General features: G+C 41.1%; 1 protein-coding gene and 2 pseudogenes across 4 annotated transcripts; all 3 read left to right on the top strand.

Annotated features, from left to right (window-relative positions):
• The first annotated feature begins 48,277 nt into the window (after positions 1 to 48,277).
• On the top strand, positions 48,278 to 49,212 carry LOC123335171 (annotated as a pseudogene).
• A 1,201-nt stretch (positions 49,213 to 50,413) lies between these two features.
• ADGRE2 (adhesion G protein-coupled receptor E2) lies at positions 50,414 to 115,435 on the top strand. Of its 4 annotated transcripts, XM_044948235.2 has the most exons (20): positions 50,424 to 50,685; positions 62,465 to 62,518; positions 62,833 to 62,952; positions 63,492 to 63,647; positions 66,965 to 67,096; positions 67,997 to 68,143; positions 68,620 to 68,766; positions 68,853 to 68,899; positions 69,013 to 69,090; positions 69,489 to 69,666; positions 71,729 to 71,836; positions 72,019 to 72,239; positions 72,430 to 72,609; positions 74,222 to 74,419; positions 74,692 to 74,927; positions 98,413 to 98,479; positions 98,750 to 98,841; positions 99,729 to 99,897; positions 99,979 to 100,089; positions 113,400 to 115,435. In XM_044948235.2, the coding sequence occupies exons 1-20, from the start codon at positions 50,655 to 50,657 to the stop codon at positions 113,406 to 113,408; spliced, it is 2,481 nt and encodes an 826-aa protein (XP_044804170.1). In that variant the 5' UTR covers positions 50,424 to 50,654; the 3' UTR covers positions 113,409 to 115,435. The 4 variants fall into 4 exon arrangements, with proteins under 4 accessions (XP_045022672.1, XP_044804171.1, XP_044804170.1 ...); XM_044948236.2 differs by lacking the exon at positions 71,729 to 71,836 and having other exon boundaries at positions 50,423 to 50,685; XM_044948237.2 differs by lacking the exon at positions 67,997 to 68,143 and having other exon boundaries at positions 50,425 to 50,685.
• A 5,969-nt stretch (positions 115,436 to 121,404) lies between these two features.
• LOC102400255 lies at positions 121,405 to 124,983 on the top strand (annotated as a pseudogene).
• Positions 124,984 to 140,790: the final 15,807 nt, after the last annotated feature.

Raw genomic sequence — 140,790 nt, 5'->3', positions numbered from 1 at the left:
CTTCAATATTTGATGAAGATATATTAAAGAAAAAAGTGTTACAGTATGTTCACTGAAAATCATGTATTAGCAGGAAAATATATGTATGTGTAAATACATTGTGAAAGATTTTTAATATGGCATTATGTGAATAACTGTGGTCTCAAGGTAGAGTATATATAATTTTGTGTGTCATTACACAAAATTCTGTTTAAACTTATAAATAAAATCTATCATAAAAATAAATGCTTAATTATTAATTCCTAAAATGTATATACTAATGAATTTCTAGGTGTACAAAGCTAGCTTTGTAAATAGATATCTTATAAATATATGATTTTTATTGCTATATGGTGATGACACAAAATCTAAAAATTTAAAAAAAAATTATTATAATACAGAAGGAATAGAGGGTATTTCTACTTCTGCTTAGGAAATAGAAAATGGCAACCAGTAGCAGCAAACTCATAAGAACTATCCAGATAAACTACAAAGTCATTCATTTTCTTGGACTCAGAGAGAGCTGATATACAGCAAAGTAACCTAAACTCTAAGAAAAGACACTATCATCCACGGAGAGACCATCAGGATGGAACACTGATACACATATACAAAGCCCAAAAAACAATGATCTAGCTGTCACAGATGATTAGGAGGAATTCATTTCAATTTTTAATCAGAGAAAATGCTTTCAGCTTCTCACTGTTCAGTATGATGTTAATTGTGCATTTTTCTTATATGGCCTTTTCCACAAAACTAGAACAAAAAAATTTTAATGTGTATGGAATTGCAAAAGCAACCTTGAGAAAGAAAAACAGAACTAAAGGAATCAAGCTCTCTAATTTCAGACTACACTACAAACTATAATTATCAAAACTGCATGTTATTCACACACACACACACACACAACAGAAATACAGAACAATGGAATAGGATAGAAATTCCAGAGATAAATTCATGCACCTATGGTCACCTGGTCTATGACAAAAGAAGGAAAAATATACAATGGAGAAAAGACAGTGTCTTCAGTAAGTGGTGCTATGAGAACTGGACAGCTACATATAAAAGACTGACATTAGAACACTTTTAAACACCATACAAAAAAAAAAAAAAAGAAAATCAAAATGGATTAAAGACCTAAATGTAAGACTAAATACGGTAAAACTCTTGGAGGAAAACAAAGGCACAACACCCTTTGACAGAAATCACAGTGGTATCTTTTAGGGTTCATCTCCTAGAGTAATGGAAATAAAAATAAAACCAAACAAATGAGACCTAATTAAAATCAAAAGTTTTTGCACAGCAAAGGAAACTATAAATGAAATGAAAAGACAACATACAGAGTGGGAGAAGATATTTGCAAATGATGCAACAAACAAGGAGTTAATCTGCAAAATAACAAATAGCTCATAGAACTCCATATAAAAAAAGAAAAAAACCGAACTGTGTGGACACAGTTGGAGAAGGACAGGGTGGGACAAATTGGGAAGGTAGCATTGAAACATAAACTTTGCATGTGTGCATACTAAGTCGCTTCAGTTATGTTTGACTCTGTGTGACCGTATGGACTGTAGACACCCCACTTCCAGGCTCCTCTGTCCATGGGGATTCTCCAGGCAAGAATACTGGAGTGGGTTATGATGCCCTACTCCAGGGGACCTTCCCAGCCCAGGAATCGAAACCACATCACTTTTGTCTCCTGTGTTGGTGGGCAGGTTCTTTACCACTAGTGCCACCTGGGAAGCCCCAAAACATATACTTTACCATATGTAAAATGGAGAGCCAGTGGGAACTTACTGTATAATACAGGGAGCTCAAATCCAGTGCTCTGTGACAACCTAGAGATGTTGCATGGGGTGCGAGGTGGGAGAAAGGTTCAAGATGGAGGAGCTGTGTGTATACCTATGACTGATTCATGTTGATGTATGGCAGAAACTAACACAATATTGTAAAGCAATTATCTTCCAATTAAAAAATAAAATTAAAAAGAGACTAGTTGAAGGAACTAGACACCAATAAAATGGACTACCTAGAAGAAATTAACAAATTCTTAGAAAGGAATAACCTTCTAAGACTGAGCCAAGAAGAAATAGAAAACATGAATAGACTCATCACAAGTATTGAACTTTAAACTGTGATTAAAAATCTTCCAACAAACAAAAGTCCAGGACCAGATGGCTTCATAAGAAAATTCTATCAAGCGTTCGGAGAAGAGTTAAAACCTATCCTTCTCAAACTATTCCAAAATTTCAGAGGGAGGAACACTCATAACCTCATCCTATGAGGCCACCATTATCCTGATAACAAATCCAGACCAAGGTATCATCAGGCCAATATCCCTAAAGGTTCAAATATCCTCAACAAAATACTAGCAAACAAAAATCCAACAGCACATTTAAAGGATCATATACCATGATCAAGTGTGATCTATCCCAGGGATACAAGGATTCTTCAGGAAACACAAATCAATCAATGTGATACACCATATTAACAAATTGAAGAATAAAAACCATATGATCATCCTAATGGATGCAAAAAAAAAAAGCTTTTGACAAAATTCAACACCCGTTTATGATAAAAATTCTCCAGAAAGTGGGCACAGAAGGAATCTAACTCAATATGATAAAGGCCATATAGGACAAACCCACAGCAAATATTATTCTCAATGGTGAAAAACTGAAAGTATTTCCTCTGGGATCAGGAACAAGACAAGGATGTCCAATCTCACCACTATTATTCAACGTAGTTTTCAAAGTCCTAGACATGTCAATCAGAGAAGAAAAAGAAATAAAATGATTGAAATTGAAAAAGAAGCTAAACTGTCACTGATTACAGATGACATGATACTGTGTATAGAAAATCCTAAATATGCTATGAGAAAACTGTTAATACTAGATCTAAACAATGAATTTGGTAAAAGTGCAGGATATGAAATTAATAGGCAGAAATCTCTTGCTTTTCTATATACAAAAATCAAAATATTAGAAAGAGAAATTAAAGAAATAATTTCATGTTCCAACAACAACCCAATCAAAAAATGCATTGAAGATCTATATAGACATTACTCCAAAGAGGATATACAAATGGCCAAAAAGTACACAAAAAGATGTTCAGTATCACTAAATATTAGGGACATACAAATAAAAACTCTCATGAGGTATCACTGCACACTGGTCACAGTGGCCATGATCAAATAATCTACAAACAACAAATGCTGGAAAGGATGTGGAGAAAAGGGAACCTTTCTACACTGTTGATGGGAAAGTAAACTGGTACAGCCACTATGGAGAACAATATGCAAACTGTGGGGTGTCTGTAGGATCAGGGAGCAGAAGCACTTCCATAAGGGGCCAGAGGCCAAGGGAAGAGTGAAGGGAATAGGGCACTGGTGTTGTCATGTCCAAGAGATGGAAAATAAGAGCTCAACCTTTAGAACTAGAGGACGCCAGTGATCACTGTCTTTCCACATAGAGAAGAAAGCGTGCATTGAGATGAGGATGCAGTGAGATGAGGGCCAGGTACAAGTCGAGAGAGCACTTTCATCAGAAACCAACCCTGCCAACACTTGATCTTGGACATCCAGGCCCCAAAACTATGAGAAAATAACTTTCTGCTGTTTGAGACACTCAGTCTATATTCTGTTGTGGCAGCTCTAGCAGAACTGATGATCATGGCCACATAGAAAACAGTAAAGGTGAAAAATGCAAACAAGGAAAATTTTCATAATTCCATCACACAGATTACTAGAAAATTTGAGGGATATGTTTTTCTCATCTTTAAAAACATATCAGGAATATTTTCTTTTCTTATCAAATATGCATCTCACACAATGTTGAGCTTTGTTGAAGAAAAAAATCCTTAGTTTTAGACCTGCCAAGGTTTAGGGATGCTGGGGTGGCATGAGGGAAATCTTTGTGGTGATGGAATATTGATGGATCTTGATTGCAGTGGCAGTTGCAGGAATCTACATATGTGATAAAATGACATGGAATTGCACACATGCATCGTAGCAATGTCAGTTTCTTCATTTAAATATTGGACTATCATTATATAAAAATGTAGTCTTTGTGGGGAAATGACTGAAGATTACACAGGACCGCTTGGTTCTGTTTTGCAACTTCCTCTTAATTTATATTTCAAAATAAAACTAAATCTTTCAAAATAAAAATAAAAAAGTCTGAGTTCTCTGAGCTTCCAGTACCTCTCTCCTCCCCTGGGAGGATTCTTGGCTTTTTTTTTTTTTTTTCCCCAGCATGGCCCCCAAACACCAGTCTTCACTTCCATCCAAGGCGAAAAAAAAACAAGAAAGTGAGGCCGACTCCTGCCTCCAGACCAGATGAGGCATCTGCTTCTTCAAACTTGCTGAGGGAAGAAAAAGAACAGCAAGAAGCAATTGAACATATTGATGAAGTGCAAAATGAAAGAAAGAGATTTAAAGAACAAGCCAATGAGGAGATTTTGGAAAGTAGAAGAGAAATATAACAACTCCACCAACCACCATCCCCACGGAAAAGAAATGCAAAAAAGCAAAATGGCTGTCTGGGGAGGCCTTACAAATAGCTGTGAAAAGAAGAGAAGTGAAAACCAAAGGAGAGAAGGAAAGGTATACCCATTTGAATGTAGATTTCCAAAAATAGTAAGGAGAGATAAGAAAGCCTTCCTCGTCGATCAATGCAAAGAAATAGAGAACAACAGAATGGGAAAGACTAGAGGTCTCTTCAAGAAAATTAGAGATACCAAGGGAACATTTCATGCAAAGATGGGCTCAATAAAGGACAGAAATGGTATGGAACTAACACAAGCAGAAGATATTAAGAAGGGATGGCAAGATAAACAGAAGAACTGTACAAAAAAGATCTCTTCATGACCAAGATAATCACGATGGTATGATCACTCACCTAGAACCAGACATCCTGGAATGTGAAGTCAAGTGGGCCTTAGAAAGCATCACTACGAACAAAGCTAGTGGAGGTGATGGAATTCCAGTTCAGCTATTTCAAATCCTGAAAGATGATGCTGTGAAAGTGCTGCACTCAATATGCTAGCAAATTTGGAAAACTCAGCAGTGGCCACAGGACTGGAAAAGGTCAGTTTTCATTCCAATCCCAAAGAAAGGCAATGCCAAAGAATGCTCACACTACTGCACAATTGCACTCATCTCACACACTAGTAAAGTAATGCTTAAAATTCTCCAAGCCAGGCTCCAATTCAGCAGTACATGAACCGTGAACTTCAAGATGTTCAAGCTGGTTTTACAAAAAGCAGAGAAACCAGAGATCAAATTGCCAACATCCGCTGGATCATGGAAAAAGCAAGAGAGTTCCAGAAAAACATCTATTTCTGCTTTATTGATGATGCCAAAGCCTTTGACTGTGCAGATCACAATGAACTGTGGAAAATTCTGAAAGAGATGGGAATACCAGACCACCTGAGCTGCCTCTTGAGAGATCTGTATGCAGGTCAGGAAACAACAGTTAGAACTGGACATAGAACAACAGACTGGTTCCAAGTAAGAAAAGGAGTGCGTCAAGGCTGTATATTGTCACCCTGCTTATTTAACTTATATGCAGAGTACATCATGAGAAATGCTGGGCTGGATGAAGCACAAGCTGGAATCAAGATTGCTGGGAGAAATATCAATTACCTCAGATATGCAGATGACACCACCCTTATGGCAGAAAGTGAAGAGGAACTAAAAAGCCTCTTGATGAAAGTGAAAGAGGAGGGTGAACAAGTTGGCTTAAAGCTCAACATTCAGAAAATGAAGATCATGGCATCTGGTCCCATCACTTCATGGGACATAGATGGGGAAACAGTGGAAACAGTGTCAGACTCTATTTTGGGGGGCTCCAAAATCACTGCAGATGGTGACTGAAGCCATGAAATTAAAAGACGCTTACTCCTTGGAAGGAAAGTTATGACCAACCTAGATAGCATATTCAAAAGCAGAGACATTACTTTGCCAACAAAGGTCCGTCTAGTCAAAGCTATGGTTTTTCCAGTGGTCATGTGTGGATGTGAGAGTTGGACTGTGAAGAAAGCTGAGCACCGAAGAATTGATGCTTTTGAACTGTGGTGTTGGAGAAGACTCTCGAGAGTCCCTTGGACTGCAAGGAGATCCACCCAGGCCATTCTAAAGGAGATCAGTCCTGCGTGTTCATTGGAAGGACTGATGCTAAAGCTGAAACTCCAATACTTTGGCCACCTCATGTGAAGAGTTGACTCATTGGAAAAGACTCTGATGCTGGGAGGGATTGGGGCAGGAGGACAAGGGGACGACAGAGGATGAAATGGCTGGATGGCATCACAGACTTGATGGACATGAGTTTGAGTGAACACCTGGTGTTGGTGATGGACAGGGAGGCCTGGCGTGCTGCGATTCATGGGGTCTCGAAGAGTCGGACACTACTGAGCGACTGAACTGAACTGAACTCATTGTGTTATTATGAAGTGTAAATCATAAGTAACTTCATAAGTGAGAAAGAAAATGCAAGTCCATTTGTGACTGTGTTTTGGACAGATTAGCAGTGTAAGGGAATATTTTGTATCGTGCTGTCATCAGCTGTGTGTAAGATAGTTTTTTGTATTTTGCTGTATTGATACGTATTTAACTTCTTTGAAAGAGAATATCCATATTTGTGGTATGACAAATTTTTTTATTGCTATCAAAGAAAAGAAGCACATTTATCAATAACTTTGCACTTCTCGGTTTAATGTGTTCACATCTAAGAACATACGTATTTCATATTTACCAGGAGCAGAACTATTTCTTGGGTTCTCAGCATCCCCAAGGATCAAGCCTTAGATTCCTGAGACATGCTTCTGGATTCCTGGAGGCCCAAGGCTGCAATTTCAATTCCCCTTAGTCTCAGGTTTCCATTTACAGGAAGTTGCAGTATGTGGTTCCCAGTGTCCTCTACTCACAAACTTCTGGTTTCCAGATCCCTGAGAATACCAGCTTCTGGCAATCAGCAGAACAGATGTGAAATCTTAGCAAAGATCATTTTTATCTATCAGACAATAGGAAGTCTCTGCTCTCAACACTTCTAAACTAGGGAGCTCATGGAGAAGATTGGTTCATTGCAGCATTGTAAGAAGAAAACACAAACTACTCAAATGAACCATTAATAAACTATAGCAAAATGAAAAGTCATCTCAGTTTTAAGGAATACTGGCCCATGGACCCAAAGACTGAATTATTTCTACCTATGTTGACACAGAACAATTTTCACGTACACTATAAAGAGAGGTCAACTTGTTGGGTAATTTTTCAATAAAATACCTCATAATTCTAAAAGTATATATTATTAATACTTGAATATTTACAGGAAATGTTATATAACTTTCAAGATTAAAATATAGATTCTATGTTTACCAGAACAAATTATAATTTTGTGATAGTAGATGATAACTATTTAAGGAAGCCTAGATCAAGGTAGTAATCAACCATATGTCTTTTGTGTTTTGGGCATATTTTTTTCAACCAATATTTATTCATGTGGTCGGTATCAAGAATGAATTTTTCAATTTTGATAAGGCAAGAATATAATTGCTGAAAAGCACCATCTAAGGCATGACATAGTCTAAGGCACAAACATATTCTGTTTGTGCTCTACCAACAAAACTTGAAATTCCTTATGCATACAAAACATCTGATATATTTTCTTAAATTACAATTTCAAACTCAGTAGCAATTGAGCTTTCATCATTGTTAATAAGCAGGATTTATTGTGGTGAAACCTCATGACCATATGATAAATGTTCATCTCAAAATATTTTGAACACTGACAATTGAATTGTCTCACAAATCTTTATTCCACCACAAAATGCACACAAATGTGATGAAAAAAAAAGAGAAGTACAAGTGCTTGAAAGAAATACACAAAATAGACACTATTTGCAGAAGGCATAGCTGTCTACCAAAGAAACTTCAGAGTGTATACTGAAAAATATAGAGAGTTCTACGTCTATACCAGACTTCCCTGGTGCCTCAGATGGTAAAGCATCTGTCTACAATGCAGGAGACTTGGGTTTGATCCCTGGGTGGGGAAGAACCCGTGGAGAAGGAAATGGCAATCCACTCCAGTACTATTGCCTGGAAAATCGCATGGACAGAGGAGCCTGGTAGGCTACAGTCCTTGGGGTCGCAAAGAGTCCGACACGACTGAGCGACTTCACTTTCACTTTCACGTCTATACCAAGATAAACATGGAAAGTCCACTGGTTTTCCTATCAAAGGAAAATCCAATTTTAATATAGGAAAAATTGTTTGAAATTTAAGAATAAAACTAGGAAAAATTCTCCATTGTTGAAATGCTGTAATTTCTCAAGGAGAAAACTATAAAGTGTAATTGAAAGAAATCGTATGCTTACATAGACAGCTATACTGGTGGTGTTGGAAAATCTTAGTTTTATAAGCAACCAATTACCTTCAAGTTAATCTACACAACCAAGTCAATCAAAATCAAAGTCCAAAAGACATTTTGTGGAACTTATTAAACTTATTAAAGTTTATAGAAGAAAAATGTGAAAGGGGAAATAGCACAGTTGTAAAGAATGACATTGATTAATTGTTCATAACTGATATTTCTTACCCTCTGCTTTGCCAGTGATCAAACTTGAAACAGGTGTTTCTCTTTCCTACAGGTCCCTGAACTAAGTTTATCCACAAGCCTGTGTAAGCACCAAAATAAAGTAGAACATGCCTTCATTTATAACTTCCCCTGGAAAATGGCTGACCACAGTAAGATATATTTCCTGTCACAAACCAGGGATAATTTCCCCTTATTTGTCCACCAGCCCCCTAAAATTAAGTTTATCTTTGCCTACTTCCTTTACCCTATAAAAGAAAAACTTTTTTTTTCTGTATAATTTTGAGATGCTCACAGGTTTCTGAGATCAGAGCATTCTCCCTATTGCAATAGACTTATTGATGAAAGTCTCTTCTTATCCAACCAGATTTACAATAATTTAAAAGAAAATACACAAATTTGCTTCATAGCATCTATAAAAATGAAACTAAAGCATTTTAAGCATGATATTGGTCTGGAAATGGAAAAATGGATTCATGAAACAGAATCACAAATACATCATGTATAGAAATTTAATGTTTGACAGATATGGCATTTTAAATCTATGTTATCAAAGATTACATGTGAAGTCAGGAAAGTCACAATAATTTCTTTAATAAATCACATCAAGACAGCAGGTAATTTATTCAGGAAAAATTATTGATTGAACAAATTCCAGGGATAAAAACCTACCAAATAAACATTGGAAGATGAAGGACAATGTTCTAGGCAAGACTAAAGCGAAATCCGTATAGTAAATAATTGAAAAACTAGGCCAAAATAAAAGTTTGTAATGACATAACTGCCAATTTCATCTTATTACAATTGTAATGCGGATGATATTTACCCTGTTTGCTATCAACATGAGCATGGACATGCATCATCATCAAGTGAGCCTGGTGTTCCCAGATACTCCTGTGCATAGAGGTCAGAAAATGTGCAGTGAACAGAGTGTCAAAGTCATCTTGGACCCACTGCACAGCATTCAAGTTTTGACTGGTTCATCCTCAGTATCTGTCTTTCCTGACAACATACTTACTGATCCCCATCCCTGGAGGCAGCTGTGAGCTAGAAAGGCCATTGGTAGTCATATCCCAGTTTGGAAGGGTTGACTTGATTGTATCTGGTTAATAATGCCTTTGTTCGAAATTTTCACAATTCGTATGGAAACAGAAAAGACCCCAAATAGCCAAAGCAGTCTTGAGAAATAAGAATGAAGCTGGAGGAATCAACCCTCCTGATTTCAGACCATACTCCAAAGTTACAGTCATCAAGAATGTATGGTACTGGCACAAAAACAGAAATATAGACCAATGGAATAAGATGGAGAGCCAAGAGATAAACCCATGCACCTACGGGTACCTTATTTTTGACACAGGAGGCAAGAATAAACAATGGGGCAAAGAAAGCCTCTTCAATAAGTGGTGCTGGGAAAACTGGACAGCTGTGTGCAAAAGAATGAAATTAGAACACTTCTTAACACCAGACACAAAGATTAACTCAAAATGGATTAAACACCTAAATGTAAGACCAGAAACTATAAAACTCATATAGGAAAACATAGGCAGAACACTCAATGGCATAAATCAGAGCAAGATCTTCTATGCTGCTAAGTCACTTCAGTCGTGTCCGACTCTGTGCGACCCCATAGACGGCAGCCCACCAGGCTCCCCCGTCCCTGGGACTCTCCAGGCAAGAACACTGGAGTGGGTTGCCGTTTCCTTCTCCAATGCGTGAAAGTGAAAAGTGAAAGTGAAGTCGCTCAGTCATGTCCGACCCTCAGCAACCCCATGGACTGCAGCCTTCCAGGCTCCTCTGTCCATGGGATTTTCTAGGCAAGAGTACTGGAGTGGGGTGCCATTGCCTTCTCCGAGATCTTCTCTGACCCACCTCCTAATGTAATGGAAAAAAAATAACATAAAAAACTTGGAGCTAATTAAACGTAAAAGCTTTTGCACAGCAAAGGAAACTACAAACAAGGTGAAAAGACAACCCTCAGAATGGGAGAAAAATAATAGCAACTGAAACAACTGACAAAGAATTAATTTCCAAAATACACAAGCAGCTCATGCAACTTAATATCAGAAAAACAAACAACCCAATCAAAAGGTGGGGGAAAGACCTAAACATATATTTCTCCAAAGAAGACATACAGATGGTTAACAAACTCATGAAAAGATGCTCAGCATTGCTTATTATTAGAGAAGAGCAAATCAAAACTACAATGAGATACCACCTCACACCAGTCGGAATGGCCATATCAAAAAGTCTACAAACAATAAATGCTGGAAAAAGTGTGGAGAAAAGGAAACCCTCTTGCATTGCTGGTGGGGGTGTAAATTGATATAGCCATTATGGATGGTGGATGGTACAGAGATTCCTTTAAAAACTAGGAATAAAACTAGCATATGACTCAGCAATTTCACTACTAGGCATACATCCTGAGGAAACCAAAACTGAAAAAAGACACATGTACCCCAATGTTCATTGAAGAACTATTTACAATAGCCAGAACATGAAAGCAACCTAGATGTCCATAGACAGATGAATGGACAAAGAGGCTGTGGTATATATGTACAATGAACTACTACTCAACCATAAAAAAGAATGCATATGAGTCCATTCTAATGAGGTGGATGAACCTAGAGCCTATTATACAGAGTGAATTAAGTCAGAAAGAGAAATATAAATATCGTATACTGGTGCATATACATGGAATCTAGAAAGATAGTACTGATGAATTTATGAACAGGGGAGCAATGGAGAAACAGACATAGAAAACAGACGTAAGGACACAGAGGAGAAAGAGGTTGAGACCCATGGAGACAGTAACATGGAAATTTATAATACCATATGTAAAATAGGCAACCAATGGAAATTTGCTGTATGACTCAAGGAGCTCAAACAGGGGCTCTGTGACAATCTAGAAAGATGGGATGGGGAGGGAGATGGAAGGGAGGCTTCGGAGGGGGGGGACATGGGTGTACCTATGGCTAATTCTTGTTGATGTATGACCAAAAAAACACAAGATTCTGTAAAGCAAATATCTTTCAATTAAAAACTAAATTGGCAAAAAACAAAATTAAAATAAAACTAATACCTTTGTTCTTCAGGCTCCTACTATGGGTAGGAGACCAGCTGAATTCAGAGGAAATATAACTGTGACTTACACACATATTTTCATTAAAATAATCTGCATTTGAAAGAAGTAACCTGGTGCTAATTTCTGTGTTAAAACCCCATGTAGTCTTACTGAGCTTGCTTTTCTTTATTCTTTTATCCCAATGAAAATGGATCGTCTTACTCTTTGGCATAGTCAATAAAGCAGAAATAGATGTTTTTCTGGAACTCTCTTGCTTCTTCCATGATCCAGCGGATGTTGGCAATTTGGTCTCTGGTTCCTCTGCCTCTTCTAAAACCAGCTTGAACATCAGGAAGTTCACGGTTCACATATTGCTGAAGCCAGGCTTGGAGAATTTTGAGCATTACTTTACTAGTGTGTGAGATGAGTGCAATTGTGCGGTAGTGTGAGCATTCTTTGGCATTGCATTTCTTTGGGATTGGAATGAAAACTGACCTTTTCCAGTCCTGTGGCCACTGCTGAGTTTTCCAAATTTGCTGGCATATTGAGTGCAGCACTTTCACAACATCATCTGTCAGGATTTGGAGTAGCTCAATTGGAATTCTATCACCTCCACGAGCTTTGTTCATAGTGATGCTTTCTAAGGCCCACTTGACTTCACATTCCAGGATGTCTGACTCTAGGTCAGTGGTCACACCATCGTGATTATCTGGGTTGTGAAGATCTTTTTGTACAGTTCTTCTGTGTATTCTTGCCATCTCTTCTTAATATCTTCTGCTTCTGTTAGGTCCATACCATTTCTGTCCTTGATCGAGCCCATCTTTGCATGAAATGTTCCTTTGGTATCTCTGAATTTCTTGAAGAGATCTCTAGTGTTTCTCATTCTGTTGTTTTCCTTTATTTCTTTGCATTGATCGCTGAAGAAGGCTTTCTTATCTCTCTTGCTATTCTTTGAAACTCTGCATTCAGATGTTTTTATCTTTCCTTTTCTCCTTTGCTTTTCACTTCTCTTTTATTCAAAGCTATTTGTAAGGCCTCCCCAGACAGCCATTTTGGGTTTTTTTGCATTTCTTTTCCATGGGGATGGTCTTGATCCCTGTCTCCTGTACAATGTCATGAATCTCATTCCATACTTCATCAGGCACCCTATCTATCAGATCTAGGCCCTTAAATCTATTTCTCACTTCCACTGTATAATCATAAAGGATTTGATTTAGATCTAACCTGAATGGTGTAGTGGTTTTCCCTACTTTCTTCAATTTAAGTCTGAATTTGGCAAGAAGGAGTTCATGGTCTGAGCCACAGTCAGCTCCTGGTCTTCTTTTTGCTGACTGTATAGAGCTTCTCCATCTTTGGCTGCAAAGAATATAATCAATCTGATTTCGGTGTTGACCATCTGGTGATGTCCATGTATAGAGCCTTCTCTTGTGTTGTTGGAAGAGGGTGTTTGTTATGACCAGTGCATTTTCTTGGCAAAACTCTATTAGTCTTTGCCCTGCTTCATTGCTATTCCAAGGCCAAATTTGCCTGTTACTCCAGTGTTTCTTGACTTCCTACATTTGCATTCCAGTCCCCTATAATAAAAAGGACATCTTTTTTGGGTGTTAGTTCTAAAAGGTCTTGTAGGTCTTCATAGAACCGTTCAACTTCAGCTTCATCAGCATTACTGGTTGGGGCATAGACTTGGATTACTGTGATACTGAATGGTTTGCCTCGGAAACGAACAGAGATCATTCTGTCGTTTTTGAGATTGCATCCAAGTACTGCATTTCAGACTCTTTTGTTACCATGATGGCTTCTCCATTTCTTCTGAGGGATTCCTGCCCACAGTAGTAGATATAATGGTTATCTGAGTTAAATTCACCCATTCCAATCCATTTCAGTTCACTGATTCCTGGAATGTCAACATCCACTCTTGCCATCCCTTGTTTGACCACTTCCAGTTTGCCTTGATTCATTGATTAGCTCTAGTAATTTTCTGGTGGAGTCTTTAGGGTTTTCTATGTAGAGGATCATGTCATCTGCAAACAGTGAGAGTTTTACTTCTTGTTTTCCAATTTGGTTTCCTTTTATTTCTTTTTCTGCTCTGATTGCTGTGGCCAAAACTTCCAAAACTATGTTGAATAGTAGTTGTGAGAGTGGGCACCCTTGTCTTGTTCCTGACTTTAGAGGAAATGCTTTCAATTTTTCACCATTGAGGATAATGTTTGCTGTGGGTTTGTCATATATAGCTTTTATTATGTTGAGGTATGTTCCTTCTATTCCTGCTTTCTGGAGAGTTTTGATCATAAATGGATGTTGAATTTTGTCAAAGGCTTTCTCTGCATCTATTGAGATAATCATATGGCTTTTATTTTTCAATTTGTTAATGTGGTATATTACATTGGTTGATTTGCAGATATTGAAGAATCCTTGCATCCCTGGGATAAAGCCCACTTGGTCATGGTGTATGATCTTTTTAATGTGTTGTTGGATTCCGATTGCTAGAATTTTATTAAGGATTTTTGCATCTATGTTCATCAGTGATATTGGCCTGTAGGGTTTGGTTTTTTTTGGTTTTTGGTTTTTGGTTTTTTTTTTTTTGGTGTTTTGTTTTTTTGTTTTTCTGTTTTGTTTTGTTGTTTTTTTTTTTTTTTTTTTCTTTTGTGGCATCTTTGTCAGGTTTTGGTATTAGGGTGATGGTGGCCTCATAGAATGAGTTTTGAAGTTTACCTTCCTCTGCAATTTTCTGGAAGAGTTTGAGTAGGATAGGTGTCAGCTCTTCTCTACATTTTTGGTAGAGTTCAGCTGTGAAGCTGTCTGGACCTGGGCTTTTAGTTGCTGGAAGATTTCTGATTACAGTTTCAATTTCCATGCTTGTGATGGGTCTGTTAGTATTTTCTATTTCTTCCTGGTTCAGTTTTGGAAAGTTGTACTTTTCTAAAAATTTGTCATTTCTTCCACATTGTCCATTTTATTGGCATATAATTGCTGATAGTAGTCTCTTATGATCTTTTGTATTTCTGTGTTGTCTGTTGTGATCTCTCCATTTTCATTTCTGATGAGTCTGGCTAATGGTTTGTCAATTTTATTTGTCCTTTCAAAGAACCAGCTTTTGGCTTTGTTGATTTTTGCTATGGTCTCCTTTTTTTCTTTTGCATTTATTTCTGCCCTAATTTTTAAGATGTCTTTCCTTCTACTAACCCTGGGGTTCTTCATTTCTTCCTTTTCTACTTGCTTTAGCTGTAGAGTTATGTTATTTATTTGATTTTTTCTTGTTTCTTGAGGTATGCCTGTATTACTATGAACTTTCCCTTAGCACGCTTTTACAGTGTCCCATAGGTTTTGGGTTGTTGTGTTTTCATTTTCATTCGTTTGTATGCATATTTTGATTTCTTTTTTGATCTTTTCTGTGATTTGTTGGTTATTCAGCAACGTGTTTTTCAGCCTCCATATGTTGGAATTTTTAATAGTTTTTCTCCTGTAATTGAGATCTAATCTTACTGCATTGTGGTCAGAAAAGATGCTTGGAATGATTTCAATTGTTTTTTTAATTTACCAAGGCTAGATTTATGGCCCAGGACGTGATCTATCCCGGAGAAGGTTCCATGTGCGCTTGAGAAAAAGGTGAAATTCATTGGTTTTGGGTGAAATGTCCTATAGATATCAATTAGGTCTAACTGGTCTATTGTATCATTTAAAGTTTGTGTTTCCTTGTTAATTTTCTGTTTAGTTGATCTATGCATAGGTGTGAGTGGGGTATTAAAGTCTCCCACTATTATTGTGTTATTGTTAATTTACCCTTTCATACTTGTTAGCATTTGTCTTACATGTTGCGGTGCTCCTATGTTGGGTGCATATATATTTATAATTGTTATATATTCTTCTTGGACTGATCCTTTGATCATTATGTAGTGTCCTTCTTTGTCTCTTTTTACAGCCTTTGTTTTAAAGTCTATTTTATCCTGATATGAGTATTGCTACTCCTGCTTTCTTTTGATCTCTATTTGCATTGAATATCTTTTTCCAGCCCTTCACTTTCAGTCTGTATGTGTCCCCTGTTTTGAGGTGGGTCTCTTGTAGACAATATACATAGGGGTCTTGTTTTTGTATCCATTCAGCCAGTCTTTGTCTTTTGGTTGGGGCATTCAACCCATTTATGTTTAAGGTAATTATTGATAAGTATGATCCCGTTGCCATTTACTTTATTGTTTTGGGTTCGAGTTTATACACTGTTTTTGTGTCTCCTGTCTAGAGAATATCCTTTAGTATTTGTTGGAGAGCTGGTTTGGTGGTGCTGAATTCTCTCAGCTTCTGCTTGTCTGTAAAGCTTTTGATTTCTCCTTCATATTTGAATGAGATCCTTGCTGGGTACAGTAATCTGGGCTGTAGGTTATTCTCTTTCATCACTTTAAGTATGTCTTGCCATTCCCTCCTGGCCTGAAGAGTTTCTATTGAAAGATCAGCTGTTATCCTTATGGGAATCCCCTTGTGTGTTATTTGTTGTTTTTCCCTTGCTGCTTTTAATATTTGTTCTTTGTGTTTGATCTTTGTTAATTTGATAAATATGTGTCTTTGGGTGTTTCACCTTGGGTTTATCCTGATTGGGACTCTCTGGGTTTCTTGGACTTGGGTGATTATTTCCTTCCCCATTTTAGGAATGTTTTCAACTATTATCTCCTCAAGTATTTTCTCATGGTCTTTCTTTTTGTCTTCTTCTTCTGGGACCCCTATGATTCGAATGTTGGGGTGTTTAACATTGTCCTGGAGGTCTCTGAGATTGTCCTCATTTCTTTTAATTCGTTTTTCTTTTATCCTCTCTGATTCATTTATTTCTACCATTCTATCTTCTAATTCACTAATCCTATCTTCTGCCTCCATTATTCTACTATTTGTTGCCTCCAGAGTGTTTTTTATCTCATTTATTGCATTATTCATTATATATTGACTCTTTTTTTTATTTCTTCTAGGTCCTTGTTAAACCTTTCTTGCATTTTCTCAATCCTTGCCTCCAGGCTATTTATCTGTGATTCCATTTTTATTTCAGGATTTTGGATCATTTTCACTATCATTATTTGGAATTCTTTATCAGGTAGATTCCCTATCTCTTCCTCTTTTGTTTGGTTTGGTGGGCATTTAACCGGTTCCTTTACCTGCTAGGTATTCCTCTGTCTCTTCATCTTGTTTATATTGCTGAGTTTGGGGTGGCCTTTCTGTATTCTGGCGGTTTGTGGAGTTCTCTTTATTATGGAGCTTCCCCGCTGTGGGTGGGGTTGTATCGGTGGCTTGTCAAGGTTTCTTGGTTAGGGAAGCTTGTGTCGGTGTTCTGGTGAGTGGAGCTGGATTTCTTCTCTCTGGAGTGCAATGAAGTGTATAGTAATGAGTTATGAGATGTCAGTGGATTTGGAGTAACTTTGGGCAGCCTGTATATTGAAGCTCAGGGCTGTGTTCCTGTGTTGCTGGAGAATCTGTGTGGTATGTCTTCCTCTGAAACTTGTTGGCCCTTGTGTGGTGCTTGGTTTCACTGTAGGTATGGAGGCGTTTGATGAGCTCCTATCACTTAATGTTCCCTGGAGTCAGGTGTTCTATGATGTTCTCAGGATTTGGACATAAGCCTCCTGCTTCTGGTTTTCCGTCTTATTTTTACAGTAGTCTCAAGACTTCTCCTTCTATACAGCACAGTTGATAAAACATCTAGGTTAAAATGAAAAGTTTCTCCACAGTGAGGGACACCCAGAGAGGTTCACAGAGTTACATGGAGAAGAGAAGAGGGAGGAGGGAGTTAGAGGTGACCCAAATGAGATGAGGTGGAATCAAAAGAGGAGAGTGCAAGCTAGCCCGTAATCACTTCCTTATGTGTGCTCCATGGTCTGGACCGCTCAGAGATGTTCATGGAGTTACACAGAGAAGAGAAGAGGGAAGAAGGAGACGAGGTGACCAGGAGGATAAAAGGGGGTAATGAAAAGGAGAGACACAGATCCAGCCAGTAATCAGTTCCCTAAGTGTCCTCCACCATCCGGAATACACAGAGATTCAGAGAGCTGGGTAGAGAAGAGAAGGGGGAGGGAGGAGACAGAGGCAACCTAGTGGAGAGAAAGGAGAGTCCAAAGCGGGAGAGAGAAGTCAAGCCAGTAATCTCGCTCCCAAGTAAAAACAGGTACTGAAGATTGGGTTCTTAAAGGTACAAAATTGATAACAAATACAAAAAGCAAAGGTTAAAATTCTAGAGTAGAGGTTGGATTTTCAAAAATAAACTATTGAAGAAAACAAGAAGGAAAAAAAGTCACAAAAGTTATTATATATATATATTATATATATATATATATATATATATATATATATATAAAGTTTGCTTTACCAGTGCCAGATGCATGTTATGCATGTTGATGTATGGCAAAACCAATACAATATTGTAAAGTAAAAAATAATAATAATAAAATAAAAAAATAATAAAAAAATAAAAAATAGTATTTTTTTGAAAAGTAATAGTAGGTTATAAAAATGTAAATTAAAGGAGTAATAGAGGACTTAAAAAAAATTTTTTTAAGTTTAAAAAAAAGAAAAAAGAAAAGAAAAAGAAAAAAGAAGAAAAAAGGAAAAAGAAAAGAATGATCGTAAAAATATATCTAGGACTTTCTCTGGTGTTGTTGTGGGCAGTGTGGGGTCAGTTCATTTTCAGATAATTTCTTGGTCCTTCTTATATTTCTCAAGATCTATAGGCCCCTTCCTATGTAGTCGGTACTAACTACAGGGTTTTAATCTATTGCACCTGTCACTTCTAAGGCTGTTCCCTCGGTTTTAGCTTCTGTTTGCTGGTCTCTTCAGTGTCTGATTTCCGCCCTGACACAAGGGGGCGGTGGTGGACACTTTTTTAGGCTCACTTGTTCAGTCGTGCTGTGGGGAGGGAGGGACGCTGCAAACAAATAACACTGGCGTGTGCTCGTAGTGTCTCAGCCACACTGGGCCTGCCCCCCTCACGGCTCGTGTACCCTCCCTGCCCACAATGCTCAGGCTCTAGGTTGCTCTGCCGGGAGCCATCCAAGGCCAGCCCTGGGCTGCATGCACCTCCTAGGTCTAAGCCGCTCAGGTTCAGGCACTGGGGTAGTCCTCAGAGGCGCAGACTCTGCTGGGCCTGCGTTTTGTGCCCTTCCCAGCTCTGAGCAGCTCAGGTGATGAGGTGTTTGGCGAGCACGGTCACTGTGACTTATCACCTCTCCCATGCCTGCCACTCGGTTTTCTGGGTGTACAACCGGCGCACCTTCTCAGGTGGATGACTGTCCAGAACCCCAAGAAGTGTTAGTAAGCAAAGAAGCCTGCTTGCTGTTTGGCAGATAATGTCTCTCTGGGGCTGCAATTGCCCCCTTCTGGCTCTGGCTGCCTGTCAACAGAGGGGGATGGTCTGCAGCCGGCTAGTTCTGTTCTGCCCTTGGTTCTGTGCGCGGGCCTGGCGGTGTCTTAGGGCTTTTCGCGTGGTAGCTATCCCACAGTCTGGTTTGCTAGCCCAAATTAGTTCACTCTGATTACCCTTGGGCGCATTTGGGCCCAATCCTTACTCTAAGCAATGCAGCCCGTGCCTCCCTGCCCTACCCCGCGTTGCTAGTGGTGGGTGCAGGTGCTGTTTCTCCACTGGGGGAGTTACCATTGGGCTCATAATCTGTGGGGTTTAATTATTTACTTATTTTTCTCCCTATTATGTTGCCGTCTGTGCTTCCAAGGCTCGGCACAGACTCGGCAGCGAGAGTGTTTCCTGGTGTTTGGAAACTTCTCTCTTTTTAAGACTCCCTTCCTGGGACGGAGTTCCATCCCTACCTCTTTTGTCTCTTTTTTTGTCTTTTATATTTTTCCTACCTCCTTTCGAAGACAATGGGCTGCTTTTCTGGGTGCCTGATGTCCTCTGCCAGCATTCAAAAGTTGTTTTGTGGATTTTATTCAGCGTATAAATGTTCTTTTGATGAATTTGTCGGGGAGAAAGTGGTCTTCCCATCCTATTCCTCCGCCATCTTAGGACCTCCCAAATTTGTCTATTTTTATTGGAGGAATATCTCAGTTCAGTTCAGTCGCTCAGTCGTGTCCGACTCTTTGCGACCCCATGAATCGCAGCACGCCAGGCCTCCCTGTCCATCACCAACTTCCGAGCTCCCTGAGACTCACGTCCATCGAGTCAGTCATGTCATCCAGCCATCTCATCCTCTGTAGTCCCCTTCTCCTCCTGCCCTCAGTCCCTCCCATCATCAGAGTCATTTCCAATGAGTCACCTCTTCGCATGAGGTGGCCAAAGTACTGGAGTTTCAGCCTTAGCATCATTCCTTCCAAAGAAATCCCAGGGCTGATCTCCTTCAGAATGGCCTGGTGGGATATCCTTGCAGTCCAAAGGACTCTCAAGAGTCTTCTCCAACACCACCGTTCAAAAGCATCAATTCTTCAGCGCTCAGACTTCTTCACAGTCCAACTCTCACATCCATACGTGACCACAGGATAAACCATAGCCATGACTAGATGGACTTTTGTTGGCAAAGCAATGTCTCTACTTTTGAATATGCTATCTAGGTTGGTCATAACTTTCCTTCCAAGGAGTAAGCGTCTTTTAATTTCATGGCTGCAGTCACCATCTGTAGTGACTTTGGAGCCCCCAAAAGTAAAGTCTGGCACTGTTTCCACTGTTTCCTCATCTATTTCCCATGAAGTGATGGGACCAGATGCCATGGTCTTCGTTTTCTGAATGTTGAGCTTTAAGCCAACTTTTTCACTCTCTACTTTCACTTTCATCAAAAGGCTTTTTAGTTTCTCTTCACTTTCTGCCATAAGGGTGGTGTCATCTGCATACCTGAGGTTATGATATTTCTCCCAGCAATCTTGATTCCAGCTTGTGCTTCATCCAGCCCAGCATTTCTCATGATGTACTCTGCATAGAAGTTAAATAAGCATGGTGACAATATACTGCCTTGACGTACTCCTTTTCCTATTTGGAACCAGTCTGTTGTTCCATGTCCAGTTCTAACTGTTACTTCGTGACCTGCATATAAATTTCTCAAGAGGCAGATCAAGTGGTCTGGTATTCCCTTCTCTTTCAGAATTTTCCACAGTTTATTGTGATCCACACAGTCAAAGGCTTTGGCATATTCAATAAAGCAGAAATAGATGTTTTTCTGGAACTTCTTGCTTTTTCGATGATCCAGCGGATGTTGGCAATTTGATCTCTGGTTCCTCTGCCTTTTCTAAAACCAGCTTGAACATCAGAAAGCTCACGGTTCACATACTGCTGAAGCCTGGATTGTAGAATTTTGAGCATTCCTTTACTAGCATGTGACATGAGTGCAGTTATCTGGTAGTTTGAGCATTCTTTGGCATTGCCTTTCTTTGGGATTGGAATGAAAACTGACCTTTTCCAGTCCTGTGGCCACTGCTGAGTTTTCCAAATTTGCTGGCATATTGAGTGCAGCACTCTCACAGAATCATCTTTCAGGATTTGAAAGAGCTCCACTGGAATTCCATCACCTCCACTAGCTTTGTTCGTAGTGATGCTTTCTAAGGCCCACTTGACTTCACATTCCAGGATGTCTGGTTCTAGGTCAGTTATCACACCATCGTGATTATCTGGGTCATGAAGATCTTTTTTGTACAGTTCTTCTGTGTATTCTTGCCATCTCTTCTTAATATCTTCTGCTTCTGTTAGGTCCATACCATTTCTGTCCTTTATCGAGCCCATCATTGCATGAAATATTCCCTTGGTATCTCTAATTTTCTTGAAGAGATCTCTAGTCCTTCCCATTCTGTTGTTTTCCTCTATTTCTTTACATTGATAGCTGAAGAAGGCTTTCTTATCTCTTCTTGCTATTCTTTGGAACTCTGCATTCAGATGTTTATATCTTTCCTTTTCTCCTTTGCTTTTCACTTCTCTTCTTTTCACAGCTATTTGTAAGGCTTCTGCAGACAGCCATTTTGCTTTTTTGCATTTCTTTTCCATGAGGATGGTCTTGATCCCTGTCTCCTGTACAATGTCATGAACCTCATTCCATACTTCATCAGGCACCCTATCTATCAGATCTAGGCCCTTAAATCTATTTCTCACTTCCACTGTATAATCATAAGGGTTTTGACTTAGGTCATACCTGAATGATCTAGTGGTTTTCCCTACTTTCTTCAATTTTAAAGTCTGAATTTGGCAAGAAGGTGTTCATGGTCTGAGCCACAGTCAGCTCCTGGTCTTCTTTTTGCTGACTGTATAGAGCTTCTCCATCTTTGGCTGCAAAGAATATAATCAGTCTGATTTCGGTGTTGACCATCTGGTGATGTCCATGTATAGAGTCTTCTCTTGTGTTGCTGGAAGAGGGTGTTTGTTATGACCAGTGCATTTTCTTGGCAAAACTCTATTAGTCTTTGCCCTGCTTCATTGCGTATTCCAAGGCCAAATTTGCCTGTTACTCCAGATGTTTCTTGACTTCCTACTTTTGCATTCCAGCCCCCTATAATGAAAAGGACATCTTTTTGGGTGTTAGTTCTAAAAGGTCTTGTAGGTCTTCATAGAACCGTTCAACTTCTGCTCCTTCAGCATTGCTGGTTGGGGCATAGACTTGGTTTACTGTGATATTGAATGGTTTGCCTACAAAACGAACAAAGATCATTCTGTCGTTTTTGAGATTGCATCCAAGTACTGTTTTTCAGACTCTTTTGTTGACCATGATGGCTACTCCATTTCTTCTGAGGGATTCCAGCCTGCAGTAGTAGATATAATGGTCATCTGAGTTCAATTCACCCATTCCAGTCCATTTTATTTTGCTGATTCCTAGAATGTCGACATTCACTCTTGCCATCCCTTGTTTGACCACTTCCAGTTTGCCTTGATTCATGGACCTGACATTCCAGATTCCTATGCAATATTGCTCTTTACAGCATCGGACCTTGCTTCTATCACCAGTCACATCCACAGCTGGGTATTGTTTTTGCTTTGGCTCCATCCCTTCATTCTTTCTGGAGTTATTTCTCCACTGATCTCCAGTAGCATATTGGGCACCTACTGACCCAGGGAGTTCCTCTTTCAGTATCCTCTCATTTTGCCTTTTCATACTGTTCATGGGGTTCTCAAGGCAAGAATACTGAAGTGGTTTCCAGTAATTTTTCTTTAGGCAAAGGCCATTGTTCTACCCACACTGGGTCTTGAGATTTCCATGTAATGGGGTTGGCAGCAAAAACAATGGCCTCCATTATAAATTTGGATACCCCAATCCAGTATGTTGCTGTCTAGGAGTTGGGCAAATTGGCTCAATTATTCCTGTCTGTTGTTTACCTAATCCTTTTGATGGATCATAGGCCATATGGAGCATTTGGGAGGCCACTTTGTCATCAGGGCTAAAAAGCAGCACTCCCATTTGAGATAGAACGTCCCTCCCCCATAGGGTAAGGGGGAGTGAAGGAACTACATAGGGTTGGAAAGTTCCACAGGTATCCTCAAACCGCCAATCTAACACTTTTGCACTCTTAACTACGGCGGGGGCTCTCCCTATTCCCACCAACTCGTTTTCAGTAGTATGTGTTGGCCAGGAGCTGGGCCAGTCCTTCCCAGCAATACAGGAAACATCTGCTGCTGTATCTAATAGTCCCACAATAGACCTGCCACTAGCCAAAATAGTTTTCATAGGGCGTTTCTGAGTAATTTCTGTCACCCAAAAGACCATATCACTGGACCCAAATCCTTTCTCTTGCCTCTCACTGAGTAGCAGTGTGCCCTATGGCAGTTTGATAAGGCAAAAGTAAAAGTTGAGCTATTCTTTGTCCTTGATGAATTTGCATAGTTTTAATTTGGGGTGAAATCATTATCTGAATCTCTCCTGTATAATCTGAATCGATCACTCCAGGGATAACTGTAAGTCCTTGCATGGCTAAAGAGCTTCTGCCTAATGTAATTCCTACCAAACCTGTCGGTAATGGGCCTTTAACCCCTGTAGGGATTTTTACAGTAGGACTATCTGGTGTTAATATTGTTGAGGTGGTGGAACTGAGGTCCAGTCCTGCGCTGCCTGGTGTTGCTCTGATCAGTTCTGTGATGGGACGAAGGGTATGCATGGGTTCAATGTTGTTGCCCCAATCGTTGTCAGGGCCTGAGGCTGGCCCCTCAACCTGTTTCCCGACTGCTGGTCAGGAATTAGCAAGGTTCCATTTTTATGGAATTTTGATCTGCAGTCCCTTGCCCAGTGATACCCCCTTTGACAACGAGGGCAAGGAGCCTTAGGGAGATTAGGAGTCATAGCCATGGAGGCAGGGTTTGACAGAGAAGAACTAGCTGTTCTTTGGGGGCAGGCGCACATAAAGTGCCCCTCCCAGCCACAAGAAAAGCAGGCTTTGGACAAGCCAGCATTCCAACCTTGATTACTGGAATAATTCTTTGGGTTATTCTTGCCTGTAAGAAAGGATTGAACTGTCTGTTGATAAGAATCTCCTTTTATGGCTGCAGCTATGGCAATGCCCTGCATCATTGCTGGTCCTACATTTGCACATTGCCTGATGAAATCTCCTACTTCCCCAGATTTTTTTAGAGGATGTAGGATGGCCTGACAGGTAGAGTTAGCATTTTCAAACGCTAGTTGTTTTATCAATATATCAGCTGCCTCATCATTAGAAATTACTCTGCGAACTCCCTCCATAAACCGTGATATAAAGTCCTCATATGGCTCTTCTGGCTTTTGTTTAATGTTTGAAAAGGAAGAGGTTGATTCTTTTCCTTGAAGCAATGATCGCCAGGCCCCAAGGGCGCAGGCTGTTACCTGTTCTAGAGTCCTTTTGTCTAAACCCATCTTATCTCCAAGCGTTCCAAATTCACCAGTTCCTATTAACATTTCTTTTACAATATATCTCGGGCCATATTTGCGGTTAGCATCAGCCTGCTTTGGGCCAAGATCTTCATATTCAGTTCTCCAAAGCATATATTGCCCTCCAGATAGACAAGCCTTAGCAACTGTTTTCCGATCATGAGGTGTCATCCATCTGACCACCAAGGCCACTACCAGTGTTATAGTATATGGGGCTGTAGCCCTATATAAGGCACAAGCCTGTTTAAGTTCCTTAAGTAGTTTCATTGAAAGGGGTTCCCAGGAGGGAACCTCTCCCCTATCCGTTTCATCAAACATTACGGGAAAACAAGCCTCATGGTGGGGATCAAATTCATCCTCAGGGCCAGAGACAACCCTCCTGCGGGGGACTCCTAACGGAGGTCCCTTATCCCCACAAGGAAGGGAGGTATCAGGGTCGGGAGCATCCCACATTTCTCCTCTCCTGTTCTGGAGATCCTTAAACTGTCTGATGTTTAAACCTTACGGATGGCCTGATTGGGGATGTTTCTCTTAAGCTCTTAGGAGCATCCTCAGCTGAAACAGGCCAATCCTCATCAGAATGGTATCGAGCTGCTGTTTCCTCTAAATCTTCCTCATCTTGAGGAGAAAGCTGGTCTTTCTTTTCATCCCTATTTTCAGTATGACTATCGGTGTCCATGGCAGCTAACATGGTGTTTAATTGTTGATAGCTAAGTATAGCCTCTTCATCTTCACTTTTTTCTTTAACATGTACCTTTTCAGATTCATGAGCTGGATCTAAAGCATCTCTAATCATATTCCACAGAGAAAAGGTGTCAGTAGGGACTTTCTCTGGGCCATGCTGAGTGTAATAAGTTTTTAGCTGTTTCCCTATTTTTTTCCCAGGTATATAGTTTAACACTGCCCTCTTCTGGAAACCAAGGACATTGCTCTTGTACAAATGTAAAAAAAAGATTGAACATTAGCTTTCTTAACCTTTATTCCTCTTTTGTTTAACTGTTGCAAGATTACTCCTATAAAGAGTTGTCGTACTTTTGACTCATTGTTACCCATGTCAGAAAATTTCTATCTTTTCTACTTCTCCTTCAAAACGATTCCTACTTGCCACTCCTTCTTACCCAACCTATCTTATGCAGGGCGGTCCGCGGCACCCTGAGTGGGGTCCTAGCCATCCGAAAAATTGCACAGTGTGTGGAGGCTTACCTTTGGGAGCCTGGTTCGGGCGCCACTTACCAGGGTCCAGCCCCGGTAGGATCCAGGGATTCCCTCAAGAGGACGGTGTTGGCGATAAGGAAAGTAAAAGGGGAGAGAAAGAGGCTTGATCTTCCTTGGTTTACACAGAAAGGCAATAAAGCTCCTGATACGGAACTTGCTCTGTTCACGGAGGCCACAGGCGCCCTCTCAGTGGGGTGAGGATGCAGGACGCCCTCTCTCCGGTGAAGATGCAGGGTGCCTTCCCGATCGGGTCTTAGAAGCCCAGGCGAAAAAGTGAACTTAGAGAGCTCCTGTGTTCCAAGTAGTTATCCTGAAAGAAGAACAGAGAGAGAAAAAGAGAGAAAAGGAAAAAAGGAATGACACGGGGAGACCAAGCCTGATGAGCAAGGACCGTAACTTTATTTTTTAAAGGAGCTTTTATACCCTCAGTTGTACATAGAGGATAATAGGGGGGTGTGGAGTCATGCAAGGTCAGCAGTCCTTGACCCTTATCGAGACCAGGCTTTCTTTCTGCAGACTTATCATATACAAAGGCTTTAGGTGATTTACATCATCTTCTGACCAGGAAGCCTGTTAACATTTTTCTTCTGATAAAGTTTAGTTAACCAGAAAACTTATTTTCTCCAAAGGTGATCTTTCTAAAGTTTGGTGCCACTCCCCGAAAGCACTAGATAAAGTTGCACTTCTATAGGGCAAAGGTGTGGTGGGGTGTAACAAGGAAGGAATTTATTACCTCGAGGGTCTAAAGTTGTTAACATCAAGGCTACTACTTATTTTTCCTATATACCAACTATATTAATTAATATACTCACAAGGACACAATGGGTAAGGGATATGGAAACTTTACAGCAAGCATTAGCTCAACAATGAAATCCTCTACCAGTTCTATTCTAATAATTTTTAACTCCCCAAGAATCCCTGCATTGTTAGAATATCTTAAGCTTCTCGTGCCCCTCGTGTTTGGGAGGCTGTAAACAATCACATTCATAGCTGTAAGAGTCCAGATAAACCTGTCAGGCAAGTTAGAAAGCTATCTGAGGGCTTTGAATTGGAACTCACCTATTATGCCCAGGAGACTTATTAACTAGAACTTTAAGTTGATGTCCTTCAGAGAAAGGTGGTCGGGGATAGCCCCCAGTTAATGTCAGAGGAGTTGGTGAAAGTCATAAAATAGTAAGACAGACTCTGGTTTTGGGGTAGGTGCTTGAGCAGGTCCAGGGGGTCCCTCGAGTCCTGATTCGCCTTTGCCTTCAGGTCCTCTCCGCATGACCTTTGTCATGGGTGGGACTCCCGTACTGGCTCCCGGCACAGCAGAGACAACAGCACCACCTGCCAGTGCACCCAGTTCAGCAGCTTTGCTGTCCTCATGGCCTACTACCATGTGCAGGTGACACCCCTCAGAAGGGCTGCATTCAATATCTTGATGTGGAACAAATTCTCACACATGTAAAACCTGAAAAAAATACTGTCTCCCAGTTATGTCAGGCCAGTGATCTGGCATGGTATAGCAGGGATATCTGCTCAGGTTCTTCCAAGGCTGAAATCATTCTGTCAGCCTGGGCTGCATTCTGACCTGAGGTTTTGGGTCCTCCTCTCACCCTCTAATTTTTGGCACAATTCAGTTCCTTGTGGTGGTAGGACTGAGGTCTCCTTGACTTCCTATCTCTCAGCAGGTCTCCATGTTTAGCTCTTAGGGCTACCTGCATTTCTTCCCATGTGGACGTCTCTTGGGAACTTTAGTACAGTACAAAAATTAGTTTTATGCAATAAGCCAAGTATTCTCAAAAGTTAACGTGTGTCAGAATCATCTGGAGGGCTGGTTATTTATTTTTAAACATTTTATTCCTAAAAAAAATCAAACATAGAGACATGTTGCAAAAATAAATTTGGTGCTACCATACTCAATTGCTTTTTATCTAGAAGCACCTAATTTGCAGGTTTAAACATTCATTTTCTTCATCCTTTGTGCATCTACTTCTGCCTTTCTCTCTCTACCTACCCAGACTAGTAATAAAAAGCAATTGGCAGGTATTTTTTTCCTTGTCCTCAGGGACTTTGGATGATTTCCAAAAAGAGGGGAGCTTCCCAGGTGGCTCAGTAGTAAAGAATCCACCTACCAATGCAGAAGACACAGGAGACTCAGGTTCAAAAACCTGGGTTGGGAAGATCCCCCAGAGGAGGATATGGCAACCCACTTCAGTATTCGTGGCTGGAAAATTCCATGGACAGAGGAGCCTGGCAGCCTACAGTCCATGAGGTTCTAAAGAGTCAGACACAGTAGAAAGACTGAGCATACATCCAGGCCAAAAAGAGACAGACAATATGAATTTTAAGCTACTGCCATCATCTAAGTATAGTAGTTTTCCTCTTTTACCCAAGAATTTAGTTCTAAATCTGTAAGAATCAGTGGCCTCTTTTACCCAAGAATTTAGTTCCAAATCTGAAAGGATTAGCAGCCAGCCATGAAGAAGTATTACAGGGATAAATTGTGTTGAATTCAGAGTTAGGAGTTGATACTTGCACATCATGACTACAGGTGGTTCAGTGCAGTTCAGTCACTCAATCGTGTCCGACTCTGAGACCCCATGGACTGCAGCACGCCAGGCCTCCCTGTCCATCACTGACTCCCAGAGTTTACTCAAATTCATGTCCATTGATCACTAATGCCAACACTTTTTTTTAATGCCATCCAACCAACTCATCCTCTGCCATCCTCTTCTCCTACTGCCTTCAATCTTTCCCAACATCAGGGTCTTTTCAAATGAGTCAGCACTTCGCATCAAGTGGCCAAAGTACTACAGTTTCAGCTTCAGCATCAGTCCTTCCAATGAACATTCAGGATTGATTTCCTTTAGGATGGACTGGTTGGATCTCCTTGCAGTCCAAGGGACTCTCAAGAGTCTTCTCCAACACCACAGTTCAAAAACACCAATTCTTCAGTGATCAGCTCTCTTTATAGTCCAACTCTTACATATATACATGACTACTAGCCTTACTAGACGGACCTTTGTTGGCAAATTAATGTCTCCATTTTTAATATGCTATCTAGGTTGGTCATAACTTTCCTTCCAAGGAGTAAGCGTCTGTTAATTTCATGGCTGCAGTCACAATCTGCAGTGATTTTGGAGCCCCAAAAAATAAAGTATGACACTGTTTCCACTGCTTCCCCGTCTATTTCCCATGAAGTGATGGGACCGGATGCCATGATCTTAGTTTTCTGAATGTTGAGCTTTAAGCCAACTTTTTCACTCTCCACTTTCACTTTCATCAAGAGGTTCTTTAGTTCTTCTTCATGTTCTGCCATAAGAGTGGTGTCATCTGTGTAAATGAGGTAATTAATATTTCTCCCGGCAATCTTGATTCCAGCTTGTGCTTCTTCCAGCCCAGCACTTCACATGATGTACTCTGCATATAAGTTAAATAAGTAGGGTGACAATATACAGCCTTGACATACTCCTTTTCCTATTTGGAAGCAGTCTGTTGTTCCATGTCCAGTTCTAACTGTTGCTTCCTGACCTGCATACAGGTTTCTCAAGAGGCAGGTCAGGCAGTCTGGTATTCCCATCTCTTTCAGAATTTTCCAAAGTTTATTGTGATCCACAGTCAAAGGCTTTGGCATAGTCACTAAAGCAGAAATAAATGTTTTTCTGGAACTCTCTTGCTTTTCCAGTGATCTAGTGGATGTTGGTAATTTGATCTCTGGTTCCTCTGCCTTTTCTAAGACCAGCTTTAACATCTGGTAGTTCATGGTTCACGTATTGTTAAAGCCTGGCTTGGAGAATTTTGAGCATTACTTTGCTAGTGTGTGAGATGAGTGCAATTGTGTGGTAGTCTGAGCACTCTTGGGCATTGCCTTTCTTTGGGATTGGAATGAAAACGGACCTTTTCCAGTCCTGTGGCCACTGCTGAGTTTTCCAAATTTGCTGGCTTATTGAGTGCAGCACTTTCACAGCAACATCTGTCAGGATTTGAAATAGCTCAACTGGAATTCCATCACCCCCACTAGCTTTGTTGGTAGTGATGCTTGCTTTCTAAGCCCACTTGACTTCACATTCCAGGATATCTGCCTCTAGGTGAGTGATCACACCATTGTGATTATCTGGGTCACGAAGATCTTTTTTGTATAGTTCTTCTGTGTATTCTTGCCACTTCTTCTTAATATCTTCTGCTTGTGTTAGGTCCATACCATTTCTGTCCTTTATGGAGCCCATCTTTGCATGAAATGTTCCCTTGGTATCTCTAATATTCTTGAAGAGATCTCTAGTCTTTCCCATTGTGTTCTTTTCCTCTATTTCTTTTCATTGATCGCTGAGGAAGGCTTTCTTATCTCTCCCTGCTATTCTTTGGAATTCTGCATTCACAACCCTTACCATCTAGTGGGAAGACAAATACAATGGTATTTTATATTTGTTAATTATATTTGACAATAGTCAAATATATTCATTAAATCAGAGGTCCCTCTGCCCTTGTCCCTTCAATGATGTCCCTATCTTTTTCCTCTCCATGAATTGACCTAGAACATTCTTTGTTCAGATGATTCACTCTATGTAAATGAAAAGAAAGCAAAGGACATACCTAGCCTCTTAGAAGATGTGATATGTGGATAATCAGCCTGGTTTTACCAGGTGGTTTGTGAAATCAGAAATCTTTCCTTTGTTACTGTTAATGCACAGGGCCAGCACAAAACATCTATGGTAATATCAGTTGATTGAAACAGAATATTCATACAACATCATATTACTGAAACTCACATTATGAAGTGTCACTACCAAAACTTCAGTCCAAGATAAATGCCATTCTGAACCCAAAAAAACATTTAGAGAATCATTCACAGTAAAGTTCAGAGTGGCTATAACCAAGTCAGAGACATCCAGCAGTAGAGAAGAAAAGGCCTTGATTGTGTTGTTCAGGGTGCATTGTGAGCCTCTTTTCTCCTCCTACGGATGCTGACATTTAAAGCCACAGTTCTTCATCTTGGGATGCACATGGTGGCTGGAAATCCTGCATGTGGGACTGGTTGCCCACGTCATGGCCTACCTCTTCACCATCATCAACGGTCTGCAGGGTTTCTTCATCTTCCTGATGCACTGCCTCCTCAGCCAGCAGGTACCACTATCTAACTCCACCCCAGGACTCGCCCAATCCTCACTCCTCTCTGTGAGCTGATCCAGAGCATGATTTGCTGCTACAGGTGCAAAAGCAATACAAGATAAGGTTCAAAGGGATCAAGAAAACCAAAGCTGAATCTGAGGAGTACACACTCTCCAGCAGGGCTATCTCAGAACCCTCTAAACACAGTGAGGTAAGATCATGCACTGTCCCCCAGAGCACTTCACTCACTGATCAATTGAGCAGCACATGTCTATCACACTGGACAATTGGGTATAAAGTAGGTGATACCCTATTGTGACTCACAGTGGTTTATATCTAGGCTCACTCAGGACATTTCTCTGTCATGGAAAAATGTCTTCCTCTACTTCTGCTCATTGTGTTTCTATGCTCATCTTAACTCTTGTACATAACTATCTTCTTATTCTCCACCTGGGTTGAGCACCCTTTTCTGTAACATGCTGCATGGACTTTTTCATGCACAAAATATGTTAAAAAAAAAAAAAAAAAAGGTCCTATGTTAGGCTCAACTTAAACAGGAACTCTGGATCTGAAGCAGAGATGCACAAGCAATCCAGAGGCACTCATGTCAACCACGGTACCCCTCTATATGTCTATGTTTCTGCCAAATCCCTTCAGTTGTGTCTGACTCTTTGCAACCCTATGGACCATAGCCCATCAGGCTTCTCTTTCCATGGGATTCTCCAGTCATGTATACTGGAGTAGGTTGCCATGTCCTCCTCCAGGGAATCTTCCTGACCCAGATATCAAATGCTTGTCTCTGGCATCTGCCTGCATTGGTAGGTGAGTTCTTTACCACTAACACCACCTCTATACAGAAAACAGTAAATATGTGGTTTATATAGTCATAAAAGTAAGGTGACATAAGCATTACATTAGACTGGAGAATTTCCTTCAGATTATGTAGTCATTCCTGGGATTTGCAACACACACAAACAATGCAAAACAGGATGATAATCACAGGGTGCATGGGAGAGATCCTGGCAAGGTGAATCTTACCAAGCAATTTTATTTTTGTGTTTACACAAACAGTTGTCATATTTTTTGTTTATATATTCTTCATATCAACACTTGAAGGTAAGGTAAGTATTATTATGTTTCCCTTTGATAGGTGAAAAAACTGAGACCATGGGGTCTATATAAATTGTGCAAGGACTTTAGCCCATCCTTGCTCCCAATATTGTTACTCTCTTGATAGTGTTCATTGATGCACAGAAGTTTTAATTTTTAAGAAGTGAAGTTTCTCTACTTTTTGTTCACTTCTCCTTTGGCTGTTCTATCTTAAAAACAATGACCTACCACAAGACCACAAAAATTTACACTTACATTTCTTCCAAGACTGTAGTAGCTTTAGTAACTACATATAGGTATATCTATTTGGAATTAACTTTTTATTGGTATGAGTTTCATAAATTTTTGTGAGGTCCACCTTCAGCATATGGATATACAGTTGTCCCATCTTCACTTATTGAAAAGATTACTCTTTCCCCAGGGACTTGTACTGACATCCTTGTTAAAATAAGTTACCATCAATAAGTTTTTATGCCTGCATTCTTGGCTCTTCCACTCATCTATCTTGAGTCATGTTGTTTTGTAGTACATTTTACTTTGGAGAATTGACTCTACCAATTTGTTCTTGTCAAGATTTTTCAACTATTTTGGATCCCATGAAGTCCCATGTAAATTCAAAGATATGCCTGTCAATTTATGATAAAAAATAACTGAGATATTGATAAGGACTGTATTGAATCTACAGGTCAATTTGGTGGAATGCTGCCATATTAACTGCATTATCTTCTGATCCATGAACATGGGATGTTTATCTATTGCTTTGAGTCTTCCCTGGCTTCTTTTGATGATCTTTTATAATTTTTAGTATGAAAGTCTACTACTTTCTAACAAGGTATTATTTTTCACACATTCCTTCTCAGAATTGGATTAACCAGTAACCACAAATTTGCTGTCTTGGATGATGAGGAAAATTCTGAACTGTCATCTTTGAGGGGAAAAAAAAAGATACCTCTTCATGTTTTTTACAAGTAACTCTTCATGGAACCATTATGGAAGAAAGCATGAAGGGAATGTCTGATATTCAGATTGCTGGAGAATTTTAGTTTTCTGCTCCACATAGTATGCTCACTTCACTCCCAGCATAGTCAAGGAGTCACGACCCAATTCCCCAGTTTCCTTGGATTAAATCACCTGCTTCAATCTTTTTTCCTATAAAGTGCTTCTAATTGAAGATATATGACAAGGAAATTGAGCTTCAGAAGTCTATCTTAAAATGCAGGAAGAGAGGAAATAAGGTCAAACCCTACATGGAGGGTAAACAACTAATATGGTTCCCAAGATTTTTCTGGATTATGTCCTAAAAAAAACTTGAGTCACACGCAACCTAGGGCAGTTGGTCTCCATACATGCATGCTTCAACTTCACTCTCCATTTCTAAAGATTACTAACATTTTCATTAGAAAAATATATTTTACTACTCATCATGCACTGCACTAAATTAAGAGAGATTAGGATTCTAATTTCACAGAGCTTAAATGATAAATAAAATGCTTTATCAGAGTAAAATTGGAACCCTGTGATTCATACATCTTTAAGCTGAGCTGGATAAAAAATATATATTGTTACTGCACAGTTTTGTTTTATTTACTTATATAACATATTATTACATATATAACAAATTATTTCTTTCTCAGAATGTTACCTAAGCAAGATCTAAACCAAAAGATTTCACTTACAATAAATGCCCTACAAACAGCCCCTTTTGTATCTCTTTAAACCAAATGGAAAATGACTGGAAATGATCATAATATACTAAATTTAAAATGCCCTTCAGTTGCTGTTGTTTGTCACTAAGTCATGTTCAACTCTGTGGACTGCCCACCAGGTTCTTCTGTCCATGGGATTTCCCAGGCAAGAATACTGGAGGAGAGGAGCCAAGATGGCAGAGGAGTAGGATGGGGAGAACACTGTGCCTAGCTTTGGAAGCACAGAGGGCAACATAACAGGGAGAAAAAATAAATAAACAATTAAAACTCACAGATTGCGAGCCCTACAGTAACTCCCCCAGCAGAGAAGCAGCGCAGATGCCTGCACACGCCATTAGCAAGCAGGGGCTGGGCAGGGAGGCGCGGCGCGGGCTGCATTGCTTAGAGTAAGAACCTGGCCTGAATACCCTGAGTGCTATCTGAGCAAAATAATTTGGGCTAGCAAACCAGACTGTGGCATATCTACCACGCAAAAAGCCAGCCCTAACCTAAGACACCGCCAGGCCCGCGCACGGAACAAAGGACTGAACAGAGATAGCCGGCTGCAGACCTTCCCCCTCTGGTGACAGGCAGCCAGAGCCGGAAGGGGGCAATCGCAGCCCCAGAGAGACATTATCTATAAAACTGTAAGCAGGCTTCTTTGCTAACTAAAACTTATTGGGGGTCTGGACGGTCAACATCTGCCTGAGAAGGTGCGCCAGTTGTACACCCAGATAACCGAGTGGCAGGGAGGCAATAAGTCGCAGCAATGGCGCTCGCCAAACACCTCATCACCTGAGCTGCTCGGACCTGGGAAGAGCACAAAACGCAGGCCCAACTGAGTCTGAGCCTCTGAGGACTACCCGAGTGCCTGAACCTGAGTGGCTTGGACCTGGGAGGTGCATGCAGCCCAGGGCCAGCCTCGGATGGTTCCCTGCGGAACAACCTAGAGCCCGAGCAGTGTGGGCAGGGAGGCTACATGAGCCGTGAGCAGGGGCAGACCCAGTGTGGCTGAGGCACTGCGAACACATGCCAGTGTTATTTGTTTGCAGCATCCCTCCCTCCCTCCCCACAGCGCGACTGAACAAGTGAGCCTAAAAAAAAAAAAGTGTCCTCCACCGTCCCCTTTGTTTCAGGGCGGAAACCAGACACTAAGAGACCAGCAAACAGAAGAAGCTATAACAGAGGGAACCGCCTTGGAAGCTACAGGCAATAGATTAAAACCCTGTGGTTTCTACCAACTACATAGGAAGGGGCCTATAGACCTTGAGAAATATAAGTCAGACCAAGGAACTAGCCAAAAATGAACTGAACCCACAATACTCACAACAAAACCAGAGAAAGTCCTAGATATATTTTTACTATTTTTACGATCATTCTTTCTTTCTTTTTTTTTTAATTTTTTAAAAAAATTTTAAGTCCTCTATTGTTCCTTTAATTTTCACTTTTATAACCTATTACTTTGCAAAAAAAAAAAAAAAAAAGAAGACCCAATGTTTTTTCTTCAGCAAACTTCATATATATATTTTTTATAATTTTTTGACCTTGTTTTTTTCTTCTTCTTCTTTTCTTTAACATTGTATTTTTGAAATTCCAAACTCTACTCTAGATTTTTAATCTTAGCTTTTTGGTACATGTTATCAATTTTGTACCTATAGTTTTTTTTATAATTTCTGTGACTTTTTTTTTTCTCTGTTTCTTTCTCTTCTTCTTTTATATAACATTGTATATCTGAAATTCCAAACTCTACTCTAGATTTTTAATTTATGCTTTTTGGTATTTGATATCAATTTTGTACCTGTATTTTCTTTATAATTTTTGCAACATTGTTTGTTTTTGTTTGTTTGTTTATTTCTCTCTTTGTTTTTCTTCTTCTTTTTTTTAACATTGTATTTTTGAAATTCCAAACTATACTCTAGATTTTTAATTTTGCTTTTTGGTATTAGTTATCAATTTTGTACCTATATTTTCTTTATAATTTTTGTGACATTGTTTGCTTTTGTTTGTTCATTTTTTCTATCTTTCTTTCCTTCTTCTTTTCTTTAACATCGTATTTTTGAAATTCCAAACTCTACTCTAGATTTTTAATTTTTGCTTTTATGTATTTATTACCAATTTTGTACCTTTAAGAACCCTATCTTCAGTACCCATTTTTCACTAGGGAGCGAGATTACTGGCTTGACTGCTCTCTCTCCCTTTGGACTCTCCTTTTTCTCCACCAGGTCGCCTGTGTCTCCTCCCTAACCCCTCTCTACTCTACCCAACTCTGTGTATTTCTGTGTGCTCCAGACGGTGGAGAACACTTAGGGAACTGATTACTGGCTGGATCTGTCTCCCTCCTTTTCATTCCCCCCTTTTATCCTTCTGGCCACCTCTGTCTCCTTCCTCCTTCTTCTCTTCTCTGTATAACTCCGTGAACATCTCTGAGCAGTCCAGTTGTGGAGTGCACATAAGGAAGTGATTACTAGCTAGCCCACTCTCTCCACTATTGATTCCACCTCATCTCATTCGGGTCACGTCTAACTCCCTCCTCCCTCTTCTCTTCTCCATGTAACGCTGTGAACCTCTCTGGGTGACCCTCATGGTAGAGAAACTTTTCGTCTTTAACATAGATGTTTTATCAATGGTGCTGTATAGAAGGAGAAGTTTTGAAACCACTGTAAAAATAAGACCAATAACTGGAAGCAGGAGCCTTAAGTCCAAACCCTGACTCCAGGGAACTCCTGACTCCAAGGAACATTAATTGACAGGAGCTCATCAAACGCCTCCATACCGACACTGAAACCAAGCACCACACAAGGGCCAACAAGTTCCAGGGCAAGACATACCAAGCAAATTCTCCAGCAACAAAGGAACACAGCCCTGAGCTTCAAGATACAGGCTGCCCAAAGTCACCTCAAAACCATAGACATCTCATAGCTCATTACTATACACTTCATTGCACTCCAGAGAGAAGAAATCCAGCTCCACCCACCAGAACACCGACACAAGCTTCCCTAACCAAGAAACCTTGACAAGCCACATGTACAAACCAACACACAGTGAGGAAACGCCACAATAAAGAGAGCACCACAAACTGCCAGAATACAGAAAGGACACCCAAACTCAGCAATTTAAACAAGATGAAGAGACAGAGGAATACCCAGCAGATAAAGGAACAGGATAAATGCCCACCAAACCAAACCAAAGAGGAAGAGATAAGGAATCTACCTGATAAAGAATTCCGAATAATGATAGTGAAATTGATCCAAAATCTTGAAATCAAAATGGAATCAGAGATAAATAGCCTGGAGACAAGGATTGAGAAGATGCAAGAAAGGTTTAATAAGGACCTAGAAGAAATAAAAAAGAGTCAATATATAATGAATAATGCAATAAATGAAATAAAAACACTCTGGAGGCAACAAATGGTAGAATAACAGAGGCAGAAGATAGGATTAGTGAATTAGAAGATAGAACGGTAGAAATAAATGAATCAGAGAGGATAAAAGAAAAACAAATTAAAAGAAATGAGGACAATCTCAGAGACCTCCAGGACAATATTAAATGCTACAACATTCGAATCATAGGGGTCCCAGAAGAAGACAAAAAGAAAGACCATGAGAAAATACTTGAGGAGATAATAGTTGAAAACGTCCCTAAAATGGGGAAGGAAATAATCACCCAAGTCCAAGAAACCCAGAGAGTCCCAAACAGGATAAACCCAAGGCGAAACACCCCAAGACACATAGTAATCAAATTAACAAAGATCAAACACAAAGAACAAATATTAAAAGCAGCAAGGGAAAAACAACAAATAACACACAAGGGAATACCCATAATGATAACAGCTCATCTTTCAATAGAAACTCTTCAAGCCAGGAGGGAATGGCAAGACATACTTAAAATGATGAAAGAAAATAACCTACAACCCAGGTTATTGTACCCAGCAAGGATCTCATTCAAATATGAAGGAGAAATCAAAAGCTTTTCAGATAAGCAAAAGCTGAGAGAATTCAGCACCACCAAACCAGCTCTCCAACAAATACTAAAGGATATTCTCTAGACAGGAGACACAAAAACGGTGTATAAATTTGAACCCAAAACAATAAAGTAAATGGCAATGGGATCATACTTATCAATAATTACCTTAAACATAAATGGGTTGAATGCCCCAACCAAAAGACAAAGACTGGCTGAATGGATACAAAAACAAGACCCCTACATATGTTGTCTACAAGAGACCCACCTCAAAACAGGGGACACATACAGACTGAAAGTGAAGGGCTGGAAAAAGATTTTCCATGCAAATAGGGACCAAAAGAAAGCAGGAGTAGCAATACTCATATCAGATAAAATAGACTTTAAAACAAAGGCTGTGAAAAGAGACAAAGAAGGTCACTACATAATGATCAAAGGATCAATCCAAGAAGAAGATATAACAATTATAAATATATATGCACCCAACACAGGAGCGCCGCAGTATGTAAGACAAATGCTAACAAGTATGAAAGGAGAAATTAACAATAACACAATAAAGGTGGGAGACTTTAATACCCACCCACACCTATGGATAGATCAACTAAACAGAAAATTAACAAGGAAACACAAACTTTAAACGATACAATAGACCAGTTAGACCTAACTGATATCTATAGGACATTTCATCCCAAAACAATGAATTTCACCTTTTTCTCAACTGCACATGGACCCTTCTCCAGGATAGATCACATCCTGGGCCATAAATCTAGCCTTGGTAAATTCAAAAAATTAGAAATCATTCCAAACATCTTTTCTGACCACAATGCAGTAAGATTAGATCTCAATTACAGGAGAAAAACTATTAAAAATTCCAACATATGGAGGCTGAACAACACGCTGCTGAATAACCAATAAATCACAGAAGACATCAAAAAAGAAATCAAAATATGCATAGAAACGAATGAAAAGAAAAACACAACAAGCCAAAACCTGTGGGACACTGTAACAGCAGTCCTAAGGGGGAAGTTCATAGCAATACAGGCACACCTCAAGAAACAAGAAAAAAATCAAATAAATAACCTAACCCTACACCTAAAGCAACTAGAAAAGGAAGAAATGAAGAACCCCAGGGTTAGTAGAAGGAAAGAAATCTTAAAATTAGAGCAGAAATAAATGCAAAAGAAACAAAAGAGACCATAGCAAAAATCAACAGAGCCAAAAGCTGGTTCTTTGAAAGGATAAATAAAATTGACAAACCATTAGCCAGACTCATCAAGAAACAAAGGGAGAAAAATCAAATCAATAAAATTAGATGTGAAAATGGAGAGATCACAACAGACAACACAGAAATACAAAGGATCATAAGAGACTACTATCAACAAGTATATGCCAATAAAATGGACAACGTGGAAGAAATGGACAAATTCTTAGAAAAGTACAACTTTCCAAAACTGAACCAGGAAGAAATAGAAAATCTTAACAGACCCATCACAAGCACGGAAATTGAAACTGTAATCAGAAATATTCCAGCAAACAAAAGCCTAGGTCCAGACGGCTTCACAGCTGAATTCTACCAAAAATTTAGAGAAGAGCTAACACCTATCCTGCTCAAACTCTTCCAGAAAATTGCAGAGGAAGGTAAACTTCAAAACTCATTGTATGAGGCCACCATCACCCTAATACCAAAACCTAACAAAGATCCCACAAAAAAAGAAAACTACAGGCCAATATCACTGATGAACATAGATGCAAAAATCCTTAACAAAATTCTAGCAATCAGAATCCAACAACACATTAAAAAGATCATACACCATGACCAAGTGGGCTTTATCCCAGGGATGCAAGGATTCTTCAATATCCGCAAATCAATCAATGTAATACACCACATTAACAAGTTGAAAAATAAAAACCATATGATTATCTCAATAGATGCAGAGAAACCCTTTGACAAAATTCAACATCCATTTATGATCAAAACTCTCCAGAAAGCAGGAATAGAAGGAACATACCTCAACATAATAAAAGCTATACATGGCAAACCCACAGCAAACATTATCCTCAATGGTGAAAAATTGAAAGCATTTCCCTTAAAGTCAGGAACAAGACAAGGGTGCCCACTTTCACCATTACTATTCAACATAGTTTTGGAAGTTTTGGCCACAGCAATCAGAGCAGAAAAAGAAATAGAAGGAATCCAAATTGGAAAAGAAGAAGTAAAACTCTCACTATTTGCAGATGACATGATCCTCTACACAGAAAACCCTAAAGACTCCACCAGAAAATTACTAGAACTAATCAATGACTATAGTAAAGTTGCAGGATATAAAATCAACACACAGAAATCCCTTGCATTCCTATACACTAATAATGAGAAAATAGAAAGAGAAATTAAGGAAACAATTCCATTCGCCATTGCAACGAAAAGAATAAAATACTTAGGAATATATCTACCTAAAGAAACTAAAGACCTATATAGAAAACTATAAAACACTGGTGAAAGAAATCAAAGAGGACACTAATAGATGGAGAAATATACCATGTTGATGGATTGGAAGAATCAATATTGTGAAAATGAGTATACTACCCAAAGCAATCTATAGATTCAATGCAATCCCTATCAAGCTACCAACAGTATTCTTCACAGAGCTAGAACAAATAATTTCACAATTTGTATGGAAATACAAAAAACCTCTAATAGCCAAAGCGATCTTGAGAAAGAAGAATGGAACTGGAGGAATCAACCTACCTGACTTCAGGCTGTACTACAAAGCCACAGTTATCAAGACAGTATGGTACTGGCACAAAGACAGAAATATAGATCAATGGAACAAAATAGAAAGCCCAGAGATAAATCCACACACATATGGACACCTTATCTTTGACAAAGGAGGCAAGAATATACAATGGATTAAAGACAATCTCTTTAACAAGTGGTGCTGGGAAATCTGGTCAACCACTTGTAAAAGAATGAAACTAGAGCACTTTCTAACACCATACACAAAAACAAACTCAAAATGGATTAAAGATCTAAACGTAAGACCAGAAACTATACAACTCCTAGAGGAGAACATAGGCAAAACACTCTCTGACATACATCACAGCAGGATCCTCTATGACCCACTGCCAGAATATTGGAAATGAAAGCAAAAATAAACAAATGGGACATAATTAAACTTAAAAGCTTCTGCACATCAAAGGAAACTCTTAGCAAGGTGAAAAGACAGCCTTCAGAATGGGAGAAAATAATAGCAAATGAAGCAACTGACAAACAACTAATCTCAAAAATATACAAGCAACTCCTACAGCTCAACTCCAGAAAAATAAATGACCCAATCAAACAATGGGCCAAAGAACTAAATAGACATGTCTCCAAAGAAGACATACAGATGGCTAACAAACACATGAAAAGATGCTCAACATCACTCATTACCAGAGAAATGCAAATCAAAACCACTATGAGGTACCATTTCACACCAGTCAGAATGCCTGCGATCCAAAAGTCTACAAGTAATAAACGCTGGAAGGGTGTGGAGAAAAGGGAACCCTCTAACACTGTTGGTGGGAATGCAAACTAGTACAGCCACTATGGAGAACAGTGTGGAGATTCCTTAAAAACTGGAAATAGAACTGCCTTATGATCCAGCAATCCCACTGCTGGGCATACACACAGAGGAAACCAGAAGGGAAAGAGACACGTGTACCCCAATGTTCATCGCAGCACTGTTTATAATAGCCAGGACATGGAAACAACCTAGATGTCCATCAGCAGATGAATGGATAAGAAAGCTGTGGTACATATACACAATGAAGTATTACTCAGCCATTAAAAAGAATACATTTGAACCAGTTCTAATGAGGTGGATGAAACTGGAGCCTATTATACAGAGTGAAGTAAGCCAGAAAGAAAAACACCAATACAGTATACTAACTCATATATATGGAATTTAGAAAGATGGTAACAATAACCCTGTGTACGAGACAGCAAAAGAGACACTGATGTATAGAACAGTCTTATGGACTCTGTGGGAGAGGGAGAGGGTGGGATGATTTGGGAGAATGGCATTGAAACATGTATAATATCATGTATGAAAAGAGTTGCCAGTCCAGGTTCGATGCACGATACTGGATGCTTGGGGCTAGTGCACTGGGACGACCCAGAGGGATGGTATGGGGAAGGAGGAGGGAGGAGGGTTCAGGATGGGGAACACATGTATACCTGTGGCGGATTCATTTTTATATTTGGCAAAACTAATACAATTTTGTAAAGTTTAAAAATAAAATAAAATTTAAAAAAAAAAAAAAAAAGAATACTGGAGTGGGTTGCCATTTTCTTTTCTTGGGGATCTTCTCATCCCAGGGATCAAACCCATATCTCCTGCACTGGTAGGCAGATTCTTTATCACTGAGTTATCTGGGAAGCCTCATCAATGGGTATATGTTGTTCAGTTGATATGTCATGTCTGACTATTTGCGACGCCATTGACTGCAGCACACCTCACCATCTTCTGGAGTCAGAAGATGTCCCTCACCATCCTGTCCTTCACCATCTCCTGGAGTTTGCCCAAGTTCATATCCATTGAATCGGTGATGCCATCCAACTGTCTCATCCTCTGTTTTCCTCTGCTCCATCTGCCGTCAATCTTTCCCAGCATCAGGGTCTCTTCCAATGAGTCAGCTCTTCACATCAGGTGACTAAAGTGTTGGAGCTTCACCTTCAGCATCAGTCCCTTCACCATCAGCATTCAGGGTTGATTTCCTTTAGGACTGACTGGTTTGATCTCCTTGCTTTCCAAGGGACTCTCAAGAATCTTCTCCAGCACTATGGTTTGAAAGCATTAATTCTTTGGCACTCTGCCTTCTTTGTTGTCCAGTTCTCACATTGGTACATTACTACTGGAAAGACCATAGCCTTGACTATACACGCCTTTGATGGCAGAGTGATGTCTTTGTTTTCAACACACTGTCTAGGTTTGTCATAGCTTTCCTGCCAAGTAGCAGTCATCTTCTAATTTTATGGCTGCAGTCACTATCCACAGTGATTTTAGAGCCTATAAGGAGGAAATATGTCACTGCTTCCACCTTTTCCCCTTATATTTTCCATGAAGGGATAGGACCATATGCCGTGATCTTAGTTTTTTAATATTAAATTTTAAGCCAGCTTTTTCACTCTCCTCCTTCACCCTCATCAAGAGACTCTTTAGTTCCTCTTTGCTTTCTGTCATTAGAGTGGGTATTATCCACATATCTGAGGTTGTTGCTATTGAGAGAGTCATTTCCTAGGCAGGTTGATAAGAAGCCTAGGGGTCCCCAAGAAAAGAGGGGTCTGGAATTCTCAAGGAGGAAGAAAGAACAAACTTTTTTTTTCCTTCTCTACATTCCTTAGGATTATGTAACAATAATGTATCCTGACTGAGGACAGTCTCTAGATTAAACCTTCTGGCTAATTCTGTTATCTTAGAATGTAAATTATGGGAGTAGGTCTGGTGAGGTCTTTACAACCTCCAGACATTCTTTGGATTCATTGGAGAGTATATAACTTCATTGCTAACACTAGCAAGGGTGTACTTTTTCTGCCCCCTTCTGATGCCTATGTCAGAAGCTTTCTCTATCTCCTTTATACTTTAATAAAACTTTATTACACAAAAGCTCTGAGTGATCAAACCTCGTCTCTGGCCCCAGGTTGAATTCTTCTCCTCCGGGGGCCAAGAATCCCGGTGTCTTCGCATGATTCAACAACACCCTTTCACTATTTCTCCCCGAGAACTTAATTCCAGCTTGTAACTCATCCAGCCTGGCATATAGCATGATGTGCTCTGTGTATAAGTGAAGTAAACAGAGTGACCATAAACAGCCTTATAAAGTGTCACAATCCTTTCTCAATCCTGAACCAGTCAATTGTTCCATACAGGGTTCTAACAGTTGCTTCTGGACCCATATTCAGGTTTCTCCAGAAACAGTAAGATGGTCCAGTATTCCCATCTCTTGAAGAGTTTTCCAGTTTGTTACAATCCACACAGTCAGAGGCATAGTCCATGAAATAGAGGTAGATGTTTTTTAGGAATTTCCTTGCTTTCTCTATGATCCAGCAAATGTTGGTAATTTGATCTCTGGTCACTCTGCCTTTTCTAAACCCAACTCAAACATATGGAAATTCTCAGTTCATGTCATGCTGAAGCCTAGCTTGGAGGATAGATATTAGTAAAATACCAGCCAATAAATATAGAAGATATGACAGAACTAGATCATGATAACTTTTCAGTAGTAAATGCCCACTAAATGCACTGGGGGGAATTTTGTTGAAAGACAGGTCAATCACACAAAATTTCCCAAGAGATTACTGATTAATTAGGAGGAACAAAGTGTTTTTTTTTTTAATAATGTTAGATCAGACAGCCACCAAATGAACTAATGATCAATCTCAACATTAAAAGTATCAGTGTGACATTGAATATTTCCAGATAAGACATGAATTTAAAGCATCTCATTTGTGATAAATAAAGGATTGTGACAAATACATCTGTCCTAAAGCTAATCCAGCCTTTAACCCCAAGGTTTGGCAAACTACAATTTTCAGGAAAAATCTGGAAATAAACTGCCTGCTTTTGTAAATAAACTCTTATTGGGTCCTAATCACACCATTCACTGGTTCACTGCCCATAGCTGCTTTCAGGTTACAATATCAAGTTGAGTGCTTGTGAAAGAGAATGCAAGACCACAAAGCCAAAAATATTTATCTTCTGGCTCATTCTAGAAAAAGCTTACAGGAACCTATTCTTTGAGACCGAGTTTTCAGTACACTTGAAATACAGGGGTAAAGCACACAAATTAAATGACATCATGAGGAAACAATCAGACAATTACAGAACATAGGAAACTCTTCTAATGTCAGTATCCTTGCAAAAAGTTCATAAGGTTATTCTAGATCAAAGTGAGAAAAGTGATATGACAATCAAATTCAATGTCAATTTTAGTAGGATTCTGGTTTGGATATATGCTATAAAAATATTTTGGAGACAGTTGGGATAATTTGAGTATGCATCAGATATTTAAAGTTACTTATGAAACTATTGATTTTCTTGGGTGAAATAATAGTATTATAATTATGTAGAGCATATTCTATAAATTCTTCAATGTTTGATGAAGATGTATTAAAGAATAAAGTGTTGCAATGTCTCCACTGAAAATCAAGTATCAGCAGGAAAATATACATATGTGTATATGTATTGTGAAATATTTTATAATGTGGCACTATGTTAAAAACTGTGGTTTCAAGGTATAGCCTATACAAGATTTTAGTGTGTCATTGTACCAAATTTTCTCTGTTTAAAATTATAAATAAGATCCATCATAAAAATAAACAAATTTATAATCAGTTATTAATTCCTTAAAAACATGCATACTCATGAATTTTTAGGTAGACAAAAAATGTCTTTTTTAATAGAAAACTAACTTAGTAAATAGATACCTTATAAATATAGGAATTGGTATGGCTATGTGGTGATGATTTAAAGTTTAAAACCTAGAAATAAAATAAAATTATTAAAATATAGAAGAAAATAGAGAATACTTAGATTTCTGGCTAGAAAATAGAAAATGGAAACAGGTAACACCAAACTAGTAATGAGAAATATTCATAGAAACTACAAAGTCATGCCTTTCCTTGAACCCAGAGAGAGCTGATATACAACAAAGAAGCCTAAACTCTAAGAAAAGATTATCCACAAATATACCATCAGGAACACTGGCTCACACATGCAGTGCACACACACACAAATGATATGACTGTTACAGAAATGATTGAGAGGATTCATCAAAATTTTCTCTTTTTTTAATTTTATTTTTTAACTTTACAATATTGTATTGGTTTTGCCATATATCAACATGCATCTGCCACAGGTATACACGTGTTCCCCATCCTGAATCCTCCAAAATTTTCTTAATTAAAGAAAGTGCTCTCAGCTTTTCACTGTTGAGTATGATGCTAACTGTGGGTTTGTCTTATATGGCCTTTTTCACAAAACTAAAACAGAAAAAATTTAATTTGTATGAAATAGCAAAAGCAATCTTGAGAAAGAAAACAGAACTAGAGGGATGAGGGTCCCTAAAATCAGATTATACTAAAAATCTACAGTTATTCAAAGCAGTATGCTACTAGCACAAAAACAGAAATATACACCAATGGAACAGGATAAAGTCCAGAAACAAACACATACACCTGTGGTTATGTACTCTATGACAAAGAAGGCAAAAATATACAATGGAGAAGAGACAGTCTCTTCATTAAATGGTGCTGAGAAACTGGACAGCCACATTTAAAAAAAATAAAATTAGAACACTCTCAAATACCATGCAGAAAACTAAACTCAAATGGTTTAAACACCTAAATTTAAGGCCAAATAATATAAGACTCTTAGAGGAAAACACAGGCAGAACACTCCTTGACATAAATTGTAGCAATATCTTTTTTGATGCCTGGTGGTCCACTGGTTAATGCTGGAGAAGGGGGTTCAATCCCTGGTCGGGGAACTATGATTTCACATGCTGGGGGCAACTGAGCCCACATGCAACTACTGAGCCCACATTGCAATGAAATATCCCACATGATGCAATAAAGATCCCACATCCCACCACAATTTATAAGATCTGACATAGCCTAATAAACAGACAAATAAACATTTTTCAAAAGAAAGACCATCTCAGAACTGGAGAAAATATTTTCCAAAGAAGCAAACAACAAGGCATCAATCTCCAAAATATTCAAACAGCTTGTGCAGCTCAATACTAAAATAAAAGAAAAACAAAAATGGGCAGAAGATGTACATAGATATTTCTCCAAAGAAGGTATGCGTAGGTGTGTGCTCAGTCACTTCAGTCATGTGGGATTCTTTGCACCCCCATGGACTGCAGCCCACCAGCTTCCTCTACCCATGGAATTCTCCAGGCAAGAATATTGCAATGGAATGCCCTCCTCCAGGGGATCTTCCCAAATCAGGGAGTGAACCTGGGTCTCCTGCATTGCATTCTTTTCCCACTGAGCCACCTGGGAAGCCTACCCAAATACACCACATCAGACCAGATCAGTCGCTCAGTCGTGTCCAACTCTCTGTGACCCCATGAATCCCAGCACGCCAGGCCTTCCTGTCCATCACCAACTCCCGGAGTTCACTGAGACCCACGTCCATCGAGTCAGTGATGCCATCCAGCCATCTCATCCTCTGTCATCCCCTTCTCCTGCCCCCAATCCCTCCCAGCATCAGAGTCTTTTCCAATGAGTCAACTCTTTGCATGAGGTGGCCAAAGTACTGGAGTTTCAGCCTTAGCATCATTCCTTCCAAAGAAATCCCAGGGCTGATCTCCTTCAGAATGGACTGGTTGGATCTCTTTGCAGTCCAAGGGACTCTCAAGAGTCTTCTCCAACACCACAGTTCAAAAGCATCAATTCTTCGGTGCTCAGCCTTCTTCACAGTCCAACTCTCACATCCATACATGACCACAGGAAAAACCATAGCCTTGACTAGACAAACCTTTGTTGGCAAAGTAATGTCTCTGCTTTTGAATATGCTATCTAGGTTGGTCATAACTTTCCTTCCAAGGAGTAAGCATCTTTTAATTTCATGCCTGCAGTCACCATCTGTAGAGATGGCCAAAAAGGATATGAATGATGCTCAGCATCACTAATTATTAGAGACATGCAAATCAAAACTGTAAAGAAGTAGCACCTCACACTGGTCAGGATGGCCATCACCAAAATTCTACAAACAACAAGTGCTGGAGAGGATGTGGGGAAAAGGGACCCCTCCTACATGTTGGTGGGAATGTAAACTGGTACAGCCACTATGGACAACAGTATGGAGATTTTGGGGTGTCAGTGGCACTAAGGAGCAGCACAGAAGCACTTCATCAGGGGAATGGAGGCCAAGGGAAGAGTGAAGGGAATAGGACACCGGTGTTGTCATGTCCAAGAGATGGAGCATGAAGAGCTCAAGGTTTAGAACTAGAGGACACCGGTGATCACTGCCTTTCCACATAGATGGGAAAGGGTCATATGAGGACACAATGAGAACAGGGCCAGGTACAAGCCCAGAGAGGGCTTGCTTTCATCAGAAACCAACCCTTCCAGCACTTGATCTTGGACATCCAGCCCCAGAATTGTGAGAAAATAAATTTCAGCTCTTTGAGACACTCATTCTATATTTTGTTGTGGTAGCTCTAGCAGAACTGATCATCATAGCCACATAGAAAACAGTAAAAGTTTAAAAATGCAAACAAATAAAATTATCATAATTCCATCACACAGACTTCCAGAAAATTTGAGGGATATATTTTTCTTATCTTTAAAAACATATCAGGAATATTTTCTTTCATCATCAAATATGAATCTCAGACTCTGTTGAGCTTTGTTGAAGAATAAAATCCTTAGTTTTAGACCTGCCAAGGTTTAGGGATGCTGGGGTGGCATGAGGGAAATCTTTGTGGTGATGGAATATTGACGGATCTTGATTGCAGTGACAGTTGCAGGAATCTACATATGTGATAAAATGACATGGAATTACACACACACATCGTACCAATGTCAGTTTCTTCATTTAAATATTGGACTACCATTATATTAAAATGTAATCTTTGTGGGGAAATGACTGAAGATTACACAAGACTGCTTGGTACTGTTTTGCAACTTCCTCTTAATCTATACTTCAAAATAAAACTTAAAAATAAAAAAGTCTGAGTTCTCTGAGCTTTCAGTACTGCTCTCCTCCCCTGGGAGGATTCTTGGCTTCTTTTTTTTTTTTCCCCGCCCCCAACATGACCCCCGAACACCAGTCTTCACTTCCACCCCAAGCGAAGAAACCAAAGAAAGCGAGGCTGACTCCTGCCTCCAGGCCAGACGAGGCATGTGCTTCTTCAACTTTGCTGAAGGAAGAAAAAGAATAGCAAGAAGCAATTGAATATATTGATGAAGTGCAAAATAAGATAGACTTAATGAACAAACCAGTGAGGAGACTTTGAAAGTAGAATAGAAATATAACAAACTTCACCAACCATTTTTTCAAAAGAGGTCAGAATTGATGGCAAAAATCCCAAAATTTGGGGTAGGAATATTTGATAACCATCCACAAGTGCCTGCACAGCTTGGGGAGGAGGATGAAGAGGCACTACATTATTTGACAAGAGTCAAAGTGACAGAATTTGAAAACATTAAGTCAGGTTTCAGAATAGATTTTTACTTTGATGAACACCCTTACTTTGAAAACAAAATTCTCTCCAACGAATTTCATCTGAATGAGAGTGGTGACCCATCTTCAAATCCACTGAAATCAAATGGAAATCTGAAAAGGATTTGATGAAACAATCAGGTCAAACACAGAATAAAGCCAGCAGGAAGAGACAGCATCAGGAACCAGAAAGCTTCTTCATCTGCTTTACTGATCATTCTGATGCAGGTGCAGATGAGTTAGGAGAGGTCATCAAAGATGATATTTGACAAATCTATTACAGTACTACTTGGTTCCTGACATGGATGATGAGGAAAGGGAAGGAGAAGAAGACAACGATGATGAAGAGGATGAAGGATTGGAAGATACTGATGAAGAAGGGAATGAGAATGAAGGTGAAGAAGATGAGGGGGAGGAAGGAGAGGAAGATGAAGAAGATAGATGACTAATGAAAGGAACAATGATGGATTCCAACCTTTATTTATTTTCTCCAGTCCCTGGGAGCAAGTAGCAGTCTTTTTTTTTTTTTTTTTTCCCCCTCTCTCCTCTTGTCCTCAGTCGCCCTGCTTTTGCAGTCTCTTTTCCCTTTATACCATGGTTCAAAACTTATTTGGGGGGTGGGGGGGTGGGGAATACCTTGAGCAGAATTCAGTGATACTAGAAGAATACTAGATTCTTCAGTAAAGAATCTCTACCCATTTCTGTTCCAAATTCATTTTTATCCCTTCCTGTCTCAACAAAAATTTTACGGAATCAACACCACCATGCTCTGTGGGGAAAAAAGAAAAACCTTCTGCTCCCTTAGCTCTGCTGGAAACTGGAGGGTGCTAGGCCCCTGTGTAGTAGTGCATAAAATTCTAGCTTTTTTTCCTCTCTTCTCTGTATATTGGGCTCAGAGAGTACACTATGTCTCTATATGAATATGGACAGTTAACATTTACCAACATGTATCTGTCTACTTTCTCTTGTTTAAAAAAGGAAAAAATACTTTAAAAATGGGGTTTATAGAAGGTTAGCAAAGGGTGGGTTTCAGATGTTTGGATGGGTTAAGTGGGCATTTTGACAACATGGCTTCTCCTTTGGCATGTTTAATTGTGATGTTTAATGGAAATTCTTGCAGTTTAAGATGACATTTTAAAATAAAATTCTCTCCTAATGATGACTTGAGCCCTGCCGCTTGCTGGGAGAATCAGCAGAACCTGTAGGATCTTATTTGCAATCAAAATTCTCTATTGTAATTTTGCTCCTGTTTATTCTTAAACTTTTCTTTTTGTTTCACTGGAAAGGAAAGATAAAGCTCAGTTTTAAACGTTAAAAGTGTACAAGTTGCTTAGTTACAATAAAACTAAATGTGTACACAAAAATATTTTTAATCTGCTAATATATAGCAAATAAATAATTCTATTCACTCTGAACCAAGGTCCTCATACATGCAAAAAGACCAGTAAAATGAGTCTTCATGTTTGATATAGGAGGTCTTCATATATCAAAACAATATAAAAACCACTTTTGAAGAGTCTTGCAGTACAAATACCAGTAATACTATGCAAATGCTTAGAAATTTCAGAGAAGTAATCATCAGGCAAAACAGGAGGAAGAAACATCCAGACCAGTGATTTCCTGTTAAGTAATGAAAAGCAGCATGCATGTGCGCTAAGTCGCTTCAGTCATCTCCAACTCTTTGTGACCCTATGGGCCATAGCCTGCCAGGCTCCTCTGTCCACAGGATTCTCCAGGCAAGAATACTGGAGTGGATCACCATGCCCTCCTCCAGGGGATCTTCCCAACACAGCTATCAAACCCATGTCTCTTCAGTCTCCTGCTTTGGCAGGTAGATTCTTTACCACTAGCGCCACCTGGATGAGCCCCATGAAAAGCAGAAGTCACACTGGAAGCCAGAAGTCCCTCCCCCACACACAGAGAAAGATAAGACATCTTCTGTGGCTGGGCTTTCTGCTCTCTGCACCATGAGAAACAAGTATCTAAGTTTGCTTCCAGGTAAGTAGAATTATAACAGTGGAGTTAGACAACTAAAGCTGTCTGAGACTCTATCCAGTTTGAGAATTTCCTCTGTTCTTTACTTTTAAAAGCTTTTGTTTTATTTCTGGTTTTCCCACTATCTTTACAAAAGAAAGCAGGGAAGGAAATTTAAGAAGGGTATTAACTCAATTACGTTAAGTTCTCAAAGGAGAAGGTTGGTGAAACTTTTAATTAGTTGGTTAATTTATATTTTTGGTTGTGCTGGGTCTTACTATTGTATGTGGGCTTTCTCTGTTTGCCGTGCATGGGGGCTCCTCTTGGTTGCAGTGCAAGGGCTTCTCATTTTTTTGGCAACTCCCTCTTTTATTTTTTTAATATAAATTTATTTATATTAATTGGGGGCTAATTAGTTTACAATATTATAGTGGTTTTGCCATACACTGACATGAATCTGGCATGGGTGTACATGTGTTCCACATCCTGAACACGCCTCCCACCTCCCTCCCCATCCCATCCCTCTGGGTCATCCCAGTGCACCAGCCCCGAGCACCTTGTCTCATGCGTTGAACCTGGACTGGCGATCCATTTCACATATGATAATATACATGTTTCAAGGCCATTCTCGCAAATCATCCCACCCTCAACCTCTCCCACAGAGTCCAAAAGACTGCTCTATACATCTGTGTCCTCTTCTTCTGTCTCGCATACCGGGTTATCGCTACCACCTTTCTAAATTCCATTTATATGCATTAGTATATTGTATTGGTGTTTTTCTTTCTGGCTTACTTCACTCTGTATAATAGGCTCCAGTTTCAACCACCTCATTAGAACTGATTCAAATGTATTCTTTTTAATGGCTGAGTAATACTCCATTGTGTATGTGTACCACAGTTTTCTTATCCATTCGTCTGCTGATGAACATCTAGTTTGCTTCCTTACCCTGGTTATTATAAACAGTGCTGTGATGAACATTGTGGTACATGTGTCTCTTTCAATTCTGGTTTCCTCGGTGTGTGTGCCCAACAGTGGGATTGCTGGGTCATATGGCAGTTCTATTTCTAGTTTTTTAAGGAATCTACACTGTTCTCCATACTAGCTGTATTAGTCTGGATTCCCACCAACAGTGTAAGAGGGTTCCCTTTTCTCTGCTCCCTCTCCAGCATTTATTGCTCATAGACTTTTGGATAGCAGCCATTCTGACTGGCATGAAATGGTACCTCATTGTGGTTTTGATTTGCATTTCTCTGATAATGAGTGATGTTGAGCATCTTCTCATGTGTTTGTTAGTCATCTGTATGTCTTCTTTGGAGAGATGTCTGTTTAGTTCTTTGGCCCATTTTTTGATTGGGTCATTTATTTTTCTGGAATTCAGCTGTAGGAGTTGCTAGTATATTTCTGAGATTAATTCTTTGTCCTGCAGAAGCTTTTAATTTTAATTAGGCCTCATTTGTTTATTTTTGCTTTTATTTCCAATATTCTGGGAGGTGGGTCATAGAGGATCCTGCTGTGATGTATGTCAGAGAGTGTTTTGCCTATGTTCTCCTCTAGGAGTTGTATAGTTTCTGGTCTTACATTCATATCTTTAATCCATTTTGAGTTTATTTTTGTGTATGGTGTTAGATAGTGTTCTAGTTTCATTCTTTTACAAGTGGTTGACCAGTTTTCCTAGCACCACTTGTTAAAGAGATTGTCTTTTCTCCATTGTATATTCTTGCCTCCTTTGTCAAAGATAAGGTGTCCATATGTGTGGATTTATCTCTGGGCTTTCTATTTTGTTCCATTGATCTATATTTCTGTCTTTGTGCCAGTACCATTCTGTCCTGATGACTGTGGCTTTGAAGTCAGGCAAGTTGATTCCTCCAGTTCCATTCTTCTTTCTCAAGATAGCTTTGGCTGTTCGAGGTTTTTTCTATTTCCGTACAAATTGTGAAATCATTTGTTCTAGTTCTCTGAAAAATACTGTTGGTAGCTTGATAGGGATTGCATAGAATCTATAGATTGCTTTGGGTAATATACTCATTTTCACTATATTGATTCTTCTGATCCATTAACATGGTCTATTTCTCCATCTCTTTATATCCTATTTTATTTCTTTCACCAGTGTTTTATAGTTTTCTATATATAGATCTTTTATTTGTTTAGATAGATATATGCCTAAGTATTTAATTCTTTTTGTTGCAATGGTGAATGGAATTGTTTCCTTAATTTCTCTTTCTGTTTTCTCATTGTTAGTGTATAGGAATGCAAGGGATTTCTGTGTGTTAGTTTTGTATCCTGAAACTTTACTATATTCATTGATTAGCTCTAGTAATTTTCTGGTGGAGTCTTTAGGGTTCTCTATGTAGAGGATCATGTCATCTGCAAACAGTGCGAGTTTTACTTCTTCTTTTCCAATTTGGATTCCTTCTATTTCTTTTTCTGCTCTGATTGCTGTGGTCAAAACTATCAAAACTATGTTGAATAGTAGTGGTGAGAGTGGGCACCCTTGTTGTTTTCCTGACTTTAGGGGAAATGCTTTCAATTTTTCACCATTGAGGATAATGTTTGGTGTGGGTTTGTCATATATAGCTTTTATTATGTTGAGGTATGTTCCTTCTATTCCTGCTTTCTGGAGAGTTTTTATCATAAATGGATGTTGAATTTTGTCAAAGGCTTTCTCTGCATCTATTGAGAAAATCATATGATTTTTATCTTACAATTAGTTAATGTGGTGTATTACATTCAATGATTTGCAGATATTGAAGAATCCTTGTATCCCTGGGATAAAGCCCACTTGGTCATGATGTATGATCTTTTTCATATGTTGTTGGATTCTGATTGCTAGAATTTTGTTAAGGATTTTTGCATCTATGTTCATCAGTGATATTGGCCTGTAGTTTTCTTTTTTGTGGCATCTTTGTCAAGTTTTGGTATTAGGGTGATGGTGGCCTCATAGAATGAGTTTGGAAGTGTACCTTCCCCTGCAATTTTCTGGAAGAGTTTGAGTAGGATAGGTGTTCAGTTCAGTTCAGTTCAGTCGCTCAGTCATGTCCGACTGTGATCCCATGAATTGCAGCAAGCCAGGCAGGCCTCCCTGTCCATCACCAGTGCCTGGAGTTCACTCAAACTCACGTCCATCGAGTCGGTAATGCCATCCAGCTATCTCATCCTCTGTCGTCCCCTTCTCTTCTTGCCCCCAATCCCTCCCAGCATCAGGGTCTTTTCCAATGAGTCAATTCTTTGCATGAAGTGGCCAAAGTATTTGAGTTTCAGCTTTAGCAGCAGTCCTTCCAACGAACACCCAGGACTGATCTCCTTTAAAATGGACTGGTTGGATCTCCTTGCAGTCCAAGGGACTCTCAAGAGTCTTCTCCAAAACCACAGTTCAAAAGCATCAATTCTTCGGTGCTCAGCCTTCTTCACAGTCCAATTCTCACATCCATGCATGACCACTGGAAAAACCATAGCCTTGACTAGATGGACCTTTGTTGGCAAAGTAATGTCTCTGCATTTTAATATGCTATCTAGGTTGGTCATGAATTTCCTTCCAAGGAGTAAGCGTCTTTTAATTTCAAGGCTGCAATCACCATTAGCAGTGATTTTGGAGCCCAAAAACATAAAGTCTGATACTGTTTCCTCTGTTTCCCCATCCATTTCCATGAAGTGATGGGACCAGATGCCATGATCTTCGTTTTCTGAATGTTGAGCTTTAAGCCAACTCTTTCACTCCTCTTTCACTTTCATCAAGAGGCTTTTTAGTTCCTCTTCACTTTATCCCTTCTCTAAATTTTTGGTAGAATTCAACTGTGAAGCCGTCTGGTCCTGGGCTTTTGTTTGCTGGAAGATTTCTGATTACAGTTTCAATTTCCGTGCCTGTGGTGCATCTGTTAAGATTTTTCTATTTCTTTGTGTTTCAGTTTTGGAAAGTTGTGCTTTTCTAAGAATTTGTCCATTTCTTCCAAGTTTTCCATTCTATTGGCATATAGTTGCTGATAGTGTTCTCTTATGATCCTTTGTATTTGTCTTGTCTGTTATGATCTCTCCATTTTCATTTCTAATTTTATTGATTTCATTCTTCTCCCTTTGTTTCTTGATAAGTCTGTCTAATGGTTTGTCAATTGTATTTATCTTCTCAAAGAACCAGCTTGGCTTTGTGGATTTTTGCTGTGGTCTCCTTTGTTTCTTTTGCATTTATTTCTGCCTTAGGTGTTAAGATTTCTTTCCTTCTACTAACCCTGGGGTTCTTCATTTCTTCCTTTTCTAGTTGCTTTAGGTGTAAAGTTAGGTTATTTGTTTGACTTTTTTCTTGTTTATTGAGGTAACCTTTATTGCTACGAACCTTCCCCTTAGCACTGCTTTTACAGTGTCCCATGGGTTTTGGGTTGTTGTGTTTTCATTTTCATTCATTTTTATCCATGTTTTGATTTCTCTTTTATTTCTTCTGTGATTTGTTGGTTTTTCAGCAGTGTGTTGTTCAGCCTCCATATGTTGGAATTTTTAATAGCTTTTCCCCTGTAATTGACATCTAATCTTACTGCATTGTGGTCAGAAAAGATGCTTGGAATGATTGAATTTTTTTAATTTACCAAGGCTAGATTTATGGCCCAGGATGTCATCTATCCAAGAGAAGGTTCCATGTGCACTTGAGAAAAAGGTGAAATTCATTGTCTTGGGGTGAAATGTCCTATAGATATCAGTTATGTCTAACTGGCTATTGTATCATTTAAAGTTTGTGTTTCCTTGTTAATTTTCGGTTTAGTTGATCTATCCATAGGTGTGAGTGGTGTATTAAAGTCTCCCACTATTATTGTGTTATTGTTAATTTCCCCCTTTTTGCATGTTAGCATTTCCCTTACATAATGTGATGCTCTTATGTTGGGTGCATATATATTTATAATTGTTATATCTTCTTCTTGGATTGATCCTTTGATCATTATGTAGTATCCTTCTCTGTCTCTTTTCACAGCCTTTATTTCAATGACTATTTTATCTGATATGAGTATTTCTGCTCCTGCTTTTTTTTGGTCTCCAATTACATGAAATATCTTTTTTCAACCCTTCACTTTCAGTCTGTATGTTTCCCTTGTTTACAGGTGGGTATCTTGTAGACAGCATATATAGGGGTCTTGTTTTTCTGTCCATTCAGCCAGTCTTTGTCTTTTGGTTGGGGCATTCAACCCATTTACATTTAAGGTAATTATTGATAAGTATGATCCTGTTGCCATTTACTTTGTTGTTTTGGGTTCGAGTTTATCCACTTTTTCTGTGTTTTCTGTCTAGAGAAGATCCTTTAACATTTGTTGGAGAGCTGGTTTGGTGGTGCTGAATTCTCTCAGCTTCTGCTTGTCTGTAAAGCTTTTGATTTCCCCTTCATATTTGAATGAGATCCTTGCTGGGTACAGTAATCTGGGTTGTAGGTTTTTCTCTTTCATCACTTTAAGTATGTCCTGCCATTCCCTTCTGGCCTGAAGAGATTCTATTGAAAGATCAGCTGTTATCCTTATGGGAATCCCCTTGTGTGTTATTTGTTGTTTTTCCCTTGCTGCTTTTAATATTTGTTCTTTGTGTTTGATCTTTGTTAATTTGATTAATATGTGTCTTGGGGTGTTTCACCTTGAGTTTATCCTGTTTGGGACGCTCTGGGTTTTTTGGACTTAGGTGATTATTTCCTTCCCCATTTTAGGGACGTTTTCAACCATTATCTCCTCAAGTATTTTCTCATGGTCTTTCTTTTCATCTTCTTCTTCTGGGACTCCTATGATTCGAATGTTGGGGCATTTAACATTGTCCCCGAGGTCTCTGAGCTTGTCCTCATTTCTTTTAATTCTTTTTTCTTTTTTGCTTTCTGATTCATTTATTTCTACCATTCTATCTTCTACCTCACTTATCCTATCTTCTGCCTCTGTTATTCTACTTTTGATTCCCTCCAGAGTGTTTTTGGTCTCATTATTGCATTATTCATTATATATTGACTCTTTTTTATTTCTTCTAGGCCATTGTTAAGCATTTCTTGCATCTTTTCAATCCTTGTCTCCAGGTTATTTATCTGTAACTCCATTTTGTTTTCAAGATTTTGAATCATTTTTACTATCATCATTCAGAATTCTTTATCAGGTAGATATCCTATCTCTTCCTCTTCTGTTTGGTTTGGTGGGCATTTATCCTGTTCCTTTACTTGCTGAATATTTCTCTGCCTTTGCGTCTTGTTTATATTGCTCTGTTTTGGGTGGCCTTTCCATATTCTGGCAGTTTGTGCTTCCTCTTTATTGTGGAGGTTTCTTGCTGTGGGTGGGGCTGGAAGGGTGGCTTGTCAAGGTTTCTAGGTTAGGAAATCTTGTGTCGGTGTTCTGGTGGATGGAGCTGGATTTCTTCTCTCTGGAGTGCAGTGAAGTGCCCAGTAATGAGTTTTGAGATATCTATGGGTTTGGTGTGACTTTGGGCAGCCTGTATATTGAAGCTCAGGGCTATGTCCCTGTGTTGCTGGAGAGTTTGCGTGGTATGTCTTGCTCTGGAACTGGTTGGCTCTTGGGTGGTGCTTGGTTTCAGTGTAGGTGGAGGCTTTTGATGAGCTCTTATCGATTAATGTTCCCTGGAGTCAGGAGTTCTCTGGTGTTCTCAGCTTTTGGACTTAAGCCTCCTGCCTCTGGTTTTCAGTCTTATTCTTACAGCAGCCTCAAGACTTCTCCATCTCTATAGCACCAATGATAAAACATCTTGGTTAATGATGAAAAGTTTCTCCACAGTGAGGGACACCCAGAGAGGTTCACAGTGTTACATGGAGAAGAGAAGAGGGAGGAGGGAGATAAAGGTGACCAGGAGAAGAAGATGGGGGATCAAAAGAGGAGAGAGCAATCTAGCTAGTAATAATTTCCCTATGTGCTCTCCACAGTCTGGACTGCTTAGAGATGTTCACGGAGTTACACAGAGAAGAGACAAGGGAGAAAGGAGACAGAGGTGGCCAGGAGGATAAAAGGAGGAATCAAAAGGAGAGAGACAGATCCAGACAGGAATCAGTTCCCTAAGTGTTCTCCACAGCTTGGAACACACAAAGAGATTCACAGAGTTGGGTAGAGAAGAGAAGGGGAAGGGAGGAGATAGAGGCAACCTGGTGAAGAAAAAGGAGAGTCAAAAGGGGGAGAGATCAGTCAAGCTAGTGATCTTGCTCCCAAGTAAAACTGGGTACTAAAGATTGGGTTCTTAAAGGTACAAAATTGATAACAAATACCTAAAAGCAAAGATTAAAAATCTAGGGCAGAGGCTAGACTCTCAAAAATACAATATTAAAAAAACAGAACAAAGTCACAAAAATAATAAAATATATATGTGAAGTTTGCTTAAAAATAAGGTCTTTTTTTTCCAAGGTAATAGTAGGTTATAAAAATGAAAATTAAAGGAGTAATAGAGACTTAAAATTTTTTAACTTTTTTAATTTAAAAAATTATAATAGTAAAAAAAATATCTAGGAATTTCTCTGGATCTGTTGCGGACAGGGTGGGGTCAATTCATTTTCAGATAGTTCCTTGATCCAGCTTATACTTCTCTAGATCTATAGGCCCCTTCCTATGTAGTCGGTGCTAACTACAGGGTTTTAATCTTTTGCACCTGTCACTTCCAAAGTGGTTCCCTCTGTTTATTTTAGCTTCTTCTGTTTGCTGGTCTCTTCAGTGTCTAATTTCTTCCCTGACACAAGGGGGCGATGGTGGTCACTTTTTTAGGCTCACTTGTTCAGTCGTGCTGTGGGGAGGGAGGAATACTGCAAACAAATATCACTGGCGTGTGTGGGGAGTGCTTGCAGTGTCTCGGCCACACTGGATTTGCCCCTGCTCACGGCGTGTGTGCTTTCATGGTCTACACTTCTCAGGCTCTAGGTTGCTCTGCCGGAACTGTCTGAGGCGGGCCCTGGGTTGCGTGCACTTCCCAGGCCTAAGCCGCTCAGGTTCAGGTTCTCAGGTACTCCACAAAGGCACAGACTGGGTTGGGCCTGCATTCTGTGCCCTTCCCAGGTCCAAGCAGCTCAGGTGATCAGGTGCTTGGCAAGCAGTGTCACCCCCAGGTGGGGGATGCGTCTCATCCCCTCTGCCATCCCAGCCGCTCAGTTTTCTGGGTGCACAATGGGCGCACCTTCTCAGGTGTGCCGTGTGTCTCTTCTGGGGAGCTGATCTCTGACTATGACCCTCTCGGTGAATGTTAACCATCCAGAATCCCAAGAAGTCTTGGTTAGCAATGAAGCCTGCTTTCAGTTTGGTAGAGGATGCCTCTCTGGAGCCACGATTGCCCCCTTCCAGCTCTGGCTGCTCCTGCCTGCCTGTGTCCCACAGGGGATGGGCCAGTCCACAGCTGGCTAGCTCTGCTCAGTCCTTTGTTCTGTGAGCAGACCTGGCAGTGTCTTAGGTTAGAGCTTTTCACGGGATAGTTTCTCTCTCTCTCTCTCTCTCTCTCTCTCTCTCTCTCTCTCTCTCGCTATCTCCCAGTCTGGGTTGATATCTCATGTTAGTTCCCTCAGATTGTCCTCAGGGCATTCAGGCCAGGTCCTTACCCTAAGCAATGCTGCCCTCGCCTCCCTGCCCAGCCCCCGCTTGCTAGCGGTGGATGCTAGCATCTGGGCTGCTTTTCTGCTGGAAGTTGCCATTAGGCAGGGAATCTGTGGGGTTTAAGTAGGTATTTATTTTTCCTTCCACTTATGTTGCCCTCTGAGATTCCAAGACTTGCCACAGACCCGCAGGTGAGAGTGTTTCCTGGTGTTTGGAAACCTCTCTCTTTTAAGACTCCCTTCCTAGGACAGATCTCTGTCCCTACCTCTTTTGTCTCTCATATCTTTTATATTTTGTCCCATCTCTTTTCAGAGACAATGGGCTGCGTTTCTGGTGCCTGATGTTCTCTGCCAGCATTCAGAAGTTGTCTTCTGGAATTTGCTCAGTCTTCAAATGTTCTTTCCATGAATTTGTGGGGGAGAAAGTGGTCTCCCTGTCCTATTCCTCCACCATCTTAGGACCGCCCCGAACTCTCTCTTTTAAAAAACTTTGTATTACATAAGGGATAGGCTAGCTAATCCAATATTCTTGGGCTTCCATTGTGGTTCAGCTGGTAAAGAATGGCAAGCAATGTGGGAGACCTGGGTTTGATCCCTAGGTTGGGATGATTCCCAGGAGAAGGGAAAGGCTACCCACTCTACTATTCTGGCCTGAACAATTCCATGGACTGTCAGTCCATGGGGTTCAAAGAGCCGGACACAACTGAGCGACTTTCACTTTTACTTTTCATAGCTGATTGACAATGTTATGATATTTTCAGGTGGGCAGCAAAGGGACTCAGCCATACATCTATATGAACCCATTCTCCTCCAAACTCTGGTGGCTTCTCGTTCCAGAGCATGGGCTCTAGGTGTGTGGCTGTGGCTCATGGGGTTAAGTTGTTCTGCAGCATATGGGACCATCTGGACCAGGAATTGAATTTGTGTCCCCTACATTGGCAGGCAGATTCCTGCCCATTGGACTACCAGGAAAGTCCCAAGTTGGTGAAATACATTCCTAGTGAAACTTAACTAAGATTTCTCATTTTACCACCTATATTAGCCCAGGTTCTCAAGAGGAACAGAACCAACAGGATGAATCTATAGAGATGAGAAAGGATTTTATTTAAGAAACTGATTCATGAAATTGTGGAGGTTGGAAAGTGCAAAAATCTCAAGAACCAGCAGCACACTGGAAACCCAGGATGACCTGATGTTGCATCTCACGTTCGAGGGCCTCCAGAAGCTTTTTTTTTTTTTTTTTTTTCCTTCATAGAGGTCAATTTTCTTTTTCCTCTTAGGCCTTCAACTGATTGGATGAGGCTCGCCTAAATTATGGAGGGTAATGTGCTTTATTCAGAGTCTACTGATGTAAATGTTAACTCAGAAACAGACTCACTGACTTAGAAAATAAGCTTATGATTACAGGGGGGAAGTGGGGGATGAGAGATAGATTGGGAGTTTGGGATTCACATGTACCCACTGCTATATTTAAAATAGATAATCAACAAGCATCTATTGCATAGCACAGGGAACTCTACTCAATATTCTGTAATAGCCTAAATTCAAAAATAATTTGTAAAAGAATAGATATATGTATATGTGTAATTGAATCACTTTGCTATACACCTGAAACTAACACAACATTGTTAATCAACTATGATCCACTATAAGATAAAGATGAAAGAAATTATTTTTCCTGCCAAACAATGCTAGTTCATGTAAAACCTTCACAGCAATATCTAGACTAGTGTGAGACCAAATATGTGGGTACAGCGGCCCAGCCACATTGCTACATAAAATTAACCATAATATCAACTAAACCTTATTAGTCTTCGGTCATCTACAACTGAAATAAAGCTCATGCTATTATGCTATTACTACCATTGCACTCATTTGATCAAACCAGTCAATTCTAAAGAAAATCAACTCTGAATATTCTTTGAAAGGGCTGATGCTGAAGCTGAAGCTCCAATACTTAGGCTACCTGATGCAAAGAGCTGACACACTGGAAAAAAAAAACCCTGATGCTGGGAAAAATTGAGGGCATGAGGAGAAGGGGGTAATAGAAGAGGAGATGTTTGGATAGCATCATTGACTCAAAGGACATGAGTTTGAGCAAACTCTGGGAGGTAGTGGAGGACAGAGAAGCCTGATGTGCTGCAGTCTATGGGGCCACAAAGAGTTGGACACGATTTAACAACTGAAGAACAACTCATTTTGCATTGGGGAAAATGTGCTTCAAAGGACAGGTGACATTTCCAAAGACACGTGGCCACCAAGTGAAAGTTTATATGCAGACTTGGGTCTTCAAATCCATTCTCCACCAGGATCCTCTGTCACATAACAGTGTTGAAATGGCAGTACAGCCTGGAGGAGGAATTCTTTTTTATCTTTGCCTAAGAAGAAAGATCCTGTAAGGCACACAGCTCTGAAAAGATTTTCTTAGGGTTCAACTTCTCACTTGGATGGGATGACAGACTGGGTACTGATTGTAGGGAGACTTGATCCCTTTACACCCACAGTGGTTTCATATCACAAAGCCTACTGCTGTCAGTGATTCATTTCAGGCCTGGACTGAGATCAAGCAGAGGAGCTGTGACCTCAGTGCACTATAGAAAGGCCAGGAGCTCATCTTCAGGGAACCATAGCAGCCATGGCTGCTGAACCTAGAGAGGCCACTTATCCAGGGCAGACTGGAACTACCTGCAGATACCTTAGTTCTCATATCTACCTGTCCTCACCCTCTCCTGATTCCAGGCTTCCATGTCCTGATGACATCATCATGAGGTAGGGCTTGGACTGTATAACTCCGAACTTGGACTGCAATATCCATGCTTTTCCTATGTGTCCTGAAACATGTAACTTCAACAGGAGAAACCATCCTGGAGCGATCCAGAGAGATTTCGGCCATTGCCAGAGGACCAAGAATCTGAGTATGGGCAAAGGCACCAATCTGAGGACTTTCTTCCTCCTTCAAATATTCCCCCTCATTTGGTAGAGGTTGGGGTTTCTAAGATGTGTCCTTGTCATCAGCTCCCTGTGTATACTCTGTCCCTTTACATCTAGCACATGAAGTTCCATGAGGGCTGTGCCTGTCAGTAACTGATTCCTTGGGGAGTCCCAGGAGATGCAGGGGAAAGGCAGAGTCCTCAGTTCTGTGCAAAGCACAGGAACATTGGGGAGGCTGCTGGAAAGTGGTGGGCAGTGGAGACACCACCATGTCCCCAGGAGGCAGTGACCACATGGAAAGGGTTGAAATTGAAGCTCCATTTTCCTATCTTTGTCATCTCTGTCTTTCTGCCCCAGGACTCTTGGTGCTGCTGCTGTTCCCAATGGGACCTACAGCCCAGAACAGTAAAGGTGAGTCTGGGGAAAGGTGGAGAATGCATACCAGGGTCTGGGTTCTCTGACCGACAAGGAAGAAAAGGAGACTTATTTTTCAAGTGAGGTTCAGAAATGGTTCTCTGGGAACAAGAGAAGTTGTTTCTTCTACCCAGATGCCCAGAGTGTTCTGAGCTCTTCCCCTTTGGACAGCATTGTCTCTCCCCCTTCCTCCCTCCCTTCCTCCCATTCATGCTTCCTTCCCTTCTGCCCATGGACCCCCAGATGATAGCTTTCTTTCATTCTCTGGAACTTCTGATGACGGTCTCCATCCCCACTTCTGCCCCTCACAGCCTGCGCTCTGCGATGCCCTCCAAACTCCTCATGTGTCAATGGTACTGCCTGCCGCTGTGCTTCAGGATTCATTTCTTCTTCTGGGGAGATCTTCACGGACCCCTTGGAAAGCTGTAATGGTACGAAGACTTGGGGTGGTGGCAGGACATGCAGAGAATGTGGGGTACAGCCCAGTACCCATAGGAGACATGGATATTCAATGGGTGCCTCAGGCTTTGTCCTCAGAACTGTCAAGCACAGAAAAAAGGAAAACAAAAAGATACAAAGGTGGAGAGATGAGACATGAATAATCCTGGCTTCCTGGAGAGGAGCTAGGTCTTCAGGAGTCTGGAATCTGAGCCTCAGTTTGTCCTTTCAGGACTGAGAAGGGAGATTCAGAACTTCTACCCACTTCCCACTTCAGCATTGCCCACTGTGTCCCAAACTGGGGTGCCAGTCAGAGGGCTAGGAAGATCAGAGCTGACTGCACAAGCTTCAGGGATGGCTTGTTCCAGCTGCATCCTAGACTCAGCAGTATTGACCAAGAGTCTAAATTGTCCCAAAAAGACATGGATTACATATCAGGCCCAGTGCTGCAGAGTAAGGTAGGGGATGGAGATCTCTGTCTTGAGGGGACACACATCTTTGGGAGGTGACCCTTTGCCCTGTTGTGTTCCAGACATCAATGAGTGTGGACCACCCTCACCAGTGTACTGTGGAAGTTCAGCAGAGTGCCAGAACACGGAAGGGGGCTACCACTGCACATGCAGCCCAGGATATGAGCCTGTTTCTGGGGCAACAATCTTCAGGAATGAGAGTGAGAACACATGTCGTGGTAAGAATGAGGCTGCATTTCCTGCCTCTCATTTTTGACGTTTCAGGGCCGAAATGCTGAGTCATTTCTGAAGCATCCAGGGGACAGGACCTTGGTTACAGGTGTAGCACCCAGGTCTGAGTTGGGACAGTTTACAGGTACCTGTCCCACCCGCACAGAGGCAGATGGTACGAGCCAGGGACCCAGGTCCCGGCTTTGCCACCTGAGAGCTGCATGTGTGACACTGGCCAGGACACTTATTCAGAAATCACTGTTAACATGGGAGATGTGATAATATTATTGTGATTTTCTGTTTTCTTTTTTAAGTACCTCTATCTTGCACAAATAAAAACAAAAGCAACTTTGCCAAGATCACTATGTGACCTTGGACAAGTTAATTCACCTCTCTCTGTGCCCCAGCTTACCTAACTATAAAAAAATGGGGGCGGGAGGAATTATGGTGTTTACCTCATAGAATTGCTGGAAAGGTATATGAGGTCATAAAGCACAAAACACTGATGGCTGTTGGGATTTTAAATTATGGTTATCATGATCTAACATACCCTCTCCATAATGGGCATCCTTGGGGGCTCTGCCCCAGGGTGGGTGCTCAAGAGCAGCTGTCCTGCCCACTCCCTCACCAGGACTAGGAGGAGCATGGCCTCCACACATCGCCAGGCTTTGCCCCACTTCCAGGGGGAGCAGGCAGGTAGGGAAAGGGGCAAGGGGCCAGCAGTGGGTCAGACAGGACTCCAGAGAGGGGTCCATGAAGAGGGATAGACCTGAATACTGAGGGTGAGGAGGGGAGGAGAGAGAAGGTGGGAGGTGAGAAGAATGCTGAGCTCAGGGTACAGAGAACTCTGAAGAGGGTTCTTTGACCACCCTGCTACAGGGAGAAGAGCCAGTGACTGTGGGCCCAGTCCCTTCCCTCCTGCCCTGCAGACAGAGGGCAGCAGAGCCTCCCTAGTGGGAGGGAAGAGGGGACCTGCATCTGTGTGGAGTCCCTGCTAGTCTATAGCAGCCTCGGTGGGTGGCTGTTGTGCTTGAACTCATGACCTGGTCAGAAGACAGAGCCTTCAGTAAATTAGTAAAGGTCCCTCATCGCCAGGCCTACTGTGTGTTTGGGGAATGGAGACTGAGTTGACTTTCCTCCCCCAATTTGCCTCATTGGCCAGATACTCTTGTGCAGTAAGCAACCTGCACAATTGCACATGGTGATCACTGATCCCACTCAGTGTGTCTGCACTAAGGGGCCTGCTCACCCATTGTTGTGAGACCCTCCAGAGACATAGATGGAGAAGACTGAAGTGGGAGGGGACCTCAACAGACCTCAAGGTGGATGACAGGGAGAGAGCCACCTGCTGGTTTGCATCAAAACCTTCTGCCTGAAGACCTAGATCTGTGACAGGCTTAGCTGGATTGTCTTACACTCCCCACCTCAGCATTCCAGCCCTCGCTGCACCCAAGTATATGTCCATCCATGTTCAGGCCATGAGGTCTGCTATGAGAAGAAGACCTGGGCTGGGACCCTGGGCTCCTTGTTCAACTTTTCCAGGCATCAGACAGCTGTCCTGTGTGCCTATCTAGTCTCCCAACCCTCACTGAACCCGAAGACTCAGAACCTCTGCAGAGGGTCTCTTCTGGATGTTCAGAACATCCCACTGTCACATGGCCTCTTATCTTCTTAAAACAAAAGAGGAAGTGACATTCAAGATACTCAGTGTGGTCACAGCACCGTGTGTTCCTGAACACTATCTGTCCTCATTGCCACTGTTAGTACCATCTGGGAGAAGACCTGCCCCCACTGGGGCCTCTGAGACCCTGGGTCATGGTGGACTCTGGGGCCCCATCCAGAAATGTGAGAGGAGGAAGACTCAAGGAATGCTCCACTGTCCCCAGCCATCACTGACCCTGCCAGCAAACTGCCTGGAGAAGATGCCTCCTGGCACCCTGATGCAACATCTCAACTGCTCAGCTTCCGTTTATTTCCCTACCCAAGGCTCCACCTGACCCTCTCCTGTAATTTCAGTTACTGGGCCTGAGGTAGCTCTGATGACTGGGGCCTGGGAGGATGTTGTGTCAGGGGTGTGGCAGGGTGACGTCAACCCCCAACTCACTGGAAGAATCAGGTAAATGAAGAGGTTTCCATATGGTCTAAATGATAAGTTGTCACCAGGGACCATTTCCTCTGGTCTGACCTTCTACTAAGAAAGTCAACCCAGACTTCACAATGACCCAGACCATGTGAGGACAGAAGGTGGAGGCTGAGCCCCACCCAGCAGTGTGCACATGTCCACATATCCAGTGGGAGGCCAAGTGTCAAGATGGCAGAAACACCTGCCACCCTTCGCCCATGAGCACCTTCTCCCTGCTCCAGCCACCCAGCCCTCACCCATCATAAGCCTTGCTCAGCTGTGGATTCTCATCACTTCCTGCCAGTCTGGGGTATGCCTTCATGGGAATCAGATAAAGGCACCTTCACAGCCCTAAAGCTGACTAGCCAGACATCAAACCCACTGTCCAGCACAGCCTGGTGCCCACTGAGCTTCCCTGGTAGCTCAGAGGTTAAAGCATCTGCCTGCAATGCAGGAGACCTGGGTTCGATCCTTGGGTCAGGAAGATCCCCTGGAGAAGGAAATGGCAACCCACTCCAGTATTCTTGCCTGGAGAATCCCATGGACAGAGGAGCCTGGTGGGCTACAGTCCATGGGATTGCAAAGAGTCGGACACGACTGAACGACTTCACTTTCATTTTCATTTTCTTCACAACTGCCCACAAGCCTCATCCTTGAGCTGCATGACTCAGGGATGGGTCTTTGTCCATGTCCACAGAGCTGGTGTCTCAGAGTTAGCATGAATGGAAAAGCACTGTCCTGCCAGGGTCAGCAGGATCCAAGGAGAACTCAGTGGCAGCATTTGCCCTGGGGAAGTCAGGACAAAGTGCATCACTGGGAACAAAGATGGGCCCTGCTCAAGGAACAAAGCTGTATTCGGTTACCAAGAAGACCCACCCAGGCCTTTTGTCCAAATCTTTAGCCTTGGACACGGGCAGCTGTGATGCCCCCATCCCAGCTGGCTTCTTCCCAGGGAGGCTCATGGAGTCAGAGATAGCAGATTGGGTAACTGGGCCACTTATGGCCACTTCTAGACAACAGAACCTCCGGGTCACCATGCTCTTCCATAGCATAACTCAATATGAATGAGGAGAGGCCCCCACTCACAAAGAAAGAGAGAGCGGGCCCTTCTGGATGCTTCTATGCTGAGAAATGTGGCTGACATCCAGACCAGAAGACTGTCCACAGCAGCAGGTATCCATCACCCTCTCCTTCCCCTTGCAGACGTGGACGAATGTCAGCACAGACCCCGGGTCTGTAAAGGCCGCAGCGTCTGCATCAACACCGAGGGCAACTACACCTGCCAGTGCCCACCTGGCTTGGAGTTCAGCCCAGAGGACCCGAGGCATTGCACAGGTAGACCCTCGGAAGACAGTGTGAGGCAGGCCTGGAGCTGAGGAAGGAGCTGAGGTGGTTCAGAGACCCCAAGAATGAGGGAGATGAGACTCAGGTTCCTGTGACACCAAGGGCCTGCTGGGGCCCTGCCCAAGGATCACCTCCTCAAATGGTCCCACCACAGACCAGGGAGACAGCAGAGTCTTCTGGGCCTGGGGTTTCTTTGTAGAGTTCCCTGCCCCCCAAGAACATCCCCAGACCTCACCCCTTCCTCATCTGCTACATTCGAGCAGAGGGAGGTGTCACCTCTGGCTTTCAGAGGGGGAAGCTCGGTTCAGGGCTAAAGAGAATGTGAGTAAGAGCATTGATGGAGGAGTCAAGCTTCCATGACTCAGTTTCTATCTTTGCCTCATTTTTCTTCTTAAAAATAGGGACAACGTCCCAGCTGGAATCATCTTAAGGGAAGCTGCCATAACAATCTTTGGCAATGAAGAGGCAGCAGCACTACGAGGAGAGCTGTGTCCTCAGCACAGTGACGAGCTGGGAGACCTGGGCTGCACAGGACTTGTCCTCTGGGTTCTGTTCTAATAAAGGCAGGGATGCAGCTCCAGATGGCAGTGGTGCCTCCCCCTCACCCACCACGTCACATGTGGGTCGTGATCAGTGCTACAACCTGCCTGGTTAGAAGCCCACAGAGCCTCCTGCACCCACAAAGTTGTGCCCTGTCCACCTTGCAGGGAGGATCTGAGCTTATGGAACTTTTACATAGAAAATGCTATCACACAGTTGTATCCCAACAGGCCAGGTAACGCAGAGAGAGGGTATCCTCAGAGAGCAGCGCTAAGAAATCTGAGAAGGGGCTTGAAGAATGGGTGCAGTGAGTGAAGGGGAGTAGCTCTGATCTTCTGGCTTTGTCCTCAGATGTGAATGAATGCACCTCTGGGAGAAAGCCATGCCACAGCTCCACCCACTGCCTCAACTCCGTGGGCAGCTATGAGTGCCGCTGCCACCCCGGCTGGAAGCCTATCCTTGGGTCCCCCAATGGCCCAAACAACACAGTCTGTGAAGGTTTGGAGCTCAGATGCTACACTCTTGGAGACCCACATTCAAAACATCTAACCACATACTCATTGGTACCCACACAAACCAAACAGAAAGATCACTGGGGGTCCCCTGCTGTGTAAGGTGTTATGCATTTTGAGGCTAAATGTGAAAAGATCTTGGAGGGGTGGGGGGTCCTAGAGAAGGAGCTGGGATACCAAGCAGAAGGCTCCCAGGGACCCCAGGCAACAGCTAATTACCAACTGGAAAGAGGGTATGTCGGTATTTTCACAAGCTGTACTTGCTTCATCTGCTGTCTGTCAGAACTTTACACACTTCCTATATATATTTTCACAGCATCCACTACTCAAGGATGTGCTGTCCTTGATTCTAGGAGGTGGCATCACCTCCTGGGGAACGAATATGGGAAAAAGAGGGGCACCAGGAGGACAGGGGCCTCACAGGACTGAGGCAAAGTCTGACCCCCTCCTTCTTGCCCCCAGATGTGGATGAGTGCAGCTCCGGGTGGCATCAGTGCCACAACTCCACCGTCTGCGTCAACACTGTGGGTTCATACAGGTGCCACTGCCGCCAAGGCTGGGAGCCTAAACCTGGATTCCAGGATAAGCAAAGGAACACCATCTGTAAAGGTACCTGTCCTGCCCTGATCTAAGACCCACCCACAGCAAACACAGACACTGCCACACCTAATGAGTTGCTCACCTGTCCCCTGCAGAGATCTCCTTCCCCACCTGGACTGCTCCCTCTGGAATCAAGAGCCAGGTGAGTGGCCCCAAAGGGACAGGCAGCAGGAAATCTCTCCGCAAAGCCCGTTCATTTCCCCCAAGCTTCCACACTCACATGAGGCTCTCTAACCACCTTGTCTTCTCCCCTAGGCGCTCTCTCACTTCTTTAACAGAATCCAGGATCTGGGCAGAAACTTCAGTTCGGCCTCTGTCCTGAACACTGTTCGGGTAAGGGCCGGACCCAAGGGAGGCAGGCAGAAGCATCCCATAGAAGCCTTGGGAAACTTTGATCTGGAAAGGGACACCCCGACAACAATAGCGCGCTCTCCCACAGGGTGGGTGGGAAGAGTGGACATGTGTAGTGACTACTGAACACCATGGCACACCTACTAATGCCCTTTCCTTTCCCTATTTCTGGATATTGGGTTTACATCATCCTTGACACTAATGAAAAAGTTTGACCTCTGAGTGGCTGGATTGAAGGGGCAAAAATCACCCAGGGAATCCCATCCAGTACCACCTGTATCACCCAGACAGTCTCTTTAGTCTGTTCTCTGTGACTGGGTATAACTTCATACAGCCTCTCAGATGCATGGGCTACTGGCTTTGTGTCCCCATCCCCCCAGGACCTCGTACAGGAGATGGGTGATTTGCTGGAGACCCCCGGGGACCTGAAAACCCTGCCCTTCTCAGAGCAGCACTTTGTGGTCACTAACCTGCTCTTTGGCCTGGAAAATGTGCTGAGAGGGGTGAGCAAGGCACTGCCTAAAGGGTCATTTACCTTCAATTCATCTGCAGGCATAGGTAAGTCAGTACCTGAGTCTGACCACAGGTTCCTGCTTTGCTTGTTCCCTGCCTCCTTGCTCTTCCAATCCCACTAGAGCAAAGTGACCATGCTTATATCTCCCAGTTAATGTCATAAACAAATTAAAATAAAAGGTTAAGGGCAAAATCGTTGAGAGGGATTAATAGGTACAAACTTGTAGTTGTAAAATAAATAAAAGGATGTAAGGTACAGAATCTGGAGAAGGAAATGGCAACCTGCTCCACTATTCTTGCATGGGGAATTCCATGGACAGAAGACCCTGGAGGGCTACAGTCCAGGGGTTTGCAGAAGTCAGACACGACGTAGTGACTAAACCACCACCAACGATGTTCAGCATAGGAAATGTAGTCAATAATATATGGAAATGAGTGGTAACTAGAGTTAGTGTGGTGATCATTTTGTAATGTATGATAATATCAAATCATTGTATCATACACCTGAAACTATTATAATATTCTAGTTCAAGTGCACTTCAGTGAAAAACAGAGAGAAAAAGAGGTTAAAAAGAAATGAAAAACTAAACTTTCATTGTAAAATGAAGTATCAGCAAAGAAAATAATTATACTGAAGAATTTATGATAAAATATAAATGGCTTCAAAACAAGACTACCTGCTGTCTCAGATGGTAAAGAATCTGCCTGCAATGCAGGATACATGGGTTCGATCCCTGGGTCAGTAATATCCCCTAAAGAAGGAAGTGGCAATCCACTCCCAGTACTCCTGCCTGGAGAATTCCAAGGACAGAAGAGTCTGGTGGGCTACAGTCCATGGGATCGCGAAGAGTCAGAGAAGAGTCACTAATACTTTCACTTTCTTTTCAAAAGAAAACAAGGTATTAAATTTGGAAGTGTATAAATTTACTATTACTTGCTATTTAAGTCTGATTTGTTTTATTAAGTTGAAATGCACTTAATATAAATTCACCATTTTAACCAGAGTGTACAATTTGGAGACATGTAGTAGTGTATTCACAGAGGTGTATAACCTTCACCTCTATTTCTAAAACAGTTTCATAATCGCAAAGGTATTCTCTGTCCACTAAACAGTCACAAATTTCTCCTTTCCTTCAGCCCTGGAAATCAGTTATTGGTTTTCTGTCCCTATGGATTTCCATCCTGGATAGTTCCTATAAATAGAAATAAATATATTATGTTTCCAAAAACATTTGGGTTGTTTCTACCTTTTGACTGTTGTGAACAGTGTTACTGTGCATATTGATGTATAGGTATCGGCTTGAGTATCTATTTTAATTCATTTGAGTCACAAATGAATTAAAAGCTAGGAGTGGTATTGCTGAGTTATGCAGTAGTTCTATTTTCAACTTTTTGAGAAACTACCTAACTATTTTCGCAAAGCGGCTATTTTTCCATTTTCCAGTGTCAACAGCAATGTACAAGGGTTCCAGTCTCCTTATTGTCAGTGACACCTGTTGCTTCCATTTTTTTTCTGTCATTATAGCCATTCTAGTAGCTGTCAGGAGAGATTGCGTCATGGTTTAATCTGCATTTCTCTATACCTAAGGATGTTTAACTTTTTTTATGTCATTGTTGAGCATTTTTGTACCTTTCTTGGAAATATATCTATCTACTCAAGTCCTTTTGCCTATTTTTTTTTCTTTTGGCCATGGCATGCAGCATGCAGGATCTTAATTCCCTGACCAGGGATTGAACCCAGGTCACCACAGTGAAAGCCCAAATTCTAACCACTAAATGGCCAGGAATTCTCCATCATAATAATTAAACAGATATACTATATAAACACATATAGTATATCTGTGTCTCATTGAAAAAGACCCTGATGCTGGGACAGATTGAAAGCAAAAGGAGAAAGAGGCAGCAGAGCATGAGATGGTTAGATAGAAATCACTGACTCAATGGACATGAATTTAATCAAACTCCATGGGTTAGTGAAGCACTGGGAAGCCTGACATGAAAAGTCCGTGGGGTTGCAAAGAGTTGGACACGACTTAGCAACTGAACAGCATGGTGTTATAGTCATCAAAACAATCACAATTACTACTCTAACTCCCACAATTCATAGAACTGTCACTGGAGGTGCAGGCGCCAAGCTACAGGAATATCACCTTGATTCAGAAACAGACAAAGATGATGCTGACCTGGGATACAGTGCATGATTCTGGTGACTCAGGTAATGGCTGAGACAGTGGGTAAGTCTTCACTGTGTGTCAAGATGCCCAAGGATATGACAAATGGGATACTGAAGTTTAAAGGGAATTGTGGGGTATGGTGGGGCAAAAGGAAATAGTTCATCTGTAGAAGAAGAGGTCCTTTCGGGCACTGCAAGATGTCAACCTTAGCCTTGTCCTGCAGGTCTTGCTGTGGTGGGCCTCCTGTCCACTTCAGGGATGGACAGATTCCTGGCTGAGGCCCCTCTGGTCCTGGATGCTGAGGAACTGACAACTCTATATGAGACACACAGGGGTTTGCTGCAGGAAAACTCCCACATCCTGCTGTCGGATGTCATATCTGCCTTTATCACCAACAAGGACACTGAGAACCTCAGGTCCCCAGTCACTTTTGTCTTCCAACATGTGAGTCCAGATGGGATGGAGTGGTGGGTGTGGAACAGGCCTGAGTCCTGGGCCCAGACTTGGGCTTCAGGGGGCTGTGCCATGGGTGCATAAGCTGTTTAGGAAAGCCCTTCACAAGCTAGCTTTGGGTCAGCATTTCTGAGCAACAGCAACCTGAACTCACACCCACTTCCTCTTCCTGTTAACACAGTCAGTGACCCCTGGGCCAAGAGAGAAGGTGCACTGTGTGTATTGGGAGCATGGCCAGAATGGAAGTGGTCACTGGGACACCAGAGGCTGCTGGGTGACCAGCACCAGAGACAACAGCACCACCTGCCAGTGCAGCCACCTCAGCATCTTTGCTGTCCTCATGGCCCACTACAGTGTTCAGGTGAGAACCCTCAGACAGGCAGCATCCAAGGGCTACTGCTGTGTAACAAATTCACACACACACAGCAGCTTTAGAAACAAAGATTTATTACTATCTCATAGTTTCTTCAAGTTAGCAAATAGTCGTGGTTCAGATGAGCTTTCTGTTCAGGTTCCTACAAGTCTTATAAACCTTTCATCAGAAAATTGGGGTCATCCCCTAACTCCCTGATTTATGGCAGATTTCAGTTCCTGGTGTTAGTAGGACTGAGGTAGTATTTTCTTTATCTCTGGCAGCAGAGAACCAGGCTCAGTTCCCATGGTTGCCTGCATTCCTTCTCATCTGTTGCTGTTGTTCAGTTGCTAAGTCATGTCCCACACCTTGCGACCCCATATACTATAGCAGGACAGGTTCCCCTGTCCTTCAGTATCTCCCAGATTTTACTCAGAGTCATATCCACTGAGGCATTGATGCCACCCAACCATCTCATCCTCTGCTGTCCCGTTCTCCTTTTGCCTTCATTCTTTCCCAGCATCAGGGTCTTCTCCAATGAGTGGACTCTGTGCGCATCAGGGGCCAAAGTATTGGAGCTTCAGCTCAGTCCTTCCAATGAATATTCAGGGTTGATTTCCTTTAGGACTGACTGGTTTGATCTCTTTGCTGTCCAAGGGGCTCTCAGCGGTCTTCTACAGCACCACAATTCAAAAGCATCAATTCTTCAGTGCTCAGCCTTCTTTCAGGTCCTAATTCTCCTCTGGCCCTCTCACAGTGCACCAGTGAATCTGTCTGGAGATCAGCAGCAGAAACTCCCTCATGTCAGAACTCTCTCAAACTCTGAATCATTTTTGCCAAGAAGAGCCTACCTCTTCTGAGGGCTCTTCTGGTTAAAACAGGTCCAACCAGGATAAACTGTCTAAGTCAGTTGATGGAGGGCTTGAATTTCACTTGCAACACTCTCTTCACGGCAGCACCTGGGTTGGCTCTTGACTGAACATATAGCAGAAGATGGAGATGAGGGTGTGGTTGCCAAATTAAAATTCTGTTTACCCCAGGGGTCTTCACAACAGGGTGCTCAGGGGCTGCAGAAAATATGAATTTTATGCTACCACCATTGTCAAAATATAGTAGACTTCCTCCATCAAGGGTTCAGTTCTAATCTATAATCATTAGTTCCCTTCTAAGAATGGATATTTCAGGGATGGGTGAGTGGCGTTCAAGGTGGGTGGTTAATACCTGGACATTGAGTCTCGGGTACAGACTCTATCACACACCATCACATGGTGGGGATGGAGGGTGGTGCTCAGCATGAAGTTTCATGCCTCTGTGTACCTACTGTGGTAATTGGGAGGCTGAGTCATGCACAGAAGTCTACAGGAAAATAAACCCTTGTGAGTTCCAGAGTTTGTTCTTGACTAAAGATTCTCCTGTCCCTCTGTCCTTCCAGGGACAGAATTAATCATTCAGATCCCAAAAAATTCTAACATTCAGAAGCTGGAGAAAGCTATCCACAAATATACCAACTCTATCTAGGTCTTCTATTCTGATTTTCCTATGTCTAAAAATAAAAATGGTGGAAGGGTCATTACCCAGAGCAGGAAAGCATAACTGTGGTCCCCTCTCTGCTGGGTCCCAGGAGGAGGATCCCACACTGACTGTGATCACCTATGTGGGGCTGAGCCTCTCTCTACTCTGCCTCCTTCTGACGGCCCTCACCTTCCTGCTGTGCAAAGCCATCCAGAACACCAGCACCTCGCTCCACCTGCAGCTCTCGCTCTGCCTCTTCCTGGCCCACCTGCTCTTCCTCACAGCCATTGACAGAACTGAGAACAAGGTTCGTATACTTTTCCAAAATACTCCTCCCCAGGGGTTCTGAGTACATGGAGCCACACTGCTTTGGACACTTTAGTAAAATGACTTGGGTTTCAGGTAAGGTTAAATTGGTAAATAACCAGTCTCACATTGACTGCCATGACTAGAAGGCAAACACTCTGTTGACAACTCCTTCATATACATCAAAGTTCTCCCTAGTGGAAAATTACAGAAGTACCGGGGCCGTGCTCCACCCTGACAGTCCCTCCTGGTGACACCTTCCTCCTCCCGCAGGTGCTGTGCGCCATCATCGCAGGTGCCTTACACTATCTCTACCTGGCCTCCTTCACCTGGATGCTGCTGGTGGGCCTGCACCTCTTCCTCTCTGCACGCAACCTGATGGTGGTCAACTACTCCAGTATCAACAGGTTCATGAAGAAGGCCATGTTCCCTGTTGGCTACGGAGTCCCTGCTGTGATTGTGGCCATTTCTGCAGCATCCAGGCCTCATCTTTATGGGACTTCCACCAGGTAAATTAACTTCCAACTGTTCTTATCTCTCCAGCACAATCATGTGCTGTAGAACAAATGTAGTATTTGACTATGACAGATCCCAATACATAGACACTAAGTAATAATCCCTAGGTCATCTTTGGTAGAGGATGATAATAATTAAGGAGAATGCCTTCAACCTCTGTTCATGAAATAACAAAGAGGAAATGAAAGGAAGTGCTTAGGGCATCACTTAGAAAAATATAGCCTGCTTTTTTATCCTAATTCTAGAGGATGTTTCAATTTTTCATTTGTAATAGTAGACACTGTAATTTACCCCACTTTGCAGATAAGTAAACTGAAGCACAAATAGTTTAAGTAAATGCAGAAACGTGCACAGTTTAATTCAGTTTAGTAGGTAGCCAAGCTTAATTCAAATTCAGAGTCAAGATTCTTAGCTTACACTTTTATTTTCAGCTTTTAATACTAGAATTAATGCTTTTGCATTTTTGTTGACATATGCTACATATATTGTAGGGCTTCCCTTGTGGCTCAGCTGGTAAAGAATCTGCCTGAGATGTGGGAGACCTGGGTTCGATCCCTGGGTTGGGAAGAAACGCTGGAGAAGGGAAAGGCTACCACTCCAGTATTCTGGCCAGGAGAATTCCATGGATTGAATAGTCCAGGGGGTCACAAAGAGTTAGACATGACTGAGCAACTTTCACTCACTCACTGAAAAATTCACCCTTTAAAAGTGTACAAATCAGTGGTTTTTAGAATAGTCACAGAGTACTGCAGCTATCATCGCAGTCTAATTTTACAACATTTTCAACGCCCCAAAGAAACCTCATACACAATAAAATTCACTTCTCATTCCTTCTACCCACTCCTCTGCCCCAACCCCTGACAAATGCTTATCTACTTTCTGTCTCTATTGGATATTTCACATAAATGCAATTATGCATGTGGTCTTTCGTGGATGTTTTTATTTAGCCTTAAGTTTTCAAGGTTCATTCATATCGTAGTATGTATCATGACCTCACTTTTTGTTGTTGTTTTTGTTGCTATCATTTTGCAAATAATATTCCATTATATGGATATGTCACATTTTGTTTATCCATCCATAAGCTGATAGACAGATTATTTACCTTTTTGTAAAGCTATTATGAATGAGATCACTACAAACATAAATGTACAAGTTTCATTTTTCCTGGTTATATATCTACTCTACAAGTAGAATCCTGGGATCAAATGGAAGATCTGGTTAGCCTTCTGACAAACCACCACTTGTTTTCCAAAGCTTCTGGACCATTTTACAAGCCAACTAGCAATATACGAGGGTTTCAGTTTCTCCATGTCATTATCAGTTGTAGTAGTAGTAGTAATGAGAATGGAGTCAAATTTCATTGTGGTTTCAATTTGTGATTTCTCCAATGACTATTGACGTTGAGCATCTTTTCACCTGCTTATTGACCATTTGCATATTTTCTTTGAAGAAACACATATTCAAATATTTTACCTTTTTTTGAAACTTTTGACTTTATTAATATTAGCATTGAAAATACCAGGTAATGCCTTTTCAGAAAAAAAAAATGGCATTGAATTATCATAAAATCATGACATAAATCAAACTCTCAAGGAAGAAATGTCTATAAGGTCAAGATGATACTACAAAGCAGAACAAAGCAGGATGTTATTGCAGTCAACAGGCAAAAAGTAACTTCTAGAATCCACTCCTTGGGATCCTTAGAACTATGTACATATTTCTACACATATTTGAAGAAGATAGGCACATATCCATCATCAACAGTGATACAGTCTTTGTTTTTACCTTATGGGATGCAGTCATCCATCTTAAGTGAAAATGATTTTCACTCTTCTCAGAATAAAAAGTCACATCCTTCCAAAGGGTATTATATTAATTACTGGCCTATATCAAGTATTTCATAATTTCTTTGGTTTATTTTTAAACTGAAATATAGTTGATTTACAAAGTCATGTTAATTTCTTCTGTACAACAGACTGATTCAGTTATATATGAACATATGCATATATATTCTTTTCAATATTCTTTCCAATTATGCATTTTTTAAAATTGGAGGATAATTGCTTTACAATGTTGTGTTGGTTTATGCCATACAACAGTGTGAATCAGCCATAATTACATATATATATACTGCACCCCTTTGAGTCTCCCTCCCTTCCCCCTATCCCACCCCTCCAGGTCATCACAGAGCACCAGGCTGGGCTCCCTGTATTACACAACAACTTCTTATCAGCTATTTGTTGTACACATGGTGGTGTATATATGTCAATGTTATTTTCTCAGTTCATCCTACCTTGTTCTTCCCTCACTGTATCCACAATTCTATTCTCCATGTCTGCATCTCCATTCCTTCCCTGCAAATAGCTCCATCAGTACTATTTTTCTAGATACTATATAACCACATTACTATATGATATTGGTTTTCTCTTTTTGACTTACTTCACTCTTGGTAAGAGTCTCTAGGTTCATCCACCGCACTACAACTAATTCAAATTCATTCTTTTTTACAACTGAGTAAGATTCCATTATATATTTATACCACAACTTCTTTATCTATTCATCTGTCAGTGGATATCTAGGTTGCTTCCATGTCCTGGCTATTGTAAATAGCACTGCAGTGAACACTGGGGTACATGTATCCTTTTAAATTATGGTTTTCTCAGGGTAATTGCAAAGTAGTGAGATTGCTGGGTCATATGTTTGTTTTAATCCTAGATTTTTAAGGAATCTCCATACCATTCTTCATAGTGTCTGTATCAATTTACATTCCCACCAACAGTGCAAGAAGGTTCCCTTTTCCCCACACCCTCTCCAGCATTTTTGTTTGTAGATTTTTGACGATGGCTATGAATTTAAGTAAGAAATAGATTTAAGGGCCTAGATCTGATAGATAGAGTGCCTGATGAACTATGGAATGAGGTTCGTGACATTGTACAGGAGACAGGGATTAAGACCATTCCCATAGAAAAGAAATGCAAAAAAGCAAAATGGTTGTCTGGGGAGGCCTTACGAATAGCTGTGAAAAGAAGAGAAGCTAAAAGCAAAGGAGAAAAGGAAAGATATAAACATCTGAATGCAGAGTTCCAAAGAATAGCAAGAAGAGAAAAGAAAGCCTTCTTCAGCGATCAATGCAAAGAAATAGAAGAAAACAACAGAACGGGAAAGACTAGAGATCGCTTCAAGAAAATTAGAGATACCAAAGGAACATTTCATGCAAAGATGAGCTCGATAAAGGACAGAGAAGGTATGGACCTAACAGAAGCGGGAGATATTAAGAAGAAATGGCAAGAATACACAGAAGAACTGTACAAAAAAGATCTTCACGACCCAGGTAATCACGATGGTGTGATCACTGACCTAGAGCCGGACATCCTGGAATGTGAAGTCAAGTGGGCCTTAGAAAGCATCACTATGAACAAAGCTAGTGGAGGTGATGGAATTCCAGTTCAGCTATTCCAAATCCTGAAAGATGATGCTGTGAAAGTGCTGCACTCAATATGCCAGCAAATTTGGAAAACTCAGCAGTGGCCACAGGACTGGAAAAGATCAGTTTTCATTCCAATACCAAAGAAAGGCAATGCCAAAGAATGCTCACACTACCGCACAATTGCACTCATCTCACACGCTAGTAAAGTAATGCTCAAAATTCTCCAAGCCAGGTTTCAGCAATACATCAACCATGAACTTCCTGATGTTCAAGCTGGTTTAAGAAAAGGCAGAGGAACCAGAGATCAAATTGCCAACATCCGCTGGATCATGGAAAAAGCAAGAGAGTTCTGGAAAAACATCTATTTCTGCTTTATTGACTATGCCAAAGCCTTTGACTGTGTGGATCACAATGAACTGTGGAAAATTCTGAAAGAGATGGGAATACCAGACCACCTGAGCTGCCTCTTGAGAAATCTGTATGCAGGTCAGGAAGCAACTGGTCAGTTAGAACTGGACACGGAACAACAGACTGGTTCCAAATAGGAAAAGGAGTACGTCAAGGCTGTATATTGTCACCCTGCTTATTTAACTTATATGCAGAGTACATCATGAGAAACGCTGGACTGGAAGAAACACAAGCCGGAATCAAGATTGCCGGGAGAAATATCAATAACCTCAGATATGCAGATGTCACCACCCTTATGGCAGAAATTGAAGAGGAACTAAAAAGCCTCTTGATGAAAGGGAAAGAGGAGAGTGAAAAGGTTGGCTTAAAGCTCAACATTCAGAAAACGAAGATCATGGCATCTGGTCCCACTACTTCATGGGAAATGGATGGGGAAACAGTGGAAACAGTGTCAGACTTTATTTTTCTGGGCTCCAAAATCACTGCAGATGGTGACTGCAGCCATGAAATTAAAAGACGCTTACTCCTTGGAAGGAAAGTTATGACCAACCTAGAGAGCATATTCAAAAGCAGAGACATTACTCTGCCAACAAAAGTCTGTCTAGTCAAGGCTGTTTTTCCCGTGGTCATGTATGGATGTGAGAGTTGGACTGTGAAGAAAGCTGAGCACCGAAGAATTGATGCTTTTGAACTGTGGTGTTGGAGAAGACCCTTCAGAGTCCCTTGGACTGCAAGGAGATCCAACCAGTCCATTCTAAAGGAAAACTGTCCTGGGTGTTCATTGGAAGGACTGCCGCTAAAGCTGAAACTCCAATACTTTGGCCACCTCATGCAAAGAGTTGACTCATTGGAAAAGACTCTGATGCTGGGAGGGATTGGGGGCAGGAGGAGAAAGGGACAACAGAGGATGAGATGGCTGGATGGCATCACTGACTCGATGGACATGAGTTTGAACTCCAGGAGTTGCTGATGGACAGGGAGGCCTGGCATACTGTGATTCATGGGGTTGCAAAGAGTTGGACACGACTGAGTGACTGAACTGAACTGAACTGAACTAAATTCTGACCAGTGTGAGTTGATACCTCACTGTAGTTTTGATTTTCATTTTCTAATGAGTGATGTTGAGCATCTTTTCATGTGTTTATCAGCCATCTGCTTTATTCGATAGAATATTGAACAGAATTCTGTGTGCTACACAACAGGGCCTTGTTTATCCATTCCACATGTAATCACAACCCCCTCCCCCTTGGCAACCACAAGTCTGGCCACTACGTCCACAAGTCTGTATCCGTTTCATAGATAGGTTCGTTTGTGTCATATTTTAGATTTCATAGATAAGAGATGTCATATGGTATTTATCTTTCTCTGTCTGACTGACTTCTCTAGTGTGATAATTGCTAGTTGCAGCCATGTTGCTGCTAATGGCACAGTTTCATTGTATTTGTGTCAGGATAGTATTCCATTGTGTATATGTACCACATCCTCTTTATCTGTGCCTCTCAGAGACACTTCTCCTTCTTTTTTTCCTCTGTATGTAGCATATTTTCGTGTTTCTTTGTATGTTGCTTAGAAGTAAGTCTCAGTCATGTCCATCTCTTTGCAACCCCATGGACTATAGAATCCATGGAATTCCCCAGGCCAGAATACTGGGATGAGTAGTGGTTCACTTCAGGGGATCCCCCCAACCCAGGTATCAAACCCAGGTCTCCCACATTGCAGGCAGATTCTTTACCAGCTGAGCCACCAGGGATATTATAATTATTGTTTAACACTAGATGTTTTAGATAATGCATTGTAACATTCCAGTTATCAGATCCCTCTGCCTTCCAAGGTTTCCTGTTTTTAGTTTGCTGCTCTTTGTTTAATAGTTTAATGACATTCCTAGACTAGTTCTGTGTATTGATAATTGCCTGCAGTGTGTGGCCTTTGAGTTCTAGTTTAGGTTCTTGTTTTTATTTTTTAGTTCTAGGTGCCTAGGATCTCATATCTGGTTCAGTATAATCTAGTGGTCAACCAGTGTTTGGCCATACGATTTCTTTTTTTTTTTTATTTAAATTTATTTATTTTAATTGGAGATTTTCTTAAATGCCTTGCCTGTATGTTTTGCACACTTCCACAAAGGCATCTGTGTGAGAAGCCACATCTTCAGACTTCAGGAAGATTATGTAACAGTGTGGGCTTTCATGTCCTGACTGCACAAGCCTCAAGATCAGCCAGAGATGAGAGACTGTTGTCTTCTTCCTCAGGTCTTCACTGAGCATGGGCATATCCTTGTGCATCCATGGATTTCTGGGAATATTTCAGAGCTTTGCAAAGTTCCCCATGTCCCTGATTTTCTCCAGTACTTCCTTTTAAATTCACAATCTAGTTGACTCCACCTGAGATCATATCTTTGGGAAACTGGAGGTGTGACAGTAATTTGTATTATTTTGGTAATGTCCTAAAGGTGGGCTTTTGTAATATCCCTCACTAAGATGAGCTGTCACCCAAATCAAAAAACCACCAAATTTGGAGACTAAAGAGTTCTCAGGGAGCCAAAATTGAAAAAAATAAATGTACCCCAATGTTCATTGCAGCACTATTGACAATAGCTAGAACATGGAAGCAATCTAGATGTCCATGGACAGATGAATGGACAAAGAAGCTGTGGTACATGTACACGGTGGAATATTACTCAGTCATGATAAGGAATGTATTTGAGTCCGTGCTAGTGAGGTGGATGAACCTAGAACCCAGTATACAGACTGAAGTAAGTCAGAGGAAAAAAAATCATATATTAACACATATACATGGAATCTAGAAAGCTGGTACCGCTGAACCTATTTTCAGGGCACCAATGGCTTCCCATAATCTGCCTACCAATAAAGGGGACACAGGTTCAATCCCTGAGTCAGGAAGATCCCCCAGAGAAGGTAACTGCAACCCTTTCCAGTATTCTTGCCCTCTGAATTGCATGGACAGAGGAGCCTGGCGGGCTACAGTCCAGAGCATCACAAACAGTCAGACATGACTGAGTGACTAAACAGCAGTCGGGACACAGATACAGAGAACAGACTTATGGATGGTGTTGGGGGGAAGGAGGTGAGGATGGAATGTATGTAGAGTGCAACATGGAAACATATACATTACCATATGTAAAATAGATACTCAGTGGGAATTGGCTGTGTGGCTCAGGGATCTCAAATCGGGACTCTGTAACAACCTAGAGGGGTGGGATGGGGTGGGAGAGAGGTTCAAGAGGGAAGGGTCATAGGTATACCTATGGCTGTGTCAACTACAAATCGGCACTTACCAAGAGCATTGCTAATGACTGAACAACAGAGGCATTTGCCATCTGCCTCTATGGAGATGGAACCCCATGCTGCTATAGTGTTGACCTTCAACAATCCCTGAGGGAGTTTAAGGTGGAGTGAGGCACTCTGTGCTCCAGGGAATCTGGTGGGACAGGTCTTTAGATAGTTGGATGTTTTTAGGAACAGATTTTATTATCTCAATCCTTGCATCTCCTCATTTAGGGCTTCTCATCTAGAGAAGCACTAAATCCCTTCATGGTGACATCCTCATGACTAACAAAAGCCTTTTGTAAAATGAGTGCTTCATGGCATTGAACTCCCCCTTCACCAAAACCTCATATATTGACTTTCCCCCACTTCTGCTTTGGAGCAGTCTCTCAGAGCTGTCTGAGATGCTGCCCCTCCCCGGGCTACAATCCTCATTTTGCCCCAAATAAAACTAAACTCACAACTCTCAAGTTAAACACCCTTTTTTTTTAGTCGACAGCTGATTCATGTTGATATATGACAAAAACTGCTGGTGCACTGGGACGACCTAGAGGGAGGGTATGGGGAGGGAGGAGGGAGGAGGGTTCAGGATGGGGAACACAGGTATACCGGTGGCGGATTCATTTCGATATTTGGCAAAACTAATACAATACTGTAAAGTTTAAAAGTAAAATAAAATTTAAAAAAATAAAAAATAAATAAATAAAAATAAATTTAGTTATTTTAAAAAAGAGTTCCCAGGGAGTTAAAGGGTCAGAAAAAAGATATTGACTGTGCTCTGGGTATAATATGATGCTTTTAATGAAGATCCAAAAACAGTCACACATCTTTACTGCCTACAATGCTATTAGCTTTTGGCTGCTACACCACTTAGCTGGGGAGAGATGGAATGGAAATAGTTCAAAGGGAAATATTGCAGACTTTTTTCGCCCATCTTATTGAGGTTCCACAGTTTCTCTTGGATCAACGACTTTCAGTTTGTTCTGTGGCCTTGGATAACTGCCAGTTTTGAAATGGTTGGTTTTAGTTGTTTTGCTTGTATTTTGGTTGTTTTAGGAGGAGTTCAATTTACCAAGGTCTTCAGTCTCCTGTTCAGGAAGTCAATCTCCCAGAACATGCACACTTAACCATACCATGCTGCTAAAGTTGATGTTTATCTGTGTCAACTGAGCTCTCTCCAGGAATACTTGAACACTTCCGTTTTCTCAAGCTTAATGCAGTGAAGTGTACTTCATTCTTCTCAGTGGCTGCTATATTTTCCTGAAATTTCCCACCATGCTCTCTGTTGTTCTAGAATGTCTCACTCTCTAGTTTACAGTAATGTAAGACTTAAAAGACGCTTACTCCTTGGAAGGAAAGTTATGACCAACCTAGATAGCATATTCAAAAGCAGAGACATTACTTTGCCAACAAAGGTTCGTCTAGTCAAGGCTATGGTTTTTCCTGTGGTCATGTATGGATATGAGAGTTGGACTGTGAAGAAGGCTGAGTGCCAAAGAATTGATGCTTTTGAACTGTGGTGTTGGAGAAGACTCCTGAGAGTCCCTTGGACTGCAAGGAGATCTAACCAGTCCATTCTGAAGGAGATAAGCCCTGGGTTTTCTTTGAAAGGAATGAAGCTAAAGCTATAACTCCAGTACTTTGGCCACCTCATGCAAAGAGTTGACTCATTGGAAAAGACTCTGATGCTGGGAGGGATTGGGGGCAGAAGGAGAAGGGGACGACAGAGGATGAGATGGCTGGATGGCATCACTGATTCGATGGACATGAGTCTGAGTGAACTCCGGGAGTTGGTGATGGACAGGGAGGCCTGGAGTGCTACGATTCATGGGGTCGCAAAGAGTCAGACACGACTGAGCGACTGAACTGAACTGAACTGAAGACCAACAGTGATTTCTATCTGTAAAACCTTGAGCAATAGACTTCAGTTCTCTATGCTTCAGTTTCTAATCAGTTACTCGATAAGAGAACTTCTGCTTTTCACTGTTGTTAAAATAAAATTGAATAACAAGAAAAGACAAATGACTTAATTTAACAATGGACACAGCCTTTGGGAGTTGGAAGAGGAGAAAGTCCTAAGACCTCATAAGACCCTCCCCTGCCAAGTCATGACTGTCCACCCACGTTCACCACACAAACTATCCCAGGATGGGTTCACTCTCCAGGATCATAGTGGGAACAGCCTCTCGCTCCAGACTTGACAGTGCTGGAACCTGAGACAAATTAACCCATTAGTCTCTGTGGACATGATCATATTTTTTAATTTATTTATTTTAAATGAAACAAATATTAATATTTTAATGATAAAAGGTACAATTCACAAAGACAATAGACATCATAAACCATTAAACACTTTATCAACAAAGAACAAAGACACATAAAGCAAGAATCAAAAGAAATATGAAGAAAAATAAAAAATATATATAGTGAGGCATATTAATATTTCTCAGAATATTTTATCAATTGCTTAAAAAATAATAGAGGAGCATCTTGAATGATGTCTTAATAATTTAAATAATTTCATAATTTGTATGGAAACACAAAAAACCTCGAATAGCCAAAGCTATCTTGAGAAAGAAGAATGGAACTGGAGGAATACAACCTTCCTGACTTCAGGCTCTACTACAAAGCCACAGTCATCAAGACAGTATGGTACTGGCACAAAGACAGAAATACAGATCAATGGAACAAAATAGAAAGCCCAGAGATAAACCCACGCACATATGGACACCTTATCTTTGACAAAGGAGGCAAGAATAGACAATGGATTAAAGACAATCTCTTTAATAAGTGGTGCTGGGAAATCTGGCCAACCACTTGTAAAAGAATGAAACTAGAGCACTTTCTAACACCATACACAAAAATAAACTCAAAGTGGATTAAAGATCTAAACATAAGACCAGAAACTATACAACTCCTAGAGGAGAACATAGGTAAAACACTCTCCGACAAAAATCACAGTAGGATCCTCTATGACCACCTCCCAGAATATTGGAAATAAAAGCAAAAATAAACAAATGGGACCTAATTAAACTTAAAAGCTTCTGCACAACAAAGGAAACTATAAGCAAGGTGAAAAGACAGCCTTCAGAATGGGAGAAAATAATAGCAAATGAAGCAACTGACAAACAACTAATCTCAAAAATATACAAGCAACTCCTACAGCTCAATTCCAGAAAAATAAATGACCCAATCAAAAATGGGCCAAAGAACTAAATAGACATTTCTCCAAAGAAGACATACAGATGGCTAACAAACACATGAAAAGATGCTCAACATCACTCATTTTCAGAGAAATGCAAATCAAAACCACTATGAGGTACAGTTTCACGCCAGTCAGAATGGCTGCTATCCAAAAGTCTACAAACAATAAATGCTGGGGAGGGTGTGGAGAAAAGGGAATCCTCTCACACTGTTGGTGGGAATGCAAACTAGTACAGCCACTATGGAGAACAGTCTGGAGATTCCTTAAAAAACTGGAAATAGAACTGCCTTATGACTCAGCAATCCCACTGCTGTGCATACACACCAAGGAAACCAGAATTGAAAGACACGTGTACCCCAATGTTCATCGCAGCACTGTTTATGATAGCCAGGACATGGAAGCAACCTAGATGTCCATCAGCAGTTGCATGGATAAGAAAGCAGTGGTACATATACACAATGGAGTATTACTCAGCCATTAAAAAGAATCCATTTGAATCAGTTCTAATGAGGTGGATGAAACTGGAGCCTATTATACAGAGTGAAGTAAGCCAGAAAGAAAAACACCAATACAGTATACTAACACATATATATGGAATTTAGAAAGATAGTAACAATAACCGTGTATACGAGACAGCAAAAGAGACACTGATGTATAGAACAGTCTTTTGGACTCTGTGGGAGAGGGAGAGGGTGGGATGAATTGGGAGAATAGCACTGAAATATGTATAATATCATATATGGAACGAGTCGCCAGTCCAGGTTCGATGCACGATACTGGATGCTTGGGGCTGCTGCACTGGGATGACTCAGAGGGATGGTATGGGGAGGGAGGAGGGAGGTGGGTTCAGGATGGGGAACACATGTATACCTGTGGCAGATTAATTCTGATATATGGCAAAACCAATACATTTAAATAGTTCAGTTCAGTTCAGTCACTCAGTCGTGTCTGAGTCTTTGAGACCCCATGAACCACAGCACGCTAGGCCTCCCTGTCCATCACCAGCTCCCAGAGTTCACCCAAACCCATGGCCATCGAGTCGATGATGCCATCCAACCATCTCATCCTCTGTCGTCCCCTTCTCCTCCTACCCTCAATCTTCCCCAGCATCAGGGTCTTTTCCAATGAGTCAGCTCTTCGCATCACGTGGCCAAAGTATTGGAGTTTCAGCTTCAACATCAGTCCTTCCAATGAATACCCAGGACTCATCTCCTTTAGAATGGACTGGTTGGATCTCCTTACAGTCCAAGGGACTCTAAAGAGTCTTCTCCAACACCACAGTTCAAAAGCATCAATTATTCGGCACTCTTAAGTTTTCTTTATAGTCCAACTCTCATATCCATACATGACCACTGGAAAAACCATAGCCTTGACTAGACGGACCTTTGTTGGCAAAGTATGTCTCTGCTTTTGAATATGCTATCTAGGTTGGTCATAACTTTCCTTCCAAGGAGTAAGCGTCTTTTAATTTCATTGCGCAATCACCATCTGCAGTGATTTTGAAGCCCCAAAAAATAAAGTCTGACATTGTTTCCACTGTTTCCCCATCTATCTACCATGAAGTGATGGGACCAGAGGCCATGATCTTCGTTTTCTGAATGTTGAGCTTTAAGCCAACTTTTTCACTCTCCTCTTTCACTTTCATGAAGAGGCTCTTTAGTTCCTCTTCACTTTCTGCCATAAGGGTGGTGTCATCTGCATATCATAGGTTATTGATATTTCTCCCAACAATCTTGATTCCAGCTTGTGCTCCCTCCAGCCCAGCGTTTCTCATGATGTACTCTGCATATAAGTTAAATAAGCAGGATGACAATATACAGCCTTGATGTACTCCTTTTCGTATTTGGAACCAGTCTGTTGTTCCATGTCGAGTTCTAACTGTTGCTTCCTAACCTATACAGGTTTCTCAAGAGGCAGGTCAGGTGGTCTGGTATTTCCATCTCTTTCAGAATTTTCCACAGTTTCCTATGGTCCACACAGTCGAAGACATTGGTGTAGTCAATAAAGCAGAAATAGATGTTTTTATGCAACTCTCTTGCTTTTTCCATGATCCAGAGGATGTTGGCAATTTGATCTCTGATTCCTCTGCCTTTTCTAAAACCAGCTTGAACATCTTGAAGTTCACAGTTCACATATTGCTGAAGCCTGGCTTGGAGAATTTTGAGCATTACTTTACTAGCATGTGAGATGAGAGCAATTGTGTGGTAGTGTGAGCATTCTTTGGCACTGCCTTTCTTTGGGATTGGAATGAAAACGGACCTTTTCCAGTCCTGTGGCCACTGCTGAGTTTTCCAAATTTGATGGCGTATTGAGTGCAGCACTTTCATAGCATCATCTTTCAGGATTTGAAATAGCTCAACTGGAATTCCATCACCTCCACTGGCTTTGTTCGTAGTGATGCTTTCTAAGGCCCACTTGACTTCACAATCCAGGATATCTAGCTCTAGGTGAGTGATCACACCATCGTGACTATCTTGGTCATGAAGATCTTTTTTGTACAGTTCCTCTGTGTATTCTTGCCACCTCTTCTTAATATCTTCTGCTCTATTAAGTCCATACCATTTCTGTCCTTTATTGAGCCCATCTTTGCATGAAATATTCCCTTGGTATCTCTAATTTTCTTGAAGAAATATCTAGTCTTTCCCATTCTATTGTTTTCCTCTATTTCTTTTCATTGATCACTGAGGAAGGCTTTCTTATCTCTCCTTGCTATTCTTTGGAAATCTGGATTCAGATTCTTATACCTTTCCTTTTCTCCTTTGCTTTTCACTTCCCGTCTTTTCACAGCTATTTGTAAAGCCTCTTCAGGCAGCCATTTTGCTTTTTTGCATTTCTTTTTCTTGGGTATGGTCTTGATTCCTGTCTCCTGTACAATGTCACGAACCTACGTCCATGTTCATCAGGCACTCTATCTATCAGATCTAGTCCCTTAAATCTATTTCTGACTTCCACTCTATAGTCATAAGGGATTTGATTTAGGTCATACCTGAATGGTCTAGTGGTTTTCTTCACTTTCTTCAATTTCAGTCTGAATTTGGCAATAAGGAGTTCATGATCCCAGCCATAGGCAGCTCCCAGTCTTGTTTTTGCTGACTGTATAGAGCTTCCCCATCTTTGGCCGCAATGAATATAATCAATCTGATTTCAGTGTCTACCTTCATATTTAATTCATTTATATTAATCATATGCTACACAAATATATTTATAAGTTTGAATCTTATATGCTGTTCTTAGATGTCCATAGGACATTTAGAAAAACTGGCAAAAGGAGGAACATTACTAAATTTCAAAAGTAGAATTCATTTTTGTGTGTGTGATTCAGTTATACATGTACACATATAATATTTTTAAAATTATTTTCTGTTATAGGTCATTATACAAAATATTGACTACAGTTCCCTGTGCTATACAGTAAACCTTTGTTTCTCGTTGCATATCCATTTTTTTAATTAGAAATGTAGCATTCTATTCATACTAAGTCAAGCAAATGGAATCAAAATGTCATAAAATTTTTAGTTAGGCAAAAATTAATATTTTTGAAAATATATATTACACATATTATTTATATATATGTATACTAAACCTTTTGAACTTGAACTTGATAAAGGCTTGAGAAAGAATGTCAAAAAAATAAGAGATGAAGAAATTGAAAAACATAAACTAAATAAAATGGGAGCCAAGAATATGAAATAGAAAAAGTGAAACAAACTAGATAAAAGTAAAAGGTCCAGGTGTTTTTAAATGTGGCTGCTCATTAGAAACATATTTGGAGCCCTGGAAAAAAAAAAAAAAAGAAATGCAATACCTGGGCATTTGTATTTTCCAAATATTCCAAGATGATTCTGATATACATATGGACTTTAAAAAGTGTATGTCCATATGTATATCAGAATCATCTTGGAATATTTGGAAAATACAAGGATGGGGAACACATGTATACCCATGGTGGATTCATGTTGATGTATGGCAAAACCAATACAATATTGTAAATTTAAAAAATAAAATAAAATAAATTAAATTTTTTTTTTAAAGTGATTACAGATTTTCTAATAAATGCTAGTTTGGGTGATATCGAATTCTATAATTTTTTTGTTGACTAATCATGATACAATAATACTAAGTAAGTAATAGTTCAGTTCAGTTCATTTGCTCAGTCATGACTGACTCTGCACAACTTCAGGCTTCCTGTCCATCATCAACTCCTGGAGCTTGCTCAAATTCATGTCCATTGAGTCAGTGATGCCATTCAACTGTCTCATCCTCTGTCTTCCCCTTCTCTTCCTGCCTTCAATCTTTCCAAGCATCAGGGTCTTGGAAAGACACCAATGAGTCAGTTTTTCGCACCAGGTGGCCAAAGTATTGGAGTTTCAGCTTGAGCATCAGTCCTTCCAATGACTATTCAGCACTGATTTCCTTTAGGATGGACTCGTTGGATCTCCTTGCTGTCCAAGGGACTCTCAAGAGTCTTCTCCAACACCACAGTACAAAAGCATCAGTTCTTTAGGGCTCAGCTTTCTTTATGGTCCAACACTCACATCTATACATGACTACTGGAAAAAGCAAAGCTTTGACTAGAGGGACCTTTGTTGGCAAAGTAATGTCTCTGTTTTTTAATATGCTCTCTAGGTTGGTCATAGCTTTTCTTCCAAGGAGCAAGTGTCTTTTAATTTCATGGGTGCAGTCACATTCGGCAGTGATTTTTGAACCCTAGAAAATAAAGTCTGTCACTGTATCCACTGTTTTCCCACCTATTTGCAGTGAAGTGCTGGAACCAGATGCCATGATCTTAGTTTTTGAATGTTGTGTTTTAAGTCAGCTTTTCTCTCTCCTTTTTCACTTCCATCAAGAGGCTCTTTAGCTCCCTTTTGCCTTCTGCCCTAAGAGTGGTGTCACCTGCATATCTGAGGTTAATGATAATTTTCCCTGCAGTCTTGAATCCATCTTGTGTTTCATCCTGCCTGGCATTTCACTAGATGTACTCTGCATACAAGTTAAATAAGCAAGGTGACAATGTTCAGCCTTAAAATACTCCTTTCCCAACTTGGAACCAGTCAGTTGTACTATGTCTGGTTCTAACTGCTGCTTCTTGACCTGCATACAGATTTTTCAGGAAGCAGGTAAGGTGGTCTGATAATCCCCTTTCTTTCAGAATTTTCCACAGTTTGTGTTGATCCACACAGTCAAAGCTTTAGTGTAGTTAATGAAACAGAAGTAGATGTTTCTCTGGAATTCTCTTGCTTTTTCTATGATCCAACAGGTGTTGGCAATTTAATAGTTACAGAATCACAGAATGGATGCTCATCAGTTTTCACAATTGATAGCCAGACAAAAAAATAAAAGATTATTACAATTGCAAACCATAATGGGAACACGATTAATCTAACAATATAAAATAATTACACACAATTTGGGGGGTCAAGCAGAGTGATGTGGTAAGTGGAAGTATATACCTGAACATGTTTTCATCTGCTCAGCCAGTCTATATCTTTTGGTTGGTGCACTTAATCCATTTACATTTAAGATAATTATCAATATATATGATTCTATTACCATTTTCGTAATTGTTTTGGGTGCATTTTCTCTAGGTAGGGCTTTTCCTTTTCTGTTTACTGCCTAGAGAAGTTCCTTTACCATATGTTGTATAGCTGGTTTTGTGGTACTAAATTCTTTTAACTTTGGTTGTCTGGAAAGCCTTTTTTTTTTTTTTTAAACTTTACATAACTGTATTAGTTTTGCCAAATATCAAAATGAATCCGCCACAGGTATACATGTGTTCCCCATCCTGAACCCTCCTCCCTCCTCCCTCCCCATTCCATCCCTCTGGGTCGTCCCAGTGCACCAGCCCCAAGCATCCAGTATCGTGCATCGAACCTGGACTGGCAACTCGTTTCATACATGATATTTTACATGTTTCAGTGCCATTCTCCCAAATCTTCCCACCCTCTCCCTCTCCCACAGAGTCCATAAGACTGTTCTATATATCATTTGACTTCATCAAATCTGAAGGAGAGTCTTGCTGGGTAGATTATTCTTGGTTATAGATTTCTCTCTTTCATCACTCTGAATACATCATACCATTTGCTTCTGGCTTGTAGAGTTTCTGTTGAAAAATCAGCTGATAGCCTGATGGGAGTTCCCTTGTATGTCATTTGCCATTTTTCCCTTGTTGCTTTTAATATTTTATCTCTGTCTTTAATTTTTGCCAATTTGATTACCACATGTCTCAGCTCAGTGTGTTCCTCCTCGGGTTTATCCTGCCTGGGACTCAATGTGCTTCTTGGACTTGGTTGACTATTTTCTTTCCCATGTTAGGGAAGTTTTCAGCTAATACTTTCTCAGGTTGCTTATCTCTCTCTTCTCCTTCTGGGACCCCTATAATGTGAATGTTCGTGCGTTTAATGTCCCAGAGGTCTCTTAGGCTGCCTGCATTTCTTTTCATTCTTTCTTCTATATTCTGTTCTATGGCAGTGATTTCTACCATTCTGTCCTCCAGGTCATTTATCCCTGCTTCTGCCTCAGTTATTCTGTTATGGATTCCTTCTAGGGTATTATTCATCTCTGCTTCTTTGTTCTTTAGTTCTTGTAGGTCTTTGGTAAACATTTCTTGTATCTTCTCAATCTTTGCCTCTATACTTTTCCCAAAATCCTGAATCATATTCATTTTCATACACTTTTTGTGGAATGTTGCCTACATCCACATCATTTAGCTGTTTTTCTGGAGGTTTATAGTATCCCTTCATCTGAGATGTAACTTTCTGCTTTTTCATGCTGATTAACTTTCTGTGGTGTGGTTTTGTTTTGGTTGCTGTGGGATTGTGGTTCTTCTTGCGTCTTCTCTTTGTGTAAGCTTCCTAATGGCAGGGACTGGTGGTGGGAAAACCTGGGTCATGCTTTGGTGGGCAGGGCCTTACTCTATAAAGCTTTAATCCAATTATCTGCTGATGGATGGGGTTGCACTTCCTCTCTGGTAGTTTTTTGGCCGAGGTGACCCAACCCTCAGGTCTATGGGCTCTGTGGTCAGGTTAATTTCCCCAAGAGGGTTTACACCAAAGGAGACATTCCCAGACAGCTGCTGCCAGTCCCCTCTGTCCCTGTGATGAGCCCCTGCTGACCCACACCTCCTCAGGATACCCTCCAACATTGCAGGTAGTTTTGGTTCAGTTTCCTGTGGAGTCACTGCTTTTTTCCTTTGAGTCTTGGTGCATGCAAGGTTTTGTTTGTGCCCTCCAAGAGTAGAGTCTCTGTTTCCCCCAGTTCTGTGGAAGTCTTGTAATCAAATCCCACTAGCCTTCCCAGTCAGATTCCCTGAGGATTCTCAGCTCCTTTGTTGGGCCCCCAGGCTAGAAGCCTGACGTGCGGTTCCAAACCTTCACAGTGGTGGGTGATCTTCTTTTGTATTATTGTTCTCCAGGTTGTGGGTTACCCACCCGGTGGGTATAGGATTTGATTTTATCGTGATTGTGCCCCTCCTACCATCTCCTGCCATTTCTTCTTTATCTTTGTGCGTGGAGTATCTTTCTTTGGTAGATTCCAGCGTCCTCCTGTCTGTGGTTGTTCAACAGCTAGTTGTGATTTTGGTGCTTTTGCAGGAGGAGATGAGCAGAATCCTTCTACTCCTCCATCTTGAACCAGAAGCCCTGGACATGCTCCCTTTCAGTTGTAGGTCTCTTCTTGGTTGTGACTCAGAAAGGCCAAGTCCTCTTTCCATTTGACTCCAGGTCTGTCTCTTCAATTTTTCTGCCTGTTTGCTAGTTATGACCCTCTCCTCAATCTGGTTAAGTATTCATGTCAAGTATTGTTCTTCTGAAAACAGAATTTCTGTCTCGAATACCAAGTTCAACAGTGATTCCTTGCCTGCTTGCTTAGTCACTAAGATGTATCCAACTCTTTGCAACCCCATGGACTGTAGCTTTCCAGGCTCCTCTGTCCATGGATTTCCCAGGCAAGAATACTGGAATGGGTTGGCATACCCAGGGAATCTGCCTGACCCTGGGTCAAACCTGAGTCGCTTGCATCTCCTGCATTGGAAAGCAGATTCTTTACCACTCGCCACCATTCCCCAAAAAAGGACACTAATTTTGAATAAAGATTTCTCCAAAGATAAGTAAATGACAATAAGTGCATGAAAAGATGTTCAACATCATTAGTCATTAGGAAAATACAAATCAAAACCCACAAAAGGACACATCACTTCATACTCATTCACTTAAATGATTAAAGGAAATAAAGACTGACAATTACAAAAATGAAAAGTTATGGAACAATTAGAACCTTCATACATTGCTTGCTGAAATGAAATTAGTGCAACCACTTGTAGAAAACAATTTCTCAAAAGTTTTGATATGTAGGTACCAAATGACCCAGTAATTCCACTCTTAGGTATATATCCTAAACATACGAAAATCCACACAAAAAATTACATCAGTGTTCATTGCAGCATTATTCAGAATACCCAAAGCCTGAGAATGACATAAATGTCCATCAGCTGATGAAGGCATACCAAAATGTAGCATAGCCACATAATAGAATATTATTCAGCTATGAAGAAAGACTAAAAATGAGTTTTCAGCCATAAAACCATGTTGCAACATGAATGAACCTTGAAAACATTAAGTGAAAGAATCTAGTCACAGAAGACCACATACTGTATGATTCCATTTATGTGAGTATCCTGAACAGGCAGATCCATAGTGACAAAAAGTTGATTAATTGTACTCGGGGGGGAGGATCAGGGCTGGGATGCATGGAAATGGGAATGAGGATTTCCTCATGCTATTGTGAATGCAATTTCTTTTTGAGGAGTTGAAAGTATTCTGAAGTTAGACTGTGGTGATGGTTGCACAACTCTGTGACCATCCAGAGATCACTCAACTGTACAGTTTTAATGGGTAAATTTCATTGGATGTTAAATCATATCTCAATAAAACCATAATTTTAAAAAAAAAGTAGTGGATGAGTTTTACAGCAGATAAAAAATTAAATTGAATAATGCAAGAAAGGCTCTTAAAACTATGTTAGGTTCAGAGGACTCTCAAAAACTAACACATTTACAGACTTCCCTGCTTCAACCCTGATTATCTCAGGAACATCTACTCATTGGTCTTGTTTCTACTGAAACATGATTTCTTTGGGAATCTTCCTTAACCATTCTATTTCCTTAGACCCAAAACTGAGCATTACATTCAAAGATACATTGTCATAACCTCCCTTTTTTTATCATTAAATTGTGTATCTCCTGCCAATATGGGATTTATATGTATAGTCTCTTCACCACTTTATTGTCAGAGACAATCATAGAATCTGTCAAAAAAAGAGACACACAATACTTCTTGAGTAATGAGTGAATTATATAATTATTATAGATCCCTAAGGATAAATGCATTTTTTTAATTTTTTAAGGGAATCACTTTTTAAATATCTGTTTTTTACTTCCTTTATTATTTTTTTATATATTTTATTTTATTTTATAACTTTACAATATTGTATTGGTTTTGCCATATATCAACATGAATCTGCCACAGGTATACACATGTTCCCAATCCTGAACCCTCCTCCCTCCTCCCTCTCCATACCATCCCTCTGGGTCGTCCCAGAGCACCAGCCCCAAACATCCAGTGTCATGCATCAAACCTGGACTGGCGACTCGTTCCATATATGATATTATACATGTTTCAATGCCATTCTCCCAATTCATCCCACATTCTCCCTCTCCCACAGAGTCCAAAAGACGGTTCTATACATCTGTGTCTCTTTTGCTGTCTCGTATATAGGGTTATTGTTACCATCTTTCTAAATTCCATATATATGCGTTAGTATACTGTATTGGTGTTTTTCTTTCTGGCTTACTTCACTCTGTATAATAGGCTCCAGTTTCATCCACCTAGTTAGAACTGATTCAAATGTATTCTTTTTAATGGCTGAGTAATACTCCATTGTGTATATGTACCACTGCTTTCTTATCCATGCATCTGCTGATGGACATCTAGGTTGCTTCCATGTCCTGGCTATCATAAACAGTGCTGCGATGAACATTGGGGTACACGTGTCTCTTTCAATTCTGGTTTCCTTGGTGTGTATGCTCAGCAGTGGGATTGCTGGGTTATAAGGCAGTTCTATTTCCAGTTTTTTAAGGAATCTCCAGACTGTTCTCCATAGTGGCTGTACTAGTTTGCATTCCCACCAACAGTGTAAGAGGATTCCCTTTTCTCCACACCCTCTCCAGCATTTATTGCTTGTAGACTTTTGGATCGCAGCCATTCTGACTGGCATGAAATGGTACCTGATTGTGGTTTTAATTTGCATTTCTCTGATTATGAGTGATGTTGAGCATCTTTTCATGTGTTTGCTAGCCATCTGTATGTCTTCTTTGGAGAAATGTCTATTTAGTTCTTTGGCCCATTTTTGATTGGGTCATTTATTTTCTGGAGTTGAGCTGTAGGAGTTGCTTGTATATTTTTGAGATTAGTTGTTTGTCAGTTGCTTCATTTGCTATTATTTTCTCCCATTCTGAAGGCTGTCTTTTCACCTTGCTTTTAGTTTCCTTTGTTGTGCAGAAGCTTTTAAGTTTAATTAGGTCCCATTTGTTTATTTTTGCTTTTATTTCCAATATTCTGGGAGGTTGGTCATAGACGATCCTGCTGCGTTATATGTCGGAGAGTATTTTGCCTATGTTCTCCTCTAGGAGTTGTATAGTTTCTGGGCTTACATTTAGATCTTTAATCCATTTTGAGTTTATTTTTGTGTATGGTGTTAGAAAGTGTTCTAGTTTCATTTTTTTACAAGGTAAAGATCATACACCATGGCCAAGTGGGCTTTATTCCAGGGATGCAGGATTCTTCAATATCCACAAATCAATCAATGTAATACACCACATTAACAAATTGAAAAATAAAAACCATATGATTATCTCAATAGATGCAGAGAAAGCCTTTGACAAAATTCAACATCCATTTATGATACAAACTCTCCAGAAAGCAGGAATAGAAGGAACATACCTCAACATAATAAAAGCTATATATGACAAACCCACACCAAACATTATTCTCAACGGTGAAAAATTGAAAGCATTTCCCCTAAAGTCAGAAACAAGACAAGGGTGCCCACTCTCACCATTACTATTCAACATAGTTTGGAAGTTTGGGCCACAGCAATCAGAGCAGAAAAAGAAATAAAAGAAATCCAAATTGGAAAAGAAGAAGTAAAACTCTCACTGTTTGCAGATGACATAACCCTCTACATAGAAAACCCTAAAGACTCCACCAGAAAATTACTAGAACTAATCAATGAATATAGTAAAATTTCAGGATATAAAATCAACAGACAGGAATCCCTTGCATTGCTATACACTAATAATGAGAAAATAGAAAGAGAAATTAAGGAAACAATTCCATTCACCATTGCAACGAAAAGAATAAAATACTTAGGAATATATCTATCTAAAGAAACTAAAGGCCTATATATATAAAACTATAAAACACTCGGAGAAGGCAATGGCACCCCACTCCAGTACTCTGGCCTGGAAAATCCCATGGATGGAGGAGCCTGGTGGGCCGCAGTCCATGGGATCGCTAAGAGTCGGATAAGACTCAGCGACTTCACTTTCACTTTTCACTTTCATGCATTGGAGAAGGAAATGGCAACCTACGCCAGTGTTCTTGCCTGGAGAATCCCAGGGATAGGGGAGCCTCGTGGGCTGCCGTCTATGGGGTCGCACAGAGTCAGACATGACTGAAGCGACTTAGCAGTAGCAGCAGCATAAAACACTGGTGAAAGAAATCAAAGAGGACACTAATAGATGGAGAAATATACCATGTTCATGGATTGGAAGAATCAATATTGTGAAAATGAGTATACTACCCAAAGCAATTTATAGATTCAATGCAATCCCTATCAAGTGACCAACGGTATTCTTCACAGAGCTAGAATAAATAATTTCACAATTTGTATGGAAATACAAAAAGCCTCAAATAGCCAAAGCAATCTTGAGAAAGAAGAATGGAACTGGAAGAATCAACCTGCCTGATTTCAGGCTCTACTACAAAGCCACAGTCTTCAAGACAGTATGGTACTGGCACAAAGACAGAAATATAGATCAATGGAACAAAATAGAAAGCCCAGAGATAAATCCATGCACCTAGGGACACCTTATCTTTGACAAAGGAGGCAAGAATATACAATGGATTAAAGACAATCTCTTTAACAAGTGGTGCTGGGAAAACTGGTCAACCACTTGTTAAAAAAAAAATGAAACTAAATATCTGTTTTTAATTGGAGGATAATTGCCTTGCAGTGTCTTGTTTGTTTCTGCCATAAAACAATGTGAATCACCCGTAAATATGCATATATTTCCCCTTCTTGATACTCCCTCCCACCCACCCCCATCCCATGCCTCTTGGTTGTCACAGGGCATTGGGTTGAGTTCCCTGTGTTATACAACAACTTCCCACTAACTATTTTACACATGGTAATGTATACGTTTCAATGCTGCTCTCTCAATTCACCCCACATTCTCCCCTCATTGTGTCCGCAAGTCTGTTCTCTATGTCTGTGCCTCTATTCCTGATCTACAAATAAATTCACCAGTACCATTTTTCTAGATTCCATATATATGCACTAATATGCAATATAAATTCATTTTTAAATTAATTTTCATTGGAATATAGTTGATTTACAGTGTTGTGTTAGTTTTTGCTGTACAGCAAAGTGAATCAATTATCCATATACATATATTCAGCCCCTTTTCAGATTCTTTTTGCATATAGGTCATTACAAAGTATTGAGTACAGTACCCTGAGCTCTATAGTAGGTCCTTATTAGTTATCTGTTTTAAATATAGTAGCGTGTATATGTCAATCCCAGTCACCCAATTTATTCCCCCCTTTCCCCCTTGGTAACTATAAGCTTGTTTTCTACATCTGCGACTTTATTTCTGTTTTGTAAATAGGCTCATTTATATACTTTTTTTAAGATACTGCATATAAGCAATATCATATATTTGTCTTTATCTGACTTACTTCACTCAGTATGACAATCTCTAGGTCCATTCATGTAACTGCAGATGGCATTATTTAGTTCTTTCTGACTGAGTAATATTCCATTGTAAATATGTACCACATCTTCTTGATCACAAATGCATTTTTTATTCTCTCCCTTCTCAGCTGCTGGCTCCACTCAGAAAAAGGATTTAAATGGGGTTTCCTTGGACCAGTCTGTGCCATCTTCTCTGTGAGTGATGACATCAAAGCATCTTTAATACTCAGCTAAGCATCATTTAAAGAGAACTAAAAGTGGGGGGCATGGGTTGGTGACAGAGGTGACAAGAACAGGAGTGTTCCTGGGTTATCATGGGTTTGGTTGCATTTTCTAAGACCATTCTTAAAACTTAACTCACTAATATGGTTAAAAATAGAAACTACCTACGTGTGGAAATGATGTTGGACAGGCTGGACAAGGGACTGAAATTGTACTCAATAAATCTTTTCTGGTTTCCTGAAGGTCAATTTAGCCTTCTTTCTGATGACCCTTTGGATTTTGAAAAGCAAACTCTGTTCCCTCAATAGTGAGGTGTCCACCCTCCAGAACACAAGGTAAGATGGAGAAGAGACTGACAGCCCTGCAGATGTGTGGTTGCAAAAGTGAAGGCATGTGCCTGAACAGTTCCTTGTGTCCATTCTCAGGTTTTTTAAAGAAAGCCAGAGTAAAATGAATGGAGGTGTCCTAAGGCAGCAACTTCAGACCAGTGGTGTTCTCTATCCATCTCTAATTCCAGTTTGTGACCTTGTGACTCCCTCAGCAACATTCTCTGGACTTTGTCAGCAGTCCTATGACAAATGTGCAGAGAACAGTTATGTTCCCATGAAGCACTTAGACGAATATGTGACCACTTCCACAGTCTAGTACACTTTCACACCCCACATTTCAAGCTCGTTCTCATCTCTCTCCCACTCCTCTTCCTGGTAAAAATCCCAGTGAACATTAAATCTTCTAAGAGGTTTAGGCAGACCTTTGTTCCAGGAACTCTTGTGCATATCTGAGGCTCTTTCTTTTGCACTTCTACCATTATCTTTTCTAAATTATGCATCTTACTGTTTTGTTGTATTAGTCATTTGAGTAGATCATGAGCTTTATGAAAATAGATATCTCGCCTTTGTGATGTTTAATGCCCAGGACCCAATACAGAGTGTGATGCATGGTACTTCCTCAGGAACATTGGTTGAATGAAATTAGGTATCTCCACAGACGATCATAAAGATTTTGCAACTTATGAAGTTTCGCTTCCCTTTCCATCCAAATCAAAATGTCATTCTAGACCTCAGTGGCATTTCTATTGTGGAGCATCATTGACAGCAAAGAATAAAACCAATCACAACCCAGTCTGAGAAGTCATTACCAACAGGGAAAGGAAGGAGCATCCATGAGTGAAGATGAGAATGGCTCTGGTTGTATCAGGAACTTACTTTCTCCTCCTACTCAGGATGCTGACATTTAAAGCCACAGCTCAGCTCTTCATCTTGGGATGCACGTGGTTTCTGGGAATCCTGCAGGTGGGACCGGCTGCCCGCGTCATGGCCTACCTCTTCACCATCATCAACAGCCTGCAGGGCGTCTTCATCTTCCTGGTGTACTGCCTTCTCAGCCAGCAGGTACCACTGTCTTGACTCCCTCTCAGGACTCATCCCATCCTCACTCCACTCAGGTGAGCTGACTCAGAGCATGCTTTGCAGGTCCGTGAGCAATACAGGAAGTGGTTGAAAAGAATCAGGAAAACCAAAGCCGAGCCTGAGAAGTACACACTCTCCAGCAGGACCATGTCTGATGGTTGCAAACACAGTGAGGTAAGATCATGCGCTGCCCCCAGAGCACTTCACTAACCAATTAATTGATCCGCACATGCCTAGCACACTGGACAACTGCATATGAGCTGTTGCTGTCTTAGGATGGCTTACCCTTTGTTTACTGTTTGACTCATTCTCAAGTGGCATTGGTGGTAAAGAATCTGCCTGTCAATGCAGGAGATGCCAGATACCTGGGTTTGAACCCTGAGTCAGGAAGATCCCCTAGGTAGAAAATGGCAATGAACTCCAGTATTCTTGCCTGGAAAATTCCATGCACAAAGGAGCCTGGCAGGTACAGTCCATTGGGTTGCACACATTCGGACACTACTGAGCATGCACATGTGTGCACACACACACACACACACACACACTAACCATTAGCAGTGGTCTCAGTTTGTTTACAAAATGTATTTCACTTGTATTCCTTTGGGGAACTGTGTCCATCTTGACTCATATCAGTATTCTTATTGAAAACTTACTATGTGCCGTGCATGGTCAACTAAATAAGCAACTATCAATGATCTGAAATGGTGATGTACATTCTATTCAGAGTCACATTATCTTACCATTTTGCTGTACACCTGTCTCTGTGTAACACTCAGCAGCACCCCTCAAAAATGCAGAAAATGGGGGGAGATTATGTACTTATCTGTGCACTAAAGAGAAAGGTTTTGGCTGGAATTTTAGACTTTCTTAACAAGACTGCCTGATGTTGGGGCACTCTCTGTGCTATGCTGTGCTGTGCTGTGCTGTGCTGTGCTGTGCTGTGCTGTGCTCCGTCGCTTCAGTCGTGTCTGATTCCGTGCTTTCCTATGGACTGTAGCACACAAGGATCCTCTGTCCATGGGATTCTCCAGCAAGAATACTGGAGTGGGTTGTCATGCACTCCTCCAGGGGATCTTCCCAATCCAGGGATCAAATGCAGGTCTCCTGCACTGCAGACAGATTCTTTACCCCTGAGACACTGGGAAAGCCCCTTGGTTCCCTCTACCCACCACAAAACCGAAAAAGATAAGCAGTAGTGACACAATAATTCATGACAGTGATGACCAAGAAACAACACTTACTGGTTTAGGCTTACAAACTTATTTTCCTTATATTTTCTGACCTCTTCCATCTTCTATTTAATGCCTTCAATCTTCCATCTCACTGAAAGGAAACTACTATTTGCCTGGAAGCCCTTCTGCATTTCTTACGTTACGGGTCCCCCCAACTTCCATAAGCACTGATTCCACCATTGAATCTTCTACCACTTTGCCCTTTCTCAACAAATGTTCTCAGCACTTATTTCACAAAGAAAATCAACCTTGTCATGATGATACTTTGTGAACTCTATGCCATAAAAAATATCAGTGTGCATCCTCTTGTATCATTGAGACAATGAACCTTCTCGTCTCTGAAGACAATTATTCCACCTATGCTTTGAATACCATTATTAATGCTTATCAATTTCCCTTATATTCTTTTTCACACATATTCTCTCATTCTCTCTTCCCCTTACCCTTCTTCCCTCACTCTTTCCTCTCATTTTCAACAGTATTTTCCCCATAGCCGTGGATACATGTTTGGTTCTCTTCTGTCTTACCAATATGTACTACTTGGCCATCTTCTAGCTACCAGCCAAGAGTTGACATTTCTGTCTTTATTTCCCTGCCTTAAACTCATGCCTTCAGCCTACCGGGGTCCAGCCCTGGTTGGATCCAAGGATTCCCTCGGGAGGACAGCATTGGCGAAAGAATAGCAAAAGGGGAGAGACAAAGGCTTGATCTAACTGGTTTACCCAGAAAGCCAATAAAACCTGTGACATCAGGTTTGCACTGACCACGGAGGCCACAGGCGCCCTCTCAAATCGTGGAAAGTGCCCACCTTAGGCACCTTCTCGAGTGAGTCTTAGAAGCCCGGGCAAATAAATGGTCTCAGAGGGGCCCCATGCTCCAAATTAGTCATCCTGAAGGAAGAACAGAGAAGAAAATGAGAAAAAAGGACACAAGAAAGAACGACACAGGGAGACCAAGCCTGATGAGCAAGGCCCACAACTTTATTTTCCAAAGTAGCTTTTATACCTTAAGTTGTGCATAGAGGATAATAGGGGGTAGAGAGTCATACAAGGTCAGCAGTCCTTGACCCTTATCGAAGCCAGGCTTTCTTTCTGCAAACTTATCATATGGCTTTAGGTGATTTACATCATCTTCTGGCCAGGAGGCCTGTTAACATTTTATGACCCTTTCTTCTGAATAATGGTTAGTCAATCAGAAAACTTATTTTCTCTAAAAGTGATTATTCTAAAGTCAAGCGCCACCCTCCGAAAGCATTAAAGTTGCATTCCTATAGGGCAAAAGTGTGGTGGGCTATAACAATAAAAGAATTAACTCAAGGGTCCAAGGTTATTAACACCAAGGTTACTACTTATTTTCCCTATATACCAACTATATCAATTAATATACTCCCAAGGACACAATACAGGGGATGTGGAAACTTGGCAGCAAGTATTGGCTCAACAATAAAACATTCCACCAGTGCTATTCTAATAATTTCTTAACTCTCCGAGAAGCTCGGCATTGTTAGAATATCTTAAGCTTCCCGTGCCTCTCGTGGTTGGGAGGCTGTGAACAATCAATTGTGTAGCTGCAGGAATCTGAACAAACCTGTCAGGCAAGCTAAAAAGTCATCAGAGGGGTTTGAATTGGAACACACCTATTATACCTTGGAGACATATTAGCTAGAGCTCTAAGTTGATTTTCTTCAGAGAAAGGTGGTCGGGGATAGCCCCCACGTTAATGTCAGAAAAGTTGGTGAAAGTCGTGAAATAGTAAAATAGACAGATTTTGGTTTTGGGGTAGATGCTCAGGCAGGTCCAGGCGGCCTCTCGAGTCCTGATTCGCCTTTGCATGTCAGGTCCTCTCCGCATGACCTTGGGCACAAGTTTGGATCCTGAAAGTTACTCTCAACAGCTATCTTATTACCATCACAACATACCACCTTTGATCTTTTTGTTCTTATCTTTTCAATATGTCCACAATCTCTCCTGCTATCTCAACTTCCATCACCTCCTCCTTAGCCAGGCTCCCAGCTTGCCTAAACACCTGTTATGCTCACCTCACTGATTATTCTTTCCATCCTTGTCACCTCCCAATACATCCTTTACCCAGAAATCAGAAAGATCTTTTCAAAACACAAGTAAAATCATTGCACTCTTTGGTAAAAACATTACATATAGGGTCAAAACCAAGAGCCATACATCAGTGAGAATTTGTTTGATTCATCTCCTGCTTTCCTCTCCAGCTTCATATACCATGTACTCACCATTATTCCGGCCACATCAAATTTCTTTCAATTTTGAAAATTCAATGTGCCTCTTTGGGACAGAGGCTTTGCACATATTCCTTCTCTTTAAAACACTCTATTTTATTCCTTGACTCAAAACTATGTACTCCTTCAGACATATCTCTATATGTCGATTCCTCCATGAAGCCTGTACCTGCTCAGGTTAGATCAGATTCTTCCATGTTTCTCTCCAATAGCCCCTAGACAGTTTTGTCAGCGTCACTTTGCTCTTGATATTCCGTATTTGATTAATATCTGTCTCCTTCTAGATTTACCATCTGCAGGCACCATTTGCTTTTCCTGTCTGTTATATCTTCGCTATTTCACACAGTGCCAGACATGTAGAACACTCAATGCATAACTGCTACATGACTGGTTAAATTAATGAGTGAATAATCTGCACCTGAAAGAAGGGACAGAAACTGTCTTATTCATCAATCTCTCTCTCCAGCGTTTAACAATTTCCAAATGATCAGAAATTACTTACTAAACAAAAATGAATGAATGAATAACTGATCATTAAGGGGGTAAAATATCAGACAAAATTATTGATTATTTTATGGTGCCTCTTTCCTTTAGAAATACCAAAGTAATTCTCTCTCCTACTACATTTTTTTTATTATTAACCATACTGTCTACCAATTAAACCCAAGTATTTCCTTATGATCCTAGAGCATTGTGTAGATCCTAGTTCCCAGAATGAAACAAATCTAGAATGAAATATTAGCTCAACCAAGTGTTTGCTCTGTGAGCTAGGTCAAATTGCTTTTCAAATTGTTTCAAAATTGTGAAACATTTTCAACTCTCAGTTGCCTCATTTGTCTCCTCCCTCCAAATTAAGACCATTTTCTTAGATTAACTCAATCAGGACTAACCACATGCTTCCCTTTGCAGACTCTAAGTGGGTCAAGTCTTGGTGGGAGGGGCTGAACATCCTCCTCACACTAAATTCTGATTCAGCCAAGGTTGCAGAGTGTAACCTAGCGGGAGTTAATGTGGCTTCCCTCATACAATTGATGCTGTCCACATGGGGAGGACCCCACAGATCTAAGAGAGTCAATGACTTGCTCTACCGCAGCCCTGTCCCACTCATGGATTACACTCATTCAGAGAGAATAGAACAAATAACTCATGAGTCTCTGCTTAAGGGAATGCTAACGGTGTGTGACTCTCCATGTTCTTGAGTCAACTCAGCCTCAGCAAGGGCATAACCCTGTCCCTGGGAGACACAGAACAGAATCTGAGCTTCCCTCACTTTAGAATCCAAGAAGACTTGCACTTCCATAGTGTAGTTTCCTACCGTTGCTGTAACAGGTTACCACACACTTGCTGCTAAAAACAAACCAATTTATCCTACAGATCTAGAAGTCAAAAGTTCAAAATGGATCTTATGGGACTAAAATCAAAATGTCTGTATCCCTTCTGGAGACTTTAGGGAAATACACATTTCTTCACCTTTTTTTAACATCTTGGTGCTGCCTGCATTCCATGGTTAGTGGCCTCGTAATTCACTCAATCTTCAAAGTCTGTTTAGTGTAGCTTTTCAGGTCAATCAGCTCACCTCTATCCTCCTCCTTCTTCCCCTTCTTCTTTTCCTCCTCTTTCATCTCTCTCTGTCTCTCTCTTCCTCACCTCCATCATTATATCTTTTCCCGTGTCTTACACTCTTACTTCCCTCTCTCCTTTATGAAGACCCAGATCATTACATTGGCTCATCAGGGTAATCCAGGATAAATTTTCCACCTCAAGATCATAAAAATTCATTTTTCCATGTAAGCTCATATATTTGCAGCTTCCAGAGTTAAGATGTTGACATCTTTGTGGGATCATTATTCTGCTAGCACATCTATTGTACGTGGGTTAGATTTATAGTTCAGTTCAGTTGTTCAGTCATGTCCAGCTCTTTGCAGCCCCATGGACTGCAGCACACCAGGCCTCCCTGTCCATCACCAACTCCTGGAGTTTACTCAAACTCATCTCCATTGAGTCAGTGATGCCATCCAACCATCTCATCCTCTGTCGTCCCCTTCTCCTCCTGCCTTCAATCTTTCCCAGCATCAGGGTCTTTTCCAATGAGTCAGCTCCTCGCATCAGGTGGCCAAAGTACTGGAGTTTTGGCTTCAACATCAGTCCCTCAGATGAACACTTAGGACTGATCTCCTTTAGGATGGACTAGTTGGATCTCCTTGCTGTCCAAGGGACTCTCAAGAGTCTTCTCCAACACCACAGTTCAAAAGCATCAATTCTTTGGTGCTCAGCTTTCTTATAGTCCAACTCTCACATGCATACATGACTACTGCAAAAACCATAGCTTTGACTAGACGGACCTTTGTTGGCAAAGTAATATCTCTGCTTATTAATATGCTGTCTAGGTTAGTTGTAACTTTCCTTCCAAGGAGTAAGCATCTTTTAATCTCATGATTTATAGTAGAAATACTGAAATCTTCATATTATATATATATGAATAAATATTTGCCACTGTCCCCTACTTCCTGCAGAGATGATATACATAGTGAAGAAACGAAATATACTTTCTCTATAAAGAAACACAGTAATGGCATCAGATAGTCATTGAAGGATTCTAAACTTCAAGTAATCTAGTCAGCTATTTCTACTATCTATGGGCAAAGGACCAAACAAATCCATGGCTTAATGAAATTACATCTTCTACTTTCTCCTAAAATTTGGTGTCTCTTATGCTTAAAAGTGGAGAAGGCAATGGCAACCCACTCCAGTACTCTTGCCTGGAAAATCCCATGGATGGAGGGGCCTGGTGGGCTGCAGTCCATGGAGTCGCTAGGAGTCAGACTTGACTGAGCAACTTCACTTTATTTTTTCACTTTCATGCATTGGAGAAGGAAATGGCAACCCACTCCAGTGTTCTTGCCTGGAGAATCCCAGGGATAGGGGAGCCTCGTGGGCTGTCGTCTATGGGGTCGCACAGAGTCGGACATGACTGAAGCGACTTAGCAGTAGCAGCAGTGCTTAAAAGATAGGGATATCTTTCTTTCATCCTGGAATTTTCTTCTATGGCTTCCTGTCATCTTGTTCAAGAAAAACAAAATTTATCTGTGTTCCATTGTGCATAATTTCCTGGAGCACAATATTTGAAACCTTCTTGAGTGAAGTTGCCCATCCCAAACACCAGAATTTTCCCTGAGCTCTCTATAGACCTAGGAATAAATAACTCATACTGGGGATGGTAAGGATTGTCCAAAAGGACTTCAGTGATTTTTCCTTTACATCTCAGGCAATTAACAACAGATAACATTTCTAGACTTATCAATTTTCAAACTGCCATTTTATGACTCCATGAAGAAAACATTTCCTAAACTCTGATTAGAGGAATCAAGACATACAATTAGAAACAGATAGATTTTTTTTTGAAGGACATTTAACTGTTGTTATATTCTATAACTTCAGGGTTAGGAAACGTAAGGAGATGGGACTTCTGAGAAAGACCAGGCTCAACCAAATTTCATCCAGTCTGATAGGTATTTTGATCTTATCCTGACAAGTCCATCTGACAAGGAGATTTTTTTTAACTAAAGAATTCTAAAATTTCTTTTCTTTTTTTCAAAGAAAATATTTATCTTTCTATGGTCTCATGTATCATTTCTAAAATATTACCTTTCCAAGTTACTTTAAAAGATCTTTGATTTTTCACAGAGCTAGGACAAATAATTTCACAATTTGTATGGAAACATAACAAACTTTGAGTAGCCAAAATAATCTTGAGAAAGAAGAATGGAACTGGAGGAATCAACCTTCCTGACTTCAGACTATGCTATAAAGCTACAGTCATCAACACAGTATGGTACTGGCACAAAGACATAAATATAGATCAATGGAATAAAATAGAAAGCCCAGAGATAAATCCATTCACCTATGGACACCTTATCTTTGACTAAGGAGGAAAAAATATATAATGGAGAAAAGACAATCTCTTTAACAAGTGGTGCTGGGAAAACTGGCTGACCACCCATACAAGAATGAAACTAGAGCACTTTCTAACACTGTGCACAAAAATAAACTCAAAATGGATTAAAGATCTAAACATAAGACCAGAAACTATAAAACTCTTAGAAGAAAACATAGGTAGAACAGTCTCTCACATAAATCACAGCAGGATCCTCTATGACCCACCTCCCAGAGTAAAGGAAATAAAAACAAAATAAACAAATTGGGCTTAATTAAACTTAAAAGCTTTCGCACAATGAAGGAAACTATAAACAAGGTGAAAAGGCAGCCTTCAGAATGGGAGAAAATAATAGCAAATGAAGCAACTGACAGCAAAGAATTCAACTCCAAAATATACAAACAGCTCATGCAGCTCAATACCAGAAAAACAAATGACCCAATCGAAAACTGAGCCAAAGAACTAAACAGACATTTCTCCAAAGAAGACCTATAGATGGTTAACAAACACAGGAAAAGATACTCAACATTGCTCATTATCAGAAAATGATAATCAAAACCTCAATGAGATACCATCTCACACCTTTCAGCATGGCTGCCATCAAAAAGTTTACAAACAGTAAGTGCTGGAGAGGGTGTGGAGAAAAGGGAACCCTCTTATATTGTTGGTGGAAATGCAAACTAGTATGGCCACTGTACTCTATGGAGAACAGTGTGGAGATTCCTTAAAAAGCTGGAAATAGAACTGCCATATGACCCAGCAATCCCACTGCTGGGCATACACACCAAAGAAACCAGAATTGAAAGAAACACGTGTACCCCAGTATTCATTGCTGCACTGTTTACAATAGCTAGGGCATGGAAATAACCTAGATGTCCATTGGCAGATGAATGGATAAGGAAGTTGTGGTACATATACTGAATGGAAAATTACTCAGCTATTAAAAAGAATGCATTTGTGTCAGTTCTAATGAGGGTGATGAAGCTGGGGCCTATTATATAGAGTGAAATAAGTCAGAAAGAGAAACACCAATATAAGATATTAATGCATATATATAGAATGTAGTGGAGAAGGCAATGGCACCCCACTCCAGTACTCTTGCCTGGAAAATCCCATGGACAGAGGAGCCTGGTAGGCTGTAGTCCATGGGGTCGCTAAGGGTCGGACACGACCGAGTGACTTCACTTTCACTTTTCACTTTCATGCATTGGAGAAGGAAATGGCAACCCACTCCAGTGTTCTTGCCTGGAAAATCCCAGGGATGGGGGAGCCTGGTAGGCTACCGTCTATGGGGTCACACAGAGTCGGACACAACTGAAGTGACTTAGCATAGCATAGCAGCATAGCATAGAATGTAAAAAGATGGTAATGATGACCCTATTTGCAAGACAGCTAAAGAGAGGCAGAGGTAAAGAACAGACTTTTGGACTATGTGAGAGAAGGTGAAAGTGGGATAATTTGAGAGACTAGCATTGAAACATGTATATTACATATGTAAAACAGATAACCAGTACAAGTCTGATGCATGAAACAGGGCACTCAGAACCAGTGCTCTGGGACAACCCAGAGGGATGCGGAAGGGAGAGAGATGAGAGTGGGGTTCAGGATGGGGGGGACCTATGTACACCCATGGCTGATTCATGTTAATGTATGGCAAAAGCCACCCCAATACTGTAAAGTAATTAGCCTCCAATTAAAATGAATTAATTAATTTTAAAAAGATCTTTGGAGGGATTCCCTGGCAGTCCGGTGGTTAAGACTTGGCACTTTCACTGCTCTGCACCCAGCTTCAGTCCCTGCTCAGGAAATTAAGATCCCTCAAGCTGTGCAGAGTGGCAGAAAAAAAATCATTTGAACTGTATCTTCTTATTGCATGGAAAACCTGAAGCGTTATTCTTTGAGCCATTAAGTGAGAACAAAAGATACTTAGTTGTGTGTGTTTCAAGAAATTCATCATGTCATCAGTGTGAAAGAAGTCATGGTGGTGGACTTATTGGTTACTCAATTCCTGCAAATCTGGAATTATACTGTGTCCCAAGGACTGATGTTGAAGCTGAAACTCCAATACTTTGGGCACCTTATGCGAAGAGCTGACTCATTTGAAAAGACCCTGATTCTGGGAAAGATTGAGAGCAGGAGAAGAAGGGGACGACAGAGGATAAGATAGTTGGATGGCATCACCAACTCAATGGACATGGGTTTAGGTGGACTCCGGGAGTTGGTGATGGACAAGGAGGCCTGGCGTACTGCAGTTCATGAGGTCACAAAGAGTCGGACATGACTGAGCAACTGAACTGAACTGAACAGTGCATTCAAAAAAACTGTAAACACCTAAGATAAATCATAATGGAAAATAATATAAAAAGAATGTATATATGTGCATAACTGAGTCACCTTGCTGTATCTAATTATTAGAGAAACCTTGCCCCACTAAGAGCAGCCTCTTGTGGCCACTAACCAAGAAGCAAAAGTAAAGTTTAAAAGGAATTGCAGGTTATGATGGAGCTACAAAGAAAGTCCATCTAAAAGAGGGGTCATCTTGGGCACTCCCAGATGTCAATCTTCTCCTTGTCCTGCAGGTCCTATAGTGGTAGGGCTTATCTCCACACCTGGAATGGGAAAGTTGCTGGATAAAGTCCCCCTGGTCCTGGATACTGAGGAACAGGCAATTGCACATGAGACACACGGGTTTGCTGTGGGAAGTCTCCCTCATCCTGATGTCAGATGGCATATCCACCTTTGTCAGCAACAATAACACCCAGAACCTCAGCTCCCCTGTCACCTTGGTCTTCCAACATGTGAGTCCTGCTGGGATGGAGCTGTGGATGTGGAAGAGTCCTGAGTCCTGGGCAGAGCCTTGGGTTTCAGGGGGCTCCCCCACAAGTGCATCATATCCCCAGGAAAGCCCAGCATAAGCTAGCTTTGGGTCAGCATTTCTGAGCAATAGACCCACCAGCTCACACCTACTTCCTGTCCCTATAGTCAGTGATCCTTGGGCCAAAGAAGAAGGCATACTGCATCTTCTGGGAGTGTGGCCAGAATGTAAGTGGTCACCAGACCACCAGAGGCTGCAAGATGGTGGGAACCATCTGCCAGTGCACCCAACTCAGCAGCTTTGCTGTCCTCATGGCCCACTATGATGTGCAGAGGAGAACCCTCAGAGTGGCTACATTCAATGTGTGCTGCTGGGTAACAAATTCCCACCCATGTAAAACAAGAAAAAAATTAAATCTTGCATGGTACAACTGGGGTGGCTGCTCAGATTTTTACAATGCTGAAATCATTCTGTCCACCTGGACTGCATTCTTATTGAGGCTCAGAGTCCTCATCCAACCCTCTGACTTCTGGCAAGGTTCAGTTCCTTGTGGTTGTCAGACTGAGGTCTCATTGTCTTCCTATCTGTCAGCAAGGGAGCTGGTATAGCTCTCAGGGCCTATATGTGTTCCTTCTCAGGTGGCCTCTCCTGGAACCTCTCACAGTGTCTCTATCTGGAGGCCACCAGGAGAAGCTCCCTTACATGAAAACTCTCTAAACTTTGAATGTTTTCTCCAAAAAAAAAGAAAGCTCAGTTTGTGTTTTTGCTTTTTTTTTGTAGAGGAAGTTCTTTTTTTGTTTGTTTGTTTTTTCTCAAACTGGAGGATAATTGCTTTACAATGTTGTTTTGGTTTCAGTGATAAAACAATGTGAATTAGCCATGGTGGTTTAGTCTCTAAGTCACCTCCAACTCTTGCAACCCAATAGGCTGTAGCCCCCCAGACTGCTTTTCCATGGACTTTCCCAGGAAAGAATACTGCAGTGGGTAGCCATTCTCTTCTCCATGGGATCTTCCCAACCCAGGGATGAAACCTGTGTCTCATGTCTCCTGTGTTCTTTACTGCATTCTTTATCACCACCTTGGAAGCCCACCCAGATTCGCATTTGACTTCAAATCTGGAAGTGGTTATGTATACCACAGGGGACAGTGATATGGTTGTCAGTAGAATTCTCAATACCATGAGAGTCTTCTGGAATTGAGTGCACAGAGGCTGTAGAAAGAAAGATTTGATGATGGCAGAGGTCAGAGGGGACCAGAGGAACCAGTGAGTACAGGTGAGTCAGGAGAAATCTTTGCCTCTTCACCTGACCAAATGAGCTGCTTACTTTCTCTGGTTCATCAAAACCAACACTCTCTGGCAACCTGAAACAATGGGGAATTTACTGAAATAAAAGTGGCACTGAAATGAAAGTAAGCATGAAACGACTGTAGCACAAAATTCTTAAGAATCACAGGAGCCCCCAGAAGTTTGAACAACAATCCAAGGCCATGTTTCCTACAGCCATGTGACTAGATGTCAAAATATCCATACTTAATACACCATTTTACATTTACTGAAGAGTTAAAATATTGGGGCTTTGAATGCCAAAACAATAAGAAAGGAACCATCTCCATCTCACTTTGAACCCCAGACACTGAGTTCCTCTTGGTCCAAAAACCAAAGTTGGCTTCTCCTGCACGTGTCAATAGATTTGATGTTTTACACAGTAAATACAATCTGTGTATTTCTTATTTGTTCCTTCTTTTTTCACACATCTGATAGATTATTCTCTTGAGTCTACAAAGAGATTCTCCATTATTTTTTGACCATGTGGTGTTCTGTTGGATAAATTACATATCAAGGCTCTTATAGTGAGTGTTTTTGTTAGATCATTTGTTAATACAAATAATGTTGCAACTGTTTACACTTACTTCATTGATCTCATTTTTGATTATGCAGTTAGGTTGGATACTGCGTCAAATTCACAACTGCATGTTTGTAGATACTTCCATATTTCAACATCTTGAGGTCACTCCAACCACCCTGCCAACAGTAGTATGTGTGTGTGTGCTCACTTTTGGTGAACTCTGTTGTGATTCCATGTACTGTAGCCTGCAAGCTCTTCTATCCATGGGATTTTCTGGGCAAGAATACTAGAATGCATTGCCATGTCCGTTTCCAGAATCTTGCCAACCTAGGGGTCAAACTCACATCTCTTGCATTTTTTGCATTGGCAGGCAGATTTTTTATCCTGAGCCACATGTTTCCCTACAGCCTTACCACAAGGTTCTTATCAAATTTTGTACTTTTACCCATCTGAGAGGAAAATAGCATATCTAGGGAAAGATGTGTATCCTTGTATCCTTTTTATTTTCAGTGAAAGGGAACATCTTTCTTTATGAGTCAGTAATATTTCAATCTCTGGAAACAATTTGTTCATATCCTTGGTATATTTTTCTATTAGCTTGTAGTACTTTTCTTATGGGTTGGGGGACACTCTTTAGATATGCTGTTGGTGAAACTAAAGACTCTCAAGTCTTACAGTACATCAAAAATCATCTGGAGGGCTTGTTATTTATTTGATATTTTACTGATAAATGTCATACCTAACCTAGGACCCAGCATACCAATTCATGCCCATATCTTTATTCATGTACTTCCTGCTACCCTCATCCACACTACTGTACCTGGTGAAATCAGGTTCACTGATTTCGGTTCACTGGTTTCCACCTACCACATCTTTTAAGAAGCCAAGGAGGTCCATTGTTTTCTTTTCATTAGCACATAGAGAATCATCTGGACAGAGAATGCTCTAGGTCATTTCATGGAGAGGAAAAATATAGGGACATCATTGGAGGGACCAGGCCAGAGGGACCTCCCATTTCACAAATATAATTGACCATTTGTATTTGTCTTCCCACTAGATGGTAAGGTTTGTGAAATCAGAAATCTTGCCTGTGTTATTTTTAATGCACAGGGCCAGCACAAAGCCATGTGCACAAAACATCCACAGTAATATCAGTTGATTGAAACTGGGGATATTTATTCAACATCATAAGGTTACTGAGATGTTGATAAGGATTGCATTGAATCTATAGGTCAATTTGCTGCAATGCTACCATTTTAAGAGTATTGTCTTCTGATCCATGAATGTGGCATGTTGATCCATTTCTTTGGGTCTTCTTTGACTTCTTTTGACAATCTTCTTTAGTTTTCGGTGTAAAAGTTTTGCAGTTTCTAACAAAGTGTCATTTTTACATATTCCTTTTCAGGAGACTTAAATTAACGGCTAAATCAGATGATCTTGTATCCTGTTCGGCAGGGAAAATTCTGAACTGTCATCTTTGGGCAAAACTTTTAAAATATGTTTTCATGTTTGTTACAGAAACTCTTCACAGAACCATTGTGTAAGGAAGTATGATGGGAATTGTTGATATTTAGATTACTGGGAGAATTTTGCTTTTCTACTCTATATGGTATGCTCTCGGCATAGTCAAAGGGCTCTGATGTAATTCTCCAGTTGCCTTAGATTAAATCACCTGCTTCAACCTTTTTCTACAAAGTTCCTCAAGTTTGTAGGTATATGAAGATATTTGAAGGTATATGACAAGGAAAATGAGCTTCAGAAAACTGACTTAAAATACCATAAGACAGGAAAGTAAGGTTCAAATACATACATGGAGGGTAAACAATTGCTATGGTGTCCCAAATTTTTCCTGGATTATGTCCTAAAAACACTTGAGTTACAAGCAAGCAGGACAGTTGGTTTCAATACATACATGCTTCAACTTCTTCACCCTCAAACTTATGCATGAGAAAAATATATTTTTCTAGTCACCATATGTGTGGGTGTTTGTAAGTCATTCAGTAGTGTCTGACTCTTTGTGACCCCATAGTCCATAGCCCACCAGCCTCTTCTGTCCGTGGAATTCTCCAGGCAAGAATACTGGAGTGGATAGCTATTCCTTTCTTCAGGGGATCTTCCTGACCCACGGATTGAAGTCAGGCCTCCTGCATTGCAGGCAGATTCTTTACCATCTGAGCCACCATGGAAGCTCGGTACACACCATGTACTGCACTAAATTAAGAGATCTAGTTTCTAATTTCACAGAGCTTACATGTTAAAGAAAAAGCTTTGTTAAGAATAAAATCAGAATCCTGTAAATAAATAAAATCTCTACATCCTTACAATTGTAAGATGTGCTGGGTTAGAAAGAGTATATTGCTACTGAACATTTTTTAAGTTTTACTTACATGTATAACAAACTATTTCATTCTCAGAATGTGATCTTGGCAAGATCCAAGTCCAGTGGGACATAGAAATGTCCCATGGACATCCACTGACCAGATTTGTATCAATTTAAACCAAATGGAAAATGACTTTAAATGATCATAACGTGTTAAATTTAAAATATCCATAAGTACATAATGATACTTAACATATTTGAAAATAAGTGTAGAAGATATGACAGAAGTAGATAATGACAATTTTTCAGTATCCAGTAAATCACCACTAAAAGCACTGGGGGAAATCTTGTTGAAAAACTGGCCAATCTCACAATGCTAAAGAACTCTCTTAAGTGATTATTGATTTATTACAAGGACCAAAGCGTATTTTTGTAATGTTAGATCAGATAGGCACCAAATGAACTTAATGATCAATCTTAACATCAATAATATCAGTCTGATGTTATATATTTCCTGATAAGACATGAACTGAAACCATTTGTGCTAAAGGTTTGTGTCCATATCACAAGTGTGTGTGTGTGTGTGCTGTCGCTTCAGTCGTGTCCAGCCCTCCAGGCTCCTCTGTCCATGGCATTCTCCAGGCAAGAATACAAGAGTGGGTTGCCTCTAGTATTGATCTCTTCCAGGGCATCTTTCTGATTGAGGGATCGAACCCTCATCTGCCTGTGTCTTCCTGCATTGCACGCAGATTCTTTACCCACTAAGCCATCGGAGACGCTCAGTCAATTTAACCTATATCTAATCTAACCTTTAGACCAAGGCTTAGCAAATCCAGGAAGCTGCCTGTCTTGAGTGCTTGTGAAACAGTCTGCATTGCAGGCAGATTCTTTACCCACTAAGCCATCGGAGAAGCCCAATTTAACCTATATCTAATCTAACCTTTAGACTGAGGCTTAGCAAATCCAGGAAACTGCCTGTCTTGAGTGCTTGTGAAACAGTCTGCACTGCAGGCAGATTCTTTACCCACTAAGCCATCAGCTGCTGCTGCTGCTAAGTCGCTTCAGTCGTGTCCGACTCTGTGCGACCCCAGAGACAGCAGCCCACCAGGCTTCCCCGTCCCTGGGATTCTCCAGGCAAGAACACTGGAGTGGGTTGCCATTTTCTTCTCCAATGCATGAAAGTGAAAAGTGAAAGTGAAGTCACTCAGTCGTTCCCGACACTTAGCGACCCCATGGACTGCAGCCTATCAGGCTCCTCTGTCCATGGATTTTCCAGGCAAGAGTACTGGAGTGGGGTGCCATTGCCTTCTCCAAAGCCATCGGAGAAGCCCAATCAATTTAACCTATATCTAATCTTACCTTTAGACCGAGGCTTAGCAAATCCAGGAAGCTGCCTGTCTTTGCAAATAAACTCTTACTGGTTCAGAACCACACTATTCACTGGTTTATTGTCCATAGTTGCTTTCAGGCTACAGTGTGAAGTTGAGTGCTTGTGAAACAGTCTGCAAGACCACAAAGCCAAAATTTTTTACCATCTGGCCCTTTCTAGAAAAACCTTCTGGTACCTGTTCTAAACACAAGGGAAAGGCACACAAGTTAAATAACCATGATGAAGCAGTCAGGCAAATACAAAACAGGAAATTTTTCTAATGTCAGTATCATTGTAAAAGGTGCATAAGGCTATCTAGATAAAAGTGATGAAAGTGACATGGCAATCAAATTCACTGTCAACTTTAGTAGTGAGAGGGTAACAGGCAAGAAGGCCAGGGGTCTCCAAACAGAGGAAATAGACTGCAAGTGTCAGACATTTTTTATCTCTTTCTTAAGTGACAGGAGGAAACAAACAAGTGCTAGATTTTTTCCCCTTCTCTATATAAATTTTAAGAGTTTTTTCTTAAAATTCTGTGTTGCCATGACACCTGGCTCCACCTGAACTTAACTTTTCTCAAACTTTGAGCTAACCAATCAACGCGTTTTTCTTATGGAAATGTTTGTCTTAAGCTATGTTAATGAACTATGTATTTACCCTAGACTCTTTCTTCAAGTCGGTTTGCTTAAGACTCAGAATCAATGAGGGCTCAACAAACCTGTATGTTTTACTCATACATTGTTCTCCTAATCTATGTTAATGAAACTATATATTTACTTGAAAACCTGCCTTTCTTCACGATTCATGTCAATCGTTTTATGGCCTGGGATGACTCACCTGGTGCTAAATGTTATCTCAAAATGCATGTTGTGGGTGATGGGCCTGGTGCCACTCTGAGTTTTGAGACACCTCCTTTCTCTAATTAACAGCTTGCTGATAAGTATATAGCATGCAGCCAAAGGCTAGCAGATTTCCCTGGTGGTTCAGACGGTAAACCATCTGTCTACAATGCGGGAGACCCGGATTTGATCCCTGGATTGGGAAGATCCCCTGGAGAAGGAAATGGCAATCCACTCCAGCACTCTTGCCTGGAAAATCCCAGGGACGGAGGAGCCTGATAGGCTACAGTCCATGGGGTCGCAAAGAGTCGGACACTTTCACTTTCACTTTCAAAGGCTAGCAGGGGGCACTCTTTCTGCCCCCTTCGGTGTCTATGTCAGAAGCTTTCTCTATCTCTTTTATACTTTAATAAAACTTTATTGCACAATAGCTCTGAGAGATCAAGCCTCGTCACTGGCCCCAGGTTGAACTTCTCTCCTCCAGAGGCCAAGAATCCTGGCGTCTTTCACGGCTCAGCAACAGGCTTTCAGTAGGACTCTGATTTGGATATATGCTATAAAAATATTTTGGAAATGATTGAGATAAATTGAATATGTATGAGATATTTAAAGTTATTATGAAATTATTTTCTTGGATATAATAGCATTATAATCATGTAGAGCATATCCTATAAATTCTTCAATATTTGATGAATATATATTAAAGAAAAAAGTGTTACAGTATGTTCGCTGAAAATCATGTATTAGCAGGAAAATATATGTATGTGTAAATACATTGTGAAAGATTTTTAATATGGCATTATGTGAATAACTGTGGTCTCAAGGTAGAGTATATATAATTTTGTGTGTCATTACACAAAATTCTCTCTGTTTAAACTTATAAATAAAATCTATCATAAAAATAAATGCTTAATTATTAATTCCTAAAATATATATACTAATGAATTTCTAGGTGTACGAAGCTAGCTTTGTAAATAGATATCTTATAAATATATGATTTTTATTGCTATATGGCAATGATACAAAATCTAAAAATTAAAAAAAAACATTACTATAATACAGAAGGAATAGAGGGTATTTCTACTTCTGCTTAGGAAATAGAAAATGGCAACCAGTAACAGCAAACTCATAAGAACTATCCAGATAAACTACAAAGTCATTCATTTTCTTGGACTCAGAGACAGCTGATATACAGCAAAGTAACCTGAACTCTAAGAAAAGACCGTATCATCCATGGAGAGACCATCAGGAAGGAACACTGATACACATATGCAAAGCCCAAAAAACAATGATCTAGCTGTCACAGATGATTAGGAGGAATTCATTTCAATTTTTAATCAGAGAAAATGCTTTCAGCTTGTCATTGTTCAGTATGATGTTAATTGTGGGTTTTTCTTATATGGCCTTTTCCACAAAACTAGAACAAAAAAATTTTAATGTGTATGGAATTGCAAAAGCAACCTTGAGAAAGAAAAACAGAACTAAAGGAATCAAGCTCTCTAATTTCAGACTACACTACAAACTATAATTATCAAAACTGCATGGTATTGACACACACAAACAGAGAAACAGAAATACAGAACAATGGAATAGGATAGAAATTCCAGAAATAAATTCATGCACCTATGGTCACCTGATCTATGACAAAAGAAGGAAAAATATACAATGGAGAAAAGGCAGTGTCTTCAATAAGTGGTGCTATGAGAACTGGACAACTACATATAAAAGATTGACATTAGAACACTTTTAAACACCATACAAAAAAAAAGAGAAAATCAAAATGGATTAAAGACCTAAATGTAAGACTAGATATGGTAAAACTCTTGGAGGAAAACAAAGGCACAACACCCTTTGACAGAAATCACAGCAGTATCTTTTGGGGTTCATCTCCTAGAGTAATGGAAATAAAAATAAAAACAAACAAATGAGACCTCATTAAAATCAAAAGTTTTTGCACAGCAAAGGAAACTATAAATGAAATAAAAAGACAACATACAGAGTGGGAGAAGATACTTGCAAATGATGCAACAAACAAGGAGTTAATTTGCAAAATAACAAACAGCTCATAGAACTCCATATAAAAAAAGAAAAAAACCAACTGTGTGGACACAGTTGGAGAAGGACAGGGTGGGACAAATTGGGAAGGTAGCATTGAAACATAAACTTTGCATGTGTGCATACTAAGTCGCTTCAGTTATGTTTGACTCTGTGTGACCGTATGGACTGTAGACCCCCTGCTCCAGGCTCCTCTGTCCATGGGGATTCTCCAGGCAAGAATACTGGAGTGGGTTATGATACCCTCCTCCAGGGGACCTTCCCAGCCCAGGAATCGAAACCACATCTCTTTTGTCTCCTGTGTTGGTGGGCAGGTTCTTTACCACTAGTGCCACCTGGGAAGCCCCAAAACAAATACTTTACCATATGTAAAATGGATAGCCAGTGGGAACTTGCTGTATAATACAAATCCAGTGCTCTGTGACAATCTAGAGATGTTGCATGGGGTGCGAGGTGGGAGAAAGGTTCAAGATGGAGGAGCTGTGTGTATACCTATGGCTGATTCATGTTGATGTATGGCAGAAACTAACACAATATTGTAAAGCAATTATCCTCTAATTAAAAAATAAAATTAAAAAGAGACTAGTTGAAGCAACTAGACACCAATAAAATGGACTACCTAGAAGAAATTAATAAATTCTTAGAAAGGCATAACCTTCTAAGACTGAGCCAGGAAGAAATAGAAAACATGAATAGACTCATCACAAGTATTGAACTTTAAACTGTGATTAAAAATCTTCCAACAAACAAAAGTCCAGGACCAGATGGCTTCACAGGAAAATTCTATCAAGTGTTTGGAGAAGAGTTAACACCTATCCTTCTCAAACTATTCCAAAATTTCAGAGGGAGGAACACTCATAAGCTCATCCTATGAGGATACCATTATCCTGATAACAAATCCAGACCAAGGTATCATCAGGCCAATATCCTTAAAGGCTCAAATATCCTCAAAAAATACTAGCAAACAAAAATCCAACAGCACATTTAAAGGATCATATACCATGATCAAGTGTGATCTATCCCAGGGATACAAGGATTCTTCAGGAAACACAAATCAATCAATGTGATACACCATATTAACAAATTGAAGAATAAAAACCATATGATCATCTTAATGGATGCAAAAAAAGCTTTTGACAAAATTCAACATCCGTTTATGATAAAAATTCTCCAGAAAGTGGGCACAAAGGGAATCTATCTCAATACGATAAAGGCCATATAAGACAAACCCACAGCAAATATTATTCTCAATGGTGAAAAACTGAAAGTATTTCCTCTGGGATCAGGAACAAGACAAGGATGTCCAATCTCACCACTATTATTCAACGTAGTTTTCAAAGTCCTAGACATGTCAGTCAGAGAAGAAAAAGAAATAAAATGATTGAAATTGAAAAAGAAGCTAAACTGTCACTGATTACAGATGACATGATACTGTGTATAGAAAATCCTAAATATGCTATGAGAAAACTGTTAATACTAGATCTAAACAATGAATTTGGTAAAAGTGCAGGATATGAAATTAATAGGCAGAAATCTCTTGCTTTTCTATATACAAAAATCAAAATATTAGAAAGAGAAATTAAAGAAATAATTTCATGTTCCAACAACAACCCAATCAAAAAATGCATTGAAGATCTATATAGACATTACTCCAAAGAGGATATACAAATGGCCAAAAAGTACACAAAAAGATGCTCAGCATCACTAAATATTAGGGACATACAAATCAAAATTCTCATGAGGTATCACCGCACACTGGTCACAGTGGCCATCATCAAATAATCTACAAACAACAAATGCTGGAGAGGGTGTGGAGAAAAGGGAACCTTTCTACACTGTTGATGGGAAAGTAAACTGGTGCAGCCACTATGGAGAACAATATGCAAACTGTGGGGTGTCTGTAGGATCAGGGAGCAGAAGCACTTCCATAAAGGGACAGAGGCCAAGGGAAGAGTGAAGGGAATAGGGCACTGGTGTTGTCATGTCCAAGAGATGGAAAATAAGAGCTCAACCTTTAGAACTAGAGGACACCAGTGATCACTGTCTTTCCACATAGAGAAGAAAGGGTGCAGTGAGATAAGGATGCAGTGAGATGAGGGCCAGGTACAAGTCGAGAGAGCACTTTCACCAGAAACCCACCCTGCCTACACTTGATCTTGGACATCCAGGCCCCTAAACTATGACAAAATAAATTTCTGCTGTTTGAGACACTCAGTCTATATTCTGTTGTGGCAGCTCTAGCAGAACTGATGATCATGGTCACATAGAAAACAGTAAAGGTGCAAAATGCAAACAAGGAAAATTTTCATAATTCCATCACACAGACTACTAGAAAATTTGAGGGATATGTTTTTCTCATCTTTAAAAACATATCAGGAATATTTTCTTTTGTCATCAAATATGAATCTCAGACTATGTTGAGCTTTGTTGAAGAATAAAATCCTTAGTTTTAGGCCTGCCAAGGTTTAGGGATGCTGGGGTGGCATGAGGGAAATCTTTGTGGTGATGGAATATTGACGGATCTTGATTGCAGTGGCAGTTGCAGGAATCTACATATGTGATAAGACGACACGGAATTAAACACACACATAGTAGCAATGTCAGTTTCTTCATTTAAATATTGGACTATCATTATATAAAAATGTAATCTTTGTGGGGAAATGACTGAAGATTACACAGGACTGCTTGGTTCTGTTTTGCAACTTACTCTTAATTTATATTCCAAAATAAAACTAAATATTTCAAAATCAAAATAAAAAAGTCTGAGTTCTATGAGCTTCCAGTACCTCTCTCCTCCCCTGGGAGGATTCTTGGCTTTTCTTTTCCCAGCATGGCCCCCAAACACCAGTCTTCACTTCCAACCCAAGAGAAGAAAACAAGAAAGCGAGGCCAACTCCTGCCTCCAGGCCAGAGGAGGCATCTGCTTCTTCAAACTTGCTGAAGGAAGAAAAAGAATAGCAAGAAGCAATTGAACATATTGATAAAGTGCAAAATGAAAGAAACAGATTTAATGAACACACCAATGAGGTGATTTTGCAAAGTAGAACAGAAATATAACAAACTCCGCCAACCATCATCCCCATGGAAAAGAAATGCAAAAAAGCAAAATGGCTGTCTGGGGAGGCCTTACAAATAGCTGTGAAAAGAAGAGAAGCAAAAACCAAAGGAGAAAAGAAAAGGTATACCCATTTGAATGCAGATTTCCAAAAATAGAAAGGAGAGATAAGAAAGCCTTCTTCAGTGATCAATGCAAAGAAATAGAGAACAACAGAATGGGAAAGACTAGAGATCTCTTGAAGAAAATTAGAGATACCAAGGGAACATTTCATGTAAAGATGGGCTCGATAAAGGACAGAAATGGTATGGAACTAACAGAAGCAGCAGAAGATATTAAGAAGAGATGACAAGAATAACCAGAAGAACTGTACGAAAAAGATCTTCACGACCAAGAGAATCACGATGGTGTGATCACTGGCCTAGAACCAGACATCCTGGAATGTGAAGTCAAGTGGGCCTTAGAAAGCATAACTAAGAACAAAGCTAGTGGAGGTGATGGAATTCCAGTTGAGCTATTTCAAATCCTGAAAGATGATGCTGTGAAAGTGCTGCACTCAATATGCCAGCAAATTTGGAAAACTCAGCAGTGGCCACAGGACTGGAAAAGGTCAGTTTTCATTCCAATCCCAAAGAAAGGCAATGCCAAAGAATGCTCACACTACCGCACAATTGCGCTCATCTCACACGCTAGTAAAGTAATGCTTAAAATTCTTCAAGTCAGGCTCCAATTCAGCAGTACATGAACCGTGAACTTCCAGATGTTCAACCTGGTTTTAGAAAAGGCAGAGGAACCAGAGGTCAAATTGCCAACATCCGCTGGATCATCGAAAAAGCAAGAGAGTTCCAGAAAAATATCCATCTCTGCTTTATTGAATATGCCAAAGCCTTTGACTGTGTGGATCACAATGAACTGTGGAAAATTCTGAAAGAGATGGGAATACCAGACCACCTGACCTGCCTCTTGAGAAACCTATATGCAGGTCAGGAAGCAACAGTTAGAACTGGACATGGAACAACAGACTGGTTCCAAATAGGAAAAGGAGTACGTCAAGGCTGTATATTGTCACCCTGCTTATTTAACTTCTATGCAGAGTACATCATGAGAAACGCTGGGCTGGAAGAAGCACAAGCTGGAATCAAGATTGCCAGGATAAATATCAATAACCTCAGATATGCAGATGACACTACCCTTATGGCAGAAAGTGAAGAGGAACGAAAAAGCCTTTTGATGAAAGTGAAAGAGGAGAGTGAAAAAGTGGGCTTAAAGCTCAACATTCAGAAAACTAAGATCATGGCATCTGGTCCTATCACTTCCTGGCAAATAGATGGGGAAACAGTGGAAACAGTGTCAGAGTTTGTTTTTTGGGGCTCCAAAATCACTGCAGATGGTAACTGCAGCCATGAAATTAAAAGACCCTTACTCCTTGGAAGGAAAGTTATGACCAACCTAGATAGCATATTGAAAAGCAGAGATATTACTTTCCCAACAAAGGTCTGGCTAGTCAAGGCTATGGTTTTTCCTGTGGTCATGAATGGATGTGAGAGTTGGGCTGTGAAGAGAGCTGAGCACCAAAGAATTGATGCTTTTGAACTGTGGTTTTGGAGAAGACTCTTGAGAGTCCCTTGGACTGCAAGGAAAGCCATTCTAAAGGAGATCAGTCCTGGGTGTTCTTTGGAAGGTATGATGCTAAAGCTGAAATTCCAGTACTTTGGCCACCTCATGTGAAGAGTTGATTCATTGGAAAAGACTCTGATGCTGTGAGGGATTGGGGGTAGGAGGAGAAGGGGATGACAGAGGATGAGATGGCTGGATCGCATCACCGACTTGATGGACATGAGTTTGAGTGAACTCCGGGAGATGGTGACGGACAGGGAGGCCTGGCATACTGCAATTCATGGGGTCGCAAAGAGTCGGACACAACTGAGCGACAGAACTGAACTGCCAACCATTTTTATGGAAGAGGTCAGAACTGATGGCAAAAATCCCAAAATTTTGGGTAACAGCATTTGATAACCATCCACAAGTGTCTGCACTGCTTGGGGAGGAGGGTGAAGAGTCGCTGCATTATTTGACAAGAGTTGAATTGACAGAATTTGAAGATATTAAATCAGGTTACAGAATAGATTTTTATTTTGATGAAAACCCTTATTTTGAAAACAAAATTCTCTCCAAAGAATTTCACCTGAATGAGAGTGGTGATCCATCTTCAAAGTCCACTGAAATCAAATGGAAAACTGGACAGGATTAGATGAAACAATCAAGTCAAACACAGAATAAAGCCAGCAGGAAAAGACAGCATCAGGAACCAGAAAGCTTCTTCACCTAGTTTACTGATCATTCTGATGCAGGTACAGATGAGTTAGGAGAGGTCATCAAAGATGATATTTGACAAATCCATTACAGTACTACTTGGTTCCTGACATGGATGATGAGGAAGGGGAAGGAGAAGACAACGATGATGAAGAGGATGAAGGATTGGAAGATACTGATGAAGAAGGGAATGAGAATGAAGGTGAAGAAGATGAGGGGGAGGAAGGAGAGGAAGATGAAGAAGATGACTAATGGAAGGAACACATTGATTCCAACTTTTTTGATTTCCTCCAGTCCCTGGGAACAAGTTGCAGTCTTTTTTTTTTTTTTTTTTTTTTTTTTTCTCCTCTTGTGTTCATTCGCCCTGTTTTTGAGGTCTCATTTCTGCTTTATACCATGGTTCACAACTTATTTGGTGGGGGTGGGGGGGATACCTTGAGCAGAATTCAGTGGGAAACAATCTCTACCCACTTCTGTTCCAAATTCATTTTTATCTCTTTCTATCTCAACAAAAATTTTATGGAATCAACACCACCATGCTCTGTGAGAAAAAAAGAAAAACTTTCTGCTCCCTTAGCTCTGCTGGAAACTGGAGGGTGCTAGGCCCTGTTAGTAGTGCATACAATTCTAGCTTTTTTCCTCCCTTCTTTGTATATTGGGCTCAGAGATCACACAGTGTCTCTATATGAATATGGACAGTTAGCATTTACCAACATGTATCTGTCTACTTTCTCTTGTTTAAAAAAAGAAAAAAAAACTTTAAAAACAGGGTTATAAAAGGTCAGCAAAGGTGGATTTGAGATGTTTGGGTGGGTTAAGTGGGCGTTTTGACAACATGGCTTCTCCTTTGGCATGTTTAATTATGAGGTTTAATGGAAATCCTTGCAGTTTAAGATGACACTTTTAAAATAAAATTCTCTCCTAATGATGACTTGAGCCCTGCCACTTGATGAGAGAATTAGCAGAACCTGTAAGATCTTATTTGCAATTGAAATTCTCTATTGTAATTTTGCTCCTGTTTATTTTTAAATTTTTCTTTTTGTTTCTCTGGAAAGGAAAGATGATGTTCAGTTTTAAACGTTAAAAGTGTACAAGTTGCTTGGTTACAATAAAACTAAATGTGTACACACAAAAAAAATTTTTTAATCTGTTAATATATAGCAAATAAACAATTCTATTCACTCTGAACCAAGATCCTCATACATGCAAAAAGACCAATAAAATGAGTCTTCATGTTTGATATAGGAGATCTTCATATATCAAAAAGACATGAAAACCACTTTTGAAGAGTCTTGCAGTACAAATACCAGTAATGCTACGCAAATACTTAGAAATTTCAGAGAAGTAATCATCAGGCAAAACAGGAGGAAGAAACATCCAGACCAGTGGTTTCCTGTTAGGTAATGAAAAGCAGCATGCATGTGTGCTAAGTCGCTTCAGTCATGTCTGACTCTTTGTGACCCTATGGGCCATAGCCCGCCAGGCTCCTCTGTCCACAGAACTCTCCCGGTAAGAATATTGGAGTGGGTTGCCATGCCCTCCTTCAGGGAATCGTCCCAACACAGCTATTGAACCCATGTCTCTTCAGTCTCCTGTATTGGCAGGTAGGTGCTTTACCACTAGCACCACCTAGATGAGCCCCATGAAAAGCAGAAGTCATACTGAAAACCAGAAGTCCCTCCCCCACACACAGAGAAAGATAAGACATCTTCTGTGGCTGGGCTTGCTGGTCTCTGCACCATGAGAAACAGGTATCTAAGTTTGCTTCCAGGTAAGTAAAATTACCAGGAGGAGCCTGGTAGGCTGCAGTCCATGGCGTCGCGAAGAGTCGGACACGACTGAGCGACTTCACTTTCACTTTTAACTTACATGCATTGGAGAAGGAAATGTTTTGTTTGTTTCCTTTCCAGTGAAACAAAAAGAAAAATTTAAAAATAAACAGGAGCAAAATTACAATAGAGAATTTCAGTTGCAAATAAGATCTTACAGGCAACCCACCCCAGTGTTCTTGCCTGGAGAATCCCAGGGACGGGGGAGCCTGGTGGGCTGCCGTCTATGGAGTTGCACAGAGTCGGACACGACTGAAGCGACTTAGCAGCAGTAGCAGCAGAAGCAGAATTATAACGATAGAGTTAGACAATTAAAGCTGTCTGAGACTCTTTATCCAGTTTGAGAATTTTCTGTTCTTTACTTTTAAAAGCTTTTGCTTTATTTCTGGTTTTCCCACTATGTCTACAAAGGAAAACAGGAAAAGAAATTTCAGTTCAGTTCAGTTCCTCAGTAGTGTCCAACTCTTTGCGACCCCATGAACTGCCACACGCCAGGCCTCCCTGTCCATCACCAGCTCCCAAAGTTCACCCAAACCCATGGCCATTGAGTCGGTGATGCCATCCAACCATCTCATCCTCTGTCATCCTCTTCTCCTCCTTCCCTCAATCTTTCCCAGCATCAGGGTCTTTCCAGTGAGTCAGCTCTTCGCATCAGGTGGTCAAAATATTGGAGTTTCAGCTTCAACATCAATCCTTCCAATGAATATTCAGGACTGACTTCCTTTAGGATGGACTGGTTGGATCTCCTTGCAGCCCAAGGGACTCTCAAGAGTCTTCTCCAACACCACAGTTCAAAAGCATCAATTCTTCAGTGCTCAGCTTTCTTTATAGTCCAACTCTCATATCCATACATGACCACTGGAAAAACCATAGCCTTGACTAGACAGACCTTTGTTGACAAAGTAATGTCTCTGGTTTTCGATATGCTGTCTAGGATGGTCATAACTTTTCTGCCAAGGAGTAAGCGTCTTTTAATTTCATGGCTGCAATCACCATCTGCAGTGATTTTGGAGCCCAGAAAAATAAAGCCTGGCACTGTTTCCACTGTTTCCCCATCTATTTGCCATGAAGTGATGGGACCAGATGCCATGATCTTAGTTTTCTGAATGTTGAGCTTTAAGTCAACATTTTCACTCTCCACTTTCATTTTCATCAAGAGGCTCTTTAGTTCTTCTTCACTTTCTGCCATAAGGGTAGTGTCATCTGCATATCTGAGGTTATTGATATTTCTCCCGGCAAACTTGATTCCAGCCTGTGCTTCTTCCAGCCTAGTGTTTCTCATGATCTACTCTGCATATAAGTTAAATAAGCAGGGTGACAATATGCTGCCTTGACATACTTTCAGAGAAGGAATCATCAGGCAAAACAGGAGGAAGAAACATCCAGACCAGTGGTTTCCTGTTAGGTAATGTTCCTGTTAGGCACATGCAGCTGGCATGTGCGCTAAGTCACTTCAGTCATGTCTGACTCTTTGTGACCCTATGGGCCATAGCCTGCCAGGGTCCTCTGTCCACAGGACAGAACCAGTCTGTTGTTCCATGTCCAGTTCTAACTGTTGCTTCCTGACCTGCATATAGGTTTCTCAAGAGGCAGGTCAGGCGGTCTGGTATCCCATCTCTTTCAGAATTTTCCACAGTTTATTGTGATCCACACAGTCAGAGGCTTTGGCATAGTCAATAAAGCAGGAATAGATGTTTTTCTAGAGCTCTCTTGCTTTTTTGATGATCCATCAGATGTTGGCAATTTGATCTCTGGTTCCTCTGCCTGTTCTAAAACCAGCTTGAACATCTGGAAGTTCATGGCTCACATATTGCTGATGCCTGGCTTGGAGAATTTTAAGGATTATTTTACTAGCGTGTGAGATGAGTGCAATTGTGCAGTAGTTTGAGCATTTTTTGCTACTGCCTTTCTTTGGGATTGGAATGAAAACTGAAATTAAGAAGCGTATTTTTGTGTATGGTGTAAGAAAGTGTTCTAGTTTCATTCTTTTACAAGTGGTTGACCAGTTTTCCCAGCACCACTTGTTAAAGAGATTGTCTTTAAAGTTAAAAAATAAAAAAAATTAAAAATTTAAAAAAAATTTAAAAAGAAGGGTATTAACTCAATTATGTTAAGTTCTCAAAAGAGAAATTGGTGATATTTTTAACTAGTTAATTAATTTATATTTTTGGTTGTGCTGGGTCTTTGCTGTTGAATGTGTGCTTTCTCTGTTTGCCATGCATGGGGGCTCTCCTTAGTCGCAGTCCATGGGCTTCTCATTTTTGTGACAACTCTCTCTTTTAAAAATTTTTTTATTTTATATTGGCATATAGCCGATTAACAATGTTATGATAGTTTCAGGTGGACAGCAAAGGAACTCAGCCATACATCTATATGTACCTCCAAACTCTGGTGGCTCCTGTTGTTGCAGAGGTTGGGCTCTAGGTGTGTGGGCTTCAGTAGCTGTGGCCCATGGGGTTAAGTTGTTCTGCACCATGTGGGACCTTCCTGGGCCAGGAATCAAACCTGTGTCCCTTGCATTGGCAAGCAGATTCTTGCCCACTGGACTACCAGGGAAGTCCCAAGTTGTGAAATGCATTCCTAAGGAAACTTAACAAAGATTTTCCATTTTACTACCTGTATTAGCCCATGTTCTCAATAGCAACAGAATCAATAGGATGAATCTATAGAGGTGAGAAAGGATTTTATTTAAGAAACTGATTCATGAGATTGTGGAGGTTGAAAAGTCCAAAAATCCTGAGGACCAGGGGCAAGCTGGAAACCCAGGATGACCAGATGTTGCATCTCAAGTTCGAGGGCCTTCAGATGCAAAGTTTTTTTTTGTTTTTCAAGAAGATCAATTTTTTTTCCCCTCTTAGGCCTTCAGTTGATTGGATGAGGTTCACCCAGATTGTGGAGGGTAATGTGTTTTATTCAGTGTCTACTGATTTAAATGTTAACTCAGAAACACACTCACTGACTTAGAAAATGAGTTTATGATTACTGGGCTTTTCGTTTGGGGAGATTTTGATTTCTCACTCAGTCTTCTTACTAGTTACAGGTTTGTTCAGATTTTCTGCTTCTTCTTCAGTTACTTTTGTAGTTTATGTGTCCATAGGAATGTTTGTTTCATCCAAGTTGTTTTTTGTGCTGGTCTCAGCCTATTCATAATCACTGTTATAGTTGGACTGGTTCTTGGGTTCTGTTATCTAACCAAATTTGGATCCCCTCCTCCTCTTGGAGTAAAGCCAATCTACTGAAACCGGATTGTGGTGAAGGAAAATGCAGTGTTTATGCGGTGGCCGGGAGGAGTAACCCACGCCCGAGGCCAGGGGCAGCGATGAGAGGAGTTACCCCGCTTCGGAGGTCAGGGGCGGTGGCCGGGAGGAGATAGCCCACGCCCCAAGCCCGAGGCCAGGGGCGACGGGCGGGAGGAGCTACCCCACGTCCAAGGAGCCGTGGCTGCGTGGGCGCAGGAGGGCCTAGAGGAGCTATCCCACATTGAAGGTCAAGAAGGGCGGCGGTGAGGAGATACCCCTCGTCCAAGGTAAGGAGCAATGGCTGCGCTTTGCTGGAGCAGCCGTGAAGAGATACCCCATGCCCAAGGTAAGAGAAACCCAAGTAAGACGGTAGGTGTTGCAAGAGGGTATCAGAGGGCAAACACACTGAAACCATACTCACAGAAAACTAGTCAATCTAATCACATTAGGACCACAGCCTTATCTAACTCCATGAAACTAAGCCATGCCCGTGGGGCAACCCAAGATGGGCGGGTCATGGTGGAGAGATTTGACAGAATGTGGTCCACTGGAGAAGGGAATGGCAAACCACTTCAGTATTCTTGCCTTGAGAACCCCATGAACAGTATGAAAAGGCAAAATGATAGGATACTGAAAGAGAAACTCCCCAGGTCAGTAGGTGCCCAATATGCTACTGCAGATCAGTGGAGAAATAACTCCAGAAAGAATGAAGGGATGGAGCCAAAGCAAAAACAAGACCCAGCTGTGGATGTGACTGGTGATAGAAGCAAGGTCCGATGCTGTAAAGAGCAATATTGCATAGGAACCTGGAATGTCAGGTCCATGAATCAAGGCAAATTGGAAGTGGTCAAACAAGAGATGGCAAGAGTGAATGTCAACATTCTAGGAATCAGGGAACTGAAATGGACTGGAATGGCTGAATTTAACTCAGATGACCATTATATCTACTACTGCGGGCAGGAATCCCTCAGAAGAAATGGAGTAGCCTTCATGGTGAACTAAAGAGTCCAAAATGCAGTACTTGGATGCAATCTCAAAAACAACAGAATGATCTCTGTTTGTTTCCAAAGCAAACCATTCAATATCACAGTAATCCAAGTCTATGCCCCAACCAGTAAAGCTGAAGAAGCTGAAGTTGAACGGTTCTATGAAGACCTACAAGACCTTTTAGAACTAACACCCAAAAAAGATGTCCTTTTCATTATAGGGGACTGGAATGCAAAAGTAGGAAGTCAAGAAACACCTGGAGTAACAGGCAAATTTGGCCTTGTAGTATGGAATGAAGCAGGGCAAAGACTAATAGAGTTTTGCCAAGAAAATGCACTGGTCATAACAAACACCCTCTTCCAACAACACAAGAGAAGACTCTACACATGGACATCACCAGATGGTCAACACCAAAATCAGATTGATTATATTCTTTGCAGCCAAAGATGGAGAAGCTCTATACAGTCAGCAAAAACAAGACCAGGAGCTGACTGTGGCTCAGACCATGAACTCCTTATTGCCAAATTCAGACTTAAATTGAAGAAAGTAGGGAAAACCACTAGACCATTCAGGTATGACCTAAATCAAATCCCTTATGATTATACAGTGGAAGTGAGAAATACATTTAAGGGCCTAGATCTGGTAGATAGAGTACCTGATGAACTATGGAATGAGGTTCGTGACACTGTACAGGAGACAGGGATCAAGACCATTTCCATGGAAAAGAAATGAAAAAAAGCAAAATGGCTGACTGGAGAGGCCTTACAAATAGCTGTGAAAAGAAGAGAAGCGAAAAGCAAAGGAGAAAAGGAGTGATATAAACATCTGAATGCAGAGTTCCAAAGAATAGCAAGAAGAGATAAGAAAGCCTTCTTCAGTGATCAATGCAAAGAAATAGAGGAAAACAACAGAATGGGAAAGACTAGGGATCTCTTCAAGAAAATCAGAGATACCAAAGGAACATTTCATGCAAAGATGGGCTCGATAAAGGACAGAAATGGTATGGACCTAACAGAAGCAGAAGATATTAAGAAGAGATGGCAAGAATACACAAAAGAACTGTACAAAAAAGATCTTCAAGACCAAGATAATCACGATGGTGTGATCACTGGCCTAGAGCCAGACATCCTGGAATGTGAAGTCAAGTGGGCCTTAGAAAGCATCACTACGAACAAAGCTAGTGGAGGTGATGGAATTCCAGTTCAGCTATTTCAAATCCTGAAAGATGATGCTGTGAAAGTGCTGCACTCAATATGCCAGCAAATTTGGAAAACTCAGCAGTGGCCACAGGACTGGAAAAGGTCAGTTTTCATTCCAATCCCAAAGAAAGGCAATGCCAAAGAATGCTCAAACTACTGCACAATTGCACTCATCTCACCCTCCAGTAAAGTAATGCTCAAAATTCACCAAGCCAGGCTTCAGCAATATGTGAACCGTGAACTTCCTGATGTTCAAGCTGGTTTTAGAAAAGGCAGAGGAACCAGAGATCAAATTGCCAACATCCAATGGATCATCAAAAAAAGCAAGAGAGTTCCAGAAAAACATCTATTTCTCATTTATTGGCTATGCCAAAGCCTTTGACTGTGTGGATCACAATAAACTGTGGAAAATTCTGAAAGAGATGGGAATACCAGACCACTTGACCTGCCTCTTGAGAAATTTGTATGCAGGTCAGGAAGCAACAGTTAGAACTGGACTTGGAACAACAGACTGGTTCCAAATAGGAAAAGGAGTTCGTCAAGGCTGTATATTGTCACCCTGTTTATTTAACTTATATGCAGAGTACATCATGAGAAATGCTGGACTGGGAGAAACACAAGCTGGAATCAAGATTGCCGGGAGAAATATCAATAACCTCAGATGTGCAGATGACACTACCCTTATGGCAGAAAGTGAAGAGGAACTAAACAGCCTTTTGAGGAAAGTGAAAGAGGAGAGTGAAAAAGTTGGCTTAAAGCTCAACATTCAGAAAATGAAGATCATGGCATCTGGTCCCACCACTTCATGGGAAATAGATGGGGAAACAGTGGAAACAGTGTCAGACTTTATTTTTCTGGGCTCCAAAATCAATACAGATGGTGACTGCAGCCATGAAATTAAAAGACGCTTGCTCCTTGGAAGGAAAGTTATGACCAACCTAGATAGCATATTCAAAAGCAGAGTCATTACTTTGCCAACAAAGATTTGTCTAGTCAAGGCTATGGTTTTTCCTGTGGTCATGTATGGATGTGAGAGTTGGACTGTGAAGAAGGCTGAGCACAGAAGAATTAATGCTTTTGAACTGTGGTGTTGGATAAGACTCTTGAGAGTCCCTTGGACTGCAAGGAGATCCAACCAGTCCATTCTGAAGGAGATCAGCCCTGGGATTTCTTTGGAAGGAATGATGCTAAAGCTGAAATTCTGGTACTTTGGCCACCTCATGCGAAGAGTTGACTCATTGGAAAAGACTCTGATGCTGGGAGGGATTGGAGGCAGGAGGAGAAGGGGATGACAGAGGATGAGATGGCTGGATGGCATCACTGACTCGATGGACATGAGTCTGGGTGAACTCCGGGAGTTGGTGATGGACAGGGAGGCCTGGCGTGCTGCAATTCATGGGGTCGCAAAGTCGGACACGACTGAGTGACTGATCTGATCTGATCTGATATGATTGTTAAGTACCATACAAGGAGTCCAGGGCATTTAATGCTCAAAGCACTTAAACTCCCCAGTGGGCTTCAGGGACCATTTTTAAAGCCAAAGTGAGGGAAGAGATTCTCAAGTTATGTGACCAACTCATACACAATTCTCTGATTGGTTGATGGTGAAATTACAGGGCAATTGTTGTATCACTCCTCAAACTCCTGCAGGCCTGGAGGCTATGTGCTCATGGTCACCAAGAGGTTAGCTTCTTCCATTTGGAAAAACTAATACAATTATGTAAAGTTTAAAAATAAAATAAAATTTTAAAAAAAAAAACTGAAACAGAAAACCAAGATCTTGTTCGCAGAGCCGAAAATTTAATTTTACAAACTCAGTCACACAGGCAAAGTTTATGTTGAAGTGTTGGGGGAGTTTGTAGTTTCCTCAGTTCTGTCTCACCACAGCAAAAATTTGAAATGGTGGACCAGTGTTACAGCTTGATTACAGCTTTGAGTTTTATTCTCAAGCAAAGGCAATTACACCCTCAAGGCATGAGGGCAGGCCGACCCCAAAGGAAAGGCCTCAATCTGTCTTGGCTTCCTCGTTTTATACATTTGTTCCCTCCTCCCTGAGCCTGCCCTATACAAATTGGGCTGGCCAAGAAGGGGGCATGTTTGTTTCACCTGAAATTTTCACTTCAATCCACACATTTGTTTCATTTTCGCAGGCTTTTCTCTATCTTTGTCTTTTAGCTACCACCATTTTGGACACCTTTTTCCTATTCTAACTACCTAATATTCACCCCTCAAGAGATAGGAGGCCCAATTCTTTGGGAATAGTGGCATCAAGGTCTTGCTGGTTAGTTCCTGCTGAGCTGGGATGACGAGGGGCATTGAGCCTCCCCGTCTTGCTAGTCTCAAGTCTCAGAGTCCTTATAGTGGTGTCCACCCAAGGGTGAGTGACATTTTCTGTGGTCAGGTGTAGTTTTATACATCCTTGTTGAATTAGCACTGCGTGTTGTAGCTTGTTGACCTGGGCAGAGACAAAATGGGTTAGACAATTGATAATACATGGAGCAATCATAAGTAGCATCAATATGGTGATAACAGGATTAGTTGGGGCACTAGCCAACTCCAAATCCCCTCTCACCAAGAGAATTATCCCCCAAAGAGAGATTGTAGCTACCCCAAGAACTCTCCAGCTCATTCTTTGAGATCCCATAGGATCTGAATGTTTTTCTTGAGGCCTGTGAGATTTTCTTCAACTTAGCTGGAGGTATTTACCCAGAAAAAAACACATCTCATTCAAGATGGCTCAAGTCCCTCCTTGTTCAGAGATCAGGAGGTCTATCTCCTATCTATTTTGGAATACAACCTCTGCCAAGCTGTGTTGGCTCTTTAGAGCTATCCTGAGAAATCTTATCCTCAGAAACTTAATTTTGGGGGTGTTCATTAGAATGGCACTCATTTGTAGTCCTGAATAGGTATCTGCTGTCTCCCAGGGGCTCACAGGTGTATTGAGTGTCCTCTTCTGTTTTCTTCCATGGCTTGATTCATGAGTAGTGAATCCAGGAGTCATGTCCTGGTACCTTGACTGTTGTGAAGGTAGAAAGTATTACAGGATAGGGACCCTTCCATGTGGGCTGGAGTTGAGCCTTTGGGGACCCATCTTTCCACACTTAAGTTAGGACTTGAGTCCCTGGATCATATAATGGTGGCTCTTTAGAATCTTTTGGGTCCTGGTTGACACCCCACAAGCGTATATCTTGTTGGAATTACCCAATGGCCATTGTATAAGATTGGAGGGTCTGAGCCTCTGGATCTAGGAAGAGGTCATTGACATAAACAAAAGGTCTCCCATATAGCATCTCATAAGGACTAAGACCAACCTGTTCCTTAGGGGCAATACCAGTGTGGAGGAGAGCTATTGGTAAGGCTTCCTTCCATCCCATGGATGTCTCCTGGGTTATATTTTTTTTTATCACTTTAAGAATCTCTTTCTACTTTTCCTGAAGACTGAGGCCTCCAGGCACAATGGAGATAATAAGTAATGCCTAATGCTTTACTTAGGCATTTACTTAAGGACCCCTCGGGTGACCTTAGAAGTAAAAGATGTCCCATTGTCACTTTGTAATGACCCAGGCAGACCAAATCTCAGAACAATTTCATGGAGCAGTTTTTTTTACCACCTCCTCAGCCTTCTCAGTCCAGGTGGGAAAGCCTTCAATCCATCCTGTGAATGTATCTATCATGACTAGTAGGTATTTTTACCCTTGAGAAACTGGCATCTGGGTCAATTTCATCTGCCAGTCCTCTCCTGGGTAGGCCCCACGTGGTTGGATGGGCTGGGCCAGCTGGGGTCTTCGAGCTCCTTGGGGGTTGTTTAATTGGCAAGTGGGACAAGAGGAGACCACTTGCCTTATAGTCCTTTGGAGGCCTGTTCCTCTGAAAGACCTTTCTAGTAATCTTTGGAGGGCCTTTTCCCCTAAATGAGTGGTAGGTAGCATGTAAGGAGTTAACCAACTTCCATTGGAGGTTCCTAGGCAGAAAAAGGAGTCCCCCCTTTTGGAACCACCCCATATGATCTTCTTGAAAGCCCTTACTTTTAGCTTTAAGAGTCTCACCTTCAGTATATGAAGGAGTTTCTGGCAAATTATTCTGTGGAACTAAGGTGGCAACCCCTATTAGGTCATTGTTCTGTAATGCTGCTCTCTTAGCTGCCTGATCAGCTGCTTGGTTCCCTCATGCCACTTACGTGCTCCCTTTTTGGTGTCCTTTACAATGGGAGACTGAAACCTCAGTGGGTATATGGACTGCCTCCAAGAGTCTAAGAATCTGATCACCATATTTGATTGGGGACCCTCGGGTGGTCAAGTGGCCGCTTTCTTTCCAAATAGCATCATGTGCAGGTAGCACCAGAAAGGCATACTTGGAGTCAGTGTAAATGGCTCCTCTTTTTCCTTTTCCCAGCTCTAAAGCTCAAATCAGGGTTATGAGTTCAGCCAATTGGGCTGAAGTACGTGGTGGCAAAGGTTTAGCTTCTATGGTCTCAAAATTGGAGACTACTGCATATCTGCCTCCTTTTTTCCACCTAAGACAAAGCTGCTTCCATCAGCATACCAGATTTCCTCAGAATTGGTCAGAGGATCTTCCGACAACCCCTCTCGGGGTTTTGCCCAGTGGTCCAAGGTTTCTAGGCAAGAGTGAAAGGGGAGAGAGCCATTGTCGGTAGGCAGGAGGGTGGCTGGGTTAAGAACCTCACAAGGGGATATAGTGAGGCCTGTATTTTCTATCAGCACTACTTGATATCTGAGGATTCTTTGATCTGACATCCATAAATGGGCTCTCCCATTCAGGAGTTGTTTCACTTGGTGGCTGGTAAAAATAGTTTGCCCCCAAGAGAGAATTTTAAAGCATCTTCTATCAGGACTGCAGTAGCTGCAAGATTTAGAAGGCAGGGAGAGATCTCTTTCCAATAAGGGAGCATGACACTCAGGTACCACCAGAAACTGGTGGGAAAATATTTGCCATCCCAAATTGTTGCATCTTCATTTGCAACAAAGAAATGCTCAGGTGAATTTTTGTAATTATTTTTCCTGTATCACCCAAAATGGTACAGGTTTGGGAGGAGAAGGCTCCGGAGTAGGAGGTCAGGACAGAGTAGGTAGCCCCTGTGTCAACCAAGAAATTCTTGGACCTACCTGCCACATCCAGTTGCACCCTTGGCTCCAGCCCCGTGATGATTATCTGTGACAGGTGGGCTGGCTGAAGCGGGCACTTCAGTCCTGTTGAACCATTGTGAGGGAAGCCTTGGCGCTTGACCTTGATGTTCTTGGGTCCCCAGGGCAAAGTGCTGCCCAATGTCCCAATTGATGGCATTTGTAGCAAGCCACTTTAGGAGACTTCCCATGGTTTGGACACTCTGGCCCAATGTCCCACCTGTCTACAGATTAGGCATTTGTCTCATGCCTTGTCCTTCAAGGACTCGAGGTTTGCCATAAGGCTTCCCTGGAGGGTGGCCAGCATCTGGGCATGCCTTGTCTCTTTCCTTTTCTTCCTTTCTTGGGCTTTGGCCTCCCTCTCCTGTTCTGTTATAAAAGGTATTGGTGACTGGACCATCTCATCTAAAGAGCCATCAGGGTCCTGCTGCTGTACCTGTTGTAACTTTATCCTGATGTATAATGCACACTGGGTCCAGAATTTGTCCTTTAAAATCACCTGTCCCTTGTAAGAGTCTAAGTCCAGATTGGTAAACTTTTAGAGGGCCTCTTTTAGACTTTCTCAATGGACTCTTGAGTTATGGCTGAGACAGGGTACAGTCCCACAACTAATAAGTTTTTTTTTATTTCCCTGGGTGGACTTCCTTAGGGATGAGTCTTTCTGAAGTTTATTCTGTCCAGTACTGTTGCAACCTGAGAATCGGGCATCCTCGGGTCAGGGTGCAGATCCCCAGGCAAGTTGAGGCATGACAACCTCCTGAAGATCAAATTCCCAGGCAGGTCGAGGCCCAGTATGATGTGCTGGTGAGAACCCTCAGAGGGATGACATTCAAAGGCGACTGCTGTGTAGCAAGTTCCCAAAGTAGTCAGCTTTAAAAACATAAATTTATTATTATCTCACAGTTTCTTCATGTTAACAAATAGTCGTGCTGCAGATGAGCTTTCTGTTCAGGGTCCTACAATGGTCCTTTTATCAGAGGATTGGGGTCCTTCCCTAACTCCCTGATTTCTGGAAGATTTCAATTCCTCATAGTAGCAGGACTGAGATCTTGTTTTCTTCTCTCTGACAGCTGAGAACCAGGCTCAGTTCCAGAGCTGCCTGTATTCCTTCTCATCTAGTGTTGCTGTTGTTCAGTTGCTAAGTCGGGTCAGACTCCTTGTGACCCCATGTACTACAGCATGACAGGCTCCCCTGTCCTTCACTGTCTCCCAAAGTTTGCTCAGATTCATGTCCATTGAAGTGGTGATGCCACCCAACCATTTCATCCTCTGCTGTCCCCTTCTCCTTTTGCCTTCATTCTTTCCCAGCATCGGGGTCTTCTCCAATGAGTGGATTCTGCACATCAGGGGCCAAAGTATTGGAGCTTCAGCTTCAGTCCTTCCAATGAATATTCAGGGTTGATTTCCTTTTGAATAAACTAGTTGGAACTCCTTGCTGTCCACGGCACTCTCAGGAGTCTTCTCCAGCACCACAGTTCAAAAGCATCAATTCTTTGGCAATCCGCCGTCTTTCTGGTCTCCTCTGTGCCCTCTCACAGTGCACCACTAAATCTATCCAGAGATCAGCACAAGAAACTCCCTCCTGTCAAAACTCTCTCAAACTCTGAAATTTTTTTCTCCAAGTACAGTCCAACTCTTCTGAGGGTTAGAGCAGGTCCGACCAGGGTAAACTCTCTAAGTCAATTGATGGAGGACTTGAATTCTACCCGCAAGAATCTCTTCACAGAAACACCTGGATTGGCTTTTTATTGAACACCTGGAAGAATATAGGGATAAGGGTGAGGCTGCCAGGGTGCTCAGGGGCTGCTGCTGATATGCTCAGTCGTGGCCAACTCTGCAACCCTGTGAACTGTAGCCCGCCAGGTTCTGCTGTCTGTGGAATTTTCCAGGCAAGAATACTGAAGTCAATTGCTATTTCCTTCTCCAAGCTGAGGGGCTGCAGAAAATATGGATTTTATGCTACCACCATTGTCAAAATATAGTAGTTTTCCACCATCAAGTATCCGTTCTAATTTGTAAAAATTAGTTCCCATCTAAGAATGGACATTGCAGAGATGGGTGAGTGGCATCCAAGGCAGGTGGTTAATACCTGGGCAGAGAGTCTCAGATACAGATTCTGTCACACACCATCACATGGTGGGGATGGAGGGTGGTGCTCAGCATGAAGTTTCATGCCTCTGTGTACCTACTGTGGTAACTGGGAGGCTGAATCATGCACAGAAGTTTACAAGAAAATAAACCCTTGGAGTTCCAGAGTTTGTTCTTGACTAAAGATTCTCCTGTCCCTCTGTCCTTCCAGGGACAGAATTAATCATTCAGATCCCAAAAAATTCTAACATTCAGAACCTGGAGAAAACTATCCACAAATAAACCAACTCTATCTGTGTCCTCTATTCAGATTTTTCTATGTCTAAAAATAAAAATGGTGGAAGGGTCATTACCCAGAGCAGGAAAGCGTGACTGTGGTCCCCTCTCTGCTGGGTCCCAGGAGGAGGATCCCGCACTGACTGTGATCACCTACGTGGGGCTGAGCCTCTCTCTGCTCTGCCTCCTCCTGGCGGCCCTCACCTTCCTGCTGTGCAAAGCCATCCAGAACACCAGTACCTCGCTCCACCTGCAGCTCTCGCTCTGCCTCTTCCTGGCCCACCTGCTCTTCCTCACAGCCATCGACAGAACTGAGAGCAAGTTACGTCTACTGTCCCAGAATATCCCTGTCACAGGGGATGCTGAGTTCATGGAGCCATGCTGCTTTGGACACTTTAATAAAATGACTTGGGTTCCAGGCAAGGTTAGATTGGTAAATAATCAATTTCACATTGACTGCCGCAATGGCACCCCACTCCAGTACTCTTGCCTGGAAATCCCATGGATGGGGGAGCCTGGTGGGCTGCAGTCCATGGGGTCGCTAAGAGTCGGACACGACTGAGCGACTTCACTTTCACTTTTCACTTTCATCCATTGGAGAAGGAAATGGTAACCCACTCCAGTGTTCTTGCCTGGAGAATCCCAGGGATGGGGGAGCCTGGTGGGCTGCCGTCTATGGGGTCACACAGAGTCGGACACGACTGAAGCGACTTAGCAGTAGCAGCAGCAGCAGCCACAACTAGAAGACAAACACTCTGTTGACAACTTCTTCATATACATTAAAGTTCTCCCTAGTGGCAGGTTATAGAAGTACCGGGGTATGCTCCACTCTGACCAACCCTCCTGGTGACATTTGACAAGCCAACTTCCTCCTCCCGCAGGTGCTGTGCGCCATCATCGCAGGTGCCTTACACTATCTCTACCTGGCCTCCTTCACTGGATGTTGCTGGTGGGCCTGCACCTTTTCCTCTCTGCACGCAACCTGACGGTTGTCAGCTGTTCCAGTGTCAACAAGTTCATGAAGAAGGCCATGTTCCCTGTGGGCTACAGAGTCCCAGCTGTGATTGTGGCCATTTCTGCAGCATCCAGGCATCATCTTTCTGGGACTTCCACCAGGTGAGATAAATTCTCATTTTTTATCTCTCCAGTGCAACCATGTGTGGAGATTTGTTCACAATCATAGAACAAATGTAGCAATTATGGCAGATCATAATATATACACACTATAGGTGTGATCACTCACCTAGAGCCAGACATCCTGGAATGTGAAGTCAAGTGGGCCTTAGAAAGCATCACTATGAACAAAACTACTGAAGATGATGGAATTCCAGTTGAGCTATTTCAAATCCTGAAAGATGATGCTGTGAAAGTGCTGCACTCAATATGCCAGCAAGTTTGGAAAACTCAGCAGTGGCCACAGGACTGGAAAAGGTCAGTTTTCATTCCAATCCCAAAGAAAGGCAATGCCAAAGAATGCTCACACTACCACACAACTGTACTCATCTCACACGTTAGTAAAGTAATGCTCAAAATTCTCCAAGCCAGGCTTCAGCAATATGTGAACCGTGAACTTCCAGATGTTCAACCTGGTTTTAGAATAGGCAGAGGCCACCAGAGATTAAATTGCCAACATCCAGTGGGTCATCAAAAAAGCAAGGGAGTCCCAGAAAAACATCTATTTCTGCTTTATTGACTATGCCAAAGCCTTTGCCTGTGTGGATCACAATAAACTGTGGAAAATTCTGAAAGAGATGGGAATACCAGACCACCTGACCTGCCTCTTGAGAAACCTATATGCAGGTCAGGAAGCAACAGTTAGAACTGGACATGGAACAACAGACTGGTTCCAAATAGGAAAAGGAGTACATCAAGGCTGTATATTGTCACCCTGCTTATTCAACTTCTATGCAGAGTACATCATGAGAAATGCTAGGCTGGAAGAAGCACAAGCTGGAATCAAGACTGCCGGGAGAAATATGCACATGATATGCACAGATATGCACATGACACTACCCTGATGGCAGAAAGTGAAGAGGAACTAAACAGCCTCTTGAGGAAAGTGAAAATGGAGAGTGAAAAAGTTGGC

This window comes from Bubalus bubalis, chromosome 9 (genome assembly GCF_019923935.1).
Source record: "Bubalus bubalis isolate 160015118507 breed Murrah chromosome 9, NDDB_SH_1, whole genome shotgun sequence".
NCBI lineage: Eukaryota > Metazoa > Chordata > Mammalia > Artiodactyla > Bovidae > Bubalus > Bubalus bubalis.
Note: the sequence above shows the minus strand (reverse complement) of the source record. Positions and strands in the feature narration are given on the sequence as shown.

What these genes read in the sequence shown, in the direction of transcription:
- ADGRE2 (XM_044948235.2), top strand. Translation starts at nt 50,655, where the DNA reads ATGAGAAACAAGTATCTAAGTTTGCTTCCAG. An exon ending in TGGCCCACTACAGTGTTCAG is followed by an intron (nt 72,610 to 74,221) that starts GTGAGAACCCTC and finishes GCTGGGTCCCAG; the next exon opens with GAGGAGGATCCCACACTGAC. An exon ending in CAGTCTGTGCCATCTTCTCT is followed by an intron (nt 98,480 to 98,749) that starts GTGAGTGATGAC and finishes GGTTTCCTGAAG; the next exon opens with GTCAATTTAGCCTTCTTTCT.